The sequence below is a fragment of the Palaemon carinicauda genome, chromosome 7, assembly GCF_036898095.1.
Source record: "Palaemon carinicauda isolate YSFRI2023 chromosome 7, ASM3689809v2, whole genome shotgun sequence".
Classification (NCBI taxonomy): domain Eukaryota; kingdom Metazoa; phylum Arthropoda; class Malacostraca; order Decapoda; family Palaemonidae; genus Palaemon; species Palaemon carinicauda.
The window spans coordinates 172,253,193-172,397,371 of NC_090731.1; the positions used below are offsets into that span (position 1 = coordinate 172,253,193).

Here is a 144,179-nt window from a genome sequence, read left to right on the forward strand (position 1 = left end):
TTCAACAACCAGCAGAGGTGACTTGTTTTGACGCGGTGCGTCAACCTCAGCAACCCGGTATGGTGTTGACTGCACAACCCAGACGGTCTAGACAGTCTCGGGTGGACGCTGTGCTTCCTCGCGCACCCATGGTTGTTGACAGTTCACAGACTGTGCAGCAATTCCATGACGTTACGTCCGGCTCCGTCACGCATGCACCAGTGCGACCGGACTCAGCGAAGCCAGACGTTACCCACTCCGTTGCCGTTTCCTCATCAGTTTTCGGATGAGGAACTATCTGATGAGGACGTTGCTGAACAACAAGACGATCAGCCCCCAGAACAGATCAAGCCCTGCTATCCATCCAGAAGATGCTGAAGAAGGAACGCTGTTCAGTCAGGCTGTGGATGAGTCTGGTGGGGACGCTGTCATCCCTGGAACAGTTTGTATCACTAGGAAGACTACACCTCCGTCCTCTTCAATACCATCTGGCTTTTCACTGGAAAAAGGACAAGATGCTAGAAGCGGTCTCGATCCCGATTTCCGGAAAGATAAAGTCTTGTCTGACTTGGTGGAAGGACAATATCAACCTAAGAGAGGGTCTTCCCCTGGCTGTTCAGACTCCCCACCACGTTCTCTTCTCGGACGCATTGGACTTGGGCTGGGGCGCGACATTGGACGGTCGGGAATGCTCAGGTCTGTGGAACTCGAGTCAGAGGAGCATACATATCAACTGCAAGGAGCTGTTGGCAGTTCATCTGGCCTTGAAAAGCTTCGAGTATCTCCTTCGAGGCAAAGTGGTGGAAGTAAACTCGGACAACACCACGGCCTTGGCGTACATCTCCAAACAAGGAGGTACCCACTCACTGACGTTGTACGAGATCGCAAGGGACCTGCTCATCTGGTCAAAAGGTCAAGACATCTCCCTAGTAACGAGGTTCATCCAAGGCGACTTGAACGTCATAGCAGATTGTCTCAGTCGGAAAGGGCAAGTAATTCCAACCGAATGGACCCTCCACAAGGATGTGTGCAAGAGACTTTGGGCCACTTGGGATACACCATCCATAGATCTCTTTGCAACCTCGCTGACCAAGAGGCTTCCAATCTATTGCTCTCCAGTCCCGAACCCAGCAGCAATACATATAGATGCTTTCCTCCTAGATTGGTCACATCTGGTTCTCTACGCATTCCCACCGTTCAATATTGTCAACAAGGTACTGCAGAAGTTCGCCTCTCACGAAGGGACAAGGTTGACGTTAGTTGCTTCCCTCTAGCCCGCGAGAGAATGGTTCACCGAGATACTTCGATGGTTAGTAGACGTTCCCAGAAGTCTTCCTCTAAGGGTAGACCTTCTACGTCAGCCACACGTAAAGAAGGTACTCCAAAGCCTCCACGCTCTTCGTCTGACTGCCTTCAGACTATCGAAAGACTCTCGAGAGCTAGAGGCTTTTTGAAGGAGGCAGCCAGTGCGATTGCTAGAGCAAGGAGAGCGTCTTCCATTAGAGTCTACCAATCGAAGTGGGAAGTCTTCCGAGACTGGTACAAGTCAGTTTCTGTATCCTCGACCAGTACCTCTGTAGCTCAAATAGCTGATTTTCTCTTATACCTGAGAAAAGGACGATCCCTTTCAGCTCCCACTATCAAGGGCTACAGAAGCATGTTGGCATCGGTCTTCCGGCATAGAGGCTTAGATCTTTCCAACATAAAGATCTGCAAGACCTCCTTAAGTCTTTTGAGACCACCAAGGAGCGTCGTTTGGCTACCCCTGGATGGAATTTAGACGTGGTACTAAGATTCCTCATGTCAGACAGGTTGGAGCCGTTACATTCCGCCTCCCTGAAAGATCTCACTCTTAAGACTCTTTTCCTGGTATGCTTAGCCTCGGCTAAAAGAGTCAGTGAGATTCATGCCTTCAGCAAGAACATAGGATTTTCGTCGGGAAAAAGCCACTTGTTCGCTGCAACTTGGTTTTCTAGCCAAAAATGAGCGGCCTTCTTGGCCTTGGCCTAAATCTTTCGATATTCCCAGCTTATCGGAGACCGTAGGCAATGAACTAGAAAGAGTCTTATGCCCTGTTAGAGCTCTTAAGTTCTATTTAAAGCGTACTAAACCTTTACGAGGCCAATCTGAAGCTTTATGGTGTTCAGTTAAGAAACCATCCTTGCCTATGTCAAAGAATGCTTGGTCAGACTTTATCAGATTGTTATTACGAGAAGCTCATTCACATCTGAGTGAGGAAGACCGAACTTTGCTTAAGGTGAAGACGCACGAAGTTAGAGCTGTAACAACTTCCGTGGCCTTTAAGCAAAATATATCTCTGCAAAGTATAATGGACGCAACCTATTGGAGAAGCAAGTCAGTGTTCGCGTCATTTTACTTGAAAGATGTCCAGTCTCTTTACGAGAACTGCTACACACTGGGACCATTCGTAGCAGCGAGTGCAGTAGTGGGTGAGGGCTCAACCACTACAATTCCCTAATTCCATATCCTTTTAATCTGTCTCTTGAAATGTTGTTTTTTATGGGTTGTCCGGAAGGCTAAGAAGCCTTTCGCATCCTGGTTGATTTGGCGGGTGGTCAAAGTCATTTCTTGAGAGCGCCCAGATTATGGGTTTGAGGAGGTCCTGTTGTATGGGTTGCAGCCCTTGATACTTCAGCTCCTAGGGGTCTGTCACCATCCTAAGAGGATCGCGAGGCTCCGTAAGGAAGACGTACTTATAAGGCAGAGTAATCGTCTAAGTCGACTTCCTTACCAGGTACCTATTTATTTTGTTTTTGTTATTTTGATAACTTCTAAAATGAAATAAAAACTCTTAGCTCATAAGATGTAAACATATTTAACTGGTCTCTACCCACCACCCTGGGTGTGAATCAGCTATATATTCACCGGCTAAGTTAAATATTTAAAAATGATATTTTAATTATAAAATAAATTTTTGAATATACTTACCCGGTGAATATAAATTAAACGACCCTCCCTTCCTCCCCAATAGAGACGCAGTGGGATGAGGAGAAAATTGAGTCTTTGTTTACATAGAGTTTGGTATCTGGCCGACAGTTGGCGCTGGTGAGCACACCCGCAACCTGTGTGGCGATCGCTAGCGAGTTTTTTTGTACAGTTTTTTGTCTGTCGAGCAACAGAGTTGCAGCTATATATTCACCGGGTAAGTATATTCAAAAATTTATTTTATAATTAAAATATCATTTTAATGCGAGACCAAGCACAAGCACTGCTGCTCAGGACATTGGCAGCTATCCTTGTCCTTCTCCTGCGCTGGGACATTCCCTGGATGCTTCAGTGACGCCAAGATTTCAAAGAATGCCGATAGTGTTTCCACATGTGAATACAATCCTGGTATATTCTCATCTCGTAAACTAGTTGAGATTTTGTATCAAGAAGATTTCTTCCCAGAGAATACATTTCAGTACACCTGCCTTCACTGCACAGTCTTGTATGCAACCGAACATGTGTACCCCCGTTCCCTTCTCTCTTTGAAGAATTTCAGAGATGACAACCCAGTCCCGGCCTTCCATGTCGCTACCTGTCCCTATGTGCTCCGTCACTGTTTGAGTGATCCCGGCACAACCAGTCACTGCGGAATCGATCTTCTACGCTCCTGTCGTACATCACTTGATCGGACGCTTCACGATTTGATAGTTTGCACCTGTTTCTCATGACTTTTGTGTTACAGAACTTCTGGCATCTGCTTTGTTCCAGCTGTTCCAGTTTTTATCGCTAGCACACGCTAAGAGATCTTCCCTTCATGAGCAATAGGTATGCTTGTGGTCTTCCCTTTGGGTTTCATCATTATGGGAACAGATTGGTTGCGTTTTCTTCCTTCAACACAGAATTCCTTGTGCTTGTTTTCTACTATTGATGTTTTAAATGGGACTGACTGCATGCTGTGACAGGGAACTATCTGATCGAGAATCATACAAAGGGAAACACGCAACTGGAATCCACGTGATTGGAACTTATGCTTGTTCTTCATATGATTATGAATTTCCAATCACCAGGGAACTACCTCGATGGGGAGGTTTTCTAATTCATTGTCCTATGGTTTGGACTGGCCAACGCCCCCCCCCCCCCAAGTGTTCACTCCTGTTTTCACTGTCATGTCAGTTTGGCCTCAAGCCAACAGAATCCGTCTCCATTGACACCTGGACTACTAGCTGATCCTGTCTTCCTCTCAGGAGCACCTGGTATAGCACCAAGACAGGCTCCTTGGTTTTTGCCATAGGTAAATCAGTAGGTCATGTCTCACCCAAGTAGGAAATGGAGTATCTGAGAATGTTCATAGATACGACAGCCGCAGACGTCTTTCCATCAGACTACGGTATCATCAGCCCTCAGAAAGGTAGTGCGACCTTTTCTCCCTGCAAAAACTACTGGTGGGACGGTGGCAACATCTGCTCTGACATCTCTCGTCATTGTAGAAGCTTGTTCCTTCTGGGTGTTTTCATCAGAGATCAATCCAGTGGTGTCGGAAGAGACACTGGTCAGCCACCAATGATTCTCCTCACCCGGAAACCTGCTGTGTTTACCTCGTTAAGAGCTTAACAGGTATTCCAGCATCACTGAAGTCGCTCAGTACTGTACACCTATTCTTGGTCTCGGGTTTGTATTGTCTAGAAAACTACAAATTACTTTTGAAAATTTGTGATATTTATTAGGTATACAAACCTGAGTTCGTGCCTCAACCACCTCGCAAGTCCTTGGCTCAAAGTCAAAAGTAAGTGCCTATTTGACATGTGGATCAAGCTTACCCGCCACTCACTATTAGTTATACGGTAACTACTTTGAAAAATCCATCGGGCATTCCACCTGTTAACCCTTTTACCCCCAGGCTCTTTGGAAATTTCCAACCCTTAACCCCCAGGGGATTATTTTTTTCCCAGCACATTTTGAAGTATATTTTTTTTAAATTGCTCTAACAGCCTTAATTTCTGTCATAGAGAGGTCAGGTTGGTCTCATTCTCTTGGAAATGCCTGAAATTTCTCAAAAAATTATCAAAAATATGAAAAAAAAAATTTTTCATAGCATTTTTTTGCAAGGACGTACCGGTACGTCCATGGGGGTAAAGGGATGGGTTTTGTGAAACGTACCAGTACGTCCTTTGGGGGTAAAAGGGTTAAAGACTCTTCCCTATTAAAGAGCTTAGGAAAAATTTAGATTACTTTAAAGGACGGAGGTTTGTACAGTAGCGAAAGATAGATTTTTTTTAAAGTTTAAAATTTTTATACTTTACTGTATTGCCCATATGAGAACAATACTGTATGTAGAAAGAATCTGAAAAGAGATGCATATTTAAAGATGAAATGAAAGCATATGACAAAGAGCGTATAGATTTACATTTGTTAGGTTAGGTTAGGTTAGGGTCATGAAAGTGTAAAAGGAATTTGTTCTTGTCCATGTCACATCGTAGTAATAGTAATGAAAGGTTTTTGATTAGTTAATGTAAAGACAATTTTTGAGTAACACTTCGTAAATTCTGTTCTTTCAAATCAAGTCATTATAATGTAGCAAAATATTAATGCTTGTTTTTTTTTTTCAGCCTTGGCATGATGTTGGGCAAATCATGGACCAGTGTAGTGTGGTTGAGGAATTCTCTCTTCAAAATTCTAGGAAAAAAAGTCATTAGGTTGCTATTTTAGGACTATTGTGCTGTATTACGTAACTATTTCGAAAGCAAAGATCAGAAATGAGCAACCAGTTTTTGAATACTTGAAAAATTATCGTACGCGAGTGAATAAGATTTTGCAACTACTACCCTAAACCTCAAGGCTTAGTAAGACAATTTGTCTATGCTTAAACACGTTTACAACAAGCCCTAGATATTGAATAACAAAAGTATGAAGTGTTGGGAGCAAGCCTAAAGATGTCTGGCCGTCATCTCAGCTCAGAAGACCGACGTGAACTTGCCCGTCTCACAAAAATACTGTCGCAGAAAATTGTTCAAGTGGTGGTACAAAGCCGCCTTGGAGAAAAGGCCTTCACTAAATCTAAGACGCCGGCTCAGGGATCGGAATGGGTCAGTAAGACTTTTATCTTCTAATTTTTACACTTGTAACTGTGTATCGTTTTACCTCTGTCAACGAAGTTGGAAGAAGGTTATGTTTTCGCCCCTTTGTTCCGTAACTGAAATACAAACCACGCTATTTACATGGGGTAATTACTTCGGCGTAGCTGAAATGACGAGCCATAAGAATTTTAACGAGGGTTTACTACCCCTCCGCTAGTTAGCAGGGGGGTAGGGATGGGTAGCTTGCTACCCCTCCCCCCTCAAACACACAGTGAGTGCTTCACTTTACTGCTGGCTCGGAGAGACGACAGACCTGTCTACGCTCTCCTCCGTTATTGACTGCCATAATCTGTTTTGCTTTTTCTTTCAGTGTGTGTTTGAAGTTGGCCTCTATTCTTTCATCATGCGTACGTGCCCTGGACAAGCCGGCCGCCCTTGTGTTACCTTTATGTCGGCCTTGGACACCGATCCTCACTCCTTATGCCCTCAGTGTAGGAGCCAACGGTGTGATAGGTCTAATGTATGTATCGAGTGTAGGGAGTGGTCTACCTCCCAGTGGGAGAGGTTTGCCCGGCGACGCAAGAAGAAGGCTAAAAGGGATATTGCTCCTTCAGAGGCTCCTTTGAAGAGAGAAAATCCCAAGACTTCTTCTTCCGTAGCCCTTTCCTCCTCCGAAGCTCCCACTCGAGCGGTCTCTCCCGAGAGGCCGGCGAGTGGTAGCGTAGACCGTATTGCTGTTGACCGATCCCGGGGTGCGGGAGAGGTAGTTGCTTCCCATAGCGAGGCAGCTGCTGCTCCTCCCCCGGAGGAGGATTTAAATATTGATTTTCCTGTTAATAATAATGATTTATTACAGCTTTGGGCTTCCTTGGGGCTTCAGGGTTCGCCCTCCAGGGAAGCCCTGTTTGACATGATCAAACTGGGTGAGGCTGTTAAACAGTCGCCGACGACAGCAGAAATAGATCCTCTGTCGTCGTTGACGTTGTTGTGATGGAGGCATCGAGTGGTTCTGCTCTAATTCCTGTGCCTGTTGTTGCTGAGGTAGCTGAAGGCTTAGGTTCCCCCTCCGAACATCCTTTGAGGGAGGAACTAAGTCCTACGGTTCTGCCGGTGATTCTCCCCCCCGGGGGAGTTCACTAACAGAGACTCCTCTGCGGAGGCCCTACGAAGGTCAGAGATCTGATCCAACGGCCCCTCGTGGGCGTATAAGGCAGAAGGCTCGCCCTCCCCTTCGCCGTAGAGGCCTTCCTTCTCCTCACAAGGGAGTTAGGAGGCGCCTCTTCGGCTCGTCATCCCCGCAGTCCTCTGCGGAGGAAACAACTCACCGATCTCCGTTCCTGCCAGCTACCACCTTAGACCTCTCCAGGGATCGTTCGCGATCCCCGTCGGAGGATGGTCGTCCTTTGGGACTTTGTATCCAGTCACCCTCCAGACATGCTGTCCTGCCATCTCCTTTCAAGGAGGATGCGCGCCCCGTGCCATCTAAACCTGTCATTGCGCAAGCACGGGTCCCTTCGGGGCAAAAGGGCAATGAGCTCAAAACTGCGCATCATACCCTTGCGTGCCAGGTTATACCTGCGCGCCCTCCTGCTGTTGCCGCTGACCCTGATTTAGCGCCACGGCGCTCACCTGCGCGCGGGTGCGCAAATGTTCCAGTTAAACGCCAGGGTTCCCCTGCGCTCCCACAACCATCGGCGCGCCGGCGCCCATCAGCTGTTCCTGAGATAGCGCTCCCGCGCCCACCTGCGCACACGCGCCCAGCAGTTCCTGACAAACGCGCGGTCCAAGAGGTACCTAAGTTAGCGCACAGGCGCTCACAGGTGTCTCTAGACGACAAACGCGCGGTCCAAGAGGCACTTAAGTTAGAGCACAGGCGCTCACAAGTGTCTCTGGACCCCCAACACTCTTATACTACTAAGAGTGATGCGCCAACCTCGCCCTGTTCCTGTTATAGCGCAAATTCGCTCGCCAACGCACCAGCGCGCTTCTACATCACAGCGCGCAGTCCAGGAGGTTCCCAAGATAGCGCACGGGCGCTCACGGGTTCCCCTGGACTCTCTGCTAACAGCGCGCAACATAAAAACTGCGCAGTGTTCCAGTGGCACGCGAGGTTCCAGCTGCGCGCCCAGTTCCAGTCGCGCGCGATGCGCGCCCATCCCAACAGCGCACACCTACACGGCCAGTTCCTGCTGCGCGCCCATCGCAACAACGCACACCTGTGCGCCTTCGATCCCCTGCGCGCCCGGCTATCTCACGATCGCCTAAGGCAGCTGCACAACCTGCACACCTCTCGCCTGCGCGCCAACGTGCGAAATCGCCCTTGCGCTATCGCCAGGCGGCGCAATCGCGCCCACACCCGGTCGTTACAGACACGCGCCAGCATGCTACTGCGCACTCGCGCTCATCAGTATCCCATCAGCCCACTGCGCGCTCTCGCATCCAGCCTTCTACCCCTCCTCATAAGATAGCTCCTGTGCGCCAAACGCCCTCGCCATCTCCTACACGCGCCCGCGCAACCACGCGTCTGCGCCCTCAACCTCACACGCCCACACTCACGCACATGCGCACGAGCGCGAATATCCTGCTACGCACGATTCTTTTACGCGCGATCCAGATCAGGGCTTTTTACGCGATCACCAGCGTGATCGGCGCAACGATCGCCAACGCGATCACGCCCGAGTTACATTTGGGGTTCAGGCGGACAGGTCAACATCGCGCTCCCCTCCCCGCAAGCGCAGAACAGCGCGCTCGCCGGAGGATCTTTCTTCTTCCTTCATTGCAGATTCTCAACAGGCGAACCCTCATATGTCGACTCCTCCAAGGGATCAAACGATCCCCTTCCCTCCAGAGGGAGTATCTGACAGCGCGACTGTCAGCCAGCAGCCCTGGTTTGGTACCATTGTCAGAGCGCTTATGCAGGCAAGGAAGCCTGTGCTCTCTGACTTGGGTCACAAATCAGTGGCAACTTCCTCCCCCCTGAAGAGGAAGAGAGGAGTCCCAGACGTGGTAACTTCTCCAAGGACTATCCTGTCCCCTCGCGAGTCCTTATGTAAGGCTCCTACCCCACCTCAGACTTTCTCTTCCTCCTCTGCGGATGAGTATTAACCATCCTCAGGAGAGCCGGAAGATCCAGTCGGTTCCCCCATCGCACCAATGGGGGAAACTCCGCCGCTTCCTGAGAAGTCCCTTCGTGTAGAGGTGGCGAAGGCCTTACATCCTTCATTGCTGGAGTCCTACATCCCTCCTAGGAGGGAGCCGAAGAACTTGAAGACTGTTCCCAAGTCTTCCGCAAGGACCCGACAGGAACCAGATAGACCTTTGGAGAACGTCCGCGAGTCTCCCCAGGAAGAGCCTCTGGGGACGGGAGACTTCGCTGCCAGTCCGTCAGGAGGAGAGCACCAGGAGTCAGAACGTGCGTTCTGGCAAGTCCTGACCCTCATGAGGAACCTCAATGGGATCCCAGACCCAGAGATTCCTCCTCGTGAAGGGAAGGATACGGTCCTGGACCGAATCTACGGCACCCAGAAACCCTCTAGGGCCAGTGCAGCTTTGCCCTGGTCTCAGGGGATGAAGAGTGCCAGAGACAAGGTCGAGGGCCAGCTCTCTGAGCTTGCCTCCTCCAATAGATCCAGTGCCGGTAACAAGCTCCTCCCTCCTCCTCGAGTACATCAGAGGAGGTACTTTGATATCCTAGAGGAGACTTGTTTGAGTCTTCCAGTACACCATTCGGTGGAAGAACTCACTGGGGAGTCCCTCTTGAGAGACTCTCCAACCGGCAAGTGTCCTATTCCGCAACTGAGATCCTAAGCCAGGAGAAAGTTGCGAAGTGCGCCATGCAGGCAACTTCGTGGCTTGACATCTGGCTGGGATCTCTGGGCATCCTGGTACGTTCTGAGGACCTGTCCAAAGAAAGTACCAGGAAGGCACTGGAGACATTCTTACTCTCAGGCACGCGAACCATCAAGTTTCTGGCCCATCAAGTCTCGAGCTTGTGGGCTAACACGATTCTCAAGCGTTGGGACGCAGTGGCTGAGAGGTTCCACCAGAAGGTCCCCAGTTCTGATGTTAGCAGGCTTAGACACTTCAGTTCTCGGTAAGAGCTTGTTTGAGCCAAAGGATGTGGAGCTAGCCTCTGAGAGGTGGAGGAAGTCCAATCAGGACTCCCTCATCCACAAGGCCCTGACATCGAGGCCTTACAAACCTCCAGCAGCTCAGCAACCCCGTCCACCTAAGGAACCTAGGAAGACAACGACAGCGAAGCAGAAGGTGTCTAAGCCCTTTCCTGCCAAGGGCAGAAGGGGCAAGAAGTCCTCCAGGGGAGGAGGCAAGAATCCTAGAGGGAATGGCCGAGGCCGTAAACGCTAGGATTGGCAGTCCCCCTGCAAGTTCACCAGTGGGGGGATGCCTACAAAGTTGCGCGACAAGGTGGCAGCAACTCTGGGCAGATACCTGGACAATTTCCGTAATCAGTCAGGGTTATCGCGTCCCGTTCATCTCATGTCTACCTCCCCTGACAGCGAATCCAGTGTCATTGAGCTCCCTTACCATGGGATCGGTAAAGGGACAGGCCCCCCGGGCAGAAGTCCAGACCATGTTGAAGAAGGACGCTCTCCAAGAGGTTGTGGACGGGTCCCCAGGCTTCTACAGTCGACTCTTTCTTGTGAGAAAGGCGTCTGGAGGCTGGAGACCAGTCTTCGACCTCTCGACACTGAACGGGTTTGTCAAATAGACTCCGTTCAGTATGGAGACGGCAGACACGGTCAGGCTTGCAGTGAGACCCCAAGACTTCATGTGCACACTGGACCTGAAGGACGCTTACTTCCAGATCCCAGTCCACCCGTCTTCAAGGAAGTACTTAAGATTTTGCCTAGACGACAAGATCTACCAGTTCAAGGTGCTGTGCTTCGGTCTCTCCACAGCACCCCAAGTGTTCACCAAGGTGTTCACCCTGATTTCATCATGGGCTCACAGTATCAGCATCTGTCTCCTCCGTTATCTGGACGACTGGCTGATCCTAGCAGACTCGAAGGCAACCCTTCTTCGCCACCGAGACAAGCTTCTCGAACTTTGCCGAGATCTAGGGATCATGGTAAACCTCGAGAAGTCCTCTCTGCAGCCCTCTCAGAGACTGGTATACCTAGGCATGGTCATAGACACCAATCTCCACAAAGCCTTCCCATCAGACGACAGGATAGCAAGGCTGAGGAAGGTCGCGAGCCCTTTCCTCACACGAGAAGAACTTCCAGCCCAAACGTGGTTACGTCTCCTCTGCCATCTCTCCTCCCTGGCCCGTCTGGTTCCCAACAGTCGCCTCAGAATGAGATCTCTCCAGTGGCGACTCAAGTCACGGTGGAATCAAGGACACGATTCCCCGGACTCCCTGATCCCTATGGGACAACCGCAACAGACGGATCTCCAGTGGTGGGTGGCAGACGAGAACCTACGAAAGGGAGTGGATCGTCTCGTCCTCCCCCTGGAGTTGATGTTGCTTTCGGACGTATCAAAGAAAAGGTGGGGAGCCCACGTTCTGAACCACAGGACCTCGGGCCTGTGGTCAGAATCAGAAAAGTACCTTCACATAAACCTGCTAGAAATGAAGGCCGTTTTCCTCGCACTTCAGACGTTCCACCAAGTCCTGGCGGGCCACTCTGTGGTAGTGATGAGCGACAACACCACAGTGGTGGCTTATATCAACAAGCAGGGAGGTACCTTTTCAGAACAGCTATCCCATCTTGCAGTAGAGATACTGAGATGGTCCAAAGTCCACTTGATCACACTAGCAGCTCGCTTCATTCCGGGCAAAAGGAATGTGCTCGCCGACAGTCTGAGCAGAGCGACACAGATACAGTAGTGAGGATTGAGTGGTCTTTGGATCCTCAAGTAGCCAACAAAGTCCTGACTTTGTGGGGTTCCCTGACTGTGGACCTGTTCGCTACAGCGCTGAACCACATGCTCCCCAGTCCCGGATCCCAAGGCTCTCTGGCAAGATGCCTTCCAACAACGGTGGGACAACATCGATGTGTACGCCTTTCCCCCGTTCTGTCTGATGAGGAGAGTACTCAACAAGACCAGAATATCGGTCAACCTTTCAATGCCCTCATAGCTCCGCTATGGCATCACGCAGAATGGTTCCCGGACCTTCTGCAACTCCTTACGGAGCCTCCAAGGAAACTCCCTCCACGTCACGAGCTACTCAAACAACCACATGCCAACATCTTCCACAAAGCCGTAGCTTCGCTTCGACTTCACGCCTGGAGACTATCCAGCATCTCCTCAAAAAGAGAGGATTTTCGCAACAAGCTGCGAACAGGATGTCTGGACACTTGCGCAAGTCATCCGCAGGGGTCTACCAGGCGAAGTGGAGAGTTTTCTGTGGTTGGTGTCGTGGAAGGGGTATCTCTCCACTCGATGCCACTATTTCAGCAATAGCGGAGTTCCTCGTGTATTTGCGGGAGGAAATGCGCCTTTCAGTCTCGGCAGTGAAAGGCTATCGCTCAGCCTTAAGCCTTGCCTTCAGGCTCAAAAGAATGGACATTTCTTCCTCGCTGGAACTTTCTCTTCATACGAAGCTATGAACTTACCTGCCCTCAGTCGGAAGTGAGACCCCCTCCTTGGAACGTGGTTCGAGTTCTCAGGTCTCTAAAGAGACCTCCTTACTAATCACTACGCCAGGCTTCAGATCGCCACCTTACTTGGAAGACGGTGTTCCTGCTAGCTTTGGCCTCGGCCAAGCGAGTCGGCGAACTACATGGTCTCTCATACGACATCGCCCATTCAAGGGGATGGGGGGAGGTAACGTTCAGGTTCGTCCCTTAGTTTGTTGCCAAGACTCAGAACCCGGGAGTACCGGATCCTCGGTTCGACTCTTTCCAGGTTTCGAGTCTCCGTTCTGTAACAGATGACCCAGACCATCTCCTACTTTGCCCAGTAAGGAGTCTGAGGTTGTATCTTAAGAGAACAGCTGCAGTTCGTCCCCAGGTTCAAGCCTTGTTCGTGAGCACTGGGAAAACGAAGAGAAGAGTCACCAGGAATACCATCTCAGCCTGGATTCGCAAGGTAATACACCTGGCCTTGAATCCTGACCCTTTTCCGTCACGTCGCCCTAGAGCGCATGATGTCAGGGGCATAGCTACGTCCCTGGCCTTCAAGAAGAATTATTCAGTGACGCAGGTCCTGCAAGCTGGGGTGTGGAAGCGTCAGACCACCTTCACAGCCCACTACCTGCAAGACGTGACCCACAGGAGGCTCGATACGTTTTCTATCGGCCCTGTGGTGGCTGCACAACAGCTGGTCTAAACCTCAGGCTCCTTAATGGACAAGTAGCAGAAGGTTGAGGGCATTGTTACCCAGTTTTAGTCTGCATGAATGAAAAGGTATGTCTGGCCCTTATTCTTTTCTTCATCCTCTCCTCCCTTGGAGAAAGCAGCATCCTGGGTTCTCTGCACAGCTGACCTCAAACCACTGCAGGTAAACCATGCTTCCTTGTGTTCCTAGTATTAAGTGTAATACTGTCATGTCCCCATACCCTGACGAGGTGGTATTGGGAGAGTCCTAGCCTAGATTTCCTTCTGAGGATCTCCAGGTCAACTTCCTAGGACGATTCACTTTTCACCTTCGCACACACCTTACGTAGGCCGCAGCAATTTTACAGCCGCTAGCGAGGAGCAGGGATTCCCTATTGTCCGAGTACGTAAACACTCGAATATGGAATCCCCGGGCAAGCCAAAGCCAGTGTGGCAGGGACTTACCACCCTTTCTAAGGGTTAAGTCACCCCATGTAAATAGCGTGGTTTGTATTTCAGTTACATAACAAATGACAAATTCGTAGATAATTTGTATTTTTCCTAACTATACAAACCTTAGCTATTTACACATATTTGCCCGCCAGCCCTGTCCCCGGGGATAAGTCCTACCTCTAAAGTAAAGTGAAGCACTCACTGTGTGTGTGAGGGGGTGGGGGAGGGTAGCTAGCTACCCCTCCCTACCCCCCCGCTAACTAGCAGAGGGGTAGTAAACCCTCGTTAAAATTCTAATGGCTCGTCATTTCAGCTACGCCGAAGTAATTACCCCATGTAAATAGCTAAGGTTTGTATAGTTAGGAAAAATACAAATTATCTACGAATTTTTCATGTTTGTGTATTTGTTTGTGAACAGCTTTCTGGGCACAATTTTAATTTTTATGAATAGAACTTACCTGGCAGTTATATATACATAGCTAATAATCTCTATTTCGGCAGAATTTTTCTAAACGTGGCAACCGCCTTGTGGTGGTTGGGTGGTAACACCCGCTAAAGGGTGGTAGGAGGAATCATTCCCGTTTTCTGTTCTTCAGTTCATCTCTGCCGGCCGGATCGACAACACGTTGGTCCGTCATTAAGAGTTTTTCTTCGCTTTCCCTGCTCGGTGTACCAGTCTGCTTTTTTGGTGAAGTAGTCTGATTTGGGGTTTTGGCGATCGTGTTTTTTGTTTTCTCTTAGCTTTTTTGCTGTTTTCATTATGAGTGAAAAAGTCATTACCGTGTCTGTGCGAATGAGGAATGTAAGGTGAGACTACCGAAAATGGCGGTAGACCCTCACACCGTGTGTTCGAATTATAGGGGTTTTGTTTGTGCCCTTAATAATAGGTGCGGGGAATGTAAAGTTTTGGATGAGAAGGATTGGTTGATTATGAAGCGCTATGTGCGTAAACTAGAGCTCGATAGAGTTAGGAGAGCTTCTAGGTCTAAGTCTAAGTCTGTTAGTGGTAAGGAAGACGAACTTAGTGTAGATTTATCTATTGAATCTATAATTGATTCCTCTTTGGAAGTTGATCCTTCCCTTGAGTTAGTAACTCCTGCACCTCCTACAGGTTCCGTATCTACGGATGACCCTCGGTACGCTAGCCTGGCTGCCGAGTTGAAGGCCATTAAAGAACAACTGGAGGCCTTTAAAGGTAAGGAAAGTGAAAGTGCTTGTGTTAGTGCAGTGGAGGTGGCGACTGACCGAACCTGTCATTACCCTAGGCCTAGACCTCTACCAAGCTCCCAGGACCAAGGGAGAAGGTACGTCGATGACCGAAAGGGGGTGAGAGGTACGTACCCTCGGTCAGCCGTCGCCTCAGACAGTCCTGTTGTCGATTCCCAGGCTGCTCTTGACCGTCACGGGAAAGACGTGTCGGATGTGTTGTTTTCTTCTCCGAATTCGTCCAGACGTAAATGGAAGTTTGAAGCTTCAAGACATACTAAGAGGAGATGGAACCGCGACGAACGGTCTCGTTCTTTCTCTCCCGGTTCTAGCAGTTATGAACCTTGTCCGTCGAAGGATGATTTCGACTCCGTGCCTGTGAAAAGGGCGAAGCCGAAGCCTACTGCCGAAGATCCTCCCCCTTCTACGAGTGTTATTCGTCAGCCCTCCCCTTCGGGGCCGCAAGACCCAGCTGATGTTGCTAAATCCTTTATGTCTGTCATGCAGGAACAACTTTTTACGTTAGTGCAAGCATTTAGCCGCCCTCACGCCCAGTCTGACAGACGTAAAGACGACTCGTTACCTATTAAGAAGTCTGCTTCTAAGAGAGAACGGAGTTCTTCTTTAAAGAAAACTTCTCCCTCTCTACGCCAGGATGAGGAATGTGTGCTTTCGCTAGGCGATACTTCTTCTCGATACCAGGACGATACGGTTTCTCGTTCTCGATACCGAGACGATACTTTATCGAATGATGCTGCTTCTCGTTCTCGATGCCAAGACGATACCGCCTCCCGTTCACGATACCAGCACGATACCTCCTCTCGTTCGCTTCGCCATGACGATACCTCCTCTCGTTCGCTTCGCCATGACGATACCTCCTCTCGTTCTCTACGCCAGGACGATACCTCCTCTCGTTCACGACGATACCGACCCTAGTTCTCGACGCCATGACGATACAGTGAACCCTCGTTTATCGCGGTAGATAGGTTCCAGACGCGGCCGCGATAGGTGAAAATCCGCGAAGTAATGACACCATATTTACCTATTTATTCAACATGTATATTCAGACTTTTAAAACCTTCCCTTGTACGTAGTACTGTTAACAAACTACCCTTTAATGTACAGAACACTTAATGCATGTACTACAGTACCCTAAACTAAAACAGGCACAAATATTAAAGGCGATTTTATATCATGCGTTTCCTAAACACGCTAAAAAGCATGATAAAAAATGGCAACCAATGTTTTGTTTACGTTTATCTCTGATCATAATGAAGAAACAAACTGGAGGTAGAGCTTTGCTTATTACCCAGACATATTTCCCATACTTTTCCCTTAGAACTACATCACATCTTCCTACTTTAGATATACAGTATATATATATATATATATATATATATATATATATATACTGTATATATATATATATATATATATATATATATATATATATATATATATATATATATATATATATATATATATATATATATATATATATATATATATGTATACACATATACATACCTACATATATACATATACATATATACATAAATACATGCATACATATATATATATATATATATATATATATATATATATATATATATATATATTACTGTATATATATGGGTTATGGAAAAAATCCGCGAAGTGGTGAATCCGCGATGGTCGAACCGCGAAGTAGCGAGGGTTCACTGTACCGCCTCTCGTTCACGACGCTACGACGATACCGCCTCTCGTTCTCGACGCCAGGACGATATCGCCTCTCGCTCTCGACATCAGAACGACTCTGCCTCTCGTTCTCGGTGCCAGGGCGATACCAGCCTGCCTCTTTTGGACGATACTGCCTCTCGTTCCAAGGATTCTTCTAGCGCTGGACTCCAGGATGCAACCCGTCTTTTGCAGGACGATGCCTTTGATTTGCCCTTGTCGGGTTCTAAGGATCCTTCTTCTCGTTCGAAGGATATTGCAGATGTGGATCAGGACCTCGAGGATGTTTCTGATGACGATGATAATCCTGCCGACGCTGCGGGAGATTACAAAGTTCTCTCTCGCTCCCTTCTTGAACTTTTTGGAGAGGAATTCCAACCTGCTGCCCCTCAATCTCCTCAGTCCCAATTTAACAGAAAGAAGGCCAAGAAACAGTTGGCCTTCATCAAGATGAAACTGTCTATTTCCGCAAAGAAGGCTCTTACGAAGATTGATGACTGGATGAAGGAGCGGAGACAAGCAGTTAAGACTTCCTTCTCGTTTCCACCAGCTCGTCTTGCTTCAAAAGCGGGTATGTGGTATGCAACTGGGGAACCTTTGGGTCTGGGAGTGCCTTCCTCCTCCAAGGGTGACTTCTCTGGTTTAGTGGACTCTGCTAGAAGGCATGCTCTCAACTCAGCCAAGGTCATGTGGTCGATGTCGGAGCTGGATCATCTCGTCAAAGGTATTTTTAGAGCCTTTGAGGTTTTTAGTTTTCTAGACTGGTCGCTTGGGACTCTGGCAAGGAAAACTAACCAGATGGAAGGATCTAGGGACCTTACCAGTATTATGTCCTGTATGGACAAGGCCCTCAGAGATGGGGCGAATGAGTTAGCTGCGCTGTTCTCAGCAGGGATCCTAAAGAAGAGAGCTCTGCTTTGCTCTTTTGCTTCTAGGTCTGTTACCACTGCACAAAAGTCTGAGCTTCTTTACGCCCCCCTCTCTCAACATCTTTTTCCCGAGTCCCTGGTTAATGACATTACGGTTTCTCTGGCCCAAAAAGCCGCCCAAGACCTTTTATCTCGTTCTGCTCGTAAGCCCTTGGCAGCCCCTCCTTCTTCTTCGAAACGGGAAGAAAGGAGATTCCAGCAGCCCTTTCGGGGCAGGACTACTTCAAGACCAGATTTTAGAGGGAGAAGGCAAGAATCAGGACCAAGATCTACCAGGGGTTCTTTCAGACCTCGCTCCAGAAAATGAAGTTCGTCTCCTCCAGACAGTAGGCGCAAGACTGTCAGGTTTTTGGCAGTTTTGGAAGAGGAGAGGGGCGGACACCTGGTCCCTCTCAGTCATCAAGGAAGGATACAAGATCCCCTTTCTGAAAAAACCTCCTCTCGCAGATGCTCCGCTGGCCTTAGTAGCCCGGTACTCAGATCCGGGGAAACAGAAGGCCCTAATAGACCTTGTCGACCAAATGCTAGACAAGGGAGCGATAGAACCGGTTCGGGATCTATCCTCCCCAGGCTTTTACAATCGCCTGTTTCTGGTCCCCAAGAACTCGGGCGGATGGAGACCCGTCCTGGATGTCAGCTCTCTCAACGTCTTTGTGGAGAAGACAAAGTTCTCCATGGAGACGACTCAGTCGGTGCTGGCGTCAGTACGTCCAGGGGACTGGATGGTGTCCCTCGACTTGCAGAACGCGTATTTCCATGTCCCCATCCATCCGACTTCAAGGAAGTACCTGAGATTTGTAATGCAGGGCAAGTGCTTCCAATTCAGAGCTCTTTGCTTCGGTCTCAGCACGGCTCCTCAAGTCTTCACCAGGATAATGGCGAATGTGTCAGGTTGGCTGCATCAGGAGGGGATAAGGATATCCTTCTATCTGGACGATTGGCTGATTCGTTCACGATCGAGGGAGAAATGTCTGGAGGATTTACGGAAGACTTTTATGGTGGCTCAAGATCTAGGCCTGGTCATCAACAGGGAGAAGTCTCAGATCAGACCGAATTAGACTATTCTCTATTTGGGGATAGTTCTGAATTCAGTTCTTTTTCGGGCTTCTCCCTCTCAGGAAAGACAGACCAAGTGTCTCGTAAAAGTCAGAACTTTCCTGGACAAGAAGAGGTGCACAGCGAAGGAGTGGATGAGTTTGCTGGGGACTCTATCCTCCCTCGAACAGTTTGTCTCTCTGGGGAGACTCCACCTAAGGCCTCTTCAGCACTTTCTTTCGAAGACGTGGAACAGAAAGATGCAGGAAGACTCCTTTTCCTTCCCCATTCCAACAGAAGTCAAGAATCTTCTGAAGTGGTGGCTGGACCCAACCTTGTTAGGGGAAGGGATCTCCTTACACAAGAAGAACCCAGACCTAGTGTTGTTTTCAGACGCATCAGAGTCAGGTTGGGGGGCAACACTAGGAAGCAAGGTGGTCTCAGGCTATTGGGAAGGAATTCAGCTGGGATGGCACATCAACAACAAGGAGCTGATGGCCATTTTTCTGGGGCTAAAGGCCTTCAAGGACTTGGTGTCTGGGAAGATTGTGGAGGTCAACTCAGACAACACCACAGCTCTTGCTTACATCAGGAAGCAAGGAGGGACTCACTCTCTGTCTCTGTTCGAGACAGCAAGAGAGCTCCTTCTTTGGGCGAAGGAGAACAGGATAAACCTGCTGACGAGGTTTGTTCAGGGACAGAAGAATGTGAGGGAGGACATGCTCAGCAGGAAAGGGCAGGTCCTTCCCACAGAATGGACCCTCTACCAACAGGTCTGTCAGAGTCTCTGGAGGCTGTGGGGGAGACCCCTCATCGATCTTTTCGCCTCCAGCTTATCCAAGAGGATCCCCATCTATTGCTCCCTAGTTCCGGACAAGGAGGCAATAGCAGTAGACGCCTTTTTGATGGATTGGACGGGGATGGACACTTATGCTTTTCCCCCGTTCAAGATCATCAATCTGGTAGTCAGGAAATTCGCTCTCCTCGATTCGGGACGGATGATCCTGATAGCTCCGTTCTGGCCGATGAGGGAATGGTTCACGGAGGTGGTGGACTTGTTGATGGACTTTCCAAGAAGCCTCCCTGCAAGTCCAAATCTGCTCAGACAACCCCACTTCGAGAGATATCATCAAAACCCCCTCGCTCTCAATCTGACTGCCTTCAGACTATCGAGAAGCTCGTCAGATCGAGAGGCTTTTCAGCGCAAGCTGCGAAAGCTATCGCCAGAGCGAGGAGGGTCTCTTCGCAGAGGGTCTACCAGTCCAAGTGGGAGACTTTTAGAGCTTGGTGTAGGAAGCACAAGATTTTCTCATCCACTACCTCTGTGAGCCAGATTGCGGATTTCTTGTTGTACCTCAGGCAGGACGCTAAGCTAGCTGTGTCCACTATCAAGGGGTACAAAAGTATGCTCTCTTCTGTCTGTCGGCATAGAGGCTTGGACTTGTCTCGCGATAAGGACTTACATGACCTCTTGAAGTCTTTTGAGACGACCAAGCAGACCCAGTTAAAGCCCCCTTCTTGGAACCTTGATGTGGTTCTTAAATTTCTGTGCACCAAGAGATTTGAGCCCATCTCACAGGCTCCCCTTAGGGAGGTTACCAAGAAAACCCTCTTTCTTTTGGCCTTAGCAACAGCTAAAAGAGTCAGTGAAGTCCATGCAATTGAAAAACAGGTAGGCTTCAATCTGAATGGGGCAGTTTGTGCCTTAAGATTAGACTTTCTCGCTAAGAACGAGAACCCTTCTAAGCCCTGGCCAAGGACCTTTGAGGTTCCTAACTTGACCAACCTAGTGGGTCAAGAGCAAGAGAGGCTTCTCTGTCCAGTACGAGCTCTCAAGACCTATTTGTCTCGCACGAAAAGTTTGAGAGGCTCTTCTAGCTCCCTGTGGTGTTCTGTGAAAGATCCTCAGAAGCCCCTTTCCAAGAACGCTTTGTCCTTTTTCCTGAGGGAAGTGATAAGAGAAGCGCATCTCTTGTGTGAGGAGGAACACTTCGGACTTTTAAAAGTGCAAGCTCACGAAGTGAGAGCCATTGCGACCTCGCTTGCTTACCGCAAGAACATGTCGCTCCGTCAAATTATGGATGCGACATTCTGGAGGAGCAACTCTGTGTTCGCCTCTCATTACCTCAGAGAGGTGAGAGTGGATTATGAGAAATGCTATACCTTGGGCCCATACGTAGCTACGGCTTCTGTATTCGGCAAAGGAGTTACTACCTCCCCTCAACCTTAGTTTTGTATACTTGTGCGTAGGTTGGTGTTTTTTATTGGTTGTCTGAGGACTTCGACTTGTGTACAGTCACCTCAGTCTAGTTAGATAATTTTTATCTACTTTGCAAATGTTAGGTGGTTGGTTTGGTAAGGTTGCAGTTTTTATTTTGGGCAATAGGTAGTCCTGAAATCTAGTCAGATTGTTGGTCTCACCCCGTTGACAGACTCGATTGAGTGTTTTCAGCACTGCATGTCACATCCTGGCTGACACTCCTAAGGGAAAGCGACTCAAGAGGCAGGAACCTTTGAAGTCAGCTACCTTAGCAGGTAAGGAATCAAGGTGTTTATTTATCCTACAGCTTTTTTGGTTGTTTCTCCAACGATGTTTACTGTCTATCACCCTCCTCCAAGTGTGTTAATCAGCTATGTATATATAACTGCCAGGTAAGTTCTATTCATAAAAATGGAGTTTTTATGATAAAACAAAGTTTTATGAATACTTACCTGGCAGTTATATATACATTCGAAGGCCCACCCACCTCCCCTCAGGAGACAGGTCGGGCATAGATGAACTGAAGAACAGAAAACGGGAATGATTCCTCCTACCACCCTTTAACGGGTGTTACCACCCAACCACCACAAGGCGGTTGCCATGTTTAGAAAAATTCTGCCGAAATAGAGATTATTAGCTATGTATATATAACTGCCTTGTAAGTATTCATAAAACTTTGTTTTATCATAAAAACTCCATTTTAAAGTAATGAAACTTGCAGGGAATAACTTATGTTAAAATCTGGAGATGACTAATTTTAGAAGGTCACGGTCACTGTCAAGCAAAATGTCCAATTCATGCAATCACCCATAAGTTTGGATATTTTTGTCACAGAGAATTCAAACTTGGTTCTTATTTGAGTGTATAAATATCCACGCCAGTTAATTCATGTTAAGGTCAAAGGTCAAGGTCGGTAAGTAAAGTACTGCAGCGGAGGCCTGCTATCTACTGAGTGCCCCTCTAGTTTTTGCATGTTATGGGTTACTTCTTTTCTAATTAGTATAATTCTGATATAAATTTTAATGAACGAAACATTCTAAATAGAAGGGAACTTTATAATTGTACAGAATAATGTTTTAATTAAACTTTAGCTCAAGTAAACATCCTACGGTATTCCATCTTGATTATGAGTTTCTTTAATCATCCATTAAAAGAACAGTAAAGAGAAAAAGGACATTTATTATTGTCAAGTGAATAAATGACTTTTTTTCCAAATATTTACCTTTTTTTACTGGTTTATGGTATTTGCCTTGTGATGCATTTTTGATTTAACAAATTGAACTTTAGATTTTGTGTAAATGTACAGTGTGGCTAAAATGAATCTCATTCAAGTACAGTATTAGAATAAACACTTATAAGTGTATAATTAATACTTTACAGTACTGAATTACATGTAGTTTATATGTACTGTACGTATTGTTTTCTGAATTTTATGTAATAACTGCTTTTTGTTCCCACACAATACAAACCTTTAACCTTTATTAGGAATATGACTTTCAGCAAAGCTTAAACGGCTGTTTAAACTTTTAACGAGGAAGTGGTAGTAGCTCTGGTTGATAGGAGGATAGATGTGATAGAGGCAAGAGAGTGCGCTAGAAATAGGAATGAATGGCGAGGCCCTGCTGCTTCCTTCGGTCGCCTTGGTAACCGCAGAGGTAGTAGCAGTATGGGATTCAGCATATGAAACTTCATTTGTGGTTGATAACGGGTGAGGGTGGGCTGTGCCACCCTAGCAGTACCAGCCAAACTCGGTTGAATCCCTCGTCAGACTGGGAGGAGTAGAGAGAGGAAAGGTCCCTTTTTGTTCCTTTGTTTGATGTCAGCTACCCCCCAAATTTGGGAGAAGTGCCTTGGTAAATAGATAGATATTAGTAGTTGGCTGGTAGCATAACTTTCACTTTGACTTTGGCAGCCGGAGAGTCTTCGTATGATGGTTTTAATCTTTTGCTTTTCTTTCAGATTAAATAAATGGTCCTGCAAACTATTGTATTTGAGGGATACAGAAGGTCCCCAACTTACAAACATTCAGAGATATAAACACAAATCCAACTAAATATAACAAAGATAAGATAAAGAAATACTGTGATAAAAAGAATATATTATTTGATACAGTAATCAAAATGACAGTTGTAATAACCTGATATCTGTTTCATATGAAACCCAACCATTTGTTGACTTTTGTAGCTGGAAATTATAGGCAAGGGATTCAGGTTAGGCCTACCATAGTTCAAAGTCGGAAAAAAATTGACTTACAAACAATTCTAGTTGCAAACTGCTTCTTGGAACCAATTAAGTTTGTAATTGTTCTGTAACTGAAATACTAACCACGCTATTTAATACGGGGGTATTACTTTCGGCGTAGCTGAAATGACGAGCCATTAGAATTTTAACGAGGGTTTACTACCCCCTCGCTAGTTAGCGAGGGGGTAGGGAGGGGTAGCAAGCTACCCCTCCCCCCTTCACACACCTGTGATTAGCTCACTTTGCTTTTGGCTCGGGTGACGATCAGACGCGTCTGCTCCTACCCTCGCTTATATGACAGCCTTTGATCTTTGTTTTTTTGCTTTTTCTTTTCAGTGTGTTTGGAAGTTGGCCTCTACCATGCGGAAGTGTCCCGGCTTACCTGACCGCCCTTGCGGAACGTTTATGTCGGCGGTGGACACAGACCCTCACACCTTATGTCCTTATTGCAGGGGCCAACGGTGTGAAAGAAATAAAGTATGTGGTGAGTGTAGGGAGTGGTCTACTTCCCAGTGGGAGAGGTTTTAACGGCGCTGGAAGAAGAAGTATAAACGGGATATTTCTCCTCCAGGGGTTTCCTTGAAGAGAGAAAATCCCAAGGACTCTTCTTTCATAGCCCGAACCTCCTCCGAAGCTCCCACTCGATCGGTCTCTCCCGAGAGGCCGTTGAGTGGTAGCGTAGGCCGTACTTATGTTCACCAACCTTGGGGTTCGGGAGAGGGAGTTGCCTTCCATAGCGAGGCAGCTCCTCCTCCCCCGGGAGAGGATATTTCTGATAATGTTTCTAACAATGATTTGTTGCAGCTTTGGGCTTCCTTGGGGCTTCAGGGTTCGCCCTCCAAGGAAGCCCTGTTTGACATAATCAGGTTGGGGGCTGCTGTCAAACAGTCGCCGGCGGTAGCAGAGATTGATCCTCTGTCTATCGTCGACGTTGTTGTGGCAGGGGCTTCCGACGAGTTAGGTCAAACCCCTGCTATGGTTCCTGATGCAGCTGAAGGCTTAGTTCCCCCCTCCGAACATCCTTTGAGGGAGTAGCTAAGTCCAACGGTCTCTCCTGCAGGTGATTCTCCCCCTCGGGGGAGTTCACTGACAGAGACTCCTCTTCGGAGGACTGCCGATGGTCTGCCTGCTGCCCCCCAGAGGACGTATCAGACGGAAAGCTCGCCCTCCTCTTCGCCGTAGAGGCCTTCCTTCTCCCCACTAGGGAGTTAGGAGGAGCCTCTTCGGTTCTTCGTCTTCGCAGTCTCCCGCAGAGGATCCTCCTCGCCGTTGCACCGACCGTTGCAGCTGTGGCCTTGGACCTCTCTGCAGATCATTCACGATCTCCTTTGCCTGCCAGACCTGCTGACCTTCCATCTCCGTTCCTGGCCGCTGACGCGGTGGGCGCCCACGCACCTCGTTATGCAATGGGCATCAGTCCCTTCGGGGCAAAAGGGGCTTTCTCACATTGTGAGTAAGTCCCTTAAGCGCCAGGTATCCCCTGCACGCCCACGCGCTATGGCGCGCAAGCGCGCTCCTGCTGTTCCTGAGACTGCACTTCAGAAACCAACTGTTCCAGGGACAACGCGCCAGCGATCTCCTGTGGCTGAGACTACGCGCCAGTGCTCTCCTGTTCGCCAGCGCTCACCTGCGCGCCAGCGATCTTCTCCTCGCCAGCGCACATCCACGCGCCCTCATCCTGATGCGCGCCACGATCTCCTGCTCGCCTGCGCTCTTTACCTACGCAGCAGCGTTTGCCTGCACGCCCACGATCTCCGGATCTGGGCACAGGAGGGAAGAATCTTTCTTCTCCATCCCGTCAGCGATCTCCTATGCGCCTTCGCACCTCGCCTGCTCGTCAGCCCTCGCGCGCACCTGTCTCAGCTCCTGCGGTGCGCCCTCCTGCGCGCCCACGCGCTAGGGGTATTTCCCCTGCGCGTGCGCGCACACCTTCTAGAGCTCAGCAAGTTCCTGCAGCTATCACCTCTGTGCGCGCAAACTCTTGCACACCCTTCAGCGCTTCCTCTGCTTTTGCCAGATCGCCCGCCCGCGCACTCCATCGCTCGTCAGCGCGTCGACACGCCCACTTGCCCACATGTCGTAGATCGCCTGCGCGCCCCCTCGCCTGTGTGCGGTCGCTCGCCTGCGCGCCATCGCTCGCCAGCGCACCATCGCTCGCCAGCGCACCATCGCTCTCCTGCACGGCAGCGCTCGCCCGCGCGCGCGAACCAGGGAAAATTCCATCACGCGAGCGCCGGCGCTATTCCCAACGCAATCCCCAGCACGATTCCCATTGGGATTCACAGCGCGACACAGCGCGAGCCCCCGTGCGAAGCTATAGGAACGAGAGCCTCCAGGTCGTCATCTTCAACACACACACCCGCCCCCCGCAAGCGCAGATCAGCTCTTTTGCAGGAGGAGGGGAATACTCCGGATAGGTCCAGGAACCAACCTTCTGCTTCCCTTTCTTTTCAGGCAGGCCCAGTTGTTTCTACTCCGAAGGATCGCCCGATCCCCTTCCCTTCAGAGGGAGTCTCTGACAGCACAGCTGTCAATAAGCAGCCATGGTTCGGGCCCCTTGTCAGAGCCGTCAAGCAGGCTTTCAAACCTGCCTTCTCTGAGTTGGGCCTCAAATCAATGGCAGCTCCGACCCCACTGAAGAGGAAGAGAGGAGTAGAAGTCGTGGTAACTTCTCCCAGGGCCAAGCTTGCTCCTCAGAAGTCCTTGAGTGAGGCTCTTCTCCCCCCCTCAGACTTTCTCTCCCTCTCCTGTGACAAGGATTTTCCGTCTTCAGGGGAGTCTACCGAGGTGAGACGTTCTCCCATCGCACCAATTGGAGAAACCCCACCTCGTGCAGGAGAATCGTCCCTGGTTGGGGCGGAGAAGAGCCCACTGACGTCGTTGTTGGAGTCCTGTATTCCTCCCAGGAGGGAGCCTAAGGACTCTAAAACCATCCCCAAGTCATCCTCAAGGATTCGACCAGAGCCAACAAGACCCGCAGAGAACGTCCACGTGTCCTCCCAAGAAGAGCCTTTGGGGATGGGAGACTTTGCTGCCAGTTCTCCAGGAGGGGAGCCCCAAGAGTCAGAGCATGCCTTCTGGCAGGTTCTGACCCTGATAAGGCATCTCAACGGGTTCCCGGACCCTGAGATTCCTCCTTGAGAGGGCAAAGACACGGTCCTTGACCGAGTCTTTGGCACTCAGAAACCCGCTAAGGCCAGTGCGTCTTACCCCTGGTTCCAAGGGGTGAAGAGTGCCAGGGATAAGGTTGAGGGCCAGCTCTCCGAACTCGCCTACTCCAGCCGTTCCACTGCTGGCAACAAGGTCCTTCCTCCTCCTCGTGTCCACCAGAGGAGGTACTTTGAGATCATGGAGGAGTCTTGCCTAGCTCTCCCCTTGCACCATTCGGTGGAAGAGCTCACCAAGGGAGTCCCTCTAGAGAGGCTCTCTAGCCGGCAAGTGTCTTTCTCGGCGACAAAGATCCTAAGTCAGGAGAAGGTTGCGAAGTGTGCCATGCAGGCTACTTCGTGGCTGGACGTCTGGCTGGGGTCTCTTGGCATCCTGTTGCGATCCGAGGACCTGTCTAAGGAGAGCACCAGAAAGGCTCTGGAGACCTTCCTCCTTTCAGGCACCCGCACCATTGAGTTTCTGGCCCACAAAGTCTCGAACTTGTGGGCCAATTCCATCCTGAAACGTTGTGATGCGGTGGCAGAGAGGTTCCACTCGAAGTTCCCAGCCGTCGAGGTCAGCAGGCTCAGACATTCTTCCCTTTTGGGAAAGAATCTGTTTGAGCCTAAAGACATGGAACAGGCAGCTGAGAGGTGGAGGAAGTCCAATTAGGACTCTCCTACATAGGGCTCTTACATCAAAGCCCTATAAACCTCCAGCACCTCAACAACCTCGCCCGTCCAAGACAACGAAACCGGCAGTGACAGCAAAGGTAATGGTGTCGAAGCCCCTTTCCGGTCAAAGACAAGAAGGGCAAAAAGTCCTCCAGGGGAGGGAAAAATCCTAGAGGGAGTGGCCGAGGCTGCAAACGCTAGGATTGGCAATCCCCTTGCATGTCCACCAATGGGGGGATGCCTACAAAGTTGCGCAATCAGGTGGCAGCAACTCGGGGCCGATTCCTGGACAATTTCCGTAATCAGTCAGGGATATCGCGTCCTGTTCACAACATCTCTACCTCCCCTGACAGCGGACCCAGTGTCGTTGAGCTTCTTTGCCATGGGATCGGCAAGGGGCCAAGCCCTACGGGCAGAAGTTGAGACCTTGTTAAAGGAGGACGCTCTCCAGGAGGTCGTCGACGGTTCCCCAGGCTTCTTCAGTTGACTCTTCTTGTAAGGAAGGCGTCTGGAGGCTGGAGACCAGTCATCGACCTCTCAGCTCTGAACAGGCTTGTCAAACAAACCCCGTTCAGCATGGAGACGGCAGACACAGTCAGACTTGCAGTGAGACCACAAGACTTCATGTGTACACTGGACCTGAAGGACGCATACTTCCACATCCCAGTCCATCCGTCTTCAAGGAAGTACTTAAGATTCAGCCTAGAAAACAAGATCAACCAGTTCAAGGTGCTGTGTTTCGGTCTCTCCACAGCACCTCAGGTATTTACCAGAGTGTTCACCCTGATTTCTTCGTGGGCACACAGGATGGGCATCCGTCTCCTCCGTTATCTGGACTACTGGCTGATCCTGGCAGACTCGGAGTCGACCCTTCTTCGACACCGAGACAAGCTTATGGGACTTTGCCAAGATCTGGGGATCATGGTAAATCTCGAGAAGTCTTCTCTGCTTCCAACTCAGCGACTGGTATATCTAGGCATGGTATTGGACACCAATCTCTACAAAGCCTTCCCATGAGACGACAGGATAGCAAGGCTGAGAAGGGTCGCAGATCCTTTCCTCAGACGAGAAGAACTCCCAGCCCAATCGTGGTTACGTCTCCTCGGTCACCTTTCTTCCCTGGCCCGTCTAGTTCCAAATGGTCGCTTCAAGATGAGATCCCTGCAATGGCGACTCGAGTCTCGGTGGAATCAAGGACACGATTCCCTGGACGTCATGGTCCCTATGGGTCCTGCGGAACGGACGGACCTTCAGTGGTGGGTGACACACGAGAACCTACGAAAGGGAGTGGATCTTCTCGTCCTCCCCCCGGATTTGATGCTGTTTTTGGACGCCTCAAAGAAAGGGTGGGGGGCCCATGTTCTGAACCACAGGACCTCAGGCCTCTGGTCAGAATCAGAAAAGTGCCTCCACATAAATCTGCTAGAAATGAAGGCCGTATTCCTGGCACTTCAACAGTTCCAACAGTACCTGGCGGTCACTCCGTGGTGGTGAGCGACAACACCACGGTAGTGGCTTACATCAACAAGTAGGGAGGTACCTTTTCAGAGCAGCTATCCCATCTGGCAGTAGAGATACTGAGATGGACCAAAGTCCACTCGATTCCACTATCAGCTCGTTTCATTCCAGGCAAGAGGAATGTGCTCGCCGACAGTCTGAGCGGGGCATCCCAGATAGTGAATACCTAGTGGTCTTTGGATCGTCTAGTAGCCAACAAAGTCCTGACTTTGTGGGGTTCCCCGACTGTGGATCTGTTCGCGACAGCTTTGAATTTCAAGCTTCCGCTTTACTGCTCCCCAGTTCCGGACCCCAAGGCTCTCTGGCAAGATGCCTTCTAACAACGGTGGGACAACATCGACGTATACGCCTTTCCCCCGTTCTGTCTGATGAGGAGGGTACTCAACAAGACCAGAATATCAGTCAACCTTTCAATGACCTTGATAGCTCTGCTATGGCATCACGCAGAGTGGTTTCCGGACCTTCTGCAGCTCCTGACGGAACTCCCGAGAGAACTTCCTCCACGACACGAGCTACTCAAACAACCACACGCCAACATCTTTCACAAAGCCGTAGCTTCGCTGCAGCTTCACGCTTGGAGACTATCCAGCATCTCACAGAGAGAGGCTTTTCGCAACAAGTTGCTCAAAGGATGTCTCGACATCTGCGAAAGTCATCCGCAGGGGTCTACCAGCCGAAGTAGAGTTTTTTGTGGTTGGCGTCGTGGAAGGAGTGTCTCTCCACTCGATGCCACTATTCCAGCAATAGCGCAGTTTTTCGTGTATTTGCGGGAAGAAATGCGCCTTTCAGTCTCGGCAGTAAAAGGCTATCGCTCAGCCTTAGTCTTGCCTTCAGGCTCAAAGGAATGGACATTTCCTCTTCGCTGGAACTTTTTTTACTCATACGAAGTTATGAACTTACCTGCCCTCAGTCGGAAGTGAGACCTCCTCCAGGGAACGTGGTTCAAGTTCTCAGGTCTTTTAAGAGACCTCCCTTCGAACCATTACGCCAGTCCTCTGATCGCCACCTGACTTGGAAGATGGTGTTCCTACTTGCTTTGGCCTCGGCCAAGCGAGTCGGCGAACTTCATGGTCTCTCGTATGACATCGCCTATTCAAGGGGATGGGGTGAGGTAACGTTCAGATTCATCCCTTAGTTTGTTGCTAAGACTCAAAATCCAGGAGTGCCGGACCCTCGGTTCGACTCTTTCAGGATTTTGAGTCTTCGTTCTGTAACAGATGACCCAGACCATCTCCTACTGTGCCCAGTGAGGAGTCTGAGGCTCTATCGTAAGAGAACAGCTGCAATTCGTCCTCGGGTGCAGGCATTGTTTGTGAGCACCGGAAAGACGAAGAGTAGGGTCACTAAGAATACTATCTCAGCGTGGATTCGCAGGGTTATCCATCATTCCCTGAATCCCGACCCTCCTCCGTCACGTCGCCCTAGAGCACACGGTGTCAGGGGCATCGCTACGTCCCTGGCCTTCAAGAAGAACTACTCAGTGACGTAGGTTTTACAAGCAAGGGTTTGGAAGCGTCAGACGACCTTCACAGCCCACTACCTGCAAGACGTGACCCACAGGAGGCTCGATACGTTTTCTATCGGCCCTGTGGTGGCTGCACAACAGCTGGTTTAAACCTCAGGCTCCTTAATTGACAAGTAGCAGAGGGTTGAGGGCATTGTTACTTGGTTTTAGTCTGCATAAATGAAAAGGTATGCCTAGCCCTTATTCGTTTCTTCATTCTCCCCTCTCTTGGGGAAAGCAGCATCCTGGGTTCTCTGCACAGCTGACCTCAAACCACTGCAGGTAAACCATGTTTCCTTGTGTTCCTAGTGTTAAGCTAATACTGTCACGTCCCTATACCCTTACGAGGTGGTATTGGGAACGTCCTATCCTAGAATTCCATCTAAAGGACTTCATGTCAACTTCCTAGGACGAGTCACACTTCATTCCTTCACACACAAGCTTACATAGGCCGCGGTCCTTGCAGAGCAAGGCACTTGCGAGGTGCAGGGACTCCTTATCTTTGAGTACTAACACACTCAGATACTGAGTCCCCGGGCAAAAAGCCAAAAGCCAGTATGACTGGGACTTACCACCCTACCTAAGGGTTGAGTCACCCATATTAAATAGCGTGGTTTTTATTTCAGTTACGGAACAAATGACATATTCGTAGATAATTTGTATTTTTCCTAACTATACAAACCTTAGCTATTTAATCAAACTTGCCCACCAGCCCTGCCCCCCAGGAAGTCCTACCTCTAAGCAAAGTGAGCTAATCACAGGTGTGTGAGGGGGGGAGGGGTAGCAAGCTACCCCTCCCTACATGGCTCGTCATTTCAGCTACGCTGAAAGTAATAACCCCCATATTAAATAGCTAAGGTTGTATAGTTAGGAAAAATACAAATTATCTACGAATTTGTTATGTTGAGGACTTAATGTATTAATGGAAGAAGCCAAGGGTAAGCAGTATTTCCTGATACAGTAGTACCTCTGTTTACTTGTGATTGAATACAAGCAAATCGGTATGCAAGCATAAAATTTAAAATCTGTTTATGAGCATTGTATCAGTCTAAGCAAATATTTCTCATTGTGCACATTGTTTGTGGGCAATTACTAGTGAGACTAGCACAAGTTGAGCCGAAAGTAGTGCCCGTACATGAGCCATACAGTGGTCATATGATTTTTATGCTATTTTGTTTTGCCTTTGCGTGCATCCCCCTCCCCCTTCCTTAGACCTTAACTCTCTCTCACTCTCCAAGCACCAGTCATATCAGCATCAACTGTACAGGTAGTTATTTTGCAAGCATCTTTGGAAGTTTTCCTTGTATACTTGTGACCACGTGTTTGTTATAGAATTGTGATCGCTATTGTTCGCCGGGAAGTTAACAGTATATTAAAGCATCAAGACAATGGCTTCAGTATGATGGTAAGAAGATAATTACGTAGAGATAAAAAAAGAAATTATCGAGAAATATGTACTAGGTATGCGTGTGACATACAAGGAAAAAATATACAATCATACAACATCCCAGATTGGTACAATTCTCAAGTAAAAGAAGACAGCAAAGCCATTTGGTGTTGAGATTGGAGAAAACCAACGGGTGTGTGTTCTTGATAACATTGAAAACTTTACTCTCATCTGGATCAGGAGATACGATTAATGAGAACATTATTTTATAAGAAGCAAAGCTATTGCATACTGACTCTATTAAAAAGGAGTCAGGTACGTTGACAAAAAAAGGAGAATCATTCTAAGTGAGCCGTGGCTACTTTGAAAATTTCAAGAGAACTGGAGATCCATAGGGTTGTACTGTATGTTATGATGCGTTTCTGAACTCGTGTTGAGGCAGCAGGTGATCAACTGTGCCGAGATCAGTCTTTTTTGGTAGAAGATGTCCAGGAGTACCTTCATTACTACAGAAGGAAGGACAGTTTCCTGTCACAAGCCCATGAAAGACTGTCTAACCATGCTATTCTGTCCTAATGCCAGGCGGGATTGCAAAATCAAACCTCTCCTGGTGTATCACTTGGAGAATCCACGAGCCTTTAAAACATGCAAGGTGAAGAAGTAATTAAACGTTATGTGGAGGTCAAACAAGAGGGTTTGGTATTTTATATGTTTAATAGGTCATTAAGGTTGTTAGTCCTTAGGTAAAATTTACCTCATGGAGAAGAACCTCCTACTCCAATTCTTGTTGCTTATTGATAATTCTCCAGACATTGAAGGAATTCATATTCATCCCAATAAAGTTCTTGACACCCAGCACCTCTCAAATACACCAACCCATGAATCAGAAAGTGATATAAAAATTTGAAAAGCTTTACCCAAAGGCAATGGTCCAGCAGTGCTTTGGGGTCACCAAAGAGTTTTGGAAAGAATATATCCTCATTGTCATATGCCTCGAAATGATTGACAAATCCTTTGAAGGGGTCACCAATGGAACCCTCACTTATGCATGGAGGAAATTGTGGTCTAAATGTGTTATTGAATGTGATTTCTAGGTATTTGAACCCATCCAGGAGTAGGCAGTTGATGATGAAATGTCCTTGGGCAAGACAGTGGAGTTGGAGGTGGATCTTTTAGGAAGAATCTGTCAGTGGTACTAGTCCTAAATGCAGGAATCTTGTACAACAAACAACCTTCACTACCCACGGGAGTTGTCCCACAGGTCTTTGGTTAATATTATCCCACAGGTCCTTGGATAACATTATCCTTTGTCCTGAGGTAGCTGTTCAACAGGTTATGCTGCTAACCTAACTCCCTTACAGGACAAGTAGCATCTTGTCTAAGATAGCAGTTGTGACATAAGTAGAAAAGACATGTAGAATTTTAGGCTCTTGTCCTTTTTTCCCCTCTTGGGTGAAGCAGTCGCTCTGATATGTTCAGGATCGAACGCTAAATGCAGACGAGCCTCACAACCTAGTAACTTGTTTTACAGGCAAGTTCTGTATTGAAATATCTTCCCTATCCTCCCAGAGGAGGGAGAGGATGGATGGAATGTGTACAGACCATTTGTTTTAAATGACCATACATTCATGTACCATGTATTTCCGTGTATAGGTTTTTGCACGACCTCTTAACAGTCTCCTGGTTGGGACCTAGCTAACACCTGGTAGGCGGGAATCATCACTTTTGGTCTTTCCCAAGACCAGATTACATTGACATTTCTAAGATTAGTAAATCAGCCGGATAGGTTTAAGGATTTTCTTCCCTACCAAGGACAAGTCTCCAATTTAAGGGCAAAGGTTTTTATTACATGTAGGAACAAATCACAAATTTTAAAAGAAATTTGTACTTTTCCTAATTATACAAACGTGAGACATTCAAGTTACACTTCCCACCTCAACCACCCCCGCAAATACTAGGTTAAGGTAATTGTGAAGGTTACGCTACCTGGCGGGTCCTACCTGCCACCCACCAGCTACTACTAATGAATGTACTTCATTAAACATTTAACCCTCTTACCCCCAGGCTATTTGGAATTTTCCAACCCTTAACCCCCAGGGTTTTTTTTTTTTTCAAGCACCTTTTGCAGTATACTTTTTTAAATTGCTCTAACAGCCTTAATTTTTGGCATAGAGAGGTCAGGTTGGTCTCATTCTCTTGGAAAATCCCTGAAGTTTCTCAAAAAAATATAAAAAATATGCAAAAAAAATTGTAAATAGCAGTTTTTTGGAAGGACGTACCGGTACGTCCATGGGGGTAAAGGGATGTGTTTTGTGAAACGTACCAGTACGTCCTATGGGGGTAAAAGGGTTAGACGACGGTTCCAGCTTTACTGAAAGTCATTCTCCTATTAAAGATCACAGGTTTGTTTACAGTAGTTAGGAAAGATACAAATTACTTTGAACATTAACAATTTTGTAACTGTATAATAATGATCATATTTACAGTTCAACTTGGGCATAGAAGACATTCCCGACATCCAATCGGAGACCAAGAAAGGCCTGGGTGGTCACCTGCCAGATGTAGGAAAACCCCTTGTCGTTGAGATTCTGCTAAGAACGCCAGAATCGGAGAGTCTCGTCTTGGAAATATGGACGCTTGCAATTATAGATGCGTGTGACACCTCCCCTGCAAGAGTCAACCCTACTATTTATAACAGAATGACAGTATGTGATATCTTTTACTATGTTTGTAATAACATATTTGCTTATCCTTAGGGAGTGTGGGTACTTTGGTTTCTGTATAGAAGAGTATGAGATTCACATTTAATATTTGTAGTTTTTTACCTAATGACTTGTACCGGTACAAATACATACCATTATCCTTTAAAATTAATATCTTTCATTGAAACTGGATACAGCTGTCAAAACTATCAATGGGATGACGGTAGTTAGGTAAGCTCTACCCACCCGGAAGGCCACTGAGCTTCCATTTTCTTTTCAGCTGCCACTTAGTACAGATGGACTTCCGGAGTCCTCATCTGGCTGTTTTGATATTTTGCTTGTTGATTATATGTAAATTCTTTATGCAACTGTATAATTGCTATTAGAAGAAGCTGCATCTAAAAATTAAGTAATAGAATATTAGTAAATAAAAAGAAACTCTTATTCATATATTTTATGCTGTATTGCCATGTACTATACTTACCCATTGCATTCTGGTCTCTTTTCAACAGGTGCTGCTAAAGTCTTTGATTGCAGTCACAAGAATCACACCTGCTTACAAGCTCTCATTTAGGCAAGGAGCAGATTCATTCATAATATGTTATAGGGTCTACCTTGGGGAACCTAATTATGAATGTTTAGGTGAGTGCCTCTTTTTCACGAAGTTTATGTTTTGTTTTGGTGAGTAATTTGTACAAAGAAAAGATACCTTATTTGCTATAATGACTAAATTGCTTTCTCTCAGTAGATTATCCAGATGTTATGTTTCATAATTGTGCTTGTTTGGGGTATCATTCAAAACAGCTCATGTGCTGAATTACAGAATGCCCCCAACTGACTTACACTTGGAGATACAAACTCATAATACATACATATACCAAGGCACATCCCCCAATTTTGGGGGCTAGCCGACATCAACAAATGAAACAAAAACAAAAAAAAGGGGACCTCTACTCTCTACGTTCCTCCCAGCCTGACAAGGGACTCAACCGAGTTCGGCTGGTACTGCTAGGGTGCCACATCCCACCCTTCCCCGTTATCCACCTCAGATGAAGCTTCATAATGCTGAATCCCCTACTGCTGCTACCTCCGCTGTCATCTAAGGCATCGGAGGCTGCAGCAGGGCCAACCTGAACATCGTCACAATCGCTCGCCATTCATTCCTATTTCTAGCACGCTCTCTTGCCTCGCTCACATCTATCCTCCTATCACCCAGAGCTTCCTTCACTCCATCCATCCACCCATACCTTGGCCTTCCTCTTGTACTTCTCCCATCAACTCTTGCATTCATCACCTTCTTTAGCAGACAGCCATTTTCCATTCTCTCAACATTATATCATACAATAAGCAAAACAACGTTTCTAATAACCTGATATCTATTTCATATTAAACCTAACTATTTGTTGACTTTTCTAGCCAGAAATCATAGGCATGGGATTCAGGTTAGGCCTACCCCAGGCCAAAAGTTAACAATATGCCATTTGCAAACAGTTCGGCTTAGAAACAGCTTCTTGGAACCTATTAAGTTTGCAAGTTGAAGACCTGTATACCATTCATAGTTACTCTTAACCGCCTCATCCTTGATTACTATTTATCGTAGATTTTCATCTTGATAATCATCATTTAGCCTAGGATAGCCTTAGTGTTCATCACCTTGTATCTATATTATATTACTCTTTTTACAATATTATCATGATTATAGTAAAACTGCTTTATTTTTTGTCATTACCTTGTTCTCATTACTTTCATTTTCATCTTGGCTCTTTATCTTGTTCTATATAATTATCATTGTTTTTTCCCTTTTTTTCTTATCTTGGTCTTCTCTATCTTGTATTGTTCTGGTTAATTTTTATCGTGTATCATTCTCATCTTGAGAGAATGGAAAATGGATGTCTGCTAAAGAAGGTGATGAATGCAAGAGTTGATGGGAGAAGTACTAGAGGAAGGCCAAGGTTTGGGTGGATGGATGGAGCGAAGGAAGCTCTGGGTGATAGGAGGATAGATGTGAGCGAGGCAAGAGAGCGTACTAGAAATAGGAATGAATGGCGAGCGATTGTGACGCAGTTCCGGTAGGCCCTGCTGCTGCCTCCGATGCCTTAGATGACCACGGAGGTAGCAACAGTAGGGGATTCAGCATTATGAAGCTTCATCTGTGGTGGATAATGTGGGAGGGTGGGCTGTGACACCCTAGCAGTACCAGCTGAACTCGGTTGAGTCCCTTGTTAGGCTGGGAGGAACGTAGAGAGTAGAGGTCCCCTTTTTGTTTTAGTTTCTTTGTTGATGTCGGCTACCCCCCAAAATTGGGGGAAGTGCCATGGTATATGTATGTATGTATCATTCTCACAATGAACTTTACCTTGCATTATTGTCTTAATTTGCTTCATTTTTGCAATTTTGCTTAAAGTTTGATGCCTTACACTGTACAGTTCAGTAGTACTCCTTATTCTGCATAGTCAGAGTAAGGACTACTGTTAAAACTAAAGTAAAAGTGTGTTTAGTAGTATAGCAATGCCTTCGGATTAGTATATTGCTGTACATTACTTATGCTAGTAAAATATACCATAAACTAAAATTATATAAATCCTAACCTTCTTAAATCAGTATAAGTATGGTAGATATCGAACAAAGTTTATAATCTTTTCTTTCCCTTTTAGGAGAAAACCCAGTTCGTGCAAGGTTAGGCCAGGTTACGACTCCCGAATCAACGATGTTGTTAAGTGTCAATTACCGTACAAACATTACACTTAGCCCACCCAATCGCAGCCCTGCCCAGGATGCCATCATGCTCAAAAGCGATCACTTTAAACCTGAAGTATCCCCCAGACATTGTCGAAGAGGAACTGATAGGTAAGAGTCTAGAATGAAAGAAATGATCGTTCATTTTCTGGAATCCAGAATCCTGGATGGTCAATATAGAATCTGCAATTGGTGATTAGTACTTTGCAATTTTAAATATTTAACTTAGCCGGTGAATATATAATAGCTGCAACTCCGTTGCTCGACAGACAAAAAACAGTAAAAACTCGCCAGCGATCGCTATACAGGTTGCGGGTGTGCCCACCAGCGCCAACTGTCGGCCAGATACCACTCTCGATGTAAACAAAGACTCAATTTCTTCTCTGTCGACGTGTCGACAAGACGTACTTTACTCGCTGTTGAACCTTGGAGTTTTTTCACATCATATTTGGTGAAGTACTTTATTTTGGTTTGAGCTTTCGCAGTACAGGTGTTTTTTCTTCAAATAAATCCTTGAACTCTTTTTTGGATCGGATTAATTGTTGATGACTTAGATCGTTTTTTGGAATTTTCCCTTGACTAATGGCTGACCTTTCACAAGTTCCCAAGTTCAGAAAATGTAATGCTAGGGACTGTCATAGGCATCTTCCAAAGGCTTCTCTCGACCCCCACACTGTTTGTTCCAATTGTCGGGGTAAAACCTGTCAATTGGAAGATCGGTGTGAGGAATGCGTGGGCCTTTCGGAATTCGATTTTATCGAATTTGAGAAATATACACGCAGACTAGAGAGAGATAGGGTAAGGAGAAGTTCTTCTAGGTCGATAGATTTTTCCTCTCCACATGCCCCTGAACCTAATCCTTCCCCTGTAGTGGTTGTTCCTAACCCCCCTCCTAGCACTCAGGAACCGTCGATGCAAGACATGATGCGTGCTATCCATGCCTTGGGGGAGAGAGTTGAGGCCCTTGCAAGTGACCGCAATCAACTCATGGCGGACGTAAAGGAACTAAAGTGCCAAAGTGCCACGGCGGGAAGTGTTAAAGTGCCTAGTGTTTCTCAAAGTGTTGTGAACAGTGTTGCGCTTGAGGGTTCGTCTGTTCGTGCCTGTCGTCCTCCTAGTCCGGGACCTCTTGCAAGCTCCCAAGCCCAGGGGAGAAGCAATGTCGTACGACTCATGGGTTCGAGAGGCCTTGATCAGCGAACAGACGTTCCCTCTATGGTATCAGGCTTATCTCCCCAAGATCGCCCCTACCAACGTAAGACGAGAGAACCCATTTTTACCTCGTCGTCCGAAGGTGTTTCTCGTAAGAAACCTTGGACCAAGGTCTCCAGACCTTTGAAACGTAAGTCGGTCCCTTCAGGACAAGTCCAACGTCCCGGTTGTAGCCACTGGGACAGTTCGGACCCGTTGCCGTCATCGGATGACAGCTCGCCGCCTAAGAGAGGCAAAGTTGTGCCGCCTCAATCGCTCACCCCGTCTGTTGCCGCACCTGCTTCCGTAGACCCTAAATGGGTGTTACTGCAGGACATGCAGTCCAAGCTTGCGTCCTTGATGGAGGACTTCAATGCGGAGAAGGTTGCCGCTGAACCTTCTGGCCAACAACCATCCAAGCGGTCTGTTGTGCGTCCTGTTGACGTTGAGGTAGCTTTCTCGCGTCAACCAGTTGGGGTAGTACCTCCACCGATGCGACCCAGTGTGGGTTGCCAGCCGCACGTTGACGTTAGGCGACGCACGGAGGTGGTTGTTGACGTTCAGGACGTTCATCAACCAGCAGAGGTGACTTGTTTTGACGCGGTGCGTCAACCTCCGCAACCCGGTATGGTGTTGACTGCACAACCCAGACGGTCTAAACAGTCTCGGGTGGACGCTGTGCGTCCCCGCGCACCGATGGTTGTTGACAGTTCCCAGACTGTTCAGCAGTTCCATGACGCTGCGTCCGGCTCCGTCACGCATGCACCAGTGCGACCGGACTCGGCGAGTCAAACGTTGCCCACTCCTGTGCCGTTTTCTCATCAGTTTTCGGATGAGGAACTGTCAGATGAGGACGTTGCTGAACCACAAGAGGATCAACCTTCAGAACTTGATGAGCCTAAGGCAACTCAACCATCCTTGGACTTTAGAAAAGTCATGGCGGTGTTTAAGGAGTTGTTCCCTGACCACTTTGTTTCTGTGGCTCCTCGTTCTCCGCCGTCGGAGTTTGTATTAGGCGTTCCTGCTTCTGTGCCTGCCTTTACTAAACTCGTTCTCTCTCGCTCATCCAAGAGAGCCTTGCGGCTGTTGGGCGATTGGTTGGAGACCAAGAAGAGTTTAGGGAAGACAGCATTTGCCTTCCCCCCATCTAAACTCTCGTCTAGATCGAGCGTCTGGTATGCCACGGGAGAAGTTCTCGGCTTGGGAGTTCCTGCCTCTGCCCAGGGCGACTTCTCAAGTCTTGTAGACTCTCCCCGCCGCCTTGCCATGAGACGCTCGAAGGTTTGTTGGTCACCATCGGACCTGGACCACCTTCTTAAAGGTATATTTAGGGCGTTCGAAGTCTTTAACTTCCTAGACTGGTGTCTAGGAGCCCTGAGTAGGAAAATCTCTTCTACAGATAAGGATGTTTCCTTACTCATTATGTCCTGCATGGACAAGGCCGTCCGTGATGGGTCCAACGAACTTGCCGCTTCATTCACATCTGGAGTCCTGAAGAAACGAGAGTCTCTATGTTCTTTCCTGTCCGCTGGAGTGACGCCATGCCAAAGATCTGAGCTACTCTTTGCGCCCTTGTCCAAGTGCCTGTTTCCTGAAGTCCTGGTTAAGGAAATTGCCTTGTCTTTAGTTCAGAAGGACACCCATGATCTAGTTGCGTCCTCGGCTCGCAAAGCTCCCCCTTTGCCTACATTGTCTGCTAGACCGAGGATAGACACTCCAGCGTCTCGGTTTATCCCGCCCTTTCGTGGCAGAGCCTCCAGCAGGGGAGGTGCTCGTGCCGAAGGGAAGCGAGGGAAGAGGAAAGGATCCAAGTCCTCTAAGGGCAGAGTCTGACTGCCCGCAACTTCATACAGCAGTAGGAGCCAGACTCAAGAACTTCTGGCAAGCCTGGGAGAAGAGAGGCGCAGATCAACAATCTGTGAGGTTGCTCAAAGAGGGGTACAAAATCCCTTTTGTACGCAAACCCCCTCTAGCGACGTCCCCCATCGATCTCTCTCCCAGGTACAGAGAGGAAGAAAAGAGACAAGCCCTGAAACTGGAAGTGTCTCTTTTGCTAGAGAAGGGAGCGGTGGTCAAAGTCTCGGACCTTCAATCACCGGGGTTTTACAACCGTCTCTTCTTAGTATCAAAGAAGACAGGAGGTTGGAGACCGGTGCTAGACGTCAGTGCTCTGAATGTCTTTGTCACAAAGACGAAGTTCTCCATGGAGACCACAAAGTCAGTCTTAGCAGCGGTCAGAAAGGAAGACTGGATGGTCTCTCTAGACCTAAGGGACGCCTACTTCCACATCCCCATTCACTCAGACTCCCAACCCTTTCTGAGATTCGTCTTCGAAGATGTGGTTTACCAGTTTCGGGCCCTGTGCTTTGGCCTAAGCACAGCTCCTCTCGTGTTTACGAGGCTGATGAGGAATGTGGCGAAATTCCTCCACTTATCGGACATCCGAGCCTCCCTTTATTTGGACGACTGGCTTCTCAGAGCCTCTTCCAGTCGTCGCTGTCTGAAGGATCTCAAGTGGACTCTAGATCTGACCAAGGAATTGGGACTCCTAGTCAATTTGGAAAAGTCGCAGCTGGTCCCATCCCAAACTATTCTGTATTTATGGATGGAGATTCACAGTCAAGCTTTTCGGGCTTTTCCGTCGGCCCCCAGAATAGATCAAGCCCTGCTCTCCATCCAGAAGATGCTGAAGAAAGAACGCTGCTCAGTCAGGCTGTGGATGAGTCTGGTAGGGACGCTGTCATCCCTGGAACAATTTGTATCACTAGGAAGACTACACCTCCGTCCTCTTCAATTCCATCTGGCTTTTCACTGGAAAAAGGACAAGACGCTAGAGGCGGTCTCGATCCCAATTTCCGAAAAGATAAAGTCTTGTCTGACTTGGTGGAAGGACAATATCAGCCTAAGAGAGGGTCTTCCCCTGACAGTTCAGATACCCAACCACGTTCTCTTCTCGGACGCATCGGACTTGGGCTGGGGCGCGACGCTGGACGGTCGGGAATGCTCAGGTCTGTGGAACTCGAGTCAGAGGAGCATGCATATCAACTGCAAGGAGCTTTTGGCGGTTCATCTGGCCTTGAGAAGCTTCGAGTATCTCCTTCGAGGCAAAGTGGTGGAAGTAAACTCGGACAACACCACGGCCTTGGCGTACATCTCCAAACAAGGAGGTACCCACTCACTGACGTTGTACGAGATCGCAAGGGACCTGCTCATCTGGTCAAAAGATCGAGGCATCTCTCTAGTAACGAGGTTCATCCAGGGCGACTTGAACGTCCTAGCAGATTGTCTCAGTCGGAAAGGTCAAGTAATTCCAACCGAATGGACCCTCCACAAGGATGTGTGCAAGAGACTCTGGACGACTTGGGGTCAACCCACCATAGATCTCTTTGCAACCTCGCTGACCAAGAGGCTTCCAATCTATTGCTCTCCAGTCCCGGACCCAGCAGCAATACATATAGATGCCTTCCTCCTAGATTGGTCACATCTGGACCTTTATGCATTCCCACCATTCAAGATTGTCAACAAGGTACTGCAGAAGTTCGCCTCTCACGAAGGGACAGGGTTGACGTTAGTTGCTCCCCTCTGGCCCGCGAGAGAATGGTTCACCGAGGTACTTCGATGGTTAGTAGACGTTCCCAGAAGTCTTCCTCTAAGAGTAGACCTTCTACGTCAGCCACACGTAAAGAAGGTACACCAAAGCCTCCACGCTCTTCGTCTGACTGCCTTCAGACTATCGAAAGACTCTCGAGAGCTAGAGGCTTTTCGAAGGAGGCAGCCAGTGCGATTGCTAGAGCAAGGAGAGAGTCTACCATTAGAGTCTACCAATCGAAGTGGGAAGTCTTCCGAGACTGGTGCAAGTCAGTTTCTGTATCCTCGACCAGTACCTCTGTAGCCCAAATAGCTGACTTTCTCTTATACCTGAGAAAAGGACGATCCCTTTCAGCTCCCACTATCAAGGGCTACAGAAGCATGTTGGCATCGGTCTTCCGGCATAGAGGCTTAGATCTTTCCAACAATAAAGATCTACAAGACCTCCTTAAGTCTTTTGAGACCACTAAGGAGCGTCGTTTGGCTACTCCTGGGTGGAATTTAGACGTGGTCCTAAGATTCCTCATGTCAGACAGGTTTGAGCCTTTACAATCAGCCTCCCTGAAAGATCTCACTCTTAAGACTCTTTTCCTGGTATGCTTAGCCTCGGCTAAAAGAGTCAGTGAGATTCATGCCTTCAGCAAGAACATCGGATTTTCGTCAGAAAAAGCTACTTGTTCTCTGCAACTTGGTTTTCTAGCCAAAAATGAGCTACCTTCTCGTCCTTGGCCTAAATCTTTCGATATTCCCAGCTTATCGGAGATCGTAGGCAATGAACTAGAAAGAGTCTTATGCCCTGTTAGAGCTCTTAAGTTCTACTTAGCTCGTACTAAACCTTTACGAGGCCAATCTGAAGCTTTATGGTGTTCGGTTAAGAAACCATCCTTGCCTATGTCAAAGAATGCTTTGTCATACTTTATCAGATTGCTAATACGAGAAGCTCATTCACATCTGAGTGAGGAAGACCGAGCTTTGCTTAAGGTTAAGACGCACGAGGTTAGAGCTGTAGCAACTTCCGTGGCCTTTAAGCAAAATAGATCTCTGCAAAGTATCATGGACGCAACCTATTGGAGAAGCAAGTCAGTGTTCGCGTCATTTTACTTGAAAGATGTCCAGTCTCTTTACGAGAACTGCTACACACTGGGACCATTCGTAGCAGCGAGTGCAGTAGTGGGTGAGGGCTCAACCACTACAATTCCCTAATTCCATATCCTTTTAATCTGTCTCTTGAAATGTTTTATTGTTGTTTTTATGGGTTGTCCGGAAGGCTAAGAAGCCTTTCGCATCCTGGTTGATTTGGCGGGTAGTCAAAGTCATTTCTTGAGAGCGCCCAGATTAGGGGTTTGATGAGGTCCTGTTGTATGGGTTGCAGCCCTTGATACTTCAGCTCCTGGGGGTCTGTCAGCATCCTAAGAGGATCGCGAGGCTCCGTAAGGAAGACGTACTTACAAGGCAGAGTAATCGTCTAAGTCGACTTCCTTACCAGGTACCTATTTATTTTTTTTTTTTTTATATTGATAACTTCCAAAATGAAATAAAAACACTTAGCTTATACGATGTAAACATATTTAACTGGTCTCTACCCACCTCCCTGGGTGTGAATCAGCTATTATATATTCACCGGCTAAGTTATAAATTAAACGACCCTCCCTTCCTCCCCAATAGAGACGCAGTGGGATGAGAAGAAATTGAGTCTTTGTTTACATCGAGAGTGGTATCTGGCCGACAGTTGGCGCTGGTGGGCACACCCGCAACCTGTATAGCGATCGCTGGCGAGTTTTTAATGTTTTTTGTCTGTCGAGCAACGGAGTTGCAGCTATTATATATTCACCGGGTAAGTATATTCAAAAATTTATTTTATAATTAAAATATCATTTTATATGGTTGGCTATTGAACATTGTTTATTTGTATAGCATTTAATGTGGAGAAAATTGATATTAGTATTCAGTTCAAGGGCAAATGATTGTAATTTTTTTTTATTATGGTACTTAACTTCCATTTGGGAAATATATACAATTGCAGGATGATGGAAAAAACAAGGAAACTGAAAATATAGAGTTAATCCTGACCAGTTAGCCAGGATTCATAATATTTGTATCTTAAAACATTGAGAAAGTTTTATACCAAATGAACTTTGTTGATGCAACAATCACCTTTAACAAAATACTGTAATCTGTAAAGCTCTTTTTTTCTGAGGCTTCTGACAACCTTTCTTCCATTAAAATTGCTTTTATCAGCTCAGACTCCTACTCCGCCTCTCCCCTTAGCATCTTAAGGTTTTTGGTCTGTAATTACCTCTGCTAACAAAGTTGGAAGGAGGTTCTGTTTTTGCCCCTGTTTGTGAGTGTGTTTGTTTGTTTGTTTGTGAACAGCTTCCTGGCCACAATTCTAATTGTAGAGTAGTGAAACTTGCAGAGAATCATTGTTATGTAAAAAGCTAGAAATGATTCAATTTTGGAAGGTCAAGGTCACAGTCAAGGAAAATGACTAATACACGTAATCAGCCATAAGTTTGGAGATTGTTGTCAAGACAAAATTGGTACATATTTGAGTGCAAGAAAATCTACGCCAAATACTACGTGTTAAGGTCAAAGGTCAAGCAAAAGGTAAGAAATAATTTGCTGTGGCGGTCTGCGCTCTTCTGATTGTCCTTCTAGTACTGAAAGGTTTTGGGTGGCTATTTATGCAGTTTAATGACGTTTATATCATAACATTATTTTATTCCTCAGGGGAAACGACAGTAGTGAGGCAACACAAACCTCAGATGATAGTCAAGATGCCAATAGATTCTTTACAGCTTCCCCCTTGGATCAGCCGTCAACGCCACGTTCTAGAACCAGCAGGTATATGTATAATTCAATGAAAAATTCTTTTTAATTTTATTTACAAACTGAAGGATTCCTACATTTGTAGATTGATTATGCATTGAAGTATTTGTGTAAAACGATTTTCTGGGCTCCGACCCGTGTCGCCCAGTGAAATGCTCCTAAAGCACCATTTCTAAGGTATATAACTGCTATATATTACCAGAGAAAAAATTGCATGGGAATGCCAGGTTGAACCCAGCTCGCTCACCTGTATAAGGTGTCGATATAATACTGGGGCGCGATAAATCACAACCAGAGGCCTCGCACCATTTAGATATCTCCTGTCAAAATCCCCGAACAGCGAGGCGCCGTTCAACCTCGTACTACTACTAACCAACCCACGCCAGTGACGTCACTCCTAAAATAGCACGCAGTTTGTTAACCATATTTTGTGTTGTGTGTGAATTTCGCTGGTTTTTCTCTGGATTTACCTCAAGATGTCCGACTCCACTGTCACTACATCTAAGTTAAGTACCAGATCTATGAGTTTTGAGATTTTGGAGGGGGCCTTGTCCATTTTTGTTTATATTATTCAGTTTTTTATTCACGACCTTGCTGGGTCTCCCCCGGGACAGGTTCCTTCCTCTCTCTCTCTCTCGTTCGTTCTAACGATTTTCAATAAGTCCTCCATACTGATTGTTTCTCGTTGTGAACTTTATGGATCTCCACGGTTCACACACCGTATCAATTTTATATTGTCCTGTTTTATGATAACAGTTATTTCATATTCATGTGCGTATTTTGGAGGTTGGCATGCCTGATCGCCATCGGCGTTCTTTTCCACATATCATATCTTAGCTTATTTACGTTCGCACGCCACGGACTCGCTTACCATTTTAACGTCATTCGTATGATTACATTAGTTCGAGGGGCTTTCATGAGTCAGTTATTACAATTTAGTTTTCATTTTGTTAGCACTTCACTGACCCTGTGTTCTGTTGGTAGCCCTGCCTACTCCTAGCGCCGTCAGGCTTGTTCTTTCCTGTCTCTTGTTCGCGCCCTCGTTTGTTTTACGATTGATTTATAGCTACAGTGAACCCTCGTTTATCGCGGTAGATAGGTTCCAGACGCGGGCGCGATAGGTGAAAATCCGCGAAGTAGTGACATCATATTTACCTATTTATTTAACATGTATATTCGGACTTTTAAAACCTTCCCTTGTACGTAGTACTGTTAACAAACCACCCTTTAATGTACAGAACACTTAATGCATGTACTACAGCACCCTAAACTAAAACAGGCACAAATATTAAAGGCGATTTTATATCATGTGTTTCCTAAACACCTAAAAAGCACGAAAAAAAATGGCAACCAATGTTTTGTTTACGTTCATCTCTGATCATAATGAAGAAACAAACTCATTTAGTGTACAGTACACATATATGTATAGGTTAGTTTTTGCATCGATTATATTGATTATACAGTACTGTATGTTGATTTGTTTATTACCAATGTTTTAGTTTACGTATTTTTCTTAGGACTTTCAAATGAAATGTTTTTCTTTATGACGCCGCCTGAAACGACGGCGTGTACGCTCAGTAAACAACCACGCTCAGAACAAACAAGGCATTTAATGCGCATGATGATAGTGATAAATAATGATACAGTACATACAGTATTTACAGTAAAAGCATTTACAAAATATGTTACCTTACAAATATAAATTATACAGTATTGTACGTAGCAAAGCAGGAAAACAATTTACGAGAGAGAGAGAGAGAGAGAGAGAGAGAGAGAGAGAGAGAGAGAGAGAGAGAGAGAGAGAGAGAGAGAGAGAGAGAGAGAGAGAGAGAGAGAGATTGTTTTACGTACGTAAATGTAAATTTTAAACAAAAAAAATATGATAGGTTACAACATGTAGACTTTTAAAACCTTCCCTTTAACTTAATGCATACAGTACGTACAGTACTAAACTATAAAACAGGCACAAATACAGTTTTAGAATGTACAGTAAGAATATTAAAGTAAAAAATAAAGATTGTTACTGTACTCACCACGAAAGAAGTTGAAGAAAAACTTGAATGGTGATGGCGATGAATTTGCTGCACAGTAGAAATGATGATGATGAAGCTGATGATGTGTTCTACTGTGCGCCAATGATAGTATTTTACGTCTCTTCAGACGGAGGTGTCTTTTCCTGGGACACCTCTTCAACTTCTTCCTGGGAAACTTCAATTTCTTCCGAAGGCGTACTAGCAGGAGGAACTGGCTCTTTTTTGCGAGGCTGGAAGAACATTGTGATCGGAAGTTGTTGCCGCTGCTTCTTTTTTCGATCCAAGAGCATTTTGTAGGGAGTCATTATGTCATCAACCTTGTTGCAGAATTGCATCGAGCGAACCATATCCTCGTCCCACTCTTGCAACATTTCTTTCAACTCCTTCGCATGGTTGCAGGCCTTGGCAAGCCGTTCTAATGTTAAGCCCGTTTCTTCGACATTTTCTTGGGTCTCTTCCTGGGTATCACTCTCTTCCTCACTTGCCGATTTCGTCAGGTCTTCGAGGTCTGCGTCAGTTAGGGGCTGGGAATGGCAGTCCAACAACTCGTCGACGTCTTCAGTCGTCATGTCGCCAACCCCGTCACCTCCAATTATGGCAGCCAACTGCACAGATTTCCGTATTGCAGAGTGTTGGATTTCCGACGGAGTAAATCCCTTGTCGTCGTAAACAATCTCGGGCCACAACTTCTTCCAGCTCGCATTCACGGTTGCAGGTTTCATCTCTTGAAGTGCCTTCTGAATATTCTGCAGGCACGTGGCTATGGTGTACTGCCGCCAGTACGCCTTCAAGTTAAAATCTTCATCCTCGTCATCTTGGGCAGCATCCACACACGCAACGAGGTCCGCCAAGGTATTCTTCGTGTAGAGGGCCTTGAACGCCCTGATAACCCTCTGGTCCATCGGTTGAATTAATGACGTGGTGTTGGGTGGCAGGAACTCAACCTGAATGCCCTCATGCGACAGGTCAGTTGCGTGTCCACCAGCGTTATCCATAAGGAGAAGGATCTTGAATGGCAAGCCCTTCTCTAAGAGATATTTGCTGACTTGCGGGATAAAACACTGATGGAACCAGTTGGAGGTCAGCATCTTCGTAATCCATACTATTTGATTATGCATCCAGTACACGGGAAGGAGATTCTTACTTTTATTTTTCAAAGCGCGAGGATTTTTCGACTTATAAATAAGCCCCGGCTTTAACAAAAATCCAGCAGCATTGCCACACATCACGAGGATAACGCGATCCTTGAAGGCTTTAAAGCCAGAGGCTTTGGCTTCCTCTTTGAACAGGAAAGTTCGCGACGGCATTCTCTTCCAAAACAAGCCAGTCTCATCCATATTAAAGACTTGTTTGGGCTTGTATCCACCTTCGGCGATAATATTCTTGAACGTCTGATTCACGTAAGTTTCAGCAGCGGCAGTGTCAGCGGAAGCAGACTCCCCATGCAGGGAAACGCTTTTCAGGGCGAAGCGTTTCTGAAACTTCGCGAACCATCCTTTGCTTGCGGAAAAACGTTTCTGAGGCTGGGAATCAGTGGATGTCCCTGGTTGAGGATCATCTGCATCATCATCATCTTCAGCATGGTTGCCGTCGTCGTCTTTAGGTTCCTTTGCAGCAAAATTCTCATATAAGCTCAAAGCCTTTGTTTGGATGGTGTTCGTATCCAACGCTATGTTCTTCTTCCGGCAGTCGGCAATCCACACAGCTAAAGCACCTTCCATGCGTACGATCGTTTTATTACGCGTTGTAACGACTCGCTTCGCTTATCTGCTAAAGGTGATTGCAGCCGTCTTTCTAATGTTCGCCTCGTCCTTCTTGATATAGCGAACAGTAGATTCGTTGATGCCAAAATGGCGGCCGGCGGCCGCGTAACTTCTACCATCTTTTAACATGTCGAGAAGCGTAACCTTCTCAGCTATCGTCATCATCCTTCGGTGGCGTTTAGGCTCACTACCAGCCTTAAGAGAAGCAGAACGCTTGGGAGCCATTACAGTAGGATTTACAGTAACAAAAAGTTCAACTTAAAAAAGTCGCACACAGCACAGATTCACACACTTAAGAACGTCTACTCAGCGATACGCGGTAACAGAGAGTGAACGATCCAGCCCCGCGAGAACTTTGATGCTGCGGGTAGGAGATGCGGGCAAAACACCAATCTCAGGCTAGATAACAAAACTTGAGTTCTGATTCGTCATCTATCAGCGCTTGAACCAATCACAACCCGTCTTACAGTACTATGATGCGTTGGTTACCTACTCATAGAAGATGCCCCGCGCATACCGAACGTACATAGATTAAGTACAATACCGTAATAATAATAAATAATGATAATAATACTGTACAGTAATAATAATAATAATAATGATAATAATAACAATAATAATTTTATCAACAACAACAACAATAATAATAATAATAACAATAATAATAATACAGCTTTACGTACGCTATTTTACGCCTCTCTCTCTCTCTCTCTCTCTCTCTCGTACGCTTATTCGAAATGTGATTTTTTGCAACAAAGAATATTATTGGATGCAGTACTGTACTACGTACGTACTGTATACATACAAAAGATTCATGGAAAAGAAGCACATCCATTACAGTACACACTATTCTAATATGGTATGACTGCATCTGATTTGCGTTTCATGTTCGATTTAATTTTACTACGTACTGTATACAGTACTGAATTATCGTATGATCACATTCTCTTTTCGTGTTTTATTTCTTTCTGTGCTGAATTATATATCATATGTAATGCAATGAACAATCAGTAAGAACAGATATTACTAATTACAGTATTAATGGAATTACAGGTAACAAAATATCGTATTTGGTTGTCTTCAGATTTCGCGGTATTTTCGAATTTTCCGGAAAATCCGCGATATGTATATATATATGGGTTATGGGAAAACCCCGCGAAGTGGTGAATCCGCGATTGTCGAACCGCGAAGTAGCGAGGGTTCACTGTAATTTTATTATTATTATTATCATCCAGCATGCCTTCCTCTCTTATTTACCATGTGATATGTTTTTTATAGTGTTTTAATCTTTCCACGTGATCATATCACTCGTGGGTCTGGCAGGTTGCTATACCTGATATCGTCTCGGAGCCAACCTACTCCTAGCCTCCTCCCGCCAATATCTTACAAGCGCCTATGTACTCCTCCCGGGGGCATCCGCTTTGCACGGGCGGTTCCCGTTGTTCTGTGAGGCATTTTATTATTATTCATTAACGTACATTACGTTTCCCCACTACTCTACCCGGTCGTAGTCGTTTCTTTCCGTCGCTCTTTTGGCCGACGATCGGCGGGGAGTTTCGACTCGTTCTGTGGTACCTTGTTATGTTATTTAATATTAAGTTGTGTACGGGCTTCTCCCTCTTGGTCCCGCACATCACGGACCCTTTTAAGATCCCCCCCCCTCTGTCACGGACCTCACGGACCTCATACTGTATAGATATATATATATATATATATATATATATATATATATGTTTAAAGACTTCCATTACGGGATCCCCGAGAGTAGCTTTTATTCATTACCATTCGGTCGAGTTTTTTAGTTGAGCCCCGGAGCCAACGTTATTCATTATTACTTGGATTCCCTTTATATTTTAGTCACGTTTTTCTATTATATACGATCCTAGTTCTCGACCTTGCCTTCCATGATATGATCACGACTACGGTTTGACTTAATTTAATTTAATAATTTTATAATCAAGTAAAGCTGTTATTTGATTTTTTAATCACCGGGGTCCCCTGGGGGGTCCCCTAATTTGCCTTCATTCAATTATTAAGGCATTACATATGAATAATTTTTATCATTTATTTGATATATGACATAACCCCCGGACCCCCCAGGGTCCCCTATTTGCCTTCATTCATATGTTTAGGCATTTATATGAATAGTTTTATCATGGGTTGAATATATATGTATAGAGTTACAGCATTCGGGCCCCGTGCCCTTCTTTTGCTTTCATTCAGGATAATTATAGCTATATATATTCAACTTCAATACCATGATAGTAACTTTTATAATATTTAAGCACTGGGACCTTCGGCCCCTAATTGCTTTCCTTTAAGATACTCATGTATCTTTTATCTTACAGACTGTCCGCTGTGCGATGACGGCATGTGTCGCTGTTCTCCACCAACTCTGCGGCCATAATGTGTGTCGTTCGCACGCTCACTGCTCTCTTCAAGTGGATGACCTAGCTGTTTGGCATCAGGACAACTGTCCTGTCTGCTACAAATTGGCTTCCACTCTAACATCTGAATCGGTGAGTGCAGTTACTTTATTACAGAATTGTGGGGAGTCACATTTTAATGTCCTCTTTTATTGTTTTGTACTGTAAGGCCACAGTCCTATGGACTTCCTGCATGCCTTATATGTGCCTACGAAGTCCTTGGGCTTCTTAGTTTTTTCTTTGGCACTTTTATCACTCACTAATAGTCTGTTCTCTTTCAGAGCACCCAGCTTGAAATGGAAACAGCCCGAGCTACCCTCAAGATCTGGGTTGGCGGGTTCGCCCGCAGTGGGAAGGCCAGACAGTCGTATATCCTTTCTGAGGAATGGTGTTCCCTCCTCTACCCCAATGCTAAAACATCAGCTGCAGTCCCCAAAGCGCTAGCGGACCCGATCATCGAGAGCATTGCATCTCTTCTTCTGGCCCCGGACCAAGGGGAGACGGGCGCCACCCTAACTGAGGACGTCGCTACCCTCGACCTTGATGTGGAACCCATGGCTCTGGATGATCCCGACGCAGGTAGGGACGTAGGTGAGTCAGGTGGTTCCCAGGCTGGGATTCCTCTCCCTAGCCCGGCTTTCTCTTCTACTTCCGACCAATCTTCTTTTCGCGGTTTTCCTGAGGCAACCTGGACTGATCTCAGCTCCCGACCCGTTCCACCCAAAGTGAAGGCTCCTCACAAGCCTTTATATAGAACCCACAAATCTTCCCAAGACCACAACCCTTCGAGATCGTCACCCTCGTAGGCTAAATCCTCCTCCACCAGAGTTTCTCAAGACCCAATTGCTGTGCCCTCAACCTGTTCCCCCCCAGGCGGGATCATTTAACATGGAGGAATTTTCTGACAAACTATTTGCTCGTTTTGAGTCGATGCTATCGTCTCATACGAAGCAATCACACGAGCGGATAGCTTCTGTGGAGAGCCTAGTCCAAGGCCTCATGAGTTCGGGACTACCACCTCCTCAACAGCAGTACCCCATTCCCGACGCCTCCAAGTTTCCTCCTTTCAATAAGAATAACCCTTGGAGGTTAGCATTGCATGCCCCCTTTTCGGAGGGTATGCTATCAATCGATGGTTTCGGTACACGGCCTCTTACTGACTACGAATTCTACCCGCCGGGTCTTGAATTCCCCTTCCCCGGCTACGCTCGCCTCACAGAAGAAGCTCTGATCCGTTTAGATAAGGTTCCAAAGGAAACTGCCATTTTTCCTAAGGAACAGGCACAGTCTGTCTTGGTTCGCCTGTTCCATGAGTGGCAATGTTTGAACACCATGATTACGGCCCACAAGAGTTCGTACACTATGTTTGTGGCCGACAACCAAACCCCTACACCATGTGCGACCAAGATTCTGGAGTCGGTCTTCCAGGCTATCAAAGATGAGAAGCCTTTACCACAACTCAGGGAGACCGACTTAACCTCCCTCCTCTTTCCGGGGGACAATGAATGTTGGCGGAATGCCCCAGCTACCTTTTCAGTAGGTAACTTGAGCCCGGACTGTGCCTCGACGCAGTTCAGCGAACGGCTTCCCAAACTCCCAGAGTCTCTTCTTAAATTAGAATTTGATTCTAGGTGCAGATTCGGCAGATCTCTCAATTCGGTCACCCTTTCCGAGTTGGCCGTTGCCACTTACAACGAGGAGGACCTCCTTAAGGCCCTCACTAAGTCGTTACTGCAAAACTTCATGGCTGACGCCTATGATTTTGCAAGCGCCAGGACCTGTTGTCGACGACACGTCCTCTCTGAAGCCACCATTAGGCACGAGCCTAATAAGCTCATCAAAGCTCCGGTCTGGGGCCCGGATCTTTTCCCGGAGGATTTGGTTAACTCGGTCCTTAGCGAGGCAGCTAGGGGCAACCAAAACCTCAAAGTTAGGTGGGGCCTCGTCCCAAAGAGGAGATATGAGCCTACTGGTACCCCAATCCGAGGTAGGAAGAGACTGAGGCCTTTCCACTCTTCCCAATTCAGGGTTCAAACGGCTCTCCAAGGCCCCCAGCCTTCTACATCAAAGGGCCAGCAGCAAGAGCCATACGTCCTGGTCCCTCAGTCTCAAATCGCCTCCACGTCCTTCTCCCCCGCCTTTAACCCCATTTATGAGGCTCAGACCTCCTTCCGTGGCTACCAGCGTCACAGAGGTGCCAGGGGTGCCTTTCGCGCCTGAGGTAGCGGAAGGGGTTACCACCGGGGCAAGTCTACCCGTGGAAGCAGAGGAGGCAAATCATCCTCCACCCAATGAGACAACGCAGGTAGGAGGGAGACTGTACCTTTTTCGAGACAGTTGGAAGTTCAGCGATTGGGCTTCCAGCATTATCTCCAACGGAATAGGGTGGAGCTGGATACAGGGACCTCCTCCACCGAACAGCTTTTACCAATTGCCAACAGAAGAACTATGTTCCTTCACGACAGATCTGCTACAAAAGAATGCGATCCAAAGCATACGTCGCTTAAGATTTCAAGGGCACTTGTGCAGCGTGCCAAAGAAAGGCTCAGACAAACGAAGGGTAATCCTGGACCTGTCTCGCTTAAAATCCTTCATTCGTTGCGACAAATTCCGTATGCTTACCGTCTCGCAGGTGCCGACCTTACTTCCCCGTGGGGCCGTCACCACCTCCATCGATCTTACCGATGCCTACTATCACGTTCCAATAGCAAGGCATTTTCGTCCTTTTCTGGGCTTCAAGCTAGGCAAACAAGCCTACGCATTCAAAGTGATGCCGTTCGGGCTCAACGTGGCACCCAGAATCTTCACCAAACTAGCAGAGACAGTCATTCAAGAGCTTCGCACTCAGGGAATACAGGTAGTGGCCTATCTAGACGATTGGCTAATCTGGTCAGACAATGCCCAGAATTGCCGCGTAGCAACGAACAAAGTCCTCACCTTCCTTCGTCAACTGGGATTCCAAGTCAACTTCGGAAAATCCCGCCTGGTCCCGGAGACCAAGTTTCAATGGCTGGGTCTACAATGGGACCTATGCTCCCATACGCTGTGCCTCCCCAAAGCCAAAAGGAAGGAGATTGCGAGGAAGACGAGGCAATTTCTCAGGGAGAAGTTGACCTCCAGAAGGAACCAAGAGAGGATCCTAGGTTCCTTGCAGTTCGCCTCCGTGACAGACATCGTCCTACGGTCCAAACTCAAGGACATAAACAGAGTGTGGAGATCCAGAGCAACCGCAAAACGCCGCGACAGACGTGCCCGCCTTCCCCAACTCCTGAAGAAAAGTCTACAGCCTTGGACGAAGGTCAAGAATCTCTCCAAGTCGGTTCCCTTACAACATCCGGTCCCGGGACTCGTCGTCCACACAGACGTCTCCTTAACCGGGTGGGGAGGTTACTCCGAACACAAGAAAGTCCAAGGGTTATGGTCATCAGTCTTCCGACACATGCACATCAACGTCCTCGAGGCCATGGCAGTCTTCCTCACTTTAAAACGTCTCAATTCAGCCAGGAATCTCCATATCAGACTGGTTCTCGACAGTGCAGTCATAGTTCACTGCCTCAACAGAGGAGGCTCCAGATCAGCCCAAATAAACCACGTCATGTTGCAGATTTTCTCCATGGCGGCAATGCACAAGTGGCACCTGTCAGCAGTCCATCTAGCAGGAGTCCGGAATGTGGTAGCGGACTCCCTTTCCCGGACGACTCCGCTAGAGTCGGAATGGTCACTAGACCATCGATCCTTCCAGTGGATACTATCTCAAGTCCCTGGTCTCCAGGTGGATCTGTTTGCGACAGAATTCAATCGCAAACTAGATTGTTACGTAGCCCCCAACCTGGACCCTCAGGCTTATGCCACGGACTCTATGATTCTAGATTGGAATACCTGGAAGACGATTTATCTGTTTCCTCCGGTGAATCTCCTGCTGAAAGTTCTGCACAAACTCAGATCCTTCAAAGGTCGAGTGGCTCTCGTAGCCCCCAACTGGCCCAAGAGCAATTGGTTCCCCTTGTTGCTAGAGCTAGGTCTCAGCCCCCGGCGGATTCCCAATCCGGTGCTCACGCAGACAGTACAAACTCACAATGTGTTCGCTTCCTCAAGGATTCTGAATGCCCTAACTTTATGGACTTCATGAAGTTCGCAGCCCAACGAGGTGCGAGCATCGATCCTTCGAATACTATTTTCCTGGAATCCGACAAAAGGGAATCTACTCTCCGACAATATGACTCAGCTGTCAAGAAATTAGCTAAGTTCTTGAAAGATTCCCAGGTTGAGAAAATGACAATGAACCTAACTGTGACATTCTTCCGGACTCTCTTCGAATCAGGCCTGGCAGCCAGTACCATTACTACAATTAAGTCAGCCTTGAAAAAGATCTTCCATATTGGTTTTGGCATTGATTTAACGGATTCATATTTCTCATCCATTCCGAGAGCTTGTGCCAGGCTAAAACCTTCCACTCGCCCTAGCGCAGTTTCCTGGTTTTTAAACGATGTTCTTAAGCTGGCCTCTGACACTCCAAATGAATCCTGTAACTATATGGCATTATTAAGAAAGTCACTTTTCCTTTTGAGCCTCGCCTCTGGCTCCAGAATCTCGGAATTGTCAGCTTTATCTAGAAACCCAGGTCACATAGAGTTTCTCCCTTCCGGTGAGGTCCTTCTCTCCCCTAACAAAGTGTTCCTGGCTAAAAATGAGGATCCCCAGAACAGGTGGTCCCCCTGGAAGATTGTTCCACTTCCTAGGGATCCATCCCTGTGCCCAGTTACCACCCTGAAATCCTACTTAAGTAGAACTTCCACTACAACCACAGGGCCCTTATTTATTAGAGAGCACGGAGGAACTATTACCCTTAAGGGAATCAGGCAACAAATTCTTTACTTTATTAAACAAGCTAATCCTGAATCATTCCCACATGTCCATGATATTCGAGCTGTGGCTACCTCAATTAATTTTTTCCACCATATGAAATTTGATGAGCTCTCAAAATATACGGGTTGGAAGTCCCCTAAAGTTTTCAAACGCCACTACCTAAAACCTTTAGAAGCTCTTAGATTTGCCACAGTAGCTGCGGGGAATGTGGTTCCTCCCGAGGGTACTGAGTCCTAATCACAACGTCTTGCTTTGTCCTCTTTCCCTCCTGCCTGGCTTACCTGTTGTTCCTACCTGTTTTATTTACCATGATGTATTATTTATTATTCAATTGATCGATTTCACGAATTATTTTGATCTCACTTGTTTTTGGGAATCCCCGAGCTGATGTTCCTTTGTTATGTTAATTATTTATATCTATGATTGTATGCTTTACTGCATTTTGCTTACCAAGCTGTATTAACATTATTCATACCTGTTGACTTTCCCTTCGGGTTTCATTTTGTTTATGTATCATGTCTAATTGTCTCTGTCATTTACGTGTTGATCTATTTACGGGTTTCCATGTCCCTCTTTTTTGATATTAAGATTCATCAGCTATATTAATTTTGTGTTATTCCCTTCTGGTAGTTAGCCTTATTGGGTCCCCATTCTCTGGTACGATTTCACTGGGCGACACGGGTCGGAGCCCAGAAAAGGGATTTTGACGAAGGAAAAATCTATTTCTGGGCGAGAGACCCGTGTCGCCCAGTGAACCCGCCCGTCCCTCCCTAATTGGGCCCCAATCTGGGGTGCTATAAGGAGTGACGTCACTGGCGTGGGTTGGTTAGTAGTAGTACGAGGTTGAACGGCGCCTCGCTGTTCGGGGATTTTGACAGGAGATATCTAAATGGTGCGAGGCCTCTGGTTGTGATTTATCGCGCCCCAGTATTATATCGACACCTTATACAGGTGAGCGAGCTGGGTTCAACCTGGCATTCCCATGCAATTTTTTCTCTGGTAATATATAGCAGTTATATACCTTAGAAATGGTGCTTTAGGAGCATTTCACTGGGCGACACGGGTCTCTCGCCCAGAAATAGATTTTTCCTTTGTCAAAATCCCTTTACTTTGCCATCAAGTCATTATCACCATCTCCTACACCTATTGACGCAAAGGGCCTCGGTTAGATTTCGCCAGTCGTCTGTTTCTAGAGCTTTTAAATCAATAATTCTCCATTTTTAATCTCCCACTTCACGCTTCATAGTCCTTATACATGTAAGCCTGGGTCTTCCAACTCTTCTAGTGTCTTGTGGAGCCCAGTTGAAAGTTTGCCATCAAGTAGAGAAATTAATTCTCTTTGTGATTGTGAGAATCTATTAATACTGTATTTCATTTTCTAAGTTTGCCATCAAGTAGAGAAATTAATTCTCATTTTGATTGTGAGAATCTATTAATACTGTATTTCATTTTCTAAGTTTGCCATCAAGTAGAGAAATTAATTTTCTTTGTGATTGTGAGAATCTATTAATACTGTATTTCATTTTCTTGTATTGGGAATATATTATTTTACGATATGCCTTATACCGACATCCTATTCATTCTTCAGTGACAGCAGTTGCCGTGGTTACGTCCAGCACCAGCAGCAGCAGCCTGAACGAAAGGTGTCGGTGGCCTTTGTAGATGCTAAACCACCCAAGCCTGATGATTTTTTTATGCCGGAAATACCATTTTCAAATTTACTTACATCTACCATTGAAGTTCCTCAGGAAAAGAAGTCAGATAAAGATGCTACTGTCACCCCCCAAGATAAAAATGCACAGGTTAGATGTGCAAATTTCTTTATGATAAATTTCTCTCTCTCTCTCTCTCTCTCTCTCTCTCTCTCTCTCTCTCTCTCTCTCTCTCTCTCTCTCTCTCTCTCTCTCTCTCTCTCTCTCTCTCTCTCTCTCTCTCTCTCTCTCTCTCTCTCTCTCTCTCTCTCTCTCCTCTCTCTCTCTCTCCTCTCTCTCTCTCTCTCTCTCTCTCTCTCTCTCTCTCTCTCTCTCTCTCTCTCTCTCTCTCTCTCTCTCTCTCTCTATATATATATATATAAATCATGTAGGACTAAGTTATGCTTGTTTTGTTCACTTTAGTTTGATTTATAGTTTTTCCAGGTAAGATTTTTCATTTGTTAACTAATTTAGTCATTTATGCTTTCAGGACAAAATTATTGGGGGTGTAGCAAGTGGTAACCCACATCCAGACACAGGAGAAAAGGTAGTTATGACAGCCTCTGATGGCTCTCATAAATCAACGACCTCGGCCCAGTTGAAAGATGAGGCCGATTTTGTTATGGTTGAACTGGTAAGATTTCAATATTTGATGCTGATTTTATTATGGATGAGCATTTAAGAGTTCAGTATTTGATGCTGGTTTTGTTATGGTTGAACTGGTATGATTTCAATATTTAATGCTGATTTTGTTATGGATGAGCATGTAAGATTTCAATATTTGATGCTGATTTTATTATGGTTGAACTGGTATGATTTCAATATTTAATGTTGATCTTGTTATGGATGAGCATGCTGATATTATTATGGTTGAACTTGTAAAATTTCAATATTTGATGCTGATATTATTATGGTTGAACTGGTAAGATTTCAATATTTGATACTGATTTTGTTATGGATGAGCTGGTAAGATTTCGGTATTTTCACAAGTTCCTCATAGGACTTGGACAATTACTGCTTTGTACTTTGTGTGACAATTTTTATTCTGTTGTGGCATTATGTTATATGTTTAACTTTCATTTGCCCCCTAAGCTTCCCTTACATTTCTTCTTTGCTCAAGGGGTTAACTACAGCACTGTAATTCCTCAGTGGCTACTCTCTTCTTGGTATGGGTAGAAGAGAGACTTTAGCCACCTGTTGAGATACTATTGCTAGATAGTTATGGGGTCCTTTGACTGGCCAGACAGTACTACATTAGATCCTTCTCTCTGGTTACGGTTCACTTTCCCTTTGCCTGCACATATACCGGATGGTCTGGCCTATTCTTTACAGATTCTCTGTCCTCATAAACCTGACAATGAAATTACCAAACAATTCTTCACCCAAGGGGTTAACTAGTGTACTGCAATTGTTCAGTGGCTACTTTCCTCTTGATAAGGGTAGAAGAGAGACTTTAGCTAAGGTAAGCAGCTTTTCTAGGAGGACACTCCAAAATCAAACCATTGTTCTCTAGTCTTGGGTAGTGCCATAGCCTCTGTACCATGGTCTTCCGCTGTCTCTTGGGTTAGAGTTCTCTTGCTTTAGGGTACACTTGGGCACACTGTTCTATTTTGTTTCTCTTCCTCTTGTTTTGTTAAAGTTTTTATAGTTTATATAGGAAATATTTATTTTTATGTTGTTACTGTTCTTAAAATATTCAATTTTTTTTTTTTGTTTCCTTTCCTCACTGGGCTATTTTCCCTGTTTGGGGCCCCTGGGCTTATAGCATACTGCTTTTCCAACTAGGGTTGTAGCTTAGCAAGTAATAATAATAAGCAGCACTTCTAGGAGGACACTCCAAAATTAAACCAGTGTTCTCTGGTCTTGGGTAGTTGCATAACCTCTGTACTATGGTCTTCCACTGTCTTGGGTTAGACATCTCTTGCTTGAGGGTACACCCAAACACACTATTCTATCTTATTTCTCTCCCTCTTGTTTGTTAAAGTTTTTACAGTTTATATAGGAGGTATTCATTTTGATGTTACTCTTCTTAGAATATTTTATTTTCCATTTTTCCTTTCCTCACATGGCTGGGAAGCGATACGCAATTAGCATATTGTACTAATAGATAGAGCTTAGATATTTTGTTTTAAAGTTACTGGTCAAATATGACAATTTGCCCTAAATAGTATTTTCCTAGCTATACAAACAATTAATCATTTAATATAGGAATTGGCTTCCTATATTAGAGGATTATGAGGTTTTATATCGCGTCGGAACAACTGTCACTTCTAGAGGAGAAACAGCAGTTAACTTTGCTGTTTTGAAATAATTGTTTTTTTTCGACAATTAGGAATTAAATTAGCTATCTGATGAAGCATATCATACTTATGACATCTTAAACTATCCCTAAGTATAGTAATAATAAAATTATCATGGTTCAGTTTTCCTTTATGTTATCAAAAGCTGCATAAGGTATACAAGATGAATACAGGTCTGACATCGCAAGTATATCTTCCAGCGTACAGCTGAGTGTAGTGTATCATTACGATTGCTCTTCGTAACCTTCGGTAGTACAAGAAAGATAAATGACAAATTTTTGGATGATCCAAAGAGAGACTGGGGTTGCTGCTTGGGAATCCTTATCAGGCACCTAAAAACTCATCCTCATTGAAATCTACTATTCTAACCCTTTTACCCCCAAAGGACGTACTGGTACGTCCCTGCAAAAAAATGCTATAAAATTTTTTTTTTTCATATTTTTGATAATTTTTTTGAGAAAATTCAGGCATTTTCCAAGAGAATGAGACCAACCTGACCTCACTATGACAAAATTAAGGCTGTTAGAGCAATTTAAAAAAAATTTACTGCAAAAAATGCTGGGAAAAAAATAACCCCCTGAGGGTTAAGGGTTGGAAATTTCCAAATAGCCTGGGGGTAAAAGGGTTAAAACCTTAAAGATAGCTTGTCATCCAGAAGCATTCTTCTTATCAATATTCTATGCTACTCAAATAAGGTATCCAGAAAGACACTAATAAGATTACTTTGAAGGCTTATATATATTTTTCTTTACAGAAAACACCATTTGTTCAGCCATGTGATACAGGAAATGACCTCGGTGCTTTTTATCGAGAGTGCCAAAGTGCTCCCCCTCTTCGAATGTTTGCCGACACTCCTGAAGATGAAATTAGTGATCTCACAGAGCAGCTATTAAGTTTCGAAGCAAACATGGAGGAGTACAACGAACTAGTAAAGTCTTTACATTCTGACAGTCCAAATAGTCCTGACTGAACAGTCATAAGCTAAGTTCATTTACATAATTATAGTTGATAAGAACTAATTTTTATAATTTAACTAAACTAATATTTGTCACTAGGAAGTGTAAGGATTGGCTTTTCTAAATTTGACGTGTAAATTACTGAGAATACTGGGAGCAAACCAGGACATGGAAGTATTTCTATTTTATTTGCGTATATTTTTTCTAAGGTTTTATAGCTAAGTTGCGTAATGCAATTACTGTTCACCCAGTGTAAAATTACAGTACTGTGTAAAGTTTGTACTAAAATATGCTTTGATATTTTGTAATCTGGCTTGTAATGTGCTAGTTGCAACTATGAAACTTATTCTTCTATGAAGTCTTCCATGAAGACTTCATAGGGGAGTATCACTATTTCTAAGATGTTTGGAATTTTAATATCTTGCTGATGAACAAGATATGTGGGTCATCTTAAGGCTTCAGATTTTTCAAGCTGACTATCACTGTTTTAGGCAATTTGGTAAGGATATTATTGGTCTTCTGAAGCTGGGAACCCCAGTAACAATTTGTATTTCTCAGGTGTTAATTTTGAATCAATTTTTTCATCGCATAACTAGACAGGAAGATAAAAGCGATCTCCATTATCATGGAAACTATTACAATCATATCAGTAAAAACGATAAATGTCTTCTACTTTCTATTCAGATCAGGAGCATAAATCTTTTAAGTGTTCTTTGCCATAGTCTAGTTGAGAAGTTAAATGGTGTTAGTGGAATACTACATGCTGCCTACTTCACTGAATTTGCGTTTTGGGAGCAAAAGTTCTTTTCTTTACGTAAATTTCAACGTAACTTAGTTTTAGAGTGCTAATTTGTGGGTTATTACCAATAGATAGATAACTCGGGTCACTTGTAGTAATTTCAGGTTTTCAGAAAAAATTAAACTAAAATCTGCATTGTAAGATTTTAATTATAATTTTGTTTGTCTTATTCAGACATACTACGAGTCGAGAACTATTTTTTCCCTGAGCTATTGCTGTCCATATCAAAATGATCCCACTTTTTCCTATATTTGATTTTACTTTTTGAAAAAAAAGTTGTATAAGGGAATAATGCAAGTTCTTATTTTTAATATAGAGTTCCTTAATTTAGTCAGGCAAGTTCAGGATCTTTCTATAGATAGTTGATGTTCTTGGTTGTACAAAGGACATCAACTTGTTATATCTGTCTCATAGCGAAGTAGAACATCCCCCATTGTATCGTGGGGCGATGGCGGTTTCACAACAAAGTGTATCCTTCCTTAGCGTGTTTCAATATTTAGGCTATAAAGTGTAAAATGCAATTATTTAAACAAGTGGTAAACCACATAATCTTTCTCGTTTACATTTAAGTTTCACATACTGCTTACCTCTTGTGTTTCGCTAGAGTAACTATTTAAAAAGAGTATCAGGTTGTAAATAGTGCAAGTTATTTTAGGTTTTTATCGATAGCTGAGAGATCAGTAGATTGGATGGCAACTTGAATTTTAGAAAATTATTGCATTTTTTTTTTTTTTCAAAGATGCACAGTCACTTAAGAATTACTTCTTCACTGACATTTTATATTTCTACAAATGAAGAAGTAGGTACTGAGAATTTTGTTGTGCGAGCAAACCCTCAATTCTCCAAGTGGTACATGTGGAATTTATATTTATATGAGAATTTGTAAGTAAAAACACATTGTATTCCATCCAGTATTTCATATTCTTTATTCAGCAGCGAGTAAAACTAGATGGCAGGACCTGAAAGCATGAATATTTATATAGTCTAAAGTGCAATAGATGTTAGAATTGAGGGTGCAACCACATGCAATCGTTCATAGATGCACATTATACAATGCACTGAGAACAGTGATCACTTTGCCAAGCTATTTTCTCTGCCTTGATTGTATCATTATTATTCGCTTCCACACTGAAATTTATGTGTAGATGTGTATAAATGTAAATTAAACTGTTCGTAATATGTCTGTTGAGGCTTGACTGGTTGTGGTAGAGTTTACATTTTTTTTTTTTTAAGTCTCAATGTTTATGGTTGGGCTATGTTGAAAGATGTTAATATTTGTTTGTAAAGCTGTATGCAAGTGCAAGATTTCATAGACTACAGTACATACATTTATGCCATTTTGTTTCAGTTATTGCTATATTGCACATGGGTAGTCGATTTCAAAATGCATATTTTCCACCTATTTTATTTTAGTTTTTAACACCAATGTGTTGGTTGGAAACATAACTCCATATAGATTTACATAATGTATTTTTTAGAAAATTTTATCAACTAGTTTTGACCTTAATCTTTTGTTATTCTATAATGATTTTAGCGTGAATAAATCATTTTGTAGGTGAATGATAAGTTTGGCTTTACATAAGTAGTCATGTTTGGTGGAGGCATGCATATTTTAGTTAATGGAATTACTTAGACACCCATGTCTGCATACATAAGGAAAGCATTCAGATTCCTTAGTTTTATGGCTGTGAAGCTTTAGTTTTCATAGTAGTTTTATTTGTTTTAAAAAGAATGAAAATTGTTTAAATTAAGAATCTGGAGTTATTTTAGTTCAGTGGGTAAGATTTAGTAGGACTTAATTTTTCTATTTTTCATTCCGTCCAACTTTCTATTGGGCGAGCTTAATCTCTTTCTGTACCTTAACTGTATATACCTAGGTAGAAATGGTGTGCCCTGATAAAGGTAAATGATCAAGGCCCCTGAATAAGGTGGGATTGGCAAGGTTATCAGAAGTTAATACAGTATTGTACCTGTGATAAATGATGGGTCTGGGGACTCGAGTCAAAAAGCAGTAACTTGAAATGTTGTTCAAAGCAAATAAAACCATTGACAGGAACATCTTATTCTAATCTACCTTGGGCTCTAAGAATGAAACTATATTACATGGCATTATTTCATAGCCATTGAAATCATTTAAGAAAATTTAAAGTACTGCGACAAAATTCATCTACTTACATATCCTTAAAGAGAGAGAATTCCATTACAGTACAGTACAGTGTTTTGTTTATTTTTCTATGTAATGCAGCTTAGTCCTGGAACAGTGTTGTTTAAATATAAACTTTGTACAGAGGCTACAAAGTTTTTGTCTAAAAAGTATAATTCAGTAGAGTACATTTTGCAAGAATTCTTCATTTTGCTCTTATATTCTTTGTGCCTTTCAGATACACGATAATCATGTTTAGTACATTGATGCTCTATATCATGAAGCTTTTTTTAGGTTTTTCACAATTATTTTTTACTAAATTTACTTTTTCTCCTGATAAGCACCCATATACCTTTACTTAATTATTGGGTAGATGAAAATTTTCTAGTTTAGATCTGCGGCAGGTTTTCAGTATATGAATGTGTGTGTACATTCATGCATTAAGGAACTGAAGTCAAAGCATTTTTTTTGTATAAATTAATTTATACAATCATTATGGTTCATGTCAAGCTAGACATTTTTTTTAATATAAACATTTATACAATTGTTTATTGTCTGTAATGACTTTAATTTTTACAGAATTTTTATTTTTTATCAGTCTGTATATTTTTTTCTATTATAGAGCTGTAAACTATAGTGGAAATCTTTACATCATTTAGAATTATTTTACATCATTTAGAATTATTTTCCCATCTACTCATCTGTAAATTTATTGTGTTTACATTGAATTCAATGTCAGATAGGATTTTTTACCAATGTGCAGATTTAGTAAATTTGTATAAGCAGCTTAACCCTTTTACCCCAAAAGGACGTACTGGTACGTTTCACAAAAGCCATCCCTTTACCCCCATGGACGTACCGGTACGTCCTTGCAAAAAAATGCTATAAATTTTTTTTTTCATATTTTTAATAATTTTTTGAGAAAATTCAGGCATTTTCAAGAGAATGAGACCAACCTGACCTCTCTATGACAAAAATTAAGGCTGTTAGAGCAATTTAAAATTACTGCAAAATGTGCTGGGAAAAAAATAACCACCTGGGGGTTAAGGGTTGGAAATTTCCAAATAGCCTGGGGGTAAAGGGGTTAAAGCTTGATATATGATAATGTAAGGATTGGTACTGGCATGCAGGTTTAGAAAATTCTTATGTATATAAAGAAGTCAATGTATTTTAATTAAATAATCCAAATCATATTGGACCAATGAAGTCCTGTATACGTAAACAGCTTAAGTGATTATCTATTTTTTTTTTTTAAGTCAATTCACACCTGGATGCCAAAAATAGCTATATGGAGGCTAAACTTTATTGCAAATATCTCTGGCTTTTACTGCAATTCTTAGAGGTTTAGAATAGTAATGCCGGCATTAACATGAATTTACGGAGTAATTCTAAAGTACTGTTAAGAACATTTAGAGCCTTTTCCATTTTTCTTTCATGAACCCATTTTCCAAATCCTGTATTAATAAACCCAATTCTTTATCCAATATCTAATCTTGTGCTTTTATTTCTCTCAAGATTTAGTGTCACTTCTTATGTTAACCTTTTCACAATTGCATTGAGAGTTGATTATGTTGATATCAAACTAATAATTCCCTTTGATTACTTTTTCCATAGAGCCTTTACTTTCCTTTGATTACTTTTTCCATAGAGGCTTTACTTCTCATGGGAGAATGGCCTTTTTGTTTGTAATCTGAAAAGATATAGTCCCCACCTTTCATGCAGTAGCCTATTAGTAGGCCTCTGTTACCTAGCGGCAAAAAAACATCACTTTGCTCGCATTTGGAGTGTCTCTTTCACTACCAGATATTAGAAGTCTCCTACATTATCAGTTTGTTAACTAATTATTCTATATCTTTCAGGAGGCAAGTTTTTTGTTTCATTAGTGGTTCTAGGTGGTCTGGTTAAATCATTTTTTTAAATTTGTAGAGGAAAGCCCCACTTTATTCTCATTTCCATCAGGCCTTTGCTAGAGAAGGTCAGAGTTGCTTATCGAGGGTTGCAGTGACTAAGAAAATAAGAGAAGTACTGGAGTGGTCATTACTTTTAATGTACTGCGTCATCTTTCAGGTTATATTTCATTGGAAAAGTTTCAAGCAATTTATATTCTTCGTACCTATACAAACCAGTCCTTTAATTCGGGACTCATCCTTAAACAAACTCTGGTTTACTAAACCAGGAAATATCAATGCACTTTGTCCTGTGGAGGAAAAAGTGATTTCTATCAGCCTCCTAACTACCTGAGCATGAAGGTGTTAGGCTAGCTCCCTATTAGGAGATTGATTGATTTAAAATTTTCAGGCATACCCTATCAGGAGAGGAGACTGGTAAGCAGTAATGGAAGAATCTATTCATAAAGATAGGTTATCTGAATGTATGGTAATTTTGAGAAATCTGTTTACATACATTGTCTGGAAAATGGGGGTGATGTTTCAATGCACACTTTTCTAGATAGAAAAGTTAGGCAGTTGTGAGCCTTATTTGCATCTAGCGTCCGTCCCAACGCATAACGGAAATTACTGCTTCACCCCAGCGGAGGGGAAGAAAGAGGAGAAGAATGGCCAGACAGTCTTCCCTGATTGGTAACATCTCTGCCTGGTGTTTGCCGATGGGGCTTCGAGTTCCACTCAGACTTATTAGTGTCTGTAGGCAACCTTAGCATCCTTGTAAGCTAAGGATTTGGGGGATCCTATAGGTCTATCTGTTGAGTCATCAGCAGCCATTACCTGGCCCTCACTTGGGTGGAGAGGGGGCTTGGGCGCTTGGGGGCTGATCATACAATAGTCAGTCACTGTCCCTTGCCTCTGCCATTCATGACCAACCTTTAAACTAGACTTCCATCCCAATCGTTACCTTTACGAGATGCTTCTTGTCCCTTGAGAGAGCCAGGCTTGCAATACAACATGTTGAGTAGGTACCAGTGGCCCAAGGATAAGGTTATCTGGGGACCTGTGAGTACACACCCATAAGTAGTGGGCAGCAAAGGTTGTCTGACATACCAGACTCCTGCCTTCAATACTAGCATCACTGAGAAGTTCTAACTGAAGGTTAGGGTAGGTCCTACAGTATATCCCAGACATGTGCTTAAACCAGAATGGTCCTTTCGTTGGCTCAGCATGTCTGATGATGTAAGATTCAACAGGGGGAATGTTTTTGGATATCATCTTTACCTTTTCCCCCAGTTCTTTAGGTAGCATCGTGGTGATCTCACAGGACAGAGGGGGAAGTCATCTTGGACCCATCTTGTAAAGAAGACATGGAGAAGGACTTGAATTTTGAGTTGTGCCAGGTTCAAATTTGGATTTTGTACTTAAAACTCCAAATCAAAGGAGAGGAAACCCTTCCTCCATTTGAGAAAGATTCAGCATCTAAAATGCCATACAGTACACCTTTTCATAACATCAAGGCTCACGAGTAGTCTTGGAGTCAGATCCTATCTGATGTCAGGTTAAGGGTTCTTTCGGGGTACACTAAAGAGACCCAAGGGCTCGAGTGACATCCTATCAGGAAGTTAGAGTTCCTGGAGAGGGAGTATCTTCGGAGCTACTCCTGAGCCTCGGCTGATCCTCCGAAGGGGAAGGATCTGAGCTTTTTAGTCTAAAATCTGGCTAACAGCTAGGCGACAGCCTTTTGCTGCGGAGATTGAGAGCAGCTTCCTTGAGGAAGGAAGATGAGGAGCACCGTAATCCATTGCAGAGAGGCTCTGATCGGAGAAGTATCCAGGAGGTAGAGCAATCGCTGATGGCTAACCTGTGGTACTTCCAACAACCCTGGAGTAAGTGGTGTTTGAGGAGCTTGTGTAGTACGAGTTCTCCCGAGACGAGAGAAGTCACAGACGATGTTGCTACCATTGAGCTGGGAGTAATTCGTCGTGCGCGAGAAGTGCCAGTACCTCCCTTTGTTTGCTGATATTCATTATTATCAGTTACTTTGATCCTCTATCTTTTGCTAGGCCATGTGGCTTGAACACAATTTTCAAATCAGCAAAATGGATAGCCAACTCTCTTGGTCCTGAAGCATCGTATGCGAAGGCACTAGAAAAGGGAAGTAAGAATGCAAAGGAGCGGTAGGCAGTCCAAAGCTCGTGGTATTTAACTGGGAACTAAACCAGAGGACAATGAAGAGTCGACTGTAAATGCGCAGAGAATCGTCTGGAAGACTTGGTGTGTATCCTCTCATACTCCTTTGGGATCCAAAGACCCACTGGTAAGCTGTCTACAGCATCAGAAAAATCCCTGCCTTCAGTTTGAGAAGACGAAGTCTGGATACTTCTGGATTTCAGGATTGACGAATTACAGATCGAGTCGAAGTATACAACTAAACGAAACCAGTAGTCGAAACAGGAAGCTGTTAGAGCTAGTCTCGGAAGTGACTTAACATGGCATCAGACTCCAGGCACTAGAATTATGTGCCCGTGTCAGTCTTTCATTGAGTTCGTGTTATCGCGGAAATGATGGACAGTGGATGAGGATCACCTCCTCTGGCATGCAGAGCCTGCATTGTCAAGGAAGTAAAAGGATGGATCTAATTGGTTTGCTGGAGCATAAGGATTTTCTCAGGTCGAGAAATAGGACTTTATCCTTAAAAAAAATCCATGAGGAAGAGCTGATGAGGGCACCATAAGGGCTGGTTAGAACTTCTAGTGTCGCTGATTGATGCATGTAGTGCCTCCTCCGAAATCCTGAATAAGTGTATAGACCTTGGTGATTATTTTATCAAGTCTTGAAGATCTCTGCCTCTGTATGTAACTGACTAAAATCAGGTGCTGTGCAGTTGATGATTCTCTCAATGTTCTTCAAAGGATCCTTTTTCCCCTAAGACATTTGCCAGTCAATCCATGATCCCCTGTAGAAGAAAAATGGATGAAGGATGATTGGCTGGTTTCCCTGTGACTGAACTGCTGCTGGCTTCCATGCTCGCCAAGGCTAGGGACCCTTGAATCCTTTAGCCTTTGGAGAGTGAGCTGGAGTGTGGCACCACAGTGTGTAGTAGCATCACGAGAGTTCTTGTGCTTGGCTGTAGAGGATTCTTGCTGATAACTGTTAGAGTACAACGTAACATGTCGGTGTTTATACAAGTGCATAGCTGACGTAAAAAATCCAAGTTGGAAGAGCTTGATGTTTGTTCAAGTCTTGATGTATGGGAAGATCTCATGTCATGTTCCCGGTATTTACTATCCAACATCGTGAATGAGTCAAGAATGTACTAGGATTGTCTTCCTGCTAGTGGATTAGTCTTGGTACTGTACTGTCTCTCCCATGGTGAGAGAAATGGTAGAAGTAATGCATGTGCGATTCCTCTTGATTGGTCGTCTTGGACTTCTTTGAAGACTTGTTATTCTTCGTCTTGAAGTTACAGCAAAGACTAACGAAGATGAGGCAGGAGGGTTCGTCTTCTACAGAGTAGTTCAAGTAGGTGACGGTGCTCTTACAACCAGGTGAAGGAATGGCAGCGTCCTCGTTCACACGTTGCGGCAACAGAACTCCTCTTCCTAAGGAAAACCAACTTCCTTGGGTTCAAGTTTTCACTGTAAAGCCACAAACACGAGGGGTAGAACAGTCACATTAACAAGCTTGTTGAATAACGGCAGGTAGCACAGAAAACTCTCTTGATTAATTAGTTATCAGGAAACGCGGCATATCCTTGATTTTTCAAATACTATCCCTCGAACTTGATGATCAATCTACAAGAAAAAGCAAAAGATTAAAACAGCCCGATCAAGAGGCAGCAGAGCAGTACATGTGTACTGAACTACAGCCGAAGTCAAACTGAAGGTTACTCTACCTAGTGAGTGGGCAAGGCCTACACTCCGCCTGCCATAACTAACAAGTACTCTTTAAAAGTTAAAACGGGCATCCCAACAGCCTTTAGTCATACTCCTATTAAAGGACAATGGTTTATATTAAAGTGTATGAACTAATATAAGTGAACATGCAAAGCATGAGATAAAAGTGTATGGATATAGAAATGTCAAGATTTTTTATTTAAAAATCTAATTGATGTATGTTCTTAGTAGAAATAGTATGATTATATAACTAACCTTTGAAGCGTTTGGTTACATATATGTAAAAAAAATGAAAAGCTAATTAATTTTTAAATTTCACTAATATTGAATGGAGGTATCAAGCCTTTAATTTTTTTTTTTCTTTATAACATTAATATGACAATTATCAGTCCTGCCTGTCTACCTTCTAAATTTTAAAGTCTTACTGTGGTGTGTAGGTCAAACTTGAAATTTCCTTATTTTGAAGTACAGTATTCATTTCATGAAATCTTAATTGTGTACAGATCCTGTTTGTGCTGGTATGGTTGGAATTAAAATGTATCAAAAGTGATCAGGTAATTTTGAAATAAACCTGTACAGTTAAAAGTTTTTTCATTCATCCCTCTCTTGAATTATCTAATAAGAAATTAAGGATGGTTATTCTAAATTACTTCCACCCATTGGCCAGAACTTTGATGTAGTAGGGGACAGCCTTATAATATGCAAGGAAAAACTTCTAATTGGTAACAATCCCCAGATTGTTGTCTAAGGCTAGGAGTCTGTCTCAATCCTGGAGTATCTATCATCTTGAAAGAGGATAGAATTAGCCATCATCAAGATAACTCAGAAGAGAAACCCTGATTGAATGGGACGAAGCAGAGACTAGCATGAGAATACACAAGTGAACAAAAGCACAGGACTTTGAACTGATACACGACTCCATTGAGGACAAAGCGGAGATACTTACTGCTCAATCAATGGATGGGTATCGGAAAATAAGAATTCTCCAGATCGACAGAAAGTAAGAAGTCCTCTCTCCTGATGACAGCACAGACTGTGATGCCATCTCCATCTAGAATGGATTTTGTTAAGAGTTTGTAGAACAAAACTCTTTGAGGAGAGAAGAGAGATTGATAACTGGTCTCCCACCTCCTGGAGACTTCTCCAAGCCAGGAGATCTGTCTCTAACAACTTCCAGCGTGTTAGATCCCTTTAGCATCACTGATTCAATAGACAGTGGCGATGGAGCCAGCAAAGCGTCTCGGGTAAGTCCTGAGGCAAGAGATGGATGCTGGTAACAACCTGACCCGTAGTGCTCATGGTCGGTCTTGTAAGAGGCCTAGCAAAGGTAGCAGGAGCATGAGCTCCCAGAAGTAGCACCATAACCCCTTCCAGAAAGGTTTTGGTATAGTACTACTCCCATGCAAAGGGAATGGTTGATGTATCGTGAGACTTGATCTGATCTGCCATCTAGTACATCTACTACCAAAACGAGTGCTCTGTGTACATGCGTATCATCCCTCGTATCCAGTTGTAAACAAAATGGGAAATCATCCGATTTTCCGTCAATTCAACCTGCGGTACAGAAAGAAAACACGGACGCAGACCCTGAAAATGAAAAAATATTTCCTTTTCAAACCTTATGTAACATGGAACACTTTAGATTGAAACCTTTATTTTTTATCCACATGTATAGAATATATAAAATTCAAGGCCAAATTATTTTTCTTACAACTGTCAATGACCCATTGGTTGAAAAACATCATGATAAAAATTTAAGCATATCTCAATCATCAGCCCACAAAGCAACCAGTCTAAATGGTTTTATAGCATCTGCATAAACCTTACAAATTTGGGCTACCATTAAATTTCAAATTCTAATAATTCATTTTTTGGGTTAAAGTGCTGTGAAGTCTCCAAGGACTTTCCAGTTAAAGGCTAAAAGAGAGAATCCCATACAAGAATTTCTTAAAATACTTTCAAATAAATGTTATTAAAAATCTGTGAAATATACTAATATTTATTATCCAAAATATATGAACTACACTGCAACATCTACCAAAGGTATTCTACTATGTCTACCCTTGAGCTGTGTTGCCTATCCTACCATGCACTAAGAATTCTTACCACAGCATAATCTCCATCACATGAAGCGATGTGGTAAGGAGGCTGCAGTACAGAAATTCTATCGTCATATCAAAAGAAAAAAAAATTTAATCAATTAAATGTCTTAAAACTTCAAAGCTCAACATTGCAACATATAATAACCTATGCATTATTTCTATTCACATTAATGAAAATTATGCTGTAAGTAAGTCACTTTTGATACTATAGAATCCATTGCTGCCTAACAATACCATAACTACATCATTAACTATACAATATGCAGCAAACCTACGAGAATAAACACAGAAATAAAGGGCTCGAGATAATGAACAAACACAGAGGAAATACATTCCAAATTTTTCGTATCAATATTATCAATTTAAAAACATTAATTTCATTGGACATTACATGAGTAATAGATTGTTTCTAAATACATAAGTCTAGTCTTTATGTTGACAACATCAAAAAATTTGTACCCAACATGACGAAAGTTTCCCTAAGCATGAGGCACATGTCAATCTGTCAAAATCGCCTGAATGCAGACTACCATTGTAAAATTACCTCGAGTATTAAAAAAAAAAAACTTGTAACCTCTCTAAGGTGGTCAAATATTCCTCTACAAAAACTAACTTTTAATATCTAATAAGCAAAGATACACTACGAAGAAACAAAAGTGTTGAATGAACAATGATTTTATATTTTCATTCTCAGCAAGGGCAAAGGAAAACACTTGGATGGTTTATTAATGTTCCCTGATAAAAATCCTATTAATCATGCCATTACTTTCCCTAGATAAACAGTAGTAAGAGGCAATCTTTGACGTGAAAGCATATAGCCTACGACTATGTTTTAATATAAAATGGCTGCACAAAACCAAAGATGCAGAAAAATGTAAAAGGCTTCGAACGAGTCAAAGTCCCTCTACAGAAAATTAGACACCTATAAACACCAAAATATAAACTGACAAATCCTGATTATCTGGTTCAGGAAAACTGGTTTGATTTATACTTCTGGTAGCCGAACCTTGACGGGCATGGTGATAAAGATGGATGACAATTCTGATCTCCCTCACGGGTAAGCTACGAGACGGAATAAAATTAAAGTGTGGAAGCTACAACTCCAGATTACTCACCACAGTAGTTCAACAACTCTAATGAATAGCTGCTACCAATGTTCTACTTGGCAACATCATAATCTTTAGTATGTTTTTATAGTTTTTTATTTAATCCTAATGTAATAGGAAGTGTAGAAAAGTGGCCCACATGAAATAGATTTAATAGCGAGCAATTAGCAAATGGAATGTAAAATCAAACTACATTTGCCATGAAATAGTATATGCAGTCACAATAATTATGACCAAACTTTCCCGACCCCACACGAGGAATACTACCGAGTACTGAGAAAGCAGCAAGATAGAGAGATGTAACAGCCAGGCCAAAGTTGAGATATTGCTGGATGATTAGAATATCAATGTACAGGTTTACAATTAGTTAATTAGTGCATAAATATAATTTATAAGGCCTGTACTCCACTAAGTAGCCAAGATATGCTCACTGACAAGGCAAATAGATGACTATGACTATTGTGGTGAGACTTGAAGTAAGAGTTCAATAGCAGTATTCTATTGCAAATGAAGAAATAATAGTGATCAATAGCTAAGATAAGCTCACTGAAAAAGCAAATAGATGAGGACTTTAAAAATATGTGACTATAGTGGTGAGACTTGAAGTAAGAGTTTAATAGGAGTACTCTATTGCAAATGAAGAAATAATAGTGATCAGTATAAGAGTAGGAGAGATCAGTATAAGCGTAAACTTATGTCTCAAAATAAAGATAGTTTGGATACGAGATGACCAAGAATAAGAAACAGTTGATTAAAGAAATATCTGATATAAAAATACAAGAATGGAGACCAGTTAGTGGGCTTTTATAATCCTGGAAAAGGGCAGAGATGAAGACCTAGACCTGATAAGAATTCTTGCAAATATGGTGCAAGTCAGAAGAGGCGAGATGTAAGTTTGTTACCTAACTTCACGAGAGAAATCCGACGTAAAAACAAATACGACGATGAAACTACGATCTACACATTACAACATCAGGATTTACAATTACTACAATTCTACAACAGAGTTCACCATTTCTTATTTTGCCCGTAGACCACCATGAATATGATTTAACAGAGTACCCCTAGTTTTCATTATACCAGGTAAGCAAGATTTGCACTTTACATTAATTATTCATAAATGAATCTAAGTACAATGCCTAAAATATTAAACAAAAAGTCATCAATAATGAAAAGACAACATTAATGCCATCATCAGAAGAAAAGTTTGTTTATGAAGAGCAAACAATGACCATACAACTACTGTACTTATGTTGGAACTTTGCTAAGTGTGTCTACGTGGGAATATGAACGCAAGAGAATTTTATGGACATTTCTCAGGGATCTCATTTTTCTTCTTATCAAAAAAAAAAATAAAAACTGCCACAAATTAGGATACTGTACTTCGCCTGCATAAGTACAAATCACTGCTAAAGAAGTGATTTGAAAGGTTACTTCCATCTCTTCTGACATTTCTAAATAATCTATGATAAATAAAAGCCAAATCTCTGACCTATAAATAAATAATAGCGATGATCAAAAATTCACAGGACAATCGCTTTCAAAACATATCTGCCATGATTACACAAATACCTGCTACTGCGTATAGGTTTGGCAAACACTAATTGTAAACAGGGCATTCTGCCACAGTACTACTTTAAATTGAAACAGAGATGAAAGTTCATTCATAGTATAAACTATGAATGAATTGCAGCTTCCAGCTAAGTGGAGTGGTAAACAGATTAGGAAACCTAAAACATATCAGATCCACTTTACTTGGGAGATGGAAATTACTATCAATTTTTGTACCACTTAATATGATTAAGCATTCAGGCACATGTAAGTAAGTAATTGTCTGAACATTTTGATACATGAAAATTAAATCACGGTCCCAGTAATGAGGCGAGCTTGATGAGTTCCAAACATTACTGTCATATGATATGAGAAGAGAAATATAAAAAAAAATTAAAATTTGTATTTTTCCTAGCTATACAAACCTAATTCCTCTTAATATGGCGGATGTCTTCAGTGGAGTTGTAGCAAATGTTGAACTAACTAACGAGGTCGTTAACTACAGGTGATGAGCCTTCTCAGCAATCTTCCGGCTGGTCTTTTGGCCTGTGGCACACTGCTGGGATCACCGCTAATATCACTGAGGACACTGGGGATGATTATAAATAACATCCAGGGCCAACCTGTAAGATCTAAAGAAGGCCACACTTCCTTATATCAAACTCGTATTCAGCAGTATACAAGGAAGAGCTTCCTGCAAACACAGAGTGCAACAATCACCTTACACTTCACAAACCCTGAAAATACTGATGTAGAATCTAGTTCTTCCTACTCCTGAAGCATACTCCCCGGGACCAAGCGAAGAGCGTATACCAAGAAGCTTCAGCGGTCAGCAAAATCGATGAGAGCAAAGTGCTACACAGTCTTTTGAGCTTGCCAAAAATGACACCGAAAAAGACTTGGCCTTCTAGTTCCTCAAAAAGTATACGGCAACGATCTACACTCGGCACAAGAGGATAACTGCAAACAATCATGCCCCTAGTACAGAGTAAGTGCATCTCTATCGCCAGTTTAGTCGTAAGGCGATGAGAATCAATCCTTTCACCCGCATGCAAATTCCTGCTTCATCATTGGGGCCAAGACAAAACCTATCATTCAAACTAAAAAGTATGAGAAAAGCTTAAACGGCCTTGGATAGGACTCAGAGTACGTCTATACTCGTTTGTTGCCGCAGAAGATATAAAATGCCCTAAATCTCTTTGACAGAAGAGTGGGCGGGGCTACTCTTCCGAGCTCACCACCTGTCATTAACTACTGCTGAAGACATTCCTCATTTTAAAGGATAAAAAGCCTGTATGTGCAGAGAAACAAACCAAACATTAACTATGAACAACAACCCATGCTACAGACAACACCAACACCGACACCTGTAAACTTTGATGAGATGACAATATGCATGTTTCTAGCCTCCTACTAATGCTACTACTAGTGAAGACAAAAATATTACTGGCAAACAAATACAATATTCACGGATACATACCTAATCATTGTTACTACGAAACCTCACTACAGTTACATATGGCAAATAAATATTCTTCTAGGACAAGCAACCTTGAACTTTATTCCTGATACTATTTTGAAGTAAAGAAAATATGGTATAAATCTGCAACAGCCTTGGAATATTCTATGCTATAATGCCTTCGCATCTCATTTTCAGGTTTGATCTAGTAATATAATATCCAAGCCCCTGTTAAACTCTAAAATTATAAACCAAACTCATTAAGGTAACTTTACCCAGACTACACACAAGAGAAAGATATTGTAAGCACTGATATCCTAAGATGCAATGTTGCAATAATACCAGAATCCAAAGCTTCGTAATACGATTAGCATTTTTTAAAACACTACCAGAAAGTTACCTCTACTTGTGTCTTAGGTCTATCTAAGCTACAGCCATTGCACAACAGACAGACTTAAGTATGAGACCAATTTCAGAAAAGGTGTGGTGAATTAACCCTTTTACCCCCATGGACGTACCGGTACGTCCTTGCAAAAAAATGCTATAAAAATTATTTTTTTCATATTTTTGACAATTTTTTGAGAAAATTCAGGCATTTTCCAAGAGAATGAGACCAACCTGACCTCTCTATGACAAAAATTAAGGCTGTTAGAGCAATTTAAAATAAATATACTGCAAAATGTGCTGGGAAAAAAATAACCCCTTGGGGATTAAGGGTTGGAAATTTCCAAATAGCCTGGGGGTTAAAGGGTTAATAACCCTAATAGACTAGTCTCAATCGGTATCTCCGTACAAACCCCGTCCTCCCAAAAATTAAAAAGTCTGCTCACAACTTACTTAAGGCTATCTCAAGTACAATGTTTATACTGGTTACTGTACTAACCACACTACAGTATTTATATCAATACTTCTAAGTACATAAACCTTTTCATACTCACTACTATATAAGAATGGCAACAACTCTACATACATTACAACGTAAATAAAGGATAAATATATTAATAAATAGTTGACATTAAGATGAAAGTCAAATACAGAAACAGCAATGTATTCATATTATACATTTCAGCTACATCACATACACCATACCATAAAAATGTACTGATGAGCCATATGCAAACAACGACAAAGGCTCATAGCTATAAATGATCACGTCACAATACTTTTTATGGTTAGGCCATGTACATCTGCATATTTATGTCAAATACTTCACAACGTCAATTACTGTAAAAAGTGGAAATGTAGAAATCGTCTAGCGCGAGGTGCCAACTACTATATCCCAAGTCCATGCAATGATTGGACGATAAAAATAAAAAATTCAATAATAAACATAAAAAGTAGAATAAAGATCTCAAAATATTTTTTTTTAATCTAGACACACTTGTGTACACAGAACAATCAAACATAAACCATCAGCCTCCGGCTCTTACGCTACACCAGGGATTAACATTCTTTCTTATGCATAAACAAAATTTCCTGGCGTATGAGCAAAATTTTAGGTGCTTCCTAATATAGATCATTTAAATAGATTTCAAAACATCCAATCTAGAATACATTAACTGGTATTTCAAGAAAGTAAGTACATAGTTTTGCATGACGACTCACAAGTTTTATGTTCATGTGGCAACCACGAGAAGGTAGTTTTCAAATTTATATCGATACATATTTTGTCTAGTCTACCTTCAAGAAATTAAGATGAAAATAAAATAGTTCATAAAGTAACATGCTTTTCTCTCCCTTTTGGAAAACTGTAAATGTGGTCAAAGTTATGTTAAAACGAGTTCCCGGGAATAATCCCCGGCAACATAATTTCCCGCTTAATCTGAAGTCAAAACGTATGATGAAAATCTGCATAAGTTAAGAGTCTAGAACACATGACCAAGTTTAAACATAAATACCAGTCTGAAATGCTATCAAAAGCTAATCTAAAATAATGGGCATCATAATGACAGCATTTCATCTTCCTACTGATCTTTAAATAAAAAAAAAAATAATGCTAAAATAATGAGTTACACCGAGTTACACCTCTTTAAGACACAATCATCAGATAGCAATACAGTATATCTAATACATAAACTAATAAATTTGAAACATTAGGGACCAACAAATAGTGTTTGAAATCAAAGAAAAAGTAGAAGAGCTTTCAATTTCAAATCCTAAAATGTCTAAAATCCATAAACCAAAGTGACACTGCCTCCAAAACCAATTTTCTTGAGTATGTCGGCAAACCCATGAACAAATACATTCCTTATTATCAAACATCTAGACAGCATATTAAAATGAGGTGACAAGCCTAAAAAATAAGTTTATATTTTTAAGGCAAACTGATCCAGACAGGAGTCGCATTTTTTCATGTCAAGTCTTAATTAGCCATAATTAATAGGTTATAAATTATCATAGACATAATTTATCTAGACCAAAACGTTTAACATTTCAACTGTCATAGGGTCAGCTTGAGGGGTTTGTCTTTAATAATAAAATTAAGATTTTTAATCAATGAATTGTAACTCTTTGAAGAAAACTATCAAATATCATCATTGTTACAAGCGAGTTTAACCAGATCACAGAGTTTAATTTTCAAATCTCACAGAGCTTATAAATGAAATGTTTGCATCGTTAGGCTAACACTTCAATGATTAGGCCCACTTGGAAGGACCGTTCCTAACAAGATTTCCCAGACTGGTTTATTTCCTAACCTTGGCATTTTAGGTTGACTAAAATTTTGACCTTCATAAATCATTACTTCACCTAAATCAGTAAATGATTTAACCTGTTTACCAAGTTGAATTCTTGAATCTCACAGGCTTGCCATAAGGAGTTTCTTTTTTATGTGAATGTTAAACCTTACGGTAACTCACCTTAAAAAATTTAATGCTTGGATACATTAACAACGTTAAAGACAATTTCCGGCATACAAATTAATTTTGGTGGGAAATATAAAAATTTTCGTGATCTACATTCCCAGCATTGTGTGATAGGATCATGAGAGTTATTCGCTTGATATGCTCGAGTCAAAATATGTGATCCATCCCATAAAATCTATTCAGATAAAGTCCTTCTCATACTTGGCGATTATCAGCATTCCTAAATGTTTATACAACCAATTATTTGTTATTTCTTCCTATCATTACAATTATTACAACTTTATGATGAAATACATTGAAAAAAATTAATGGTCTACAATGAATTACTTGACCTTACAAATATAATTTACATTTTAAATAGTATTTACCCTCATAACTTCATTCTCTATGTTTGGTGCCAACATTTAAAAAAAGGCTACATGTATATATTATTGAACACGAAAAGAATTTAAAGGTAAGAGGCCCTTCAAATCACAAAAAACACATAATTTAACCATATACAAAAGATCAATACCTTAATTAACATGTAATTCCTCCTATATTTACTTGAAAAAAAAATCCTGATGACAGACTATAACTAGGCAAGAGATAAAAGAATCAAGATTAGAAAAGGCAACACAAACATAATTTAAAAGCCCTCTAAAAACCTCTTTGGGTTTAAAAGTTTCCAAGTCTTACTAACCAACATGTGAGAATAAATTACAAAATTTTCTAATAAGATATAAAAGATGCATCTATTACCAAAGTGTTGAAAACCTAGCATGAATAAATTTTTGATCAGCAATCTGGCCGTGATCACTGAATCACGCTATCCTTCATCTTTCATTCAGAAAATATTTCAAATAATTTATGTCTTAAAAAATTCTTAAAACACAGGAGGAGTAAGATTACACAATGCACTAGCGCACCCTAAAATTTTATGAGATCAACGCATGAAGCTACGATTAAAAGAAACGAAGATTCAATATACTGTGTACTAAAGCTCGACTACTACTACAACAAGAACGTTTCTCAATATTAAGACTTCTTTTTAAGACTTCTTTGCCTAAACAAAAAGCTGAGGCACTTGAATTAGGGCTGACATGGTTGTATAATAAACAATGAATACTCATGTAAATATTTCTTAAAAGGAATAACATCACTTGTAAGAGACACTTTCATAAGTACTCAATTAACAATGGTTCAGGATTAATTAGTGTAACATTTAAATTTTACATTTTTCACTAAATTTCTTGGAGTGAAAACTTCTTGAGGCACAAAACAACTTTTGATAGAGCTTCTTATTATTCTGTCACACTCGACTTACACAAAAATCATTTAGTAATCTTCCACTCCACCATTTGAGTTTAGGACTAGAGCATTGTATGCGTACAGAACAATAAAAATGATTCGCAGAAAAATGTAATAGAGATTATGAAGAATAAAACTTGCATGTGGACCTTCATGTTTGAGAATTTTCATTACGGTCTTATTGACGATTGAAACCTGCGTGTGGACCTTACTGTCTGAGAAATTTGGTTACAGTATTGTAAAGTCAGACCAATATATTCCATACAAAGTTACCAAAGGAGTGGCCTGAAGGATTTGGCTTGAATTACAAATCTATGAAAATTAGTAGCTCTAATGTTTTCTTGATACGAAAGCTACTTCGCTTTTGATACAGTAGACGGCAAGACTATTCTTATGCTACCTCAGTAAAACCTCAGAATATTTATATATTGGTCCAGTGACCAAGTAAGTACAGTACTGACAAAGGAGGAATAAATTATATGAACAATTACAAACAATAATAACAGATGCAAAGAATAGAGTTTCAAAACAAACTAAAAGAGTCATTAGAAATTATTAGGAATGAAACAGAAACATGAACTTATTAGGTTTCTGTGATAAGACTGTATACCAAATATGAAAGAATATGCAAAAACTAGAACATGTGTAAAATCATAGTACAGTAGTTTCAAACTTCCATTTAAAACTAACGCACGACACTGTGGCCAGCTACCTAAAAGAAACATTGTTCTTAAGCTCTGGCTCACAAAAATATATATCCTTGTACGGCCCAATAATCTAGATGGATAAAAGTACGCACCATGAAAAAAAGAACATGACAGCATGGTAACATTTCCATGGGGCAAAAAACATGGGTCACTCTTTGTAATCCTGATAAAAGAAACCATTCCTGCCTAGTTGAAAATAAGAGGTGTACTTAGCAGACAAGAGCTCTTTGAAATCCGTCCTTGAAGAGACGAGAGCTCTTTAAAATCTGTCCTTGAAGGGAACTACATTTAAACGAGTAGTCAATCTTGGTGAAAATACTTCCATCTAGAACCACTTGAAAGCTGCTTTGTTTATTAAGTCCAAACTCAAACATCTAAACAACCATCAATGCACAAACACACCAGAACATAATTAGCATCTTATAACATTATTACAGAGGACTAGCACATGTTCTCTCAGTGCTTCTTATTTGAATCCCAAACCCAGTCATTTTACTACTGCTATTAAATATCATCAAAGCCACAAGATTGAGTGATTTATTGCAATTATAACTACCACCAAGTAGAGAGCATACTTTCCCTGAGCCACACAACACCCTTTGTCGTAAACAGACACGGTATGAAGTTTGAATTTGACTATTGATCTTTTGACCAATGTAGTATTCAAAAGCCTCTCTAAATACAAATCCATCTTTTCTATCGCATCAAAATAACATCGCAATTTCCACTATACCCTATTCCACCCGAATCTCTATACTTTAAATCATGTGAAGTGGCTTTCGTAACTTTCCTAGTGGCAAATCAAAAATCGTCATCAACAGCCATCAAGAATTTGTCCTGAGGGGTTCCCTATAAATTATTAACCTCCATTTTCATCATTCATTCTTGGGATAATTCTTAAGACAAGGACTGAAACAGGTGAAAAAATCAAAATTCTTCATCAACCGCCATCAAGAATTTGTCCGGAGGGGTTCCCTATAAATTCTTGACCTCCATTTTCATAAAAATCCATTCTTGGGATAATTCTTAAGACAAGAACTGAAACAGGTGAACAAATCAAAAGTCTTCATCAACAGCCATCAAGAATTTGTCTCGAGGGGTTCCCTATAAATTCTTAACCTCCATTTTCAACATCCATTTATGGGATAATTCTTAAGACAAGGACTGAAACAGGTGAAAAAATCAAAATTCTTCAACAACAGCCATCAAGAGTTTGTCCTGAGGGGTTCCCTATAAATTCTTAACCTCCATTTTCATCATTCATTCTTGGGATAATTCTTAAGACAAGGACTGAAACAGGTGAAAAAATCAAAATTCTTCATCAACAGCCATTAAGAATTTGTCCTGAGGGGTTCCCTATAAATTTTTAACCTCCATTTTCATAAAAATCCATTCATGGGATAATTCTTAAGACAAGGATTAAAACAGGTGAAAAAATCAAAATTCTTCATCAACAGCCATCAAGAGTTTGTCCTGAGAGGTTCCCTATAAATTCTTAACCTCCATTTTCATCATTCATTCTTGGGATAATTCTTAAGACAAGGACTGAAACAGGTGAAAAAATCAAAATTCTTCAACAACAGCCATCAAGAGTTTGTCCTGAGGGGTTCCCTATAAATTATTAACCTCCATTTTCATTCTTGGGATAATTCTTAAGACAAGAACTGAAACAGTTGAAAAGAATTGTTTGAGGCAATTGACAAGCTGGCAAGATGTAAGCAAGAGGGAAATCTCTTGTATCACCTACTAATAAAATTCTGGTCAACAACAAACATGCACGATGATGATCTTAATCTTCCATTGTGTTTCCCTTTTACAATAAATTTCAATTCAGTACCAACAAGGAAATGGAAGAGATGCAAAAATACGAATGTCCCCCCACAAATTGGAACAATAAGCAAGGAATCCAAGACTATGCTTTCTATGAAACAAGTTCCTAACTTTAATAATCATGACACTTCACATTGCAATGTTTGATGGAATTTAGGAAGCATATACTCCATGTAACAACTAATCAAGAACATACCATAAAGTAATATAAACAAGAATATTTCTAAACAAATCATTAACAATGAAACAAATTTCCAATAAAACAACAAAAAATTGTAAGGATATTTTGAGAAAATATACCCATTACTGAAAAGGTCATACTTAAGCCCACCAACAACAGAAAAGACTCAAGAAAAAAATTACTACAATTAATTTAGCAGTAACAGCCAAACTCTGGCAATCCCTCGTCAGGCTGGGAGGAGCGGAGAGAAGAAAGGTCCCCTTTTGTTCCTTTGATGTTGGCTACCCCCCATAATTGGGGGAAGTTCCTTGGTAAAAAGATAAAGACAATTTCCATAAAAGTTTTAGTTAAGAAAATTTAATAGAAATACTGTCTGGGGAGTTAATTTTCTTGGTGGAAAAACTTTGTCTAACAGGTTCTGTAACCGATTCGTCTATGTACATACTGGTTCAACATATTAACACCGTGTCAATACCTTTTATACAATTAGAAAGAGCTCCAAAATCTATGGCTGCTTTCACACACAAAATATAACCAAATATATCCAATGAACAAACATATTCATTGAAAAAAAATTATCTTGTCCAATGTTACCAAGATGTGCAAAATTTGAATAGATGAAACAAATACATTCAAGTTTAAAATAATAATCCAAAAAACATAAAATATAACCAAATATATCCAATGCCTAAACATATTCATTGAAAATATACTCGTCAGATGTTATCAAGATGTGCAAAATTTGAATAGATGAAGCAAATACATTCAAGTTTAAAATAATACAGTACTCCAAAAAACACAAAATATAACCACCTGTCCTTGTCCTGTTTATACAGATGTTAGATTTTTCTGGCAAAAAAAATGACATTTAGAAAAAATAACTATACTCATTTAATTAAGTACATAAATTAACTCAATTGCTTCTAAAACTTTGTGACAAGAGCAAAAGGGTCTTTTAGTCCAGATAACGTTGTATTAATAAAATGTCATTTAAATATTTAAAAAGGAATCCCCTAGTTTTCGATTACTTCCAGGTCAGAAAGAAAAAAAAGCTAAATTGTCAATAGAATCCTATATACACTAAATATATACAACATTCTTTAATATTTACTATATTTTGTCTATGTCGAAGCCATTTCACTCAATGCACCAAATTATAGGGGACCTTTTTCATAATAAACGCTCTTAGAAGAGGTCCAGTGGCGGACATAACTGTAGAGCATTTCTACATATACACACCTTTAAATTTTCCTCATGTGGACTACCATATATTAAGTTATCTTCGTGCTAAGGAAGATTACATCTGTTATAGGAGACCAAAAATACACCTTGCTTAACCATAACATTTGATAAATCATACAGGGAAGTACCATAAAGTTAAATCAACCGTTGTATTTAAACTGTAAAAACAAATATTTTTCCGCCTGATGATCCCTTACTAACCCATGGAAGATATGAATAATCAGAATATTCATTATCCAACTTGCATAGCAGGGCCACATTTTAACCCTTTTACCCCCAATGGACGTACTGGTACGTTTCACAAAACTCATCCCTTTACCCCCATGGACGTACTGGTACAGTACGTCCTTGCAAAAAATTGCAATTTAGAATTTTTTTTGCATAATTTTGACAACTTTATGAGAAACTTCAGGCATTTTCCAAAAGAATAAGACCAACCTGACCCCTCTATGACAAAAATTAAGGCTGTTACAGCAATTTAAAAAATATATATTGCAAAATGTGCTTGGAAAAAAAAAAATCCTGGGGGTTAAGGGTTTGAAATTTCCAAATAGCCTGGGGGTAAAAGGGTTAAGGGTTTGAAAGTTCCAAATAGCCTGGGGGTAAAAGGGTTAAGTTATCTGTAACTTGGATATTGATGTACACAGTGGCTGCTTTTCGGAAATTTTCTCTTCAAAGAGCTGGATTTGCAACTGTTTATATATTTAGTTTTCTATTGCTAAGCTCATGACATAATTGCAGTAAAATTGTGTATATTATTTCTTGTGAAACCTGAGTTACTGTACTTATAGATATTTAGTTTATACAAAAAGATGGGACACTTCTTTCAAAAGTACAATTTATCAATATAATTTACTCCATCTTTAATTTTCTACATAATATCAAAAGTAACCAAAACATTAATAGCAAAATATACCACTCACACGAAAAATGAGTCAACCAAAGAAAAGTATCGTACGAGAATTGAAATTCCTTATTGCTTTTATAACTTTCAAATTTTCAAGGATTTTTTGGGGGGTTAAAGTGCAGTGTCGTCTCCAAGGAATTTCCTGTAAAAGGCTAAAACAGGGCAGAAAAATCCTTGGAGATCACATAGCACCTCTCCAAAAATAAGTTCTTCCTTCGTCAAAACTTCTTTTTTCCGTATAGTCAACCAACCTTCAGATTTTAGCAAAGATAAATTAAGTTAACCACTTGAAACTTGAGAGGAACCTGCCACTCTTTACATTAATATAAAAAGAACTGCCCGTTGGGGCTCTGAACAACTGTCAACATTTCAAGTATAAATCTTAAAGCCACTGTATTGTTAGCATAAGACTGGTTTTTGAATGCGTCTTTATATTGAAACTTTAACTATGTCTTAAAATTACCTTTCTTGTACCCACACTTCAGGATTTAACATCTCTTTTGATCCATGAAATAAACATTTGGCCTTACTCCATTCACTCACATTTAGAGATCTTCAAACAGATGTGTCCGAAAACACACAAGAAAATTAGCTTCTGAAACATCAATTGCATTTTCATACAAACATTATTGCAGTCATAATTTGCTTACCACTATCAATCTTGCAACTATAATGAGTGAACTCTAATATGAGAATATTACAAACATTAATTCCACCGTTTCATTACATTTCCCAAAATCTTCAAAAATTAAATTCTTTCATTTTTTAAAAAATGAAACAAACTTTTAACCAACGCTACCATTTCTCGGTGATGAAGGATGAAACCTGAAGGTCTTACATTGCAAGAACTTTCTATATTATGATTTAAACATTTACAAGAGGGGTTTATTTAGCCTTATCACCTTCAATAGAACATACGAATATACGGCCACACATACAAGTATGAAAAATCACCAAACTCTATTCACAATTGCTAATGAGATATGGACAAGAGAATCAATTACGACAACGTGACGTACTATTTTGCTCCTTCCTTCAAAAAGGTTGAATCTGAAGAGGTAGTAAAACAAAAACATTATACCTTAAATACATCAATCTTCTTGAAGACTAACCACATCAATCGATCACAACACCAATGTTCACCTTAACAACAAACTTGAAAGATTTCCTCGGATTACTGCTGACCCTCATCGTCTTCATTAATTCTGGAAAAAGCAGAATATTTGAAGGTATTGTGGTTTATTTAAAACATTGAATAAGGATAAAATATAAAAAAAACTCTAATTGGTATTCTACTTGAATTACTATAAGTAATACATACATGGCTGTCTGCTAAAGAAGGTCATGAATGCAAGAGTTGATGGGAGAAGTACAAGAGGAAGGCCAAGGTTTGGGTGAATGGATGGAGTGAAGGAAGCTCTGGGTGATAGGATAGATGTGAGAGAGGCAAGAGAGCGTGCTAGAAATAGGGATGAATGGCGAGCGATTGTGACGCAGTTCCGGTAGGCCCTGCTGCTGCCTCCGATGACCGCGGAGGTAGCAGCAGTAGGGGATTCAGCATTATGAAGCTTCATCTGTGGTGGATAACGGGGGAGGGTGGGCTGTGGCACCCTAGCAGTACCAGCTGAACTCAGTTGAGTCCCTTGTTAGGCTGGGAGGAATGTAGAGAGTAGAGGTCCCCTTTTTATTTTTGTTTCATTTGTTGATGTCGGCTACCCCCCAAAATTGGGGGAAGTGCCTTGGTATATGTATGTATGTAATACAGACATCCGTGGTCCTACCAGTGTAATTTTCCCTTGTCAGGAATCATAAGCCAATACTGTAGAGTATTAAGCTATCATATAAAAGATAGTATTGCCTTCCATATCACCATAACCCACACACTACATTAGCCTGCATTAATGACATTTTTCAGCCACAAATAGCATACAGCTGAACCACCTCTATTTCAGAGAATGTATAAAAAAAAAATTAAATGGGAAACATAATTACCAAATTCATAAACGTATTCTATTTTTACCATAACCTGTGTCCAATCCAAGCAAAATTGTTTATAACTCCAACAGACTTTTAAAGATTATGTAAACACTATATATAACCTTAATTCGAAATTAAAATTTTCTTTGCTCGTACTGTACGTAGTACTTTATAGCTCCTGTAGATGCAATGAGAGATACGAGGGATATCTTTTAAGGGAAATACAGTACAAAGGAACTCAATCAAAACTCTAGATACAAAGAAAAACCTGAAGGAACAGTATGCATACTTCTTGTCTCAACCCTATGTAATGAGAAATTTTATATACATTTTGGAGGATTTCTGTGTGTATCCTGAACTATTAGGTATGGTGAAAACATGAAGGTTTATAGTTAGTGTAACAAATATTACACAAGGGAAAATTCCTGGGCACTCGCAGACATAAAGTAGCTCCTTGCAGGAAACAAGCTGTGGGAACTAAGACTGGTTATCAGGAAAGAAAAAAATTGTTGCCTGCTCAGACACTTCCAAATTTTTTACTCAAAGCTTGCAGTTTTCCATACTAATGGAAGTACATAAAAATACCCATATTGATGTATGTATGTACTGTATATTATCAAAATGCAAAGGAAGGAACATGGAATTACACATTCATATGGTCTGATAACTAAAGAAAGCATTTGGCAGGGACCCCTCTCGACTCATGTTTCACCCTTGTTTCTCATCGACCGAGTCGGCCCATGTGGCTGAAGCATATAATTAGTAAAGAACAAGTTTGTTTCTAAATCAATTTCATTATTATGTATTATACTGTACTGATATCATTATTACAGTGTTGTACTAATTGCTGTTGGTAGTGTGCTAGGAATAGTAATGAATGGCGAGCGATTGTGACGCATTTCCGATATGCCCTGCTGTTACCTCGAGTCACCTCGGTGACTGCTGAGGTAGTAGCAATGGGGTAGTCAGTATATAAAGCTTCTTCATTTATGGTGGAAGACGAGGGCGGGCGGGTTGTGGTACCCTAGCAGTACCAACCAAACTTGGCTGAGTCACTCGTCAGGCAGGGAGGAACAATGAAGAAAAAATCCCCTATTGTTTCTCTTTTTGGGGGGATGTGGGCTACTTCCAAAATTGGGGGAAGTGCCATGGTAAATAGATAGATAGAGTACTTTTTACATACATTTATCATTACTGTATCTCTAAGCATGAGTTTTTACTCTCTATAAGTAAAAGGTCCAGCGTGGATTCTAAAAATAACACCTGTAAGGAGGACCAAATGTACACGAGGGTTTCGAAAGAAAAGCACCACACGAATTTCTGGCCATAGGCCCAGGACAACGGCGGGGATGCTCCATTACGCACTAGTAACACACCGTAAGACACAGGAACGCAAGGGAAGGAATAAGGGAAGCACAAAGGTACCACGTGGGACCGCGGAGACACAAGGGAAGGATACAAGTACACCACGTGGAGACCACGCGAGACACAAAGGGTCGGGACATAAAGGGTCACACTGGGATAATGAGAGCGTCGAGATGTTAACGCGACGCGACCAGAGAACTTACTGGACCTCTTAAGAACCTAAGCTACCAAGAACTTACTGGAGGTCGAGACCTGAGAAAGCATGCTCCCTGACCCGGGGTTAGCCTCAGGGCGCGTATCACTCCGCCTGAGGTTAACCCTCACAGAAAACGGGAGTAGGGTAAACTACACAAAACTCTGGTCGGCTGGGAGGAGATCCCAGATACTCCTAAGTAAGCAGTTCGAGGTAAGTACTCCGTGTTGGAACAACTATAAATTAAACTTTGATGGCTATCTTATGTCTATTATGTCGAACAGGTATGACAGTTGAAAAACAAAACGATAATTAATCTTACGCTAAAAGGTCGATATATCGCTGCTTTAATGTCGCCCACGAAAAGGTATTGAGATCCAAGTTCACTTTTTTAGAGCGAACAATCTGAGGACGAGAACACCACTGAGCAAGACTCTTTTGCAACTGTTGAGTTGTATTATACAGACAGTCCTGAAAAGAAAAAATCACTGATATAAATAAAATTTCATAAATTAACTCAAGGTTTCAACAACTCGCAAATGTTGTCCATGCAGCATGCGTCTCTCATTCATAATCCAATAAGCAATTATTTAATCTTAGTGGTTATATATAATAATTTTTAGAAAATGCAACAGTAATGCATTGCAATATTTTAACAAATCTTTTATCAGCCAGCAATAATTCCCCACATTACCCAGTTTGAGCCTTAGCATAGCAAGATGTTTACGTCACATATTTTCTATCTATTAACAAATTTTCCACTAATAATTTTTTGTTATAGGTACAATACAGAAACGGTTGAGACTTGAATGTCATTAAATTTACATCACTGGAATAGAAGAGTTAACCCTTTTACCCCCAGGCTCTTTGGAAATTTCCAACCCTTAACCCCCAAGGGGTTATTTTTTCCCCAGCACATTTTGCAGTATATTTTTTTAAATTTCTCTAACAGCCTTAATTTTTGTCATAGAGAGGTCAGGTTGGTCTCATTCTCTTGGAAAATGCCTGAATTTTCTCAAAAAAATTATCAAAAATATGAAAAAAAAAATTTAAAGCTTTTTTTGCAAGGACGTACCAGTACGTCCATGGGGGTAAAGGGATGAGTTTTGTGAAACGTACCAGTACGTCCTTTGGGGGTAAAATGGTTAAGGTAATCGATACTAGACTCTAGAATGAGATTATCAATATGCCAATATACAAAATACCATAAAATTACCAACGTCATGAATACAACACATGACAAAAACTTGTGCAATTCATTCTTAAACTAGAGGGGCACTCAGTAGGGCGCAGACCTCCGCTGTGGCAGCTTATTTCTCAACCTCCACCTTCACCTTTGAATAGGCATGAATTTTCATACACTCAAATACGAACCAAGTTTGAAGTCTCTGTCACAACGATGTCCAAACTTATGGCTGATTACATGAATTGGACATTTTGCTTGACCGTGACTTTGACCTTCCAAAATTTAATCATTTCCAGCTTTTTACATAACAGTTAATCCCTGCACATTTCATTAATCTACGATTAAAATTATGGCCAGGAAGCTGTTCACAAACAAACACACAAAAAGGGGCAAAAACATAACCACCTTCCAACTTAGTTGGCGGAGGTAATGAAGAGATTAAGCCACAATACAAAAATAAAATTAAATATTATAATGACTTACATATACGAACATTTGTTGAATTCTTTGTTTGGTTATTTTTTTTACCATATCTCCTAATATTTATGTGATTTGATTGTGTAAGACTTTCGCAGCATACCATATTATCTTTACTATATTACAAGTTGGTAATTTTTCAAGCATATAATGCATTGCAGTTCGTGCTAATATATATACTAACTATTGGAAGGCCAAGGTTTGGGTGGATGGATGGAGTGAAGAAAGCTCTGGGTGATAGGAGGATAGATGTGAGAGAGGCAAGAGTGTGCTAGAAATAGAAATGAATGGCGAGCGATTGTGACGCAGTTCCGGTAGGCCCTGCTGCTTCCTCCGGTGCCTTGGATGACCGTGGAGGTAGCAGCAGTAGGGGATTCAGCATTATGAAGCTTAATCTGTGGTGGATAATGTGGGAGGGTGGGCTGTGGCACCCTAGCAGTACCAGCCGAACTCGGTTGAGTCCCTTGTCAGGCTGGGAGGAACGTATAGAGGAGACGTCCCCTTTTTTGTTTCATTTCTTTGATGTCGGCTAACGCCCAAAATTATGGGAAGTGCCTTGGTATATGTATGTATGTATTGGATTGGGTTGATGAGATGACTATTACATATTTGAAATGTCATTCACAGTTATAAATCTATGGATTTTTATTTTCAAATGAACTACAAAAATGTAAACGAGACCAAACCCACAATTATAACATGAAAAATATAATGGGTAATAATGGGACATTATCTGAAAACTCATAAGAAGTAAACCTATACTGAATGTTCATTTTCTCAGACGAGAATCTTAAATGATTAAAACTGTAAATAGATTATCAAATTTATGAAAATATTAATTATCTAAGTATAAATCATAATCTATAAGTGAGCAATCAATTTGCAGGAGAATAGTTTGAAAATGAAAGGGGAATTTTCCAACTTTAAATCTGTATTTTAAGTTTTAATATTATTCATAAACTTACTAAAATTTTTGATGCTAATAAACTCCTTTGAAAAGTAAGTGTGTTGGTAAATATAAGAAGAAAATTTAATATAAAATTTAGCCCTTAAGCCAAGTACTGGGGCATTAAAGGCCATTCAGCGGTATATAATTCAAATTAATCAATAATACCAGTACACTCCCAAGATTTGGTTATCATTTAAACCCTTTTACCCCCAAGCTATTTGGAACTTTCCAACCCTTAACCCCCAGGCATTTTCTTTTTCAAGCACCTTTTGCGATATTTTTTTTTTTTAAATTGCGCTAACAGCCTTAATTTTCGTCATAGAGAGGTCAGGTTGGTCTCATTATTTTGGAAAATGCCTGAAGTTTCCCATAAAGTTATCAAAAATATGCAAAAAAATGTAAATAGCAGTTTTTTGCAAGGACGTACCGGTACGTCCATGGGGGTAAAGGGATGAGTTTTGTTAAATGTACCAGTACGTCCATTGGGGGTAAAAGGGTTAAAGCTCATGATATAAACCAATACTCTGAATAAAAATATGAGAATATGGCAATTTTAATATACAGTACCTGTGGGAAAATCTCCGGATACACTAGACGATTCGGGCATAGTGGGAAACATCCCGCTCCAACTGCTTCTAACATTGCCACTCCAAAAAACTCATGATGGGCCGTTGACACTACCACATCTCCTGTGTGTAACACTTCCCAATATCTGAAAAATAGAGTATATCATTTGTCCATATGGTTACGATTTATCAGAATCGGCTAAATATTCCTTTATTATTATTATTATTATCATTATTATTATTATTTTCTAAGCTATAACCCTATTTAGAAAAGCACGATGCTATACTGTAATCCTGAGGGCTACAACAGGAAAAATAGCCCAGTGATGAAAGGAAATAAGGAAACTACAAGAGAAGTATTTAACAATTAAAATAAAATATTTCAAGAAGAGTAAGGACATTACAAGAAATCTTTCATATATAACCAATAAAAACTTTAAAAAAAAACAAGAGGAAGAGAAATAGGATAGAATAGTATGCTCGAGTACTGTATATATATTGTCTGTCCTTTTAAATGATTCATATAATTCTATCCAAGAAATAAAATTTTCATCTATAATTCATCAGCAATAAATACTGTCCTGAAAAAAGAATTTCAGCCTGTTTTTGATAATTTCATTTCTTTTTTAATAGTTCTCCTATATATTTTTCTTTGTAATATTCCGTAACTTACTTTAGATGAGTGAATGAAATACTCATTGATATTGGTCTTGAAGAAGCCACTGAGGGCGAGCTTAAAGGATATTTTTGTCTACTCTTCCTTCATTGACAAACTACATCAAATCTTATATGAGTACTGGTCTCGTCTAATCATACAGGATAGCAATGGGGAGAGTTGTGCTGGTCTGAACCTTCAACAGCAAAAGAAAAAGAGACTTAGCCCCAATGGGCTTAGGCATTCCAGTCACTAAAAGTGCTGCAATAAATAACGACAGCAGTGAATAAACACAATATTTCTTTGTGTCCCTGGCAGGAAGTCATTATATAAAAGCACACCTGTGGCATCACTTCATCTCACAGGGGGCCAACCATCTACAACTCTTAAGTGGCAGAAACCAGAAATAGTAAAGAAGAAAAGGATCATAACAATCTGAGCAAAAGCAAAAGTTTACTACAAATTTTTTATGTCATTAGTCTTCCCAATCATCTACAACCTTTGTCTCCCTTTAACAGTATCTTGGATCCTTTGACTGGCCAGACAGTACTACATGGGATCCCTCTCTCTGGTTAAGGCTCCTTTTTTCTTTGCCTACACATACACCAAATAGTCTGGCCTATTCTTTCCACATTTGCCTTTGTCCTCATACACCTGACAATACTGAGATTACTAAACAATTCTTCTTTGTTCAAGAGGTTAAGTACTGCACTGTAATTATTCAGTGGCGACTTTCCGTTTCTATGGGTAAAAGAGAGACTTTAGCTATAGTCAGCAACTCTTCTATGAGAAGGACACTCCAAAATCAAGCCATTGTTCTCTAGTGTTGGTGGTGCCATAACCTCTGTACCAAGTTCATCTGAATTGTTTCCTGTTGCTTTTCTTCTTATGGATTAGACCAGTGTCTTTTTAGTCTTGATAGTAAAAGGTAATGCTACTCAATGTTGTGTCGGCCATTATTATATCAAGACTAAATACATGAAATCTTTATTACCTAGATTTACTTACTTTTACAACTCTGATATTGCATTCTAGTACAATAGTGAATGTACATTCATATTGAAAATTATGTAAATACTGTATATAACAATTTGTAATTAACTTTTTCTTTACCTCTACTGTACGTAGTAATTTATAGCTCCTGTAGATGAAATAAGAGATATGAGGGATATCTTTTAAGAGAAATACAGTACAAAGGAACTCAATCAACACCAGATACAAAGAAAAACCTGAAAAAACAGTATGCATACTTCTTATCTCATCCCTATGTACTAAGAAATTTGATATACATTTCGGAGGCCTTTAATAAGCGTAATTTTTTTAACATATCAGCAAAAAAAATGGAACTTACTTTTCCTTGTTTTCTGCATATCCCCAATGCGTTATGTAGTTGGCTAGTCTCTGCCGTGCCTCGGCAAAGATAGGTGGATTTTCAGAGTACGACTGACCGAGAACAGACAAACGGAAATTCAGCCCAGCCTCTACCAGCTGATAAAGCACTTGGAACATAGTGTCTGGATCTTTGTCATGTTCCCTAAAAATAAAGATTATTGTAAATAATTACTTTGAATCTATTATATCAATTAAAAAAACAGTAGGTCCTAAACTTATAAATACAAATCAAACTGAAATCGTAAATTTGACATTGTATCAAAAGTTTGTATACTATAAGATAAAGAAATATTGTAATAACACATTATTATATCATTTAATACTACAGGGTATAAGAAAAATAAAATTTTCAATGACCTGACATTTGATACATACATACATACATATACCAAGGCACTTCCCCCAATTTTGGGGGGTAGCCGACATCAACAAAGAAACAAAAACAAAAAGGAGACCTCTACTCTCTACGTTCCTCCAGCCTAACAAGGGACTCAACCGAGTTCAGCTGGTACTGCTAGGGTGTCACAGCCCACCCTCCCACATTATCCACCACAGATGAAGCTTCATAATGCTGAATCCCCTACTGCTGCTACCTCCGCGGTCATCTAAGGCATCGGAGGAAGCAGCAGGGCCTACCGGAACTGCGTCACAATCGCTCGCCATTCATTCCCATTTCTAGCACGCTCTCTTGCCTCTCTCACATCTATCCTCCTATCACCCAGAGCTTCCTTCACTCCATCCATCCACCCAAACCTTGGCCTTCCTCTTGTACTTCTCCCATCAACTCTTGCATTCATCACCTTCTTTAGCAGACAGCCATTTTCCATTCTCTCAACAAGGCCAAACCACCTCAACACATTCATATCCACTCTGGCTACTAACTCATTTCTTACACCCGTTCTCACTCTCACCACTTCGTTCCTAACCCCATCTACTCGAGATACACCAGCCATACTCCTTAGACACTTCATCTCAAACACATTCAATTTCTGTCTCTCCATCACTTTCATTCCCCACAACTCCGATCCATACATCACAGTTGGTACAATCACTTTCTCATATAGAACTCTCTTTACATTCATGCCCAACCCTCAATTCTTTACTACTCTCTTAACTGCCCCCAACACTTTGCAACCTTCATTCACTCTCTGACGTACATCTGCTTCCACTCCACCATTTGCTGCAACAACAGACCCCAAGTACTTAAACTGATCCACCTCCTCAAGTAACTCTCCATTCAACACAACATTCAACCTTGCACCACCTTCCCTTCTTGTACATCTCTTAACCTTACTCTTACCCACATTAACTCTCAACTTCCTTCTCTCGCACACTCTTCCAAATTCTGTCACTAATCGTCCAAGCTTCTCTTCTGTGTCTGCAACCAGTACAGTATCATCCGCAAACAAAAACTGATTTACCTCCCATTCATGGTCATTCTCATCTACCAGTTTTAATCCTCGTCCAAGCACTCGAGCATTCACCTCTTTCACCACTCCATCAACATATAAGTTAAACAACCACGGCGACATCACACATCCCTGTCTCAGCCCCACTCTCACCGGAAACCAATCACTCACTTCATTTCCTATTCTAACACATGCTTTACTACCTTTGTAGAAACTTTTCACTGCTCGCAACAACCTTCCACCAACTCCATATAACCTCATCACATTCCACATGGCTTCCCTATCAACTCTATCATATGCTTTCTCCAGATCCATAAACGCAACATACACCTCCTTACCTTTTGCTAAATATTTCTCGCATATCTGCCTAACTGTAAAAATCTGATTCATACAAACCCTACCTCTTCTAAAACCACCCTCTATTTCTAAGATTGCATTCTCTGTTTTATCCTTGATCCTATTAATCATTACTCTACCATACACTTTTCCAACTACGCTTAACAAACTAATACCTCTAGAATTACAACACTCATGCACATCTCCCTTACCCTTATATAGTGGTACAATACATGCACAAACCCAATCTACTGGTACCACTGACAACACAAAACACATATTAAACAATCTCACCAACCATTCAAGTATAGTCACACCCCCTTCCTTCAACATCTCAGCTCTCACACCATCCATACCAGATGCTTTTCCTACTCTCGTTTCATCTAGTGCTCTCCTCACTTCATCTATTGTAATCTCTCTCTCATTCTCATCTCCCATCACTGGCACCTCAACACCTGCAACAGCAATTATATCTGCCTCCCTATTATCCTCAACATTCAGTAAACTTTCAAAATATTCCGCCCATCTTTTCCTTGCGTCCTCTCCTTTTAACAACGTTCCATTTCCATCTTGTACTGTCTCTTCCATTCTTGAGCCAGCCTTCCTTACTCTCTTCACTTCTTTCCAAAACTTCTTATTCTCTTCATATGAATGACCTAATCATAAAACATGGGAGTCAGGTTAGGTCTACCCTAGGCCAAAATGTAACAAGATGCAACTTACAAACAATTTGACTCACAAATAACTTCTCGGAACCTATTAACCCTTTTACCCCCAGGCTATTTGGAACTTTATGACCCTTAACCCCCCAGGCGTTTTTTTTTTTGTTTTTCAAGCACATTTTGCTATATATATTTTTTAAATTGCTCCAACAGCCTTATTTTTCGTCATAGAGAGGTCAGGTTGGTCTCATTCTATTGGAAAATGCCTGAAGTTTCTCATAAAGTTATCAAAAATATGCAAAAAAAAAAATGTAAATAGTTTTTTGCAAGGTCGTACCAGTACGTCCATGGGGGTAAAGGGATGAGTTTTGTGAAACGTACCAGTACGTCCATTGGGGGTAAAAGGGTTAAGTTTGTGAGTTGAGGTACATGTAAAATATAACATAAATCACTGTACTGTACATCATGTGAACAAACCTCTATAATACCATTCTAAGCTATTCTTTCAAAACTTTTACATTCTTCAGAGATATATTGCTTACATGTGCTAAAATCTGGCAAGAACCTTCATTAAAAAAACAACAAATTTCTACTTATTTACAGACGTAACGTTATAGTAATGGCTTACGACATATACCCTTTAACTACGTTTTTACTAACAACTTTATATTAGTTTGCATAAGATCTTCAATAGGCATTATATCAATTAAAAAAAAATAAAAATACTGTAACATTCAACAATTTAAGTTGAAATATAGTGCTATGCTACTGAAGCTTATATTGTCACCTTTATCTAGTGGAAATTCAAATTTACTTCCATGATTTTACTTTCTCCACACTACTCAAAACTTATTCAGGTAATCAGTATGCGTTGATAATGTGCTTCAGACAGTCGAGAAACTCCTACAGACTCGAGAAATATGGGAGCTTGTTAGTTAACCCTTTTACCCCCAAAAGGACGTACTGGTACGTTTCACAAAACTCATCCCTTTACCCCCATGGACGTACCGGTACGTTCTTGCAAAAAACTGCTATTTATATTTTTTTTGGCATATTTTTTATAATCTTTTGAGAAACTTCAGGCATTTTCCAAGAGAATAAGACCAACCTGACCTCTCTGACGAAAATTAAGGCTGTTAGAGCAATTTTTAAAAAATATACTGCAAAATGTGCTTGAAAAAAATAACCCCTGGGGGTTAAGGGTTGGAAAGTTCCAAATAGCCTGGGGGTAAAAGGGTTAATAAAAAATCTGTATGAATGAGTTCACTTTCTTACCATCTATGAGGCCATATGATGTGGAGTGGTTCTAAAGCATCCTTTGGAGATCGAGTTTTATGCGCAATGCAAACCGGAAAAAACACAACCTGAAATCGAGGATAAACTTAAGCTTCTATTTTTCATCACCATTATTATCATTATTACAAGTTACACTATAACCCCAGTTGGAAAAGCAAGATGATATAAGCCCAAAGGCTCCAACAGGGAAAAATAGCCCATTGAGGAAAGGAAACAAGAAAATAAATAAAGCTACAAGAGAAGTAATGAACAATCAAAATAAATTATTTAAAGAACAACAATCAAAATAAATTATTCAAAGAACAACAATCAAAATAAATTATTTAAAGAACAACAATCAAAATAAATTATCTAAAGAGCAACAATCAGAATAAATTATTTAAAGAACAACAATCAAAATAAATTATTTAAAGAACAGTAACATTAAATTAGATCTTTTTAAAAAAAAAGAGGAAAAGAAATGAGATAGAACAGTATGCCCGAGTGTACCCTGAAGCAAGAGAACTCTAATCCAAGACAGTGGAAGGCTATGGTACAGGTTCTATGGCACTACCCTAGACTAAGGAACAATGACATCAATGTTCCTGGTCAGACCATTCTCCCAACGCTAAGTATTGTAGGAGGTGAGCTCATTATTGGTACAACTACAGTAAAACCTCCTTATTCTCTGTTTTCCCCAACTGCTCATTTGACTATACATTGCTGAACTATTGATACCATAAAAAAAATAATTCACTGCATATAATTTCCTGTCTTTTCTAGTCTTTTCCTAAAAAATTTCATCCAGCAGCACACGTCGACCGTTGCTATTTTTGAGTGGACGTGTGAAAGGCATCGAGTGAATTTCCTTTATTTCTTATTGTGAAAATTGTTTTAGTTTATAATCAATTTGGTTTGCCAACAAGCTCCCAGAATGAACTAATCCCACCAAATGTGGTACTACTGTATACGTTATTACTTTAAACATATAAAGTATGATACATATAAAACATATCTACAAAATATGTAGGAAAATTATGTAAACTAGTGCAATGTTTCTTCAGAAGGCTAGACAAACTTTATAATGTAATAGGAAACTAGAGAACATTAAAAAAAATGTATTAAGCAATGAGAGTAGAAAGCAAGACTTAAAATGGACTTGGTATCATTTACAGAGCTATTCACAGTATACTGAAAGTGGTACAGTACTATCCTTGAAAAAAGTAGGGGCTCCAACAAGGAAAATAGCCCAGTGAGGAAAGGAAACAAGGAAAAATAAAAATTCTAAGAAGAGTAACAACATTAAAATAAATTTGGCATTGATCCGATTCATTAAATCTACTTTAATTTCTAAATAAATCATTAAAAACAAAGAAAATTAACATTCCAACTGGAAGAGCAAGATGCTATAAGCCCAAGGGCTCCAACAGGGAAAATAGCCAAGTGACGGAATGAAATAAGGAAGCAGAAATAATACTATGCCTGAGTGTACCATCAAACAAGAGAACTCTTAACCCAAGACAGTGGAAGACCATGGTACAAAGGATATTACACTACCCAAGACTAGAGAACAATAGTTTGATCTTAGAGTGTCCTTCACCCAGAGGAGCTGCTTATCATAGCTAAAGTCTCTCATATACCCTTTGAAAGAGGAAAGTAGCCACTTAATAATCATAGAGGAGCAGTTAACCCTTGAGAGAGGAACCTTAAGGTGCGTCCACACTGGCAATATCGTGTCTACCGACATAACAACAAAGTTGGAAACCTTACAGTCAATATCGGTACACATATCGACAACAATGTATGAAACTTTGTCTGCTACAATGTCTGGCAACATATTGGCAACACGCGTCAACTTGGTGAAGCCGTCCACACCTCATTCTAGAGACTTGTTGTGTGTCTGTCGGGGTATCTTCAACCACATCGACTCTTCCACACCAGGGTTGCCAACATATCACCAATAAATCTCTACCAACATCTCGACAACAATGTTTCGTCAACAGTCTAACAACCTATAAAGTTGTACACAGTGTTGCCGACATGTTTTGTCGCTAGTGTGGCCGCGCCTTTAGCGTTGTCACGTGTATGCAGAAAGAGATTATGTATATAAAACCCAAAAGATGAAAATACCTTAAATTTACCCTCATACGCACTTCCAACCATTAAACATACAAAGGATTAAAAGGATGTTTTGCCTAAGGAGCCTCACCTGACTCTTTTCTCTAATCTCCTGTGTTATGGCGTGAGCATCAGGACGGTGGTCGGGTTGTAACTTCAAGTGACGAGGTATTTCACGCAGAAAGGATTCAAAGTTATATTGGGAGTTGAACACGATAACATCTGCAACCAGACTGGTAAGAAGAAGAATAAATTAGAATCTTTAACAAAAGAAAACATGAGTAAAAATAAAAAATCCTTATAATATTCCTTTAAATTACTAGAACAAATGACTGTCTCAAATCAACACATAATCCATTAATGCCATTTTTACCACTCCTCTATTTGCCACTCTTACCCATGTATACTTGCATGCAAAGACTAATACAGTACAGTATAAATGAACAATTATCTAACCATTATAATAGAGCAAACTTAAAGCTTCATTTAAGCATACAGTATCCTAAAAAAAGATACATACTACCTCAAAGAAAAACCACTAAATATTATGATTTGTTGTTCTAGTACCAAAGACATACAGATGTAAGCCAAACAAAATTATATATTCAAATGTTTAGCTTCACAAATATTCAAGTACCATGACTGCACCAAAATCAGAAACCTGGACTCGACAGAAGCTCAAGAAAACATGGGGCTTAAAGTTCACCTATCCCTGAAATCCTCTTATAATAAATTTTACCAAAAAAAATAGCAGTCATGAAGATTCCTCTCAAAGAAATAATGATTGCATTCTCATAGGAATAAACATTTATGCATCCATACCTAAAGATTACCAATTTTTTTAGTAACTTTACACTTTCCGTACTAAATACATACTGTCACATCATTTTGGCAGATTTTAATAATGAATTAATTAAAAAATATGCGACATAAGTAAAAGTAAAGCAACACTAAAGAATGGATAATACAATTCATATTCATGAAATTAATATAATCAAGTCTCTACAAACATACATACATATACCAAAGCATTTCCCCCAATTTTGGGGGTAGCCAACATCAAACAAATGAAACAAAAAAGGGGCCATCTCCTCTCTATGTTCCTCCCCGCCTCTACAAACACTGTATAAATTGTAGGGTACTTCAAGTTCTTGGCTAACTTTCTTGTCTCACATATTTGAACTGGATTTATTATCTCCACCCCCTCTGATGGTCCAGCACTTTGCTGCAGTAGAGGGGCTTGAGTGACTCAATGATGGGCTGGGCAATGGCGGTGGGGTAGTTTATCCACCCTGGCAGGCTCAACCATACTGCTAAGGCCAGGTCTGAGAGACCAGACCAAGACTGGACCCCTATAGGGCTTCTCCTTTATTTTAAGATAGGCAAAGGCTAGGAGAAGGAAAACTCCAAAATCAAACCAAACAAGACCCCAACGGCGGAGCTTCCCAGCGCCGGCGGAAGAGGGCAATGCCTGTTGGGCAGGCAACAAGGCGGGCCTGACATAAGATTAACCCGGCAGCCCGATGCAACCAACATCGGAGAAGCCGCCTGTCTCATATGTCTTGAGCCGCGGTGAAAACGATGTGGGCCAAGTGTGTGCGCGTGGCCGTTGCAAAGCCACGACCACCCAAAACAATATACCCAGCTACTGGCATTCTGTCGTTTCCTCCACCCTTCTTCATCTCTTTCTCACCATCATCATCATCATCACCACCACCAAGTCCTGAGGCGACAGCACCATGAGTGAAGGGGGCAGGCCTGGATAGCTGGAAGCCCTTAGACCACGACTGCACTCAGGCGGCGAGTCTAAGATTCAGTCGCTCTCTGGTGACGGTGTCGTGACACCAGAGTTCGGCAGCTGGACCCGTGACTGGGCTGGCCTATTGAGGACACCGCAGCCCATCCCACATGGGGAGGCCCCTAGAAAAGGTGGGGTAAACATTGGACACGGCAAACCCGTCTGGTCAGCTCACCGCGGCTGGCGGACATCCCACTAATGCGGTCGAAACAACAAGAAAAAAATATTAACCTTAGGTGCGTGGAACATCCGCACCCTCCAAGACGTGACGAACACCAACCGCCTGGAATGACTTACAGCCCTCGTCTGCAAGGAGTTAGCCCGCTTCAATGTTGATGCGGCGGCTCTTAGCAAAACCAGACTACCTGAAGAGGGCAACATCAGGGAAGCTGGAACAGGCTACACCATCTTCTGGAAAGGCAAGGCCCTAGAGGAGCCTCGCATCTACGGTGTCGGCTTCGCCATCCGTTCCCAGCTAGTGCAGCAGCACAACCTCGCTCCCAAGGCCATCAGTGAGCGCCTGATGACTGTCCGCATCCCCATCACGCGGGACAGACCTCACCCTGTTCTCTGTCTACGCCCCGACTATGACCTCAACCGATGATGACAAAGCTGCCTTCTACACCCAGCTCGACCGCACCATCCAGGCAGTGCCATCCAATGACAAGCTCGTTGTGCTTGGCGACTTTAATGCCCGAGTAGGCAAAGACCATCACCTGTGGGAGGGAATCATCGGCCGCCATGGCATTGGAAATTGCAACGTCAATGGCCAACTCCTACTGGGTCTGTGTGCAGAACACCAACTTGTAGTAACCAACACCATCTTCCAGTTACCAAAGCGACAAAAGACCACATGGAGACACCCACGGTCTAAACACTGGCACACCCTGGACTAGGTCCTGACCTGAGCCAGAGACCGAGGAGACGTCCGCATCACCCGATCCATGCCCGGAGCGGACGACTGCTGGACGGACCACAGACTCCTCATCTCCCGACTCTCCATGACGACCCTACGACCACCCAGAAGGGCACCTGACAGCGTACCACACCAACGCTTTGATTGTAGTAAGCTCCGCAACCCACAAGTGACACAGAACTACAAGGAGGCCTACGAACAACACCTCGCAGACCCCGTGGGTCAGGCCACTGTTGAGCACCACTGGACCACCCTCAGAAACGCCATGGCCCGTGCCGCGGAGGAAACACTAGGCTACACCACCAAGAAACGGCAGGATTGGTTTGATGAGAATGATGCTACCATCTCTCTTCTCATTGAAACCAAACGACAAGCACGCCTGACTTTGGAAAACCAACCAACAGCAACTAACAAATGTGCTCACAAGGTGGCTGAAGCTGGTTGCCAAAGAGGGATCCGTGAAGCCCAGAACACCAGGTGGCAAAGAAAAGCTGCAGAAATACAGTTTTGCTGACCAATGTGACCTGCTCAGCTTCTATGCAGCAACAAAGGAAATATTCGGTCCCACACGGTCGTCAGTGGGCAGCCTGAAGGACGCGGATGGGGCCAAGCCCATCACCGACAGCGAGGGCATCCTGGCCAGGTGGAGGTCTCTCTTTGAGAACCTCCTCAATGACCAAGCAGACACCCCAGACGATTTCCTGCGAATGACCCCGCAGCATCCCGTCCGTCACTGGATGGCACTACCACCCCCCATCCATGACTTCAACAAGGCCCTGCAGTGCATGAAGCCCGGCAAAGCCCCAGGGCCAGACAACATCCCGTTGGAGCTCCTCACTCACGGTGGCCCCAGGTTGAGGAACCGTTTGATGCTCCTTATACTGAAAATATGGGAGACCAAGACCCTCCCAAGTGACTTCCGCGATGCAAACATCATTACCATCTTCAAGAAGGGAGACAGGGAGAACTGTAACAACTACCGGGGAATATCACTACTAAGCATCGCGAGTAAGATTTTCGCTCGGATTCTCCTTGACCGCCTCCTTATTCTCGCAGAAGACGTCCTGCCAGAGTCCCAGTGCGGCTTTCGACCTTCCCGCGGGACCATAGACATGATCTTCTGTGCGCGACAACTACAAGAGAAGAGCCTCGAACAACAACAGCCCCTAATGTTCATCTTCTGGGATTTGAAAAAGGCCTTCGACAAAGTACCTCGACCTGCCATGTGGGCTGTCCTCAAAAGATATGGCTGCCCACCCGATTTTGTCAAGCTGGTGCGTGCCCTCCATGACGGAATGGTTGGGAGAGTCTGCCACCAGAACTCTCTTTCAGACCCATTCCCCATCAACGGCAGCCTGAAGCAGGGCTGTGTTCTGGCCCCAACGTGTTTCTCGCTATACACCGCAGCAATGCTCAACGAGATTCTCCCAGACACACCCTCAGTCGACCTACGTTTCCGCATGGATGGAGGCGCTTTCAACCTCGCTAGACTCCGCGCCAGAACCAAGACCACCTTGTGTGCAGTGCGAGAACTGCAGTATGCTGACGACAATGCCACCCCAGGTCAGACGGCAGAGGACCTGCAGTCGTTAGCTGATGCATACAACTCTGCCTACGAACGTTTTGGGATGCAAGTCAACACAGACAAAACCAAGACCCTCGTCCAACATCCACCAGGACTGATGCTCCGAAACTTCAATACCACAGTGAATGACCAACCGTTAGAACAGGTGGACCAGTTCTCCTACCTAGGGAGCATCCTAACATCAGCTCCCACAAGCAAAAAGGACGTGGAGAACAGGATCAGGGCAGCCCACTCCGCCTTTGGCCGACTCAACTGCCGTGTATTTAACAACCACGCACTGACAATGACCACCAAAATAATGGTGTTCTGGGCAGTAGTCCTCTCCACGCTCCTGTATGCATGTGAAACATGGACGCTATATAGAAACGATCTTAAAAACCTAGAATGCTTCCAACAAATGAAACTGAGGCAGATCTTGAAAATCCCCTGGGAGAGCCACACCACCAACATTGAAGTCTTAGAACGTGCCTCGCTGACCAGCGTGGAGGCCACCATCATCCACCACCGCCTCCGCTGGATAGGACACGTGCATAGGATGGCTCCATCTAGGCTCCCAAAGAAAATATTCTACGGAGAACTGACCCAGGGCACCAGACCACGAGGAGCCCCGAAAATGCGCTATAAAGATCAACTAAAGCGCACCCTGGCTCTAACTGACATCGATCCTTCCTCATGGGAAGAAACAGCCAAGGACAGGAAAACCTGAAGGAGTACAGTACACCATGGCAAAGTGGACTTTGAGGAGAGGAGGAGACAAAATGAGGAGGCTAGGAGGAGAAGAAGGAGAGAGCGATTAGAACAGCCCCGCCCACCACCTACCCTCCCTTGTGAACACTGTCCGCTACTCTTCCACCACAGACTAGGACTTAAAAGCCACATCAGACATAAGCACCAACCCCATAGATAGGAGGCTGATGGCAAACGACAGAACCCAATACTTGGACACGAGTGGGCGCCGACGACGACGATTATCTCCACTAACGAAGTTGGAAGGAGGTTATGTTTTTGCCCCTGTTTGTGTATATGGCTTCCTGGCCACAATTTTAATCATAGAGTAATGAAACTTGCAAGGATTAACTCTTATGTAAAAAGCAGGAAATATCAAAAATTTTAAGTAATTTTCATTTTTCCTAACATACTTACCGAGAACTACTTTCTTAGGAGTTACCTGTAATCTCCTCTCTACCGACCAGAGTTTTGTGTAGTATACCCTACACCCGTTTTCTATGGAGGGCTAACCCGGGAGTGAGAGAACGTGCCCCGAGGGTAGCCTTGAGCTAGGTCGGCGTCAGCTTGGGTCCCGTTAGCCAGTAAGTTCCTCGGATGTTGCAAAAAGTCCCTGCAAGGGCAGAAAGGCACTCGGGGAAGGTAGGGAGGGCCATTACCCGAAAGTAGTTCTCGGTAAGTATGTTAGGAAAAATAAAAATTACTTAAAATTTTTGATTTGTTCCAACACAAATACTTACCTCGAACTACTTTCTTAGGAGACTTACACTTTGGGAGGTGGGAGTGGCTTCCTGGCCTTCAGACCCAGCAAAGCGGACGCCAAGAATCCTAGATATGAACTAGGTTCTTAAAACTGGGAAACGAAGGGTAGGGTAAACTACACAAAGAGCTCACGTTAGTGTCTAAGTACTCACCCTTTGAAAAATCTTCTGATGTTGAGTCCAGTAACAAAGTTGCAGAGACGTGTTCTTCATTGGTTACATAAGTGTAGTTATCTCCGATAGGGATAGGAAACGGGGATTAGGGTGAAAAGGAACGAACCTGTGTCTACTGGTTTTGCTATCCACGATTGTGCCTGGGGCTTCACCGTTAAATCACTTGGAGCGCGGAGATGACTGTCCCAATGGAGAACCCGTCTAAGGACCTTCTTGAGTAATCCTTGAGGTAATGGGCAGTAAAGGTCGACTGGTTCGACCAGGTGCCCGCCCGAAGGATCTGGCCCACTGCCATGTTCTTCTCAAAGGCTAAGGAAGTGCTCAGACCTCTGATGTCATGGGGCTTGGGAGTACCTGGCAAGGCTAGTCCCTCCTCCTTGTAGGCCCTGGCAATAACTTGTCTCAACCAAAAGGATATGGTATTCTTCGATACCTGCTTCTTTGTAACACCTGTGGAGACGAAAAGGCTCTTGATGCCTGGCCGGAGATGTGCAGTCCTCTCAAGGTATTTTCTAATGGCACGGACAGGGCATAACCTCAAATCCTCAGGATTCCCAGTCCTAGGAATATCTGGCAGAGAGAACCCCTCGAATTTAGGATCCCAGACTGCTGGGTTCTGGGTTTATGCCACGAACGAAGGGACGAACTTGAAAGAGATCTCTCTCCACCCCTTCGAATGAGAGACGTCATAAGACAGCCCATGGATCTCACCTACCCTTTTCGCAGAGGCCAAGGCCAACAAAAAGACCGTCTTGAGAGTGAGATCCCTGTCTACAATATTCTTCATTGGTTCGAACGGGGGGCTACTTAACATCTTCAGGACCCTAGCTAAGTCCCACTGAGGCACCCTAACAGTTTGAGGAGGGCAGGACTGTTTAAAACTCCTGACAAGCATAGAGATGTGTCTAGAGGAGCCCAGGTCGATGGCCTTCAGAAGGAAGACTTGACCCAAGGCTGCTCGTACTCCTTTTATAGCTGGGATTGACATCCCTATCTCGTCTCTGAGATATACTAGAAAGTCTGCGATATCTGGGACTGAGGCTTTGAGGGGTTTGATGCTCTTCGAAGCGCACCACTTCGTGAAAGAGGCCCACTTCGCTTGGTAGACCGCTGCCGACGACCTTCTCAGGTATCGCGACATCCTCTTAGCCGTTCCTGACGAATATCCTTCCTTCCTCAGGAGGCGCTCGATAGTCTCCAGGCGTGAAGGCGTAGAGACTGTGGGTTGTCGTGGAACCTGAGAAAGTGGGGCTGTTGTAGAAGATCTGGCCTGTCGGGGAGTGGCCACGGAGGATGGCTTGTCAGGTCTTTTAGGTCTGCGAACCACTCTCTCTCCGGCCACCAGGGCGCTACCAAAGTCATCCTTAAGTTCCGGGCAGCCCTTACTCTGTTGAGCACTTGCCTGATCAACGTGAAGGGGGGAAAAGCGTACACGTCTAGGTTATCCCATTTGTGCTGAAAGGCATCCTCCAAGGCTGCCTTTGGGTCTGGGACAGGAGAACCATACACGGGGAGTTGTGCGTTCAGCTTGGTTGCAAAGAGGTCCATCACCGGGGAACCCCACCGTTGAATGATGAGCCTGGCTACTTCTGGGAGGAGGGACCATTCTGTTCCTACTATCTGACCCATCCTGCTGAGACCGTCGGCTAGGACGTTCTTTTTCCCGGGGATGAACCTTGCCAATAACACTATCTGGTTCGCCTCCGCCCAATCTAGGATCTCTAGGGCGAGATCGCACAACTCCCTTGATTTTAGGCCTCCTTGCTTCTTTATGTACGCTACCACTGTGGCGTTGTCGCACATCAACGCCACAGTGTTTCCCCTTAGTAGATCGCTGAAGTGCAGGCAAGCTTTCTGGACTGCCTTCAACTCTAGGACATTGATGTGTAGGCCTTTCTCCCCGTCCATCCAGGTTCCTCTCGCTGTCCCGTTGAGGAGATGGGCTCCCCATCCCTGGTTGGAGGCGTCTGTGAATAGGAGCAACTCGGGAGGCTCGGTCGCGAAGGGCATCCCCTTGAGCGTGTTCGACCGGCAATGCCACCATTCCAGGGAGGGTATTGTGTTTGGCAGGACTGGAATTAATTTCTGGGGCAAGTCCAGTTGGTTCCAGAAGTTCTTCAGGTTCCATTGGATGGCCCTGAGTCTGAGTCTCCCCTGGGGAACCAGTTTCTCCAATGACACCAGATGACCTATTAGCCTTTGCCAGTCCTTCGCCCTCCTGGGTTGCCCCGACAGAAAAGGGAGAAGGATCTTCAATAGATTGCTTACCCGCTCCTCTGACGGAAAAGCTTTCACTAGTAGGGAATCCAGTGTCATCCCCAAATAGGTCATCCTGGTGGAGGGAGATAGGTTTGATTTTTCTGGGTTGATCATGATACCCAGACCCTTGCAAAACTGGAGAAGTTTTATACCCTGCTCCTTCAAAACGTCCTCTGAGGAGGAAAGAAGCAACCAGTCGTCCAGGTACCGGATGAGGCGAATGCCTCGCTCGTGACCCCACACCGAGACTGTCGTGAAGACTCTCGTGAATACCTGGGGAGCTGTCGACAACCCGAAGCAGAGGGTCTTGAATTGCAGGATCTGGGTACCCCATTCCACCCGGAGAAACTTCCGGCTTGAGGGGTGGACCGGGATTTAGAAGTATGCGTCCTTGAGGTCTATGGTCATCATGTAGTCTTTCTCCCTCAAGGACAGCAAGACCGACTTCGGAGTGTCCATTTTGAAATCTGTCTTTCGCACAAACTTGTTGAGAGCTGACAGGTCTATCACCGGTCTCCACCCCCCCGTCGCCTTTTCTACCAGGAACAGTCGGCTGTAGAAACCTGGTCCTGGGTGCAGGAGCTCCTCCATGGCGCCCTTCTCCAACATCGTGGACACCTCTTCTTGAAGGGCCGCCCTCTTCAACGGGTTCTTGGGTGCCAGCCACTCCGACAGGCTGGCCGGAATTAAAGGCGGGGGTTCCGTTAAGAACGGTAGCCTGTACCCCTCCTTCAGTACGGATACTGTCCAGGGCTCTGCTCCGTGAGCCTTCCATACTTGCCAATGTAGTCTGAGGCATCCCCCAACCTGAGGCTTGGGCAGGAGTAGGGGGCCTCCCACTCTACCTCCTCCTGGAGGAGCGGCCTGAACGGCCTCTCCTGGAGGCAGAATACCCTGTTCTAAACGAGGCAGATGCTGCTGGAGCTCCTCTACGGGGGGGCTGTGGCACTGAAGCCCACGAGGAAGAAGGGGCTTCTCTCCTCGTCAGGTTAGGCGGGGCCTGAGAAGTAGAGGGCCCGTCTGATGCTGATCTCTTGTAGGAGGGCCTCCTTACCGGTTGAGGCCTGGGAGCGTTCACTTCCTTTCGTTTAGCCACCTTCTCCATAATCTCTTCTAGCTCTTTCAAGGGGAACAAGGAGTCACCCCACACAGGAAGGCTCCTTATGGCCCTCGCCTCCCTGTCTGGGACCTTCCGGGAAAGCTTCGCCAGAATAGTGTCCCTTTTGCGAAGAATCCAATTCGCTGAAAGGGCAAGGGACTGATACGTAAGGAACTTCAGGGTCTTGCCCCCGGAGATGATAAGTTCCCTCAGGAGGTTTTGCTGCTCCGGGTCCGTTAAGTCATATGTGGCTTGAACACCTACCAGTGTGGAAGCCCACCAGTCCAACCAAGAGGAGACGTGCACCAAGTCTTTCGACATCTCCTCTATCATCGCAGCCTCTGACTGCGAAAAGCAAATCGGGGCTGAAGAGGCTCTGTCCTCCGGGGCACCCTGTCCCAGAACGTCGAGGGCAGGCTCCACCTTGCAGGCTCCCGGTCGTTGTCCCTCTGGCACATAGAACCTATTCTGTGTCTTGAGCCCTTGGAGCAACTTCGAGGAGCGCTGCGTTTTGGGAGCTTCGGCATTGCCTGCCACAACTCTATCAACATGAGCCCGTCCCAGGACGAGATCTCGGGCCACAGGCAGGGCCAGGGAGGTTTTCTGTTGGACGGGTGCCTGCATCAAGCAGGTCAGGCTGGACCTCCAGTAGTCCTCATCGGTTGGGACCAGTTCCTCAATCCGATGATGCCTTCGAATCAGGCCTATAACCTTCCGATAGGCAGAGTCCTCGGTCGGGGAACCTTCTCTACCGTCAGCAGTACCTTCCGCCTGATCCCGAGGAGCCGGGTCACCGGGCACTCCCACCGGGCGCTTCGGTTCTGGAACAACAGGCACTCCCCTGCGGTGGTACCGGTCTTCCCCGGCAGGAACCTCCGCACCAGGTTCGGGGGTCAGAACTGGCATCGCCGTGCCGGCGAGGACTACCGTTCATGTATTCTCTCTGGGGGACGAGGACGCGGATCCCGTGGGCTGACCCGACGGAGGGAACCGTTCCTCTAAGTCCGAGGGCCGAACCAGCTGTGCTGATTCGGCCAGGCTGCCCGTACGGAAGCACGGTTCCCCCCGCTGGGCAGGGTGAGCTGGAAGCTTCGCGGCCTTACGCCTGCCTGAAGCGGCCTTCTCGCATTTCTCCCTGCGAGGGTCATATCTGCGTCTGGAGGATGGCCTTCTCGGCGAGAAATCCCTGGACTGCCGGTCCGGGGAACGCTGCAACTCAGACTTACGGGGAACGAAGACCCGATCACCATCGGGGGACCTACTCCTCCTGTACTTCCTCCGTGGAGAGCGGGACCGTTTTCTACTGAACCTCGAACGGGATCTTGAGCGGGAACGCCTGCTCCTGGACCGCTCCCTCCGTCGCCGATGTCTCCTCCTCGTTTCCTCTTCTGCTGCGTACCAGAGGTCGAGGGTAGTAGGAAGGTCTCTGGAACCGCCGTCAGAGGAGCTGGAAAAGAGGTTTGGCGCACTACACTAGGGAACCAGGTATCCAGCCCCTCTTCCATCCGCATTGGGGACCTACCGGGCGTTTTAGGGAGCCTCCACCCGAAGGGCTCACTTAACGTGGAGTCGAACTTACCCTGGGCGTCACCAGCCGCTGAAGAACTTGAAACACAGGCCCACGAAGCGGGCGAAGAAACAGGCACAACATTACTACACCACAAGGGGTCGTCGGAGGAAACGTGCCCCCCAAGCACAAGGGCAGAGTCTCCAGAATCCCCAGACACAGCACTACCAGGCCCCCCACTAGCCTGAGAAGACCCAGCAACCCCCACTTCACACACATTAGACTCCTGGGGAAGGGCCCTCGGCTCTTTCCCCGCCACGGACTTATCTCGTCCCCTACTCTGGGTAGGGGAAGCCGAGACAGAAGCCCCGTTGGACCGTCCACTGGGTGACGGTAACGGCGAAGTGATGCTAGATTTTCCTGGGCGAACGTTTCAACGACTTCTTTTTCTTAGTGCCGTAACGCACCCACTGAATCTCACTCCAACTAACACACTCAATGCACGTATCCGATGGCGAGCACATCCTGCCCCTACAGGAAGAGCAAAGGGAGTGAGGGTCTACTTCGGGCTTGGAAAGAAACGCTCCACACGACTTTCCGGCTCTAGGCCCAGGACAACGGCAGATCTGCTCCATCGCACACAACCACAAGGCACAGGAACGAAGGGAATCAACAAGGAATACACTTGGATAGCACAAGGAAGGGCAGTGAACACGCAAGAACACAAGGGATAAGCACAGAGATACCACGCGGTAACCACGCGGGACACACGAGTCGGACACAAAGGGTCGTAAGAGACGAGAGCGGCGTGATGGTATCACGTCGCGACCAGAGAACTTATTGGCTAACGGGACCCAAGCTGACGCCGACCTAGCTCAAGGCTACCCTCGGGGCACGTTCTCTCACTCCCGGGTTAGCCCTCCATAGAAAACGGGTGTAGGGTATACTACACAAAACTCTGGTCGGTAGAGAGGAGATTACAGGTAACTCCCAAGAAAGTAGTTCGAGAAAAGTATTTGTGTTGGAACAATTATATTTTTTCCAGGATGGTGAAATAAAAATAAAAATATTTTCAATTAATTTGGCCACATACCAAGCATAATCTATTCAAGTTGGAACTTCACTCACAACCTCTTATCAATTAAATTTAACATTTCAACAAGGCACCTAACACAAGCATGGCTGGCAGCTAATTTTCAAATATATCATGAAAATTAACCATTTGAGATTGGGGGAGGTTAAAATATATCTGTGGCATGTTACACACGTACCGTTATCGGACTTAACAATGGTATCATCTTGAAGTTGAATGCTTGTAAATTATTTTAGTATAGCAAATCTTCAGAAATTGAAAAAAAAAAAAAAAAATAAGTACTGAAGTTAGCTGAAAAACTATCTACAGACAACATACTTTGATATCATCAGAATCTTAAGGATTTTAATTAGTCTTCAGAATCTCAAAGGTTTAACAGCATAATTGTACCAGAGTAATTAACCCTTTTACCCCCAGGCTATTTGGAAATTTCCAACCCTTAACCCCCATGGGGTTATTTTTTTCAAGCACATTTTGCAGTATATTTTTTTAAATTGCTCTAACAGCCTTAATTTTTGACATAGAGAGGTCAGGTTGGTCTCATTCTCTTGGAAAATGCCTGAAGTTTCTCAAAAAATTATCAAAAATATGCAAAAAAAAAATTTAAATAGCATTTTTTTGCAAGGACGTACCGGTACGTCCATGGGGGTAAAGGGATGAGTTTTGTGAAACGTACAAGTACGTCCTTTGTGGGTAAAAGGGTTAAATAACAAGTGAAAAAAATAAAACAAAAAGTAAATAAACATTAACCCTACAACAACTTACCAGGACAAGATTTGATTATATCCATATTGGAAGTCTCTATCTTTCTGTTTCCGAACTGGATAGACCAACTGGTTTTCGTGAAAGTACAAAATCTTTCGTATCCTAGCCAAATCGGGTCTTAATCCTATCAGCTCACATAAATTCAGTGTCGAGGAGGCAAATAACGTCTGAAAAAAAAATAGAGAGATGAATTAACTTAATTGGAGAACCAATCGCGTTCGTTAAAAAAGATTTAGGAATAATAACAAAAGACTATGATACAGATTACCTTACTATAATTATCATTACAAGTTATTTTCTTTCAAACACTAAAACTCTTCATAAAAACATGAATCACAATCCCATTTTAAACAGTTACTGCTGATACCAAGATCTATTAATTTGATGGCCAGTTAACAATAAATCTCTCACGGATCCTTCTCATAGTACTAGATGGGATTGTTCGGAGAAAAGCTATGGTAAAAATGAGGAGTCTGATGTAGGTGCTGCTGAAAACAGAACACATCTCGGTAGATAGATATTCTGTACATAAAATGGGGTAGGGATTAGTCAGTCACAGTGGGAGCAGAGGTAGGGGTTAGTCAGTCAGAGTGGGAGCAGAGGTAGGGGTCAGTCAGAGTGGGAGCAGAAGTAGGGGGTCAGTCAGTCAGTCACTCAGCGTGGGAGCAGAGGTAGGGGTTAGTCAGTCAGAGTGGGAGCAGCTGTAGGGGTCGGTCAGTCAGAGTGAGAGCAGAGGTAGGGGTCAGTCAGTCAGAGTGGGAGCAGAAGTAGGGGGTCAGTCAGTCAGTCACTCAGCGTGGGAGCAGAGGTAGGGGTTAGTCAGTCAGAGTGGGAGCAGCGGTAGGGGTCGGTCAGTCAGAGTGAGAGCAGAGGTAGGGGTCGGTCAGTCAGAGTGAGAGCAGAGGTAGGGGTCGGTCAGTCAGAGTGGGAGCAGAGGTAGGGGTCAGAGGTAGGGGTCAGTTAGTCAGGGTGGGAGCAGAGGTAGGGGTCAGAGTGGGAGCAGAGGTAGGGGTCTGTCAGTCAGAGTGGGAGCAGAGGTAGGGGCCAGCTAGAGTGGGAGCAGAGGTAGGGGGTCAGTCAGTCAGAGTAGGAGCAGAGGTAGGGGTTAAGTTAGTCAGTGTGGGAGCAGAGGTAGGGGTCTGTCAGTCAGAGTGGGAGCAGAGGTAGGGGTCAGTCAGCCAGAGTGGGAGCAGAAGTAGGGGGTCAGTCAGTCAGAGTGGAAGCAGAGGTAGGGGTCGGTCAGTCAGAGTGAGAGCAGATATGGAAGTAGAAGGATGGAGATCAGTAAAAAGACCAAAAGGTCATGGAAAAAGTCCATATTTGAAGACCTGGATCTGATGAAAACAATACAAGACTTTCCTTTGGTATCCTGTAAATAACAGTTTTGCCTTCTAACACATACTATAAATGTAAAAAACTTGAGGAATTAATTTAACTAAACATTTTCCCTTCCAAACTGTAAAGGATCACATTCATGACTTCCCTCAACGATCTAACATGGGAGTCTTCAATAGATAGATCTATCTTAACTTATGAGCCTTTTTATATTCTTCCCTTGCAATTATTAAATTTGACAAAGAGCACAGTTCCATTTCCCTCTCTTCAATACAAAGCAAAAAATATAAGACAGAGTATACTGTAATATGACAGTGACCTCAAGACAAATTCCTTTAAAGCTTGAAACACCAATGTTTACCGATTACCTACAATTCTAAGTTTACCTGAAAATGATGAGTTACAGGTATTTTTTGGAAAAAGTAAAGGGCTGCAGTCCTCGCTCGCCAGTGCCACTTTCTACTCGGTAACGTAAATAATGCCGCATCTTCACTCCCGATTACCGAGTCATCTGCGAAGTGTAAAGTGTTACTGAGCCAATGGCCAATCATATGTTTAAAGTTTTACTTTGCTTGTATGGTGAAATGTAATAATGATGGTACAGTAAATTTAACGGACATGAAAATACATGAAAAGCTTCCTGAAAACAAATGAGATATATTTTCATCTTAACTTAAAATCAACAAAGTACCAATGATTAAATTACATTGTCTTAATAGAAAAATTTTGGCCCTGTAACATATCCCAAGTTTCAATATATTACAAAGCAAATGTACTATGTTACTTCCCAAAAATAAATGACATATTTTCACCTTAATTTAAAAATAAATAAGCAGCAATGATTAATTTACACTGTCTTAATAGAAAAATTTTGGCCCTATAACTTATCCCAAGTTTCAGTATATTACAAAGCAAATGCAAATGTACCAATTTACTACAAAAACCTTGTCATATTAGAATGTGGACATTCTCTAGAGCAATAAGTGCATATATTTCTAATTCTTTCTGAAGGTCTGCCCCAATATACATTTCTTGAATAGAGGTAGAATGCTGTACAGTACAACACAATCATTGTCTTACAATATCGACACCAAAGGATGAGGAACACAAGTCAAACTGACTTAATGAGAGGTACTGTATTTGGGATGAGAAAATGAACAGCGAATTGGTGTTGAATGGTTGTGTTTGCAGGTGATATTTGGGAGACAATGAAAAGACACTCCTAAAACAGATTTTCATCAGCAAGCTTACCGTTCCTGAGACAAGTAATGAGCTGTTTATGAGAGCCCCCATAAAATGGCTCTATGATAAGCAGCTTAGCACCAGGCGGAAAACGGTCTTCCAAACCAGCTCCGCCCCAAGATTCGCTTCCGTCCTCTGTATCCATCACCTGATCCTCTATGGATCCCTCTGTTTCAGCATCGCTGTCTGCAGCAGGAATAATTCTTGCAGCAGGGGCCGGTAATGGAGCTGCTGGCACTATGGCTGGCGCTCCAGAGGGTCGGTTGCTAGCGGCTCCTACAAAGGATTAATTAAATTACTTACGTATCAAATTATAGCTTACGACAGTTTGAGTGTATGCAAAGTGATGGCAAATGTAATTTTGGCCATAAATAAAAACTTCATTTAAATAAATACTACTTACTATCAGAAGTACTAAAATAATCAGACTCCCGCAGAAATTCTTAAAAATTTAATACAATTTTATTCATTCATACCATTAGTTAGCTATATATAATAATCTACATAAAGTATATCTCTTTAATTTTACTCAATTCTTGAAATGGATAATTAAAAAGGCAACTTTAAGTTGTAAATTATTCTTTAAAATAAACAATTTAATAAAGCTAAATAAACTATTCAAGATACATACTTCTTTTTGGCTAAGACATAACTATCAGAAAAATAGAATACAGTATGGCTGATGATTCAAGTTCTTTTATCCTAATAGACGGATCATTCCCAATCTGGTACTTGATTACAATAAATAAAATTATCAAGAATAAATTCAATGAATTCCTTACCTGCTGTGTTCCTGAGAACTTCGGCATTTCCCGATATACTGTACTGCCATCCTGATCTTAGCTGAGCAGAAAAACCTGGAAGACCCGCCAACGGAAGCCGGGGGAAAAACGGATGCGCTAATGGAGGGACTGTCGGCACTATGCCTGAAGTTACTGCTGCAGGACTCGCATTACTAGTTGGGGTATTATTGGCAGAAGACCCGCTACCGTGACTAGATCCACGTCCTCCGGCGGCACCGTTCACCACAGCGGTGCCGGAGGGTCCGGCAATAGGCAGAGTGCCTATCGGGGGAGGAAGGGGAGTATTCGCAGGAGGTGAGCCAGCATTAGAGCCAGATCCTCCCAGACTGGCGAGAAATGTCGCCTCTGGCCCACCCACGACCCCAGTCATGAAGCTTTTTATCTTGGTAATGTCAGACTTGCTTATGGCTTTCTTAACGTCAATCGGCCTCCCTTTGATAGAATGATTACGAGTCACTGGAAGACGAGAGGAAGAACAGATAAGCTCTGCATACTGTATTCTATTACAAGAAGATAAGTAATATGATACACATTTTGTAATATACTATTCATAAACGTTATCTCTAAATCTGATGATGAAGTGAATTCTATAGATAACAAACATACAGTAGCCATTTTGCTTCTAATATTTTCAAGCTCCACTAGATCTTTTCTTAATCTTGAAAACTAAACTGCTGTCATTAGCTAAAAAAAAAAATGGACAATTTCATAATTTTTTTCTTGAAAATCATAAGAGACTAAATAGAAAAGTACTGTAATAATAAATTTTGGTGCTAAGAAAATTTGGTCCCGGACAATTTCTAAAATGCATTTGACCAATCCCAAAATAAGTTCAACAATAAAGGCATACTGAGGGGGGATGTTGTTTAGAAACTGTTAAAAAATTTTATTTTGATAATAAAATAAATTTTTGAATATACTTACCCGGTGATTATATAGCTGCAACTCTGTTGCCCGACAGACAACTCTACGGTAAAAACTCGCCAGCGATCGCTACACAGGTTGCGGGTGTGCCCAACAGCGCCATCTGTCGTCCAGATACCCAGTACTCAATGTAAACAAAGACTCAATTTTCTCCTCGTCCCACTGCGTCTCTATTGGGGAGGAAGGGAGGGTCCTTTAATGTATAATCACCGGGTAAGTATATTCAAAAATTTATTTTATTATCAAAATAACATTTTTCAATATTTAACTTAGCCGGTGATTATATAGCTGATTCACACCCAGGGGGTGGGTAGAGACCAGCAATATATGTTTACACTTTTATGAGCTAAGAGTTTTTATTTCATTTTAGAAGTTATCAAAATAACAAAAACAAAATAAATAGGTACCTGGTAAGGAAGTCGACTTGAACAATTACTCTGCCTTTTAAGTACGTCTTCCTTACGGAGCCTCGCGATCCTCTTAGGATGCTGATCGACCCCTAGGATCTGAAGTATCAAGGGTTGCAACCCATACAACAGGACCTCATCAAAACCCCTAATCTAGGCGCTCTCAAGAAATGACTTTGACCACCCGCCAAATCAACCAGGATGCGAAAGGCTTCTTAGCCTTCCGGACAACCCAGAAAACAACAATAAAAACATTTCAAGAGAAAGATTAAAAGGGTATGGAATTAGGGAATTGTAGTGGTTGAGCCCTCACCCACTACTGCACTCGCTGCTACGAATGGTCCCAGTGTGTAGCAGTTCTTGTAAAGAGACTGGACATCTTTCAAGTAAAATGACGCGAACACTGACTTGCTTCTCCAATAGGTTGCGTCCATTATACTTTGCAGAGATATATTTTGCTTAAAGGCCACGGAAGTTGTTACAGCTCTAACTTCGTGCGTCTTCACCTTAAGCAAAGTTCGGTCTTCCTCACTCAGATGTGAATGAGCTTCTCGTATTAACAATCTGATAAAGTCTGACCAAGCATTCTTTGACAAAGGCAAGGATGGTTTCTTAACTGAACACCATAAAGCTTCAGATTGGCCTTGTAAAGGTTTAGTACGCTTTAAATAGAACTTAAGAGCTCTAACAGGGCATAAGACTCTTTCTAGTTCATTGCCTACGATCTCCGATAAGCTGGGGATATCGAAAGATTTAGGCCAAGGCCGAGAAGGTAGCTCATTTTTGGCTAGAAAACCAAGTTGTAGCGAACAAGTGGCTTTTTCTGACGAAAATCCTATGTTCTTGCTGAAGGCATGAATCTCACTGACTCTTTTAGCCGAGGCTAAGCATACCAGGAAAAGAGTCTTAAGAGTGAGATCTTTCAGGGAGGCTGATTGTAACGGCTCCAACCTGTCTGACATGAAGAATCTTAGTACCACGTCTAAATTCCATCCAGGGGTAGCCAAACGACGCTCCTTGGAGGTCTCAAAAGACTTAAGGAGGTCTTGCAGATCTTTATGTTTGGAAAGATCTAAGCCTCTATGCCGGAAGACCGATGCCAACATGCTTCTGTAGCCCTTATAGTGGGAGCTGAAAGGGATCGTCCTTTTCTCAGGTATAAGAGAAAAACAGCTATTTGAGCTACAGAGGTACTGGTCGAGGATACAGAAACTGACTTGCACCAGTCTCGGAAGACTTCCCACTTCGATTGGTAGACTCTAATGGAAGAAGCTCTCCTTGCTCTAGCAATCGCACTGGCTGCTTCCTTCGAAAAGCCTCTAGCTCTCGAGAGTCTTTCGATAGTCTGAAGGCAGTCAGACGAAGAGCGTGGAGGCTTTGGAGTACCTTCTTTACGTGTGGCTGACGTAGAAGGTCTACCCTTAGAGGAAGACTACTGGGAACGTCTACTAACCATCGAAGTATCTCGGTGAACCATTCTCTCGCGGGCCAGAGGGAAGCAACTAACGTCAACCTTGTCCCTTCGTGAGAGGCGAACTTCTGCAGTACCTTGTTGACAATCTTGAACGGTGGGAATGCGTAGAGATCCAGATGTGACCAATCTAGGAGGAAAGCATCTATATGTATTGCTGCTGGGTCCGGGACTGGAGAGCAATAGATTGGAAGCCTCTTGGTCAGCGAGGTTGCAAAGAGATCTATGGATGGTTTTACCCCAAGTGGCCCAAAGTCTCTTGCACACATCCTTGTGGAGGGTCCATTCGGTTGGAATTACTTGCCCTTTCCGACTGAGACAATCTGCTATGACGTTCAAGTCGCCTTGGATGAACCTCGTTACTAGGGAGATGTCTTGACCTTTTGACCAGATGAGCAGGTCCCTTGCGATCTCGTACAACGTCAGTGAGTGGGTACCTCCTTGTTTGGAGATGTACGCCAAGGCCGTGGTGATGTCCGAGTTAACTTCCACCACTTTGCCTCGAAGGAGAGACTTGAAGCTTTTCAAGGCCAGATGTACTGCCAACAGCTCCTTGCAGTTGATATGCATGCTCCTCTGACTCGAGTTCCACAGTCCTGAGCATTCCCGACCGTCTAGTGTCGCGCCCCAGCCCACGTCCGATGCGTCCGAGAAGAGAACGTGGTTGGGAGTCTGAACAGCCAGGGGAAGACCCTCTCTTATGTTGATATTGTCCTTCCACCAAGTCAGACAAGACTTTATCTTTTCGGAAACCGGGATCGAGACCGCTTCTAGCGTCTTGTCCTTTTTCCAGTGAAAAGCTAGATGGTATTGAAGAGGACGGAGGTGTAGTCTTCCTAGTGACACAAATTGTTCCACGGATGACAGCGTCCCTACCAGACTCATCCACAGCCTGACTGAGCAGCGTTCCTTCTTCAGCATCTTCTGGATGGATAGCAGGGCTTGATCTATTCTGGGGGCTGATCGTCTTGTTGTTCAGCAACGTCCTCATCAGAGGGTTCCTCATCCGAAAACTGATGAGGAAACGGCAACGGAGTGGGCAACGTCTGGCTCGCTGAGTCCGGTCGCACTGGTGGATGCGTGACGGAGCCGGACGCAACATCATGGAACTGCTGCACAGTCTGTGAACTGTCAACAACCATGGGTGCGCGAGGAAGCACAGCGTCAACCCGAGACTGTCTAGACCGTCTGGGTTGTGCAGTCAACACCCTACCGGGTTGCTGAGGTTGACGCACTGCGTCAAAACAAGTCACCTCTGCTGGTTGTTGAACGTCCTGAACGTCAACAACCACCTCCGAGCGTCGCTTAACGTCAACGTGCGGCTGGCAACCCACACTGGGTCGCATCGGTGGAGGAACCACCTCAACTGGCAGACGCGAGTAGGTTACCTCAGCGTCAACAGGGCGCACAACCGACCGGTTGGAAGGTTGTTGGCCAGAAGGTTCGTTAGCAACCTTCTCCGCATTAAAGTCCTCTATCAAGGACGCAAGCTTGGACTGCATGTCTTGCAGCAAAGCCCATTTAGGGTCTACGGGAGCAGGTGTGGCAACAGACGGGGTTAGCGACTGAGGCGGTACCGCTTACCATCCCTGAAAGCCTTGTTATGCATGACATAACTGTACAGCAAAACTTCAAAGGCTCGAAAACAGCTGTGAAGTTGACCTGTAAACAACTTGGAGCGTCTCCTGGCAAGGCGCCAGGGAGAGTCTACGAGAATTGAGAAGTCTATCTGGGCAGAGGCATGAACTCCCAAGCCGAGAACTTCTCTCGTGTCATATCAGACTCTCGCTCTATAAACCAGTTTAAAAGAAGGGAAAGCAAAGGCTGTATCCCCCAAACTCCTCCTGGTGAAAAACCAGTCGCCTAGCCAACGTAAAGCTCTCTAGGAGAGCGAGAGAGCACTAGCTTAAAAACAACGGCTTCGAAGTAGCTAGGCCTAGTGTAAGCTCTGACGTTTAGGCGAACGAGGAGCAGCAGTTACAAAAAGATCCGGACAAAGATCCTTAAAAAAAATCATCATGATTTAATTAAAGTCCATAGGAGGCTAAGCAGCTATAGGCTCCTCTCCATCTGACAGAGTCCTCAAGGGAATATCAGTAGGAGGGGGAACAGCAACTTCATCATCTACAGGAACCTTGTCCGATAAAAGCTGAGTCTCAAGCAAGGGAGAGACCTACCGTGGTGGCAATGCTTTACAAGCAGAGTCCACACTCACTGGTGCATTAGTAGCGGACCAGAACGCAACATCAAGTAACTGCTTGACAGTCTGTGAACTGTCAACAACTGAACTGTCAACCACAACAGGTGCGTGAGGACGCACAGCGTCCACTCGAGACTGCTTTGACTGCCTAGACTGAGCAGTCAAAACAACTCTAGAATGCGGAGGTTGACGCACAGCGTCAAAACAAGTCAACTACGATTGTTAGTGAACGTCTTGAACGTCAACAGGAGCATCAGCAAGTGGCCTAACGTCCAAATGCGGCTGAAAAACCACACGAGACCGCATCGAGTGTGGTTCTAAACAACCTGACTGACGTGACTAAGCTACGCCAACGTCAACAGTAAGCACAAAGGAACGTTAGGTTGGCTGAAAGCCAGGATATCGATGAGATAAACGGCTAGACTCAACGGACTAATCGGTAGAATAGTCTTCCATAAGGGAGGCAAGCATATACTGCATGTCTTGCCATACAACCCATTAAGGATCAACGGAAATGGTTGTGGTAAGAGACGAGGGTAACGTCTGTGACCGCAACACTTTGCCAACAAAAAAGACTCTCGGAGTCTGTGTTACGCTTTTGTTAGGCGGCGAGCAGTTATCCGATGACTGCATAGGGTCAGAGCTGTCCTAATGGTTGTAACCAGGACGCTGGACCTGTCCTGAAAGGACTGACTTTCGCTTAAGGGCTTCGGAACCTTGTGACAGGTTTCTTATGCGAAAAGCCTTCGGATGACGAGGAGAAACAACGTCTCTCTCGTCTTATGGTAGGGGAGATCTTGGTAAGATACACCCGATACCATAGAGGGAAAACGTCTGTTCGTTGATCAAGGCCTCTCGAACCCATAAGTCGTTTGACATTACTTCTCCCCTGGGCTTGGGAGCATGCAAGAGGTCCCGGACTAGGTGAACGACAGGCACGAACAGACGAACCCTCGGACGCAACACTGTAACACTTTGCGCATATCACTTTATCACTTCAATTTTCTGTTTTGCACTTATTTCACTGAAATCGAAACTTTTACTGATTTCTACCTGAAACACGCAATTCTACCCTTCATTAAAAGGTAGTAATTGCGAAATCAGTCGTATAATGCAAGCTCATTAATACCAGCAAAAAACAGAAAACATATTTTAAGATAAAAAAAAAATCAGTGGCTGGGAAAGACTAAACACTAGTTCATATAACTACGTTTTCAATCTCTCACCGCACATAGCCTGGGGACGAGAATAAAAAACTAAAAACGTTTTATCCTTCCTCCCCGTACAGCGACTAGGGACGAGAGTAACTCGAGAATAACGTTACCCGCTTGAACGGAACGTTTTCTCTCCTCTCTCTCCCTCCGTCTCTATCTCTCTCTCTCTTCTCTCTTGATTTCGCACCTAAGAGAAGAGCCCAATTATATTTCGTCAAAAAAACATGTTATTTGACTAAAGGAAAAAACTGAAAGGTTTTTCAAATAAAAAGTTCCTTTAAAATAGAATTTAAAACATTTAAGCTAAGAAAGAATGAACAAAACGTCAGAATCGATTTACTCTTACTGCAAAGTGAAACCGTGATACACTCTCTCTCTATCGTAACGATAGAGCGCATGTTGAACGTCCTGAACGTCAACAACTGCGTAGCATAAATAAACTAAACGTTAGTTCATCTTTGAAAACAGTACGAAGACTATCAAAGAAAATTCTTTCATAAAATATTACATTTAAAAAGTTTTAAATCCTTAGCTCTTTAAAAGCTAATTACGATATAAAAGGCTCAACGTTGATTAACTTCGGTTTCCAAGTTAGGACCGCCTACTCTCAGGAAAGGTCTATATAAACAAAACATTAAAATTATTTTTATATGTTTATAATAAATGGAAAGTTAATCGAAGAGGCCTAATAAAGGCGGAGAGATATAAAATATATAGAGGAAAATCTATAACGTGATAAGATAATTACTAAAAGCCTAAACACACTTCCGTCTAAGGGAAGGGTCGGCCATTTAAAAGTGAAAGAAAGTCCATACTCTCTTTGTCACCATAATTAAATCTATCCAAAACGAGTTCAAGATTTAAGATGAAGATAAAACACCTGCATAGCGAAAGCTCAAAACTAGAATAAAGTACTTCACCAATTAGTTGTGAAAAAACTCCAGTTTAGCAACAGCGAGTAAGTACGTCTTGTCGATAGCTCGACAGAGAGAAAATTGAGTCTTTGTTTACATTGAGTACTGGGTATCTGGACGACAGATGGCGCTGTTGGGCACACCCGCAACCTGTGTAGCGATCGCTGGCGAGTTTTTACCGTAGAGTTGTCTGTCGGGCAACAGAGTTGCAGCTATATAATCACCGGCTAAGTTAAATATTGAAAAATGGGTACGTTTAATGGATGATTTAAGTAGATGGTTATTCTTGTCGTTAGAGCTTTCGCAATGGTATTTCAGGTGACCAACGGCAAATCAACTTTCCTAAATGTAATTGCTCATTCATTAAATTCCTGTTTATTTTCAGGACCATAATGTTCCCAGATCAAATAAGGGATTTTGACAAAGGAAAAATCTATTTCTGGGCGAGGAACCTGTGTCGCCCAGTGTAATGCTCCTTAAAGCACCATTTCAAAGGTATAAATACTCCTAAATATACCAGAGAAAAAAGTTGCATGGAATGTCAGGAATATACCCAGCTCGCTCACCCCCAAAGGGTGTCGGTATTAAAACCGGGGCGAGTGATACCACTACAAGAGGTCCCTTTCCTATCAGACTTCTCCCTCCTCAAAATCCCCCGTTACTACGAGGTGTCATTCACTACAGCTACTGCATGTATTTTTTGATGGTTTAAATATGAGCTATCCATAATTCCTTGTTTAATTAATGAGTTTAATAAAAGGCAGCAGTACAAAAATATTTTTTGCTGGTTTATACAAGTGATTTTTTAGTGTCTTATTAATAAAATCATTCTCTTTCATTTTCTATTTAATCTGATCAGTTAAATCAATGTTTTTAGGGGAAATATATTGATAAAGTCTGCTATCAATATCTTTGGGACCGAATTTTCCGGGACCAAATTTTCTCGGACAAAATTTTCCTAATTTCTTGTGAGATACAGTACTGTATGTCCAATGAAAGGAAACTTTAAAATAATTCTGTTTTATATATTGGCTTTATTATTTTCATCAATGAATTTACTTTTCTAGTTTGTTTCATATTGATTCTGATCAATTAAATTAAGGCTTTTATGAGCAGTTTACTAATAATTTCTGGGAGCAAATTTTCCAGTCACCATAAATAGTGTACGTAAAAATATCTTACCATACACAAACTAAGGCAATACTGTAAGACTTCACACTACTAAGAAACTCAGACAAATTTCAAATCTTAATGTATCTAATTTACTGCTTTGTCAATGAATCTCGATATTACTTACACAAAACCTTATCTACTGGATCATAGTCATTAAAATCCACAAACGCAAAGCCTCGATGTCTCCCACTAGTCTTATCGTACATAATGTTGACGCACGTAACTCGTCCAAAGTGTTTAAAATATGATTCTAAGTCGTCTTCTTTCACATCCTGAAATAAGAAAATGCCAATGAATAAAAACAATAGTAAAAATGCATCAGAAAATGGAATCTTAACCCTTTTACCCCCAAATGGACGTGGTACGTTTCACAAAATTCATCCCTTTACCCCCATGGACGTACTGGTATGTCCTTGCAAAAAACTGCTATTTACATTTTTTTTTGCATATCTTTTATAACTTTATGAGAAACTTCAGGCATTTTTCAAAAGAATGAGACCAACCTGACCTCTCTCTGATGAAAATTAAGGCTGTTAGAGCAATTTAATATATATATTGCAAAATCTGCTTAACAAAAAAAAAAAAAAACGCCTGGGGGTTAAGGGTTGGAAAGTTCCAAATAGCCTGGGGGTAAAAGGGTTAAAAAGGGGTTCCTATTGCCCCTGTTCAATGTCTTTTTCTTAATGCTCTCTCTCAAGCTAAGGAAAATGCCCTTCATAAATGAGAATATAACACTTCATAGAAAGTATAAGACAACTGTAACAAGGAAATACTCTATGCAAATTTCTTACCTGGGGAAGACCACCAATGAAAATTCTAGTATGGGTTGCATCTGGATGGTTTCCTGTGGGTAGTATGGCAGTGTTGGTATCGTTACGGGGAAGAGCACGTTTAGTCTCCACAAGCCTCCCATCAACCTTATGTGGCCTCGCCCTTTGGACTGCATCGACATGGTCAGGGTTCATAAAGGTCACGAATCCAAAACCACGAGATCTGGCGAGGAAAATGTATTTTTGAATGTAAATGGGAAATAATTTTCTAGGTAATAATTGGCTACCTAATTCTAATTTTTCATCTTCTAATGAAACCATAAATATTAAAATACATAACATTGGTTTATCAGTTTAAAATTCTTAAACAGAAGCAAAATTCTTGCATCGTTTAAAAATATAGTCCAACTCACAATTATATTATCCAATATCAGAAATTTTTAAAGAACTGTAACTAAAAATTTTCATGACTATACAAACCTGAGCTCATTATAGGAATAAGGTGTTTTTAACATAGCTAGAACTCAGCTGTTATAATCTATAACGATCCGGAAGGCAGTGTTGTAACAGTTGCATGAACTCTGTTGCTACTATCATTTGCCTGGGAGACCCCCGTAGCTGTCGTCTGTCAAGCTAATGTACTCCCAGATATTCCAATCTCTATCTGGGAGTCCTGAAGAACTTTCTTCAGCATATCTCAATCTTCAGATCGAGACAAGAGGAAAGATGTCTGTCTCGATGCTGAAGTGATTCCCCTGTAGGTGGGTAGAAAAGAGCAATCGCCGACACCTTTCAGTAGACGAGTCTCGATTCAAAGTGCTCAATAGACTAGTGTGAAAACTTGGGAATGGTAGCCAGTTCGAAGCATCGAGCTTTGAACAGGTAGATACTTTTCCAGAAGACACAGAGGAGAGAGCCTACTATAGGGCAGAGAGAATGAATAAGAGGGTACGTGTCCTTCAGGTGTACGAGGACAGAGCAATCTTCGCTCTTCTGACGGACCATAAACTGCCAGCTGTGCCTGCACTGAATGGCGTATGGGGAACCAAGCAAGGAGACTGATGACCCGTCTCTAGTTCCCAACATCTATTCCATTCGTATTAGTAGACTTCAGCAGTCCTTAAACCTTCTCAGTAGGAAGAAGTAATGGCACTAAGCACTGCAGTAATGTACACACATAGGGCTAACCACTGAAGACTCAGAGTGACCTTGTACTAATGGTAGGGAAGCACACGAGCATAGATAACATTATCTCTTCCACCGAGAGATATACAGAAGTAAGTAGTTGTGTACTGTAGACGTTATTCCTATCAATCAATCTTATGGAACTTCTTTGTCCATAAAGGGGTAAGAAAGGGGGAAGTCCTTCCATCCCAACCAGCAGTGTGTGTGAAGAGACAAAGATGAGGCAGAAATGGAGTTCTCCTTTTAATATGACAAACTCGTAGATAATTTGTATTTTTCCTAACTATACAAACCTTAGCTATTTAATATGGGTATTACTTTCGGCGTAGCTGAAATGACAAGCCATTAGAATTTGCGAGGGGGTAGGGAGGGGTAGCTTGCTACCCCTCCCCCCCCTCACACACCTGTGATTAGCTCACTTTGCTTAGAGGTAGGACTTCCCGGGGGACAGGGCTGGCGGGCAAGTTTGATTAAATAGCTAAGGTTTGTATAGTTAGGAAAAACACAAATTATCTATGAATTTGTCATTTGTTCCGTAACTGAAATACAAAACACGCTATTTAATATGGGTGACTCAACCCTTAGGTAGGGTGGTAAGTCCCAGCCATTACTGGCTTTTGGATTTTTGCCTGGGGACTCAGTATCTGAGTGTGTTAGTACTCAAAGATAAGGAGTCCCTGCACCTCGCAAGTGCCTTGCTCTGCAAGGACCGCGGCCTACGTAAGCTTTTGTGTGAAGGAATGAAGTGTGACTCATCCTAGGAAGGTGACCTGAAGTCCTTTAGATGGAATTTTAGGATAGGACGTTCCCAATACCACCTCGTAAGGGTATAGGGACGTGACAGTATTAGCTTAACACTAGGAACACAAGGAAACATGGTTTACCTGCAGTGGTTTGGGGTCAGCTTTGCAGAGAACCCAGGATGCCGCTTTCCCCAAGAGAGGGGAGAATGAAGAAAAGAATAAGGGCCAGACATACCTTTTCTTTCATGCAGACTAAAACCGAGTAACAATGCCCTCAACCCTCTGCTACTTGTCCATTAAGGAGCCCGAGGTTTAAATCAGCTATTGTGCAGCCACCACAGGGCCGATAGAAAACGTATCGAGCCTCCTGTGGGTCACGTCTTGCAGGTAGTGGGCTGTGAAGGTCGTCTGATGCTTCCAAACCCCTGCTTATAAAAACTGCGTCACTGAGTAGTTCTTCTTGAAGGCCAGGGACGTAGCAATGCCCCTGACATCGTGTGCTCTAGGGCGACGTGACGGAGGAGGGTAGGGATTCAGGGAATCATGGATAACCCTGCGAATCCACACTGAGATAGTATTCTTAGTGACCCTCCTCTTCGTCCTTCCGGTACTCACAAACAATGCCTGCACCCGAGGACGAATTGCAGCTGTTCTCTTAAGATAGAGCCTCAGACTCCTCACTGGGCACAGTAGGAGATGGTCTGGGTCATCTGTTACAGAACGAAGACTCGAAATCCGCAAAGAGTCGAACCGAGGGTCCGGCACTCCAGGATTTTGAGTCTTAGCAACAAACTCAGGGACGAATCTGAACGTTACCTCCCCCCATCCCCTTGAATGGGCGATGTCATACGAGAGATCATAAAGTTCGCCGACTCGCTTGGCCAAGGCCAAAGCTAGTAGGAACACCGTCTTCCAAGTAAGGTGGCGATCAGAAGCCTGGCGTAATGGTTCGAAGGGAGGTCTCTTAAGAGACCTGAGTACTCGAACCACGTTCCATGGAGGAGGTCTCACTTCCGACTCAGGGCAGGTAAATTCATAACTTCGTATGAGTAAAGAAAGTTCCAGCGAAGAGGAAATGTCCATTCCTTTGAGCCTGAAGGCAAGACTTAAGGCTGAGCGATAGCCTTTCACTGCCGAGACAAAGGTGCATTTCTTCCCGCAAATACACGAGAAACTCCGCTATTGCTGGAATAGTGGCATCGAGTGGAGAGATACCCCTTCCACGACACCAACCACAGAAAACCCTCCACTTCGCCTGGTAGACCCCTGCGGATGACTTTCGCAGGTGACGAGACATCCTTTCAGCAACTTGTTGTGAAAAGCCTCTCTCTGTGAGGAGATCCTGGATAGTCTCCAGGCGTGAAGCCGCAGCGAAGCTACGGCTTTGTGAAAGATGTTGGCGTGTCGTTGTTTGAGTAGCTCATGTCGAGGAGGAAGCTCTCTCGGGAGTTCTGTCAGGAGCTGCAGAAGGTCCGGAAACCACTCTGCGTGATGCCATAGCGGAGCTCTCAAGGTCATTGAAAGGTTGACCGATATTCTGGTCTTGTTGAGTACCCTCCTCATCAGACAGAAAGGGGGAAAAGCGTATACGTCGATGTTATCCCACCGTTGTTGGAAGGCATCTTGCCAGAGAGCCTTGGGGTCCAGGACTGGGGAGCAGTAAAGCGGAAGCTTGAAATTCAAAGCTGTCGCGAACAGATCCACCGTCGGGGAACCCCACAAAGTCAGGACTTTGTTGGCTACTAGACGATCCAAAGACCACTCGGTACTCACTATCTGGGATGCCCTGCTCAGACTGTTGGCGAGCACATTCCTCTTGCCTGGAATGAAACGAGCTGAAAGCGGAATCAAGTGGATTTCGGTCCATCTCAGTATCTCTACTGCCAGATGGGATAGCTGCTCTGAAAAGGTACCTCCCTGCTTGTTGATGTAAGCCACTACCGTGGTGTTGTCGCTCATCACAACCACGGAGTGACCCGCCAGGTACTGTTGGAACTGTTGGAAGTGCCAGGAATACGGCCTTCATTTCTAGCAGATTTATGTGGAGGCACTTTTTGGATTCTGACCAGAGGCCTGAGGTCCTATGGTTCAGAACATGGGTCCCCCACCCTTTCTTTGAGACGTCCGAAAACAGCATCAAATCCGGGGGGGAGGACGAAAAGATCCACTCCCTTTCGTAGGTTCTCGTCTGTCACCCACCATTGAAGGTCCGTCCGTTCCGCAGGACCCATAGGGACCATGACGTCCGGGGAATCGTGTCCTTGATTCCACCGAGACTCTAGTCGCCATTGCAGGGATCTCATCCTGAGGCAACCGTTTGGAACTAGACGGGCCAGGGAAGAAAGGTGACCGAGGAGACGTAACTACGATTGGGCTGGGAGTTCTTCCCGTCTGAGGAAAGGATCTGCGACCCTCCTCAGCCTTGCTATCCTGTCGTCTGATGGGAAGGCTTTGTGGAGATTGGTGTCCAATATCATGCCTAGATATACCAGTCGCCGAGTTGGAAGCAGAGAAGACTTCTCGAGATTTACCATGATCCCTAGATCTTGGCAAAGTCCCAGAAGCTTGTCTCGGTGTCGAAGAAGGGTCGACTCCGAGTCTGCCAGGATCAGCCAGTCGTCCAGATAACGGAGGAGACGGATGCCAATCCTGTGTGAACACTCTGGTAAATACCTGAGGTGCTGTGGAGAGACCGAAACACAGCACCTTGAACTGGTAGATCTTGTTGTCTAGGCTGAATCTTAAGTACTTCCTTGAAGACAGATGGACTGGGATCTGGAAGTAGGCGTCCTTCAGGTCCAGTGTACACATGAAGTCTTGTGGTCTCACTGCAAGTCTGACCGTGTCTGCCGTCTCCATGCTGAACGAGGTTTGTTTGACAAACCTGTTCAGAGCTGAGAGGTCGATGACTGGTCTCCAGCCTCCAGACGCCACCTTACAAGAAAAGAGTCAACTGAAGAAGCCTGGGGAACCGTCGACGACATCCTGGAGAGCGTCCTTCTTTAACATGGTCTCGACTTCTGCCCGTATGACTTGGCCCCTTACCGATCCCATGGTAAAGGAGCTCAACGACACTGGATCCGCTGTCAGGGGAGGAAGAGATGTTGTGAACGGGACGCGGTATCCCTGACTAATTACAGAAATAGTCCAGGAATCGACCCCAAGTTGCTGCCACTTGATTGCGCAACTTTGTAGGCATCCCCCCACTGGTGGACATGCAGGGGGATTGCCAATCCTAGCGTTTGCGGCCTCGGCCACTCCCTCTAGGATTTTTCCCTCCCCTGGACGACTTTTTGCCTTTCTTGTCTTTGACAGGAAAGGGCTTCGACACCGTTACCTTTGCTGCCACTGCCGGTTTCGTCGTCTTGGACGGGCGAGGTTGTTGAGGTGCTGGAGGTTTATAGGGCTTTGATGTAAGAGCCCTATGTAGGAGAGAGTCCTGATTGGACTTCCTCCACCTCTCAGCTGCCTGTTCCATGTCTTCACGCTCAAACAGATTCTTTCCCAAAAGGGAAGAATGCCTGAGCCTGCTGACCTCGACGGCTGGGACCTTCGCGTGGAACCTCTCTGCCACCGCATCACGTCATTTCAGGATGGAATTGGCCCACAAGTTCGAGACTTGGTGGGCCAGAAACTCAATGGTGCGGGTGCCCGAAAGGAGGAAGGTCTCCAGGGCCTTCCTGGTGCTCTCCATAGACAGGTCCTCGGATCGCAACAGGATGCCAAGAGACCCCAGCCAGACGTCCAGCCACGAAGTAGCCTGCATGGCACACTTCGCAACCTTCTCCTGACATAGGATCTCTGTAGCCGAGAAAGACACTTGCCGGCTAGAGAGCCTCTCTAGAGGGACTCCCTTGGTGAGCATTTCCACCGAATCGTGCAAGGGGAGAGGTAGGCAAGATTCCTCCATGATCTCAAAGTACCTCCTCTGGTGGATACGAGGAGGAGGGAGGAGCTTGTTGCCAGCAGTGGAACGGCTGGAGGAGGCGAGCTGGTCCTCAACCTTATCCCTGGCACTCTTCACCCCTTGGGACCAGGGCAAAGCCGCACTGGCTTTAGCGGGTTTCTGAGTGGCAAAGACTCGGTCCAGGACCGTGTCTTTGCCCTCTCAAGGAGGAATCTCAGGGTCCGGGAACCCATTGAGATGCCTCATCAGGGCCAGAACCTGCCAGAAGGCATGATCTGACTCCTGTGGCTCCCCTCCTGGAGAACTGGCAGCAAAGTCTCCCATCCCCAAAGGCTCTTCTTGGGGGGACACGTGGACGTTCTCTGCGGGTCTTATTGGCTCTGGTCGAATCCTTGAGGATGACTTGGGGATGGTTTTAGAGTCCTTAGGTTCCCTCCTGGGAGGAACACAGGACTCCAACAACGACGTCTGTGGGCTCTTATCCGCCCCAACCCGGGACAATTCTCCTGCACGAGGTGGGGTTTCGCCCAATGGTGCGATGGGAGAACGTCTCACCTCGGTAGACTCCCCTGAGGACGGAAAATCCTCGTCCACAGGAGAGGTAGGGAAAGTCTGGGGGGGGGGGAAGAGCCTCCCCCAAGGACTTCCGAGGAGCCAGCTTGGCCCTGGGAGAAGTTACCACGACTTCTACTCCTCTCTTCCTCTTCAGTGGGGTCGGATCTGCCATTGATTTAAGGCCCAACTCAGAGAAGGCAGATTTGAAAGCCTGCATGACGGCTCTGACAAGGGGCCCGAACCATGGCTGCTTACTGACAGCTGTGCTGTCAGAGACTCCCTCTGAAGGGAAGGGGATCGGGCGATCCTTCGGAGTAGAAACAACTGGGCCTGCCTGAAAAGAAAGGGAAGAAGAAAGTTGGTTCCTGGACCTATCCGGAGTATTCCCCTCCTCCTGCGGGAGCGCTGATCTGCGCTTGGGGGGGACGTGAAGATAACGACCTGGAGGCTCTCCTTCCTGTAGCTTCGCGCGGGGGCTCGCGCTGTGAATCCCGATGGGAATCGCGTTGGGAATCACGTTGGCGATGGGATTTTCCCTGGTTCGCGCTCAGGCGTACGTTTACGGGCGCGCTGGCGAGCGACCGCGCACAGGCGATCTACGATGCGTGGTCGAGTGGGCGCGTTGACGAGCGATGGCGCGCAGGTGCGCGATCTGGCAAAAGCAGAGGGAGCGCCGAAGGGTGTGCAAGCGCTTGTGCGCGCGGAGGTAATAGCTCGCGAGCGCGTGGGTGCGCAGGAACTCGCTGAGCTCTAGGTGTGTGCGCAAGCGCAGGGGAAATACCCCTCGCGCGTGGGTGAGCAGGAGGGCGCACCGCAGGAGCTGGGAGAGGTGTGCGTGATGGAGACTGAGCGGGATGGCGCGTAGTAGATTGCTGACGGGAAGGAGACAAAAGATTCTTCTCTCCTGCGCCCAGATCTGGAGATCGTGGGCGTGCCTGCACGTTGGCGCGCAGGCGAACGCTGGCGCGTAGGTGAAGAGCACTGGCGAGCAGGAGATCGTGGGCGCATGTGGCGCGCAGATGTGCGCTGGCGGGGAGAAGATCGCTGGCGCGCAGGTGAGCGATGGCGCATAGTCTCAGCCACAGGAGATCGCTGGCGCGTTGTCCCTGGAACAGGTAGTTTCTGAAGTGCAGTCTCAGGAACAGCAGGAGAACGCTTGCACACCATAGCATGTGGGCGTGCAGGAGAGCGTTGGCACGCAGGGGATACCTGGCGTTTAAGGGACTTACTCACAATGTGAGAAAGCCCCTTTTGCCCCGAAGGGACCAATGCCCCTTGGATAACGGGGTGGGTGGGCGCCAACAGTGCGTCAGCGGCCAGGAACGGAGATGGAAGGTCAGCAGGTCTGGCAGGCGAAGGAGATTGTGAACGATCTGCAGAGAGGTCCAGGGATACAGCTGCAACGGTCGGTGCACGGCGAGGAGGATCCTCTGCGGGGGGACTGTGAAGACGAAGAACCGAAGAGGTGCCTCCTAACTCCCTTGTGGGGAGAAGGAAGGCCTCTACGGCGAAGAGGAAGGCGAGCTTTCCGTCTGATACGTCTTCTGGGGGCAGCAGGCAGACCATCGGCAGTCCTCCGAAGAGGAGTCTCAGTCAGTGAACTCCCCTGAGGGGAAGAATCACCTGCAGGAGAGACCGTTGGACTTAGTTCCTCCCTCGAAGGATGTTCAGAAGGGGGAACTAAGCCTTCAGCTGCATCAGGAACCATAGCAAGGGTTTGACCTAACTCGTCGGAAGCCCCTGCCACAACAACGTCGACGATAGACAGAGGATCAACCGCTGCTACCGTCGGCGACTGTTTGACAGCACCCCCCAACCTGATTATGTGAAACAGGGCTTCCTTGGAGGGCAAACCCTGAAGCCCCAAGGAAGCCCAAAGCTGCAATAAATCATTGTTAGAAACATTATCAGAAATATCCTCCCCCGGGGGAGGAGGAGGAGCTGCCTCGCTATGGGAGGCAACTCCCTCTCCCGGACCCCGAGGTTGGTGAACGTAAGTACGGCCTACGCTACCACTCGACGGCCTCTCGGGAGAGACCGATCAAGTGAGATCTTTGGAGGAGGTTCGGGCTACGGAAGAAGAGTCCTTGGGATTTTCTCCCTTCAAGGAAACCCCTGGAGGAGAAACATCCTGTTTGGACTTCTTCTTACGGCGCCGGGAAAACCTCTCCCACTGGGAGGTAGACCACTCCCTACACTCACCATATACTTTATTTCTTTCACACCGTTAGCCCCTGCAATAAGGACATAAGGTGTGAGGGTCTGTGTCCACCGCAGACATAAACGTTCCGCAAGGGCGGTCAGATAAGCCGGGACACTTCCGCATGGTTGAGGCCAACTTCCAAACACACTGAAAAGAAAAAGCAAAAAGCAAAGATCAAAGGCTGTCATATAAGCGAGGGTGGGAGCAGAAACGTCTGATCGTCACCCGAGCCAAAAGCAAAGTGAGCTAATCACAGGTGTGTGAGGGGGGGGAGGGGTAGCTAAATAGCGTGGTTTGTATTTCAGTTATGGAACAAATAGCATCTATTCCAGCCTGACACCAACACTCCAACGAGGAAAGAAAAGAGATTCTAGGAACTTGAAGGAGAGATAAGGAGAGATGACACTGCTAGGAGACATGTGTCTATTGTCTTTTCGGACACAGAAAGACGCTGAAGAGAAGAAGAAGGATGGAACTTCTCCCTTTAACTCAGCAGCAGCAGATACTACTTCCCATTCACACAGGAATAAACAACAGTGAGATCAAGGAAGTGTATAACGGCAGGTTACACAGACGTCAATCAGCTAGTTACCGGGAAAACTGCAAAAACCTTTCTCCTTCCTTAATGTCCCTCACACACAATGAACTGCCAACCATTATCTAGGAGAAAAAACATTTAGTTGACAGTGCCCGGAGTAAATCTGTATTCTCAGCGGCTAAAAACGAAATAGTTACTAAAAACAAAATGGCTACACACTGAAATGGTGGGGCTTCCCTCCAGTCGCCAAAATCTACCGATACTTCGTTATAAATTTCAACAGCCGAGTTCCGGCTACACTGAAACATACTCCTATTAAGGGATAAAGGTTTGTATTTGCTTAGGTGCAAATCTTATTTAAGCTATACCTTTCACACCCAAGCTCTCTCATTTAAAACAAGTATTAACGCTCTATCCAAATTTTGAAAAATTAAAAAACAAAATCTTAGGCTGTAACATTTCTTCTGGGAAATATTAAGAAATGGTCTCCCTTACCTAAACCCCAGGATTGTACAACCTAAGATTTTTCATTTTCATTATGGATGAAGAAGTTGATTCCAATCTGCTATTCAAATATCTTGTACTCAATAAAACTTTTCTAGCTCTTTGACTTATTGAATTATTCATGTTACAGAAGAACTTTGAAGGAAATTCCTATTTGGCAATAAATTATGGACTAATATACAAACTCGACTCTTACAGAGCTGTCCTGTTCACCTTTAAACCTAATGTTATGTTCTGTAAATGCATTAAGCTCATAAACATCCAGACTCACCTGTTTGTGGCTGGATCCTTCATCACAACTGCATCGACTACCTCGCCCCATGTCGAAAAATGCTCCTTCAGACTCTCATCCGTGGTGGTATAGTCAATTCCACCCACAAATACCTTACGCATATGTATGGGGGCCCACATGTTATTACTGAAAAGAAGAATACATTTTGTGAAATAGAATCTATGATTGGCCAACTTCGTGAAATGGACTTTTCACACATCTATTGACAAAAACACTATTCGTAGGGTAAAATTTTTCCGTGTAATGGTGTCTTTACTTGTTTACTTGTTTTGGGTTTAAATCCAACCCTCCACTGAAGTCGAGTGAACTACTTCTCGGGCGGGTCCATATTAATCATCTAACGAAATATTTTCATTATAACTTATACAATTCTTTGATTGTAGCATCTTCCAAATCATATGATCTTGTGAAAAGTAATGTCAGTACTATTATTCTATAAGCTACTGTTGTTCATTATTACCTATGTAAATTTTCTATTGTTACCTAAAAAAATTTTCTTCATTTTAAACATAGAACTAGTTTATATTTATGCTAAATAAATCCTAGAAAAATAAATTTGTTTATCATTATAAGGATATAAGTGTATTTCTTTTCAAATAAATCCTGGAATTTCCAGTTTAAAAAATCTATCTATTGGCAAGAATCATTAATTAGTGGAACAAATTACTCTATTTCTTATGACTATGGATAGGCTAGGGTTCTGATATCCTTTTCGAGAGTTTTTGAATTATTGAACAGTAATCCCTATATGCACTGACGAGAATGTTATAACTAATAACGGCTGAAGTATAAAATCACATGAGTACAGTACTTTAGCATAGAATTTTTGAAAGTTTTAAAAGGTTCATAATGTGAGGTAATGAATAGGCAACATAAAAAAATGAAAAGTGCCAACATATGCTTGAAAAGAGCTCAAGTGCTATAAGCAACTACAGTATTACCTCTCCGAGTCAAATGAGTCGGTAATAGTTTGATATTTAAATTTCTCACCATATATGAGGCATTCCTTATAGTAAGGGTTTACTGTATATGAAAAATAGGTCTACTTTATACACATCGGAAAATTATCATTCGTACACCCCACTTAGTTTTTGTTTCTCCATGCCTAAGATAAAACTATTACAGGGGATCACAACTGGAAAATGAGCATTGTATACAGTAAATAACATTACATTATAGTATTACACTATGCACTCCTGGCCTATACAGTATGCATAAATTATACTAAAATCAGGTGGAAAAACATACAGTATAACTCACGAATGACATGGGAAACCAAGGTTATTCGGAGGGAAAATAATATAAGGATATATTGCAATCTGACCACACCCACCTAACCTAACCTAACAAGTCCAATCATTCCAATCAAAATACGCCACAAACGACCCGCACTTGACCATTTCATATAGCGAATTCCTTGTTGGCGAGAAATTAAACTATCATATTATTACCAAATATCCATAATACTGTACCTACTGTACCTCAGTATTTACTTATATGGTAAACATCGTAGATCTTTCGGTCCAGTGACCAAGTCATGGAATGGTCTTCCTAATCGGGAATTTAAATTGGTAGAACTTCAAAAGTTCACACTTGCAGTAAATATTTTTATATAGAACAAGCTGACATAAGCCTTTTTATAGTTAATATATGAATTATCTATTTTAACGTTGTTAATGTTTTTAAAATATTCAATTTTAATTGTTCATTACTTCTTGTATCGATTATTTCCTTTCCTCACTGAGCTAATTTTCCCTGTTGTATCCCTTGGGATTTCGGCATCTTGCTTTTCCAACTAGGGTTGTAGCTTAGCCAGTAATTTACTAATAATAATAACAAATCCTCAATTATCAACCCAGCAATGTATGTTAGCTATGAGGCATTGAGCCGACTGTAGGCATAGCTCGTCTAGTTAGCGGGCCGGTAAGTTGTTGCTTGTACACGAGAAGCTATGAATTAAGGTGGTGGTGAACTGACTGTACACCAACAGCGATATTTTTGGGGGGCGGTCCACTAACTGTACAGAATAGCCAGTGAGGTGACTACACAAAAGGAAATGAGTAGACTGTACACGAAGGGTGGCAAGTTAACTGCACACGGACAATAAGTTAGGGGGTGGTGAGTTGACTGCACTAAAAAAGTGAGTTGATTGTACACTAAAGGAGGCGAGTTAACTGTACACGAAAAACTTCGAGTTGACTGTACACAAAAGGAAGTGATTTAACTGTACACGAAAAGCGGCGAGTTGACTGTACACAAATGGAGGTAATTTGACTGTAAACAAAAAGCGGCCAGTTGACTGCACACGAAGGACAATAAGTTCGGGGGCGGTGATTTGACTGTACACGAAAAGCAACAAGTCGACTGTACACGAAAGGCGATAAGTTGACAACATGAAAGGCGATAAGTTGACTGTACACGAAAGGCAGCGAGGGGATTTACACAAAGACGATGAATTGACTGTACACGAAGGCCGACAAGCTACAGGGCAGGGTGTTTACCCTGTAAATGTCCCTATATTGTTAGACTAGCCTAGGAGTAATAACTTACAGTATACAAAAATACAATCGGCCAAAATTACAGGTAAAATTCACGGAGCCTTTGTATAACAGCGGCCAGTTCCTCTCGAAAGGATTAATATTGGACATCAACTAACGTAAACTTTTCCTCCTAACTTAACCTACAAGCCTGTCCTTACCTACTTACCTTATGGGGCGGGGGATAACGGGTCCCTGCGATCACGTTACACTGCCGTATTATAGGATAGCCGTAATCATACATACAGGTGGCCGCTACCATACATACACCCCGGGTTCAGTATTACTTTGGCATACGACACTACAAGGTTAGTTTAGGTGAGCAAAGGGTGGTACCCCAAGTAATGTCACGGCACCCTAGGTTAGGTTCGTGGGGACGCGAGTTTTAAATATCTATTAATGCCGGTGCATGGGGAAAGATTTGACACATAGAGATTTCCTGCCGGTGTGACGGTCTAAACGATCCCCTGGTCTCAGAATTCACCTTGACATTGTATAATGGTTCTTTTCCGCCATTAGCTCACTTCGCTCGCATGAAAATAAAACATCAAGCATGTATGTACTGGCAAGCGGTAATGTTGAGCTGCGCACGCTAACATTAAAGGAAAATAAAACATCGACCTCGTATGCACTGGCAAACGGTAATGTTCGCGCATGCGCACATTATCAAGGAGAATTCTGAGACCGGGGGATCGTTCAGACCGTCACACCGGTGCACGGGGAAAGATTTAACCCATCGATATCTCCTGCCGGTGCACGAGTAAATATTTAACCCATAATGATCCAAAATTGTGTTGTTTACATGTAGGCCTTCACTTTTTTACAATTGCTTTGCAGAATGATTTACCCATTCATAAATTACTTTAATGACAGTAATTACGATGATTAAATATTAATGGAAAGACTAAAATGTAGTGACATTAACCTAGCGTACGACCTACCCTAAGCCAATGGGACAATACCCTATGACTCAGCTATGACACTTAAACATTGAAGTCATGAATGAAGAATGTATTAAATAATGAAATAATGAATACATTTAAATAAATGAATAATTAGAAACTTCTAAATATTAATGTAAACCCGAAAATATACGATATCTCAACATGGAATCAATTGGTGTCTAATACAGAAACTGTTCAGCTTAAATAGATCTAGATATATTTACCTGAAAAGTAATTATATTAATATATATATTACTTACAAATGAAGACTGTTTTATGTAAAATACAGATCACAAAGTATTATTTACATTGGAAAAACATTAATACCTTAATCGGGCCCAACGCCGCGGCTTTACCTGCCTTCTACCAAACACGATAAGGTAAAAAAAAAAAAAATAAAAGAGAAACATGTGAGGATTCTTATTTTGTTAATGTCAAATTGGATAAAAAATAAAAATAATCGATTATATTTAATGTATTTTAAGTATTTAAAAGTAATTCAGATAATTATAGTTATTCTGGCACGATAAGGTAAAAAAAAAAAAGAGAGAAACATGTGAGGATTCTTATTTTGTTAATGTCAAATTGGATAAAAAAATAAAAATAATCGATTATATTTAATGTATTTTAAGTATTTAAAGGTAATTAAAATATATATGGTTAATCTGGTGTATGTTTAAACACTTTAAAGATAAAAAGAGAAACATGTGAGGATTCTTATTTTGTTAATGTCAAATTGGATAAAAAATGAATATAATCTATTATATTAATTGTATTTTAAGTATTTAAAGGTAATTCAGCTATATATAGTAATTCTTGTACATCTTTAAACGGTTTAAAGATATTGACAGCGTATAGTAGGACTAAGATTCTTGTTTTGTTAATGTCAAATTGCATAAAAAATTAAAATAATCTATTATATTAATTGTATTTTAAGTATTTAAAGGTAATTATAATATATATGGTTAATCTGTTGTGTGTTTAAATACTTTAAAGATACTGACAGCGTATAGTAGGACTAAGATTCTTGTTTTGTTAATGTCAAATTGGATAAAAAATAAAAATAATCGATTATATTAATTGTATTTTAAGTATTTAAAGGTAATTCAGCTATATATAGTAATTCTTGTACATCTTTAAACGGTTTTAAGATACTGGCAGCGTATATTAGGCCTAAGATTCTTAGTTTGTTACTGTCAAATTGGATAAAAAACAAAAATTCTTAATTATATTTAATGTATTTTAAGTATTTAAAAGTAATTCAGATAATTATAGTTACTTTGGTGTATGTTTAAACACTTTAAAGATAATGGCAGCATATAGTAGGACTAAGATTCTTGTTTTGTTAATGTCAAATTGGATAGAAAAAATAAAAATAATCAATCAAATTGGATAGAAAAATAAAAATAATCGATTATATTAATTGTATTATAAGTATTTAAAGGTAATTCAGCTATATATAGTAATTCTTGTATATCTTTAAACGGTTTAAAGATACTGGCAGCATATATGAGGACTAAGATTCTTATCTTAATGTCAAATTTGATTAAAAAAAATAAAAATCCTTAATTATATTTAATGTATTTTAAGTATTTAAAAGTAATTCATATAATTATAGCTATTCTGATGTATGTTTAAACTCTTTAAAGATACTGACAGCGTATAGTAGGACTAAGATTCTTGTTTTGTTAATGTCAAATTGGATAGAAAAAATAAAAATAATCAATCAAATTGGATAAAAAAATAAAAATAATCTATTATATTAATTGTATTTTAAGTATTTAAAGGTAATTGAAATATATATGGTTATTCTGATGTGTGTTTAAACTCTTTAAAGATACTGACAGCATATAGTAGGACTAAGATTCTTGTTTTGTTAATGTCAAATTGGATAAAAAACAAAAATTCTTAATCATATTCAATGTATTTTAAGTATTTAAAGGTAATTAAAATATATATGGTTATTCTGATGTGTGTTTAAACACTTTAAAGATAATGGCAGCATATAGTAGGACTAAGATTCTTGTTTTGTTAATGTCAAATTGGATAAAAAAGAATAAAATTCTTAATTATATTTAATGTATTTTAAGTATTTAAAGGTAATTAAAATATATATGGTTATTCTGATGTGTGTTTAAACTCTTTAAAGATACTGGCAGCATATAGTAGGACTAAGATTCTTGTTTTGTTAATGTCAAATTGGATAAAAAACAAAAATTCTTAATCATATTCAATGTATTTTAAGTATTTAAAGGTAATTAAAATATATATGGTTATTCTGATGTGTGTTTAAACACTTTAAAGATAATGGCAGCATATAGTAGGACTAAGATTCTTGTTTTGTTAATGTCAAATTGGATAAAAAAGAATAAAATTCTTAATTATATTTAATGTATTTTAAGTATTTAAAGGTAATTAAAATATATATGGTTATTCTGATGTGTGTTTAAACTCTTTAAAGATACTGGCAGCATATAGTAGGACTAAGATTCTTGTTTTGTTAATGTCAAATTGGATAGAAAAAATAAAAATAATCAATCAAATTGGATAAAAAAATAAAAATAATCGATTATATTAATTGTATTTTAATTATTTAAAGGTAATTCAGCTATATATAGTAATTCTTGTATATCTTTAAACGCTTTTAAGATACTGGCAGCATATATGAGGGCTAAAATTCTTATTTTGTTAATGTCAAATTGGATAAAAAATAAAAATAATAGATTATATTAATTGTATTTTAAGTATTTAAAGGTAATTAAAATATATATGGTTATTCTGATGTATGTTTAAATACTTTAAAGATACTGACAGCGTATAGTGGGACTAAGATTCTTGTTTTGTTAATGTCAAATTGGATAAAAAATAAAAATAATCGATTATATTAATTGTATTATAAGTATTTAAATGTAATTCAGATAATTATAGTTATTCTGATGTATGTTTAAACACTTTAAAGATAATGGCAGCATATAGTAGGACTAAGATTCTTGTTTTGTTAATGTCAAAATGGATAAAAAAAAAATAAAAATCCTTAATTATATTTAATGTATTTTAAGTATTTAAAAGTAATTCAGATAAATGTAGTTATTCTGGTGTGTGTTTACATACTTTAAAGATACTGGCAGCGTATATTAGGCCTAAGATTCTTATTTTAATGTTAAATTGGATAAGAAACATAAAGATTCTTGATTATATCCATTGAATTTTAAATTTTTAAGAATTTTAAAGTAATTCAGGTATATGTAGTTATTCTTATATATATTTAAACACTCTAAAGATACTGACAACTCATATTAAGCCTAAGATTCTTATTTTGTTAATGTCAAATTGGATAAAAAAAAATTCACGATTATATCAAATATATTTTAAGTATTTAAAGTACTTTAAAGGAAATAAGTAATTAGAAATATAATATTATAAGAACAGTATAATTATAAGACTATTAATGTCATTTCTTCACAATACGTTGGCTGCAGGATGTGAAGAAATTATCTTAGGTACTTTAGACGTCCGGTTCTGATAACTTGATGGGTTATCGAATATGCATTAAACTCTATCCTAGCTTTAATAGGAATCCAGTGTAATTCATTTAAAATAGGAGTTTTATATAATCCTTTCCTATGGTGGAAATCTTTTTTATCATTCTTGCTCATATATTTCTTTTGTAATTTATCAAGTTTCACTTTAGATACATTATAATAGAAGGAGTTGCAGTAACCAAGCCTTGCAATAACACAGTTTATTACAAGTTTCTTTACAGGATATTCATACAGATAATTCTTTGCAAAATCAATGTTTGTAGGTCACAAACTTTACTAGATTCTGTGACCTAGTTATTATTATCTATTTGGATGTCACCTAAGTTTCTTAAAACATTTTCATTTCCAAACACCATAAACTCAGTTTTGTTTTCACTTAATCTTAGTTGTATAACTGTCATCCACTCCCTAAAAGTAGTAAGAATTTGGTTTAAGGTTTCAGTAGTATTATCAATGTCATTTATGGCGAAGTAATTTTCCTTTTTTATCGCCAGCAAATAGTTTAATCTTCCCTTCATGTCTCTAGTTAAACGATTTAGGGATAATTAAGTTTGTTAAAGGAATGTGTCTGCCCCCAAACCTCTATTCAACAAGAGTGGGTACCCAGTAGAACAAAATTCTGAGGGGATATCTTTGTATTTATTATGTTACCCTAAGAGACAGTACAGTATATTTTAATTGCATATGAATATAATATGTGTGTTTTATAATTCCTAAAGTATAGCTTTAAACATTGCATACTTTGGCCAGTTTTAAGCTTAGCCTGACATCCCATATGTTAGAAAGCTTAGTAGTTTTTTCTTTCTTTTTTAACCTGGTATTTCAGTTTGTTTATTAACAATATCAGAAAGAATTCTCCTATAAAAGCTTGTATCGTCGTAAGAAAAAATCGTAAATCTGGAAGATAATTAGTAATTTTCATAAAGTATAAACCGAAATCATTCATATTAATTCATTTCGAATCAGAAGAAACGAAATACTGAGTCCTCGGTGAGCTATGCTCCCTCCAGCTATTTATTAGTTTAGTAGATTGGATATCATTTTTAATGCCATTCCAGATTTCATTAATGTTATATTAACTTAGAATACTTGGGTTTGTATTATATTAAAGTACAAAATCCTCTTCCAAGTTTTTTATCATTGCTGGAACTTTCAAAATCGGCGTTCACTTTGTCAAAAATTCGCACGCTCTTATCTATTGTTTCATTATTATTTCTACTTTACTGGCGTATATTAACTTAGCATATTAACTTAGTCCATTTTATAACAGTCACTGTTACATATAGTTCTCTCTGAGTTTTCTATTTGAGCTATAAGAAAACGAACATTCATTTGGATTGAATGGTTAACTATACTAAAAAGATGCTTATTCAACGTACATTCTTTCCTTATAAGTTGATTTTTTTTTCTTACGTTAAAACGTCTTAAGACATTACATATTAATATATAAAAGCTTTTTTTTTTGGTTATAATATGGGCATTCTATATTCTTATGCATAATTTAAAGTAAACTTGATTCCCGGTTCCAGATTTATCGTTACATTTCACAAATACTTTTCAGGCACACGTGATTATCACTAAAATAATATTATTAATCTTCAAATAATTCATATTACATGTTTCCCACGGCCTTCATTTCCCTAATACTTGGGTAGTTTCTTTAATTAGGTTATTAATTCTATAGCCTTCCACTTCTCCAGTAGGCTTATAGACAGTTTTAACTATGTTGAGGCTACCCTATGGGTTTCATTGTATATTATTCCATGGTAATGTAACCTAGGAAAAAAACTATTGTTTCTTATAGAAAAAATTTTGCTCTCTTCGAAAATGACACTCGTTCCCGTCGCAAATTAATAGTTTCAGAAATATATATACATTTATATCCCCCGATAATGGGGGACCCCCAGTTAGGAACTCGGGGTTTTGGGTGGGGAAAACATACTGGGGAACCGATATATAACCGTAAATCAGTCCTTTTCTTCTCTATAGTTTTATCTAACATATATACATGAATAAATCATGTCTATTAAATCTTAACATTACGATACCACAAATACTCGTAAGTAGAAGCTGCTTGCTCAATTTTATATTAGTCACTATTGCATATAGTTCTCTCTGAGTTTTCTATTTGGGTAGTAAGAAAACTAAAATTCATTTGGATTGAATGACTAACTATACCAAAAATATGTTTATTCAACTTACATTCTTTCCTTATAAGTTGAGTTTTTTTCTTACATTAAAACGTCTTAGGACATTACAGATTAATTTATAAAAGCTTTTTTAGCTATGATATTGTTATTATCATCATACTTCACAAATAATTTTTAGACGCATATGATTATCACTAAAATAATATTCTTACTCTTCGAATAATTCATATTAAAAGTTTCCTACAGCCTTCATTTCACTAATAATTGAGTTGTTTCTTCAAGCCAGTTATTAATGGTTGATTCTATAGTCTACCACTTCTCTAGTAGGCTTATAGGCTATTTTAACTATGTTAAGGCTATGTGCATGTAGGCCTACCTACATAAATGGATGTCAATGCGTCTGTGTATATTGTGTATATCTTTAAACAAATCTATGGTTTTTCACTTGAAAACTGTAACCTTCATTCTATTGACTAACATTTTTAGATGTCAGCCTATTGTATATGTCCCTGCCTTGCATTCTGTTAGACAGGAGTTCGAGAAATATTCAAACACGATAGTTGTTAGTAGTAGTCTATCTGCAACCTCAACATCCTTGTGAGATAGGGATGGGGTTTTTGGGGAGCCTATAGGTCTACCTGCTGAGTCATCAGCAGCTACTGTCTGGCCCTCCCTGGTCCTAGCTTAATGGAGAGGGGGTTTGGGCGTTGATCATAGTTATATATTTTCAGACTCTGTGTCATTGTCCTGTCTCTTCCATATGCCATTCATGAGTGACCTTCAAACCTTTAAATGGAATAGGTACATAGTCTATGTAAATAGAATTAAACCAGCTTAATTTTGAGCAAAATAAGATATACTTATATGTTTGTGTGTCAGTAATATGGAACTTAATTAAAAATATTAACATCGGTGATTTTACCCCTTTATGGGAACGAATTTCTAGTCAGAGGCATTGCTTATGTAGCATGCATAGCTGTGTTC

General features: G+C 42.7%; 3 protein-coding genes across 4 annotated transcripts; 2 read left to right on the top strand and 1 right to left on the bottom strand.

Moving 5' to 3' along the window:
• The first annotated feature begins 5,539 nt into the window (after nucleotides 1-5,539).
• LOC137644182 (autophagy-related protein 13-like) lies at nucleotides 5,540-63,876 on the top strand. Its single transcript, XM_068377182.1, has 8 exons — nucleotides 5,540-6,011; nucleotides 33,842-34,060; nucleotides 34,570-34,699; nucleotides 36,712-36,904; nucleotides 44,303-44,416; nucleotides 57,078-57,291; nucleotides 57,671-57,814; nucleotides 60,235-63,876. The coding sequence occupies exons 1-8, from the start codon at nucleotides 5,859-5,861 to the stop codon at nucleotides 60,448-60,450; spliced, it is 1,383 nt and encodes a 460-aa protein (XP_068233283.1). The 5' UTR covers nucleotides 5,540-5,858; the 3' UTR covers nucleotides 60,451-63,876.
• On the top strand, nucleotides 54,146-56,107 carry LOC137643726 (uncharacterized). Its single transcript, XM_068376428.1, has one exon. The coding sequence runs from the start codon at nucleotides 54,338-54,340 to the stop codon at nucleotides 55,724-55,726; it is 1,389 nt and encodes a 462-aa protein (XP_068232529.1). The 5' UTR covers nucleotides 54,146-54,337; the 3' UTR covers nucleotides 55,727-56,107.
• Nucleotides 63,877-82,136: 18,260 nt separating the features above from the next.
• On the bottom strand, nucleotides 82,137-137,871 carry LOC137644183 (uncharacterized). Of its 2 annotated transcripts, none has more exons than XM_068377184.1 (14): nucleotides 137,764-137,847; nucleotides 134,002-134,148; nucleotides 124,117-124,318; nucleotides 123,450-123,597; nucleotides 115,002-115,478; nucleotides 114,229-114,495; nucleotides 113,364-113,488; nucleotides 111,643-111,809; nucleotides 99,051-99,192; nucleotides 96,842-96,930; nucleotides 93,119-93,301; nucleotides 91,114-91,258; nucleotides 88,257-88,405; nucleotides 82,137-85,604 (listed from the first exon to the last, which is right to left on the bottom strand). In XM_068377184.1, exons 2-14 carry the CDS (start codon nucleotides 134,139-134,141, stop codon nucleotides 85,574-85,576), a joined length of 2,265 nt encoding a protein of 754 aa, XP_068233285.1. In that variant the 5' UTR covers nucleotides 134,142-134,148; nucleotides 137,764-137,847; the 3' UTR covers nucleotides 82,137-85,573. The 2 variants fall into 2 exon arrangements, with proteins under 2 accessions (XP_068233285.1, XP_068233284.1); XM_068377183.1 differs by having other exon boundaries at nucleotides 82,138-85,604; nucleotides 137,831-137,871.
• Nucleotides 137,872-144,179: the final 6,308 nt, after the last annotated feature.

What these genes read in the sequence shown, in the direction of transcription:
- LOC137644182 (XM_068377182.1), top strand. Translation starts at nt 5,859, where the DNA reads ATGTCTGGCCGTCATCTCAGCTCAGAAGACCGACGTGAACTTGCCCGT. An exon ending in ACCTAATTATGAATGTTTAG is followed by an intron (nt 34,700 to 36,711) that starts GTGAGTGCCTCT and finishes TTTCCCTTTTAG; the next exon opens with GAGAAAACCCAGTTCGTGCA. An exon ending in CCACGTTCTAGAACCAGCAG is followed by an intron (nt 44,417 to 57,077) that starts GTATATGTATAA and finishes TTCATTCTTCAG; the next exon opens with TGACAGCAGTTGCCGTGGTT.
- LOC137643726 (XM_068376428.1), top strand. Translation starts at nt 54,338, where the DNA reads ATGGTCACTAGACCATCGATCCTTCCAGTGGATACTATCTCAAGTCCC.
- LOC137644183 (XM_068377184.1), bottom strand. Translation starts at nt 134,141, where the DNA reads ATGTGGGCCCCCATACATATGCGTAAGGTATTTGTGGGTGGAATTGAC. An exon ending in TATAATCAAATCTTGTCCTG is followed by an intron (nt 99,193 to 111,642) that starts GTAAGTTGTTGT and finishes TCTTCTTACCAG; the next exon opens with TCTGGTTGCAGATGTTATCG. An exon ending in AGATTAGAGAAAAGAGTCAG is followed by an intron (nt 96,931 to 99,050) that starts GTGAGGCTCCTT and finishes CCTCGATTTCAG; the next exon opens with GTTGTGTTTTTTCCGGTTTG.